At 36.4% G+C, this 144,179-nt stretch overlaps 9 protein-coding genes across 18 annotated transcripts in view; 5 read left to right on the top strand and 4 right to left on the bottom strand.

The window, feature by feature from the left end:
• Nucleotides 1-4,751, bottom strand: part of LOC127944893 (tumor necrosis factor receptor superfamily member 9) — a 6,084-nt gene extending 1,333 nt beyond the window's left edge. Inside the window, exons 1-9 of one of the 2 annotated variants that reach the window (XM_052541299.1) lie at nucleotides 4,456-4,751; nucleotides 2,334-2,478; nucleotides 1,531-1,647; nucleotides 1,204-1,341; nucleotides 996-1,074; nucleotides 830-897; nucleotides 695-748; nucleotides 426-563; nucleotides 209-351 (exon numbers count right to left, since the gene is read on the bottom strand). In XM_052541299.1, the coding sequence (XP_052397259.1) occupies nucleotides 230-351; nucleotides 426-563; nucleotides 695-748; nucleotides 830-897; nucleotides 996-1,074; nucleotides 1,204-1,341; nucleotides 1,531-1,647; nucleotides 2,334-2,472 (855 nt within the window). In that variant the 5' untranslated portion in view covers nucleotides 2,473-2,478; nucleotides 4,456-4,751 and the 3' untranslated portion in view covers nucleotides 209-229. The remainder of the gene's footprint in view (nucleotides 1-208; nucleotides 352-425; nucleotides 564-694; nucleotides 749-829; nucleotides 898-995; nucleotides 1,075-1,203; nucleotides 1,342-1,530; nucleotides 1,648-2,333; nucleotides 2,479-4,455) is intronic. The other variant, XM_052541298.1, reaches the window with a different exon arrangement.
• Nucleotides 4,752-23,122: 18,371 nt separating this feature from the next.
• LOC127944772 (segment polarity protein dishevelled homolog DVL-1) lies at nucleotides 23,123-54,747 on the bottom strand. 2 transcript variants are annotated; one of them, XM_052541012.1, is made up of 15 exons: nucleotides 54,300-54,747; nucleotides 45,280-45,349; nucleotides 43,310-43,431; nucleotides 39,258-39,370; nucleotides 33,791-33,929; nucleotides 33,055-33,154; nucleotides 32,903-32,972; nucleotides 32,576-32,715; nucleotides 30,080-30,156; nucleotides 29,924-29,991; nucleotides 29,721-29,798; nucleotides 29,491-29,625; nucleotides 29,174-29,341; nucleotides 28,531-28,749; nucleotides 23,123-26,066 (listed from the first exon to the last, which is right to left on the bottom strand). In XM_052541012.1, exons 1-15 carry the CDS (start codon nucleotides 54,467-54,469, stop codon nucleotides 25,531-25,533), a joined length of 2,205 nt encoding a protein of 734 aa, XP_052396972.1. In that variant the 5' UTR covers nucleotides 54,470-54,747; the 3' UTR covers nucleotides 23,123-25,530. The 2 variants fall into 2 exon arrangements, with proteins under 2 accessions (XP_052396972.1, XP_052396974.1); XM_052541014.1 differs by having other exon boundaries at nucleotides 33,055-33,148.
• Nucleotides 54,748-56,073: 1,326 nt separating this feature from the next.
• On the bottom strand, nucleotides 56,074-63,453 carry LOC127944905 (matrix remodeling-associated protein 8). 4 transcript variants are annotated; one of them, XR_008150470.1, is made up of 10 exons: nucleotides 63,299-63,453; nucleotides 61,882-61,908; nucleotides 61,465-61,767; nucleotides 61,277-61,378; nucleotides 60,159-60,650; nucleotides 57,793-57,951; nucleotides 57,580-57,610; nucleotides 57,383-57,478; nucleotides 56,990-57,067; nucleotides 56,074-56,897 (listed from the first exon to the last, which is right to left on the bottom strand). XR_008150470.1 is itself a non-coding variant. In XM_052541319.1 (10 exons), the coding sequence occupies exons 1-10, from the start codon at nucleotides 63,315-63,317 to the stop codon at nucleotides 56,872-56,874; spliced, it is 1,308 nt and encodes a 435-aa protein (XP_052397279.1). In that variant the 5' UTR covers nucleotides 63,318-63,447; the 3' UTR covers nucleotides 56,074-56,871. The 4 variants fall into 4 exon arrangements, 2 of the variants coding, with proteins under 2 accessions (XP_052397279.1, XP_052397280.1); XM_052541319.1 differs by having other exon boundaries at nucleotides 57,383-57,453; nucleotides 63,299-63,447; XR_008150471.1 differs by lacking the exon at nucleotides 56,074-56,897 and having other exon boundaries at nucleotides 57,052-57,067; nucleotides 57,383-57,453; nucleotides 57,580-57,612; nucleotides 57,794-57,951; nucleotides 63,299-63,452.
• A 492-nt stretch (nucleotides 63,454-63,945) lies between these two features.
• On the bottom strand, nucleotides 63,946-66,524 carry LOC127944906 (aurora kinase A-interacting protein). 3 transcript variants are annotated; one of them, XM_052541321.1, is made up of 5 exons: nucleotides 66,382-66,524; nucleotides 66,174-66,296; nucleotides 65,752-65,847; nucleotides 65,199-65,665; nucleotides 63,946-64,398 (listed from the first exon to the last, which is right to left on the bottom strand). In XM_052541321.1, the coding sequence occupies exons 3-5, from the start codon at nucleotides 65,801-65,803 to the stop codon at nucleotides 64,282-64,284; spliced, it is 636 nt and encodes a 211-aa protein (XP_052397281.1). In that variant the 5' UTR covers nucleotides 65,804-65,847; nucleotides 66,174-66,296; nucleotides 66,382-66,524; the 3' UTR covers nucleotides 63,946-64,281. The 3 variants fall into 3 exon arrangements, with proteins under 3 accessions (XP_052397281.1, XP_052397283.1, XP_052397282.1); XM_052541323.1 differs by having other exon boundaries at nucleotides 66,174-66,267; nucleotides 66,382-66,400; XM_052541322.1 differs by lacking the exon at nucleotides 66,174-66,296 and having other exon boundaries at nucleotides 66,382-66,498.
• Nucleotides 66,525-68,758: 2,234 nt separating this feature from the next.
• LOC127944527 (solute carrier family 25 member 33) lies at nucleotides 68,759-79,840 on the top strand. Its single transcript, XM_052540527.1, has 7 exons — nucleotides 68,759-68,975; nucleotides 74,801-74,974; nucleotides 75,851-75,928; nucleotides 76,838-76,938; nucleotides 77,080-77,146; nucleotides 77,700-77,980; nucleotides 78,928-79,840. The coding sequence occupies exons 1-7, from the start codon at nucleotides 68,935-68,937 to the stop codon at nucleotides 79,128-79,130; spliced, it is 945 nt and encodes a 314-aa protein (XP_052396487.1). The 5' UTR covers nucleotides 68,759-68,934; the 3' UTR covers nucleotides 79,131-79,840.
• Nucleotides 79,841-80,637: 797 nt separating this feature from the next.
• Nucleotides 80,638-93,946, top strand: LOC127944526 (transmembrane protein 201). Its single transcript, XM_052540524.1, has 11 exons — nucleotides 80,638-80,866; nucleotides 82,027-82,147; nucleotides 82,467-82,655; nucleotides 82,988-83,167; nucleotides 83,500-83,852; nucleotides 85,717-85,920; nucleotides 88,675-88,901; nucleotides 92,122-92,184; nucleotides 92,331-92,612; nucleotides 92,908-93,036; nucleotides 93,135-93,946. Exons 1-11 carry the CDS (start codon nucleotides 80,757-80,759, stop codon nucleotides 93,230-93,232), a joined length of 1,956 nt encoding a protein of 651 aa, XP_052396484.1. The 5' UTR covers nucleotides 80,638-80,756; the 3' UTR covers nucleotides 93,233-93,946.
• A 4,115-nt stretch (nucleotides 93,947-98,061) lies between these two features.
• Nucleotides 98,062-99,453, top strand: LOC127944980 (forkhead box protein L2-like). Its single transcript, XM_052541437.1, has one exon. It carries the CDS (start codon nucleotides 98,134-98,136, stop codon nucleotides 98,920-98,922), a length of 789 nt encoding a protein of 262 aa, XP_052397397.1. The 5' UTR covers nucleotides 98,062-98,133; the 3' UTR covers nucleotides 98,923-99,453.
• Nucleotides 99,454-101,952: 2,499 nt separating this feature from the next.
• On the top strand, nucleotides 101,953-122,436 carry LOC127944621 (phosphatidylinositol 4,5-bisphosphate 3-kinase catalytic subunit delta isoform). Of its 2 annotated transcripts, none has more exons than XM_052540695.1 (23): nucleotides 101,953-102,600; nucleotides 103,842-104,016; nucleotides 105,106-105,334; nucleotides 105,853-106,079; nucleotides 107,248-107,427; nucleotides 108,154-108,309; nucleotides 109,153-109,242; nucleotides 110,280-110,498; nucleotides 112,034-112,130; nucleotides 112,420-112,550; nucleotides 112,637-112,681; nucleotides 112,900-113,067; nucleotides 114,452-114,573; nucleotides 114,894-115,037; nucleotides 115,127-115,226; nucleotides 115,776-115,954; nucleotides 116,404-116,504; nucleotides 116,627-116,705; nucleotides 117,148-117,315; nucleotides 118,552-118,675; nucleotides 118,924-119,069; nucleotides 119,476-119,608; nucleotides 120,966-122,436. In XM_052540695.1, exons 2-23 carry the CDS (start codon nucleotides 103,876-103,878, stop codon nucleotides 121,098-121,100), a joined length of 3,114 nt encoding a protein of 1,037 aa, XP_052396655.1. In that variant the 5' UTR covers nucleotides 101,953-102,600; nucleotides 103,842-103,875; the 3' UTR covers nucleotides 121,101-122,436. The 2 variants fall into 2 exon arrangements, with proteins under 2 accessions (XP_052396655.1, XP_052396654.1); XM_052540694.1 differs by having other exon boundaries at nucleotides 102,299-102,600; nucleotides 103,845-104,016.
• A 2,119-nt stretch (nucleotides 122,437-124,555) lies between these two features.
• LOC127945063 (beta-catenin-interacting protein 1) lies at nucleotides 124,556-142,539 on the top strand. Of its 2 annotated transcripts, none has more exons than XM_052541596.1 (4): nucleotides 124,556-124,727; nucleotides 131,142-131,256; nucleotides 132,302-132,392; nucleotides 140,648-142,539. In XM_052541596.1, exons 2-4 carry the CDS (start codon nucleotides 131,161-131,163, stop codon nucleotides 140,704-140,706), a joined length of 246 nt encoding a protein of 81 aa, XP_052397556.1. In that variant the 5' UTR covers nucleotides 124,556-124,727; nucleotides 131,142-131,160; the 3' UTR covers nucleotides 140,707-142,539. The 2 variants fall into 2 exon arrangements, with proteins under 2 accessions (XP_052397556.1, XP_052397555.1); XM_052541595.1 differs by having other exon boundaries at nucleotides 124,561-124,727; nucleotides 131,139-131,256.
• The last annotated feature ends 1,640 nt before the right edge of the window (nucleotides 142,540-144,179 follow it).

Below are 144,179 nucleotides of genomic sequence, written 5' to 3'. Positions count from 1 at the left end.
CTAAATTATTTAGAAAAAAATGGAATAAATAATTACATAATGATGTAGTCCTAATTTAAGCAGATTAATAATAAAAAAAGAAGAAGAAGCAATTCATCACAGGTTACAGCTGCAGAACTGGCTAAGACTAATAATAAATAATAATTATAAGTAAAATAATACAATTAAAAATAACAATAATAATGTATTCTGTGACAAGTTTACATACAGGAGCATGTTTTCTTGTGGTTTATTGTTGAGCTGTGAGTTCCTCACTTATTATTTGGGTCCTTTTTCTTTTTCCTTTTTTTTTTTTTTGTTGGGGAAGGGTGAATGGGTGTCCCTTATTTTGCCTCGCTGAAGGTGGCAACCCTACGTGACAGGTAGTTTTATTCTAAGAACGGCATATAAGAAAGACAAAATGGACACACAGGTTTAAATAGTACCTTGGTCAGGGGTATCTGTTTTTCGCTTCTCTGTTTTGTTTTGTGCCTTTACATATGCAACCACTGATACTATGATACAAAGGACAGCAAACCCTGCCATCCCTACAGCAATGTAAACTGGAAGCCATTTTCTTGGTTCTAGAAGAAACAAAATTATCCTTGAGGTTAGAATTTGACATTCATATTGAAAGCTATGCAGTCCAGTTAACTTGAGCACATGAAGCTATGTTCTTTATTTTATTTTTTTTTTACTAGATATTCTCATTTACCTTTTTTATCCATCAAATCAGTTTTTTGGTTAAGTTTAGGTTCTGTAACAAAAACTGTAGACAAAAACATTAGATTATGCAGCAGTATGTTGCTTGCCATCAAAGTTAGGTTCTTCTCCTGTATTTACTTCTTACCTTCTAAATGTGTGCACATACTGTCGCTGGTAACATTTCCTTTGACCAAAGTCTGTCCATCAGGACAACTAGAGAATTAAGACGAAAGTTGGAATGACATTTATGACAAATGCATTTCTGAGAAAATACATAAAATAAATAAATAAATAAATAAAAGAAACTCTACTTTTCTTTTTTTGTCCATTCTTTGCACACACTGTGGATCTTATCGTTGAATTTTCCCTCTGGACATTTTCTGCAAGATCCTGCAAACATTAAACCACAGAATTTAATTGAAAATAATACAGCGAAACAGTAAGTAATTTGCTATTAAACAGCTTGAGAGCTTATTAAATCAGAGATGGTCAAGAAAAGGAGTTTGATTAAATTCTTACGTTCTTCGGTTGGCTCCTCTCCCTCCTTGCATTCCGTAACACAGAAAGAACATTTGTCATTTCCACACCGATATCCGGCCTTGCATCCACAGACGGTATCGCTGCTGATAGTGCACTGTTTAAGCGTAAACTGTTTACCTGCAAACGTGTAACAGAAATATTAAAGCTCAGTCAGTATGACGTTATGTATGCATTATGTACTCAGTATGAAGCACATACAGTGTCAAAGCTCATGATGATGCAGATCAATAAAATAATTTATATCCTAACCTTAAATTTTCATTTGCTTAACTAAAATGGCATTGAGGATGTAAAACTGGATCATACCTATGCACTGGGTACATCTCAAACAGTAGTATTCATGACTGGTTGTGTAAGTGTCAGGTTCACAGGGGGTACAAAGATGTTCTGGGTCTCTTCCACATCTCTCCACCAAGCGGTTCCCTGTAACCACAAAGCAGCTACTTTTAGCATGGCCAATGAAACTCATACCCATGTGATTCTTATAAACTCATAGAGGGGTTAAAGAACACAAATTCTGAGTATGGGTCACCATACTTGGCCACATGTCACTTCACTTTCACTTTCACATTCATGACTTCAGCACTCTGATCACAAAAGCATGTCCAAAAGTCAGCGAGGGGATTTTTTCCCCATCTCATTAAAAACCCAGCAATAAAAAATGTTTTAGGATTTGGAAAAATATAAAACAAACAAAAGTTAAATCTTTTCATCTGATAATATTAAAATATTGAAATTTAAGTTCCACTGTATGTTTTGTGAATGTTTGAAACTGGACCTTTAAAGCAAGCTTTACAGAACTCCTTATTTACAGTAAGATTTCCAGGACAACCTTTCAGATTCTCTAAGGATGATCTAATCATCTGTATGCAATGACAGAACCCATCAAGGATTTCCCTTCGAGTGCTAAACCACATCCTTTTTCATGACACTTTCAAAATGATCTGAAACTTCACTTGGTCACTCACATGTAATCTGCTGTTTGGCATTTTGATATTCCAATCAATTATTTTGAAAGTGGTAAATCGTGAAATCGTACCTTCATAAATGTTGCATATATCTTGTTAGGTTACATAACAGTACATTGCAGTCAGGTAATGTCTCTGTACCTGGCTTGCATTTCTTGCAGCAGACATCACTTCCATTAAGAGTCCAGTCATCGCAGCCAGTGTCAGCACCTATAGAGCAGTTCAGTACTAAACTGAATATTAGCAAAAACTTTGGAAGTCTTCGGGTAGCAGCCAACATTTCTTCCTGGGCAAGAAATAAAAAAAAAATTACAACTAAGAAAAATCATTATTAAATAATATAATACAAATATAATATTTTATATAATAACAGAGGTGTTTACGAGTCATTAAGTTAGAGTCTGAGTCAAGTCTTGAGTCTTTGGTCATGAGTCAGAGTCAAGTCTCAAGTGCTTTAATAGCTTGCCAAAAAAAATCCAATTCAGAATCCTCATGTATAGAAATCGTCATACAAAACTGTTTTATAGGCTATAGACAAAATATATTATATATTATTTAAAGAAGTGCTAAGATGTAAGGTTAATGTAGGCTACATACAGCCTGTTATATGCTTTAATCCATTATCACTTTCAAAACAGTTTTTCTGTAATCAAATTCTTTAATAAAAGTCCTATCTACCATGACACATAAGAAAATATATTACAAATCCATACAAATAAATTCTTTATTTTTGAAGTCAGGGGTATTCAATCAAATTAAATTCAGCATAGTTTTTTTCTGCCGTGTTTTAGTGAAAGAAATCTGTAATTTTGCAGCTCTCCGTGTTTCTGGTGATGTTAAAATAACCGCGTCATCCGCACTGGGCCGCGTCCCGAGAGAGAGAAAGCGCACGGAGCTGAAAGGGCTTGCGCGTTTAGCTTTAGATAAACAATACTAGAGTAGCCTCTATAGAGCTAAATATATATATATAATATAATATATTTAAATGACCCCGAGCGCTTGTTATGTGATCTAAAATATGTACAAGTCATTTTCTGGAGTCTGGAGTCTGGAGTCATTTCAGGTCGAGTCCGAGTCTCTAAAATAGCCTCATGAGAACCAAAAAAAAAAAAAAAAAAGTTTGTGATCTTTATTTTTTTTTTTTTTTATTTATTTTTTTCTCTTTTATGTCATTACATTGGTTGGAGCATAAAAAAAACAAATGGAGGAAAAAAAACATTTTGAACAAAATATGTGTATTCATATTTTATTTTATTTAATTTGTAGAGGACGCCGCGACTAAATAAATAAATAAAATAGACATGAAACAATTTTTTTGTTAGTTTTTAGGTTTCAGGATATTAAACCATACTTTGTAGAAACTCTCAACTACGTTATAAAGATGAATGATTTGATTTACTACCCTACTATACTTCATGGAATATGTGCATAAAATTTCCATAAAGTTGGTATTCCCATACAATGTATCTATATATTGCATCTGGTTTGCATATTACTGTTTTCGGGTGACATACTCATAATGAAAAAAGAAGTATAATACTGGGAGTAATAACTTGACAACATTTTCATAAGAATATCTCATATTTCATAGGAATATTCATCTATAATTATGTTCCTATTGACTTGTTGTGTCTCCCCAAAATGCCTGATTAACACGATGTTTGTCCTGGTGTCCTCTTCAGAAGACAAATATGAAAATTATACCCCGTTTCGTAACAAAAGTCATAATCCGGATTGAAACCCCATAAAATTTTTCTGAGATATTTATATATGACAAACAATTTGAAAATAAGTCAGATTTAAAAGATTATTACAAAACATTACCATATTTCCTTAAAAGTGCTAAATGTAATCATTCTGTCGATATCAGTCATATTTAAAGACCCAAGGAGAGGGAGTGTTTATTATCAAACCTCCAAACATTTGATATCTCTGAGAAAGCACTTAATGTGCTCTGTACAGGGCATGCAGAACTTAAAAACATCCAGAACATCCTTATAACTGTGGCATGTATGGTCTTAGAGAAATTCGCTTAATTATAATGCCCTCTACAGATATATATACAATTATTATTATTAATGTTAATAATTAAAAGTGTAATTCCTTCATCAATTCATTCAGCTCTGTCCGCAGTGAACAGTGAAGTAAAACAAAAGTCTCAGTCAACTTCTAAAATCCACAAATGTTTGTAGATGTAGCATAGAAACAATTATCTATATGATTCGTACTGATAAATAGTAACAGGTAAAAAATATTCTCTTACTGTTTTGAATGTAGTGGTCCTGGTTCGAAGCAAACGCGCAATAAGTTGAGAATTTCCACTTGCTCATGATTTAAAGATCACAAAAAAGCTTTACCATTGAACTAGTAGGAGGGGCTTTTTTCCGCGTGAGTGGCCGCATGTTTTTCTACTCACACATTTCATATCGGGTTATATAGAGTTTACGTTTTGCCAACTTTAGCGACTTTTTTTAAAAAAACAAGCGACAAATATAGCGCCTTTTTGGACAAAATTAGCGACTCGCTGGTAGCTACTACTGCCGCACTGGCGAGAGTTCTTTCTTTCAAAGCACGCGCATACCTCTCTCTCTCTCTCTCTCTCTCTCTCTCTCTCTCTCTCTCTCTCTCTCTCTCTCTTAGCAAGCGGCAGAGAGGAGGAGCAATTTCAGTTAAATTATGTTGCTTCTCTAATTTTACATGTTAAATGTATCTTTGCTTATGTGATGTGTATTTGATTTCATCAGACGTCGGCTCGATTAGAAATAAGGATTTTTATGCAGATTAACATCTTGGAAGGGAACGCTGAATGTAGTCTTAAAGGGCCACATTTCAGTCTGTATTTCATATTTTTCATATATAAATGAAAACAGTTTTATTGTGAGTTTGGGTGAAATAAAATACAGTATGTGAGCACAGAGAGGCAAACGAATAAAAGGCAATATGTCTCGACGACGTCATGAATATGACGTCATATAGTGACATTTAACGATATTTCAAACTTTACCATTGAAAGAAGCTGTGCGTAGTTTGTACTTTGCCAACTAGTCAACATAAACTGGTTAGTGACACATCATGACTCAGTGCTGTCCAAAGGAAGGAGCACAACATATTTGCTATGTCATCCACATTTAGAAACTCCACTGCACATCGTTTTCGACTTCCTCCTAAGCCTATATTTAAAATCTTTCATTCTTACACTTGGCATTAGAATGGAGCTTGAAGGAAGCTAGTAATATAGTGGCAATGAACAAAGACACCTGTAATAACATACATCCGGTGAGAATCCGGTCAAGAATCAGGTGATTACTTGGTCATTGTCCCTAGTGGTGACCTCTTAGCTGCTGCTTCTTTCTCTTTCTTTCTTTCTTTCTTTCTTTCTTTCTTTCTTTTTACGGTAACACAAGAAAATATACCCATAGAAAAAACATGACAAGCATGTTATATGGTAATGAAAGCATTTTAATGAACGTACTTTGTACAAAATAATTGGTACGAGACACATTTTGTAATACAGTAAGCAATGCAAAACTTGGCAAATGCAAAATCCATATTTCACAAACAGGCTATCTTGCGTCAACTAACAACAATAAATCAATACCATAGTTTAAAAAACTGAAATAATGAGTTAATACATATTAAAACACAAACCAACACAAAGGTTGACCAATTTCGTAGAGAACTTAAATCCTGGCTGTTTTTACCACTGGAAACAGAACAACGTATTTGTGGCAACTTGGAAAACTGAAGCAGTCAAAATGTGGTAGCCTACTAGCCATATCTTTCAGGAAATTCCTATTTTACAAGTTGTAATTAGGAGTTCCATTAAGACGTAAACTCTTTTTACAATCCAGTATTTGCATTAAAAGAAACATTTTATATTCAGTCAATTGCCTGAGTCAGTTTGCAGCAGATGGCAGACACACCTACCTTAACAATTACAGGTGCATCTAAAAAAATGTAATATCATGGAAAAGGTCTTTATTTTTTTGTAATTGAAATATTTCAAGATTTTTTTGTTTGAATTCTGATGGTTACAACTTACAGTTTGGAAAAGTTAAAAAGTCAGTATTTCCAAAAAAAATTATATTCCATTTTGAGCTTGATTAGTTTGATTAATTTTGAGTATAAATACTGGGTACCTCTTGGGCTAGTTTAGAACATGCAACCAAAATTATTGGAAAAACTACTGACTTGACAGTTGTCACGAAGACAATTATTAACACCCTCCACAGAAGGTCATTGCTTAAAGGTCTGGCTGTTCACAGAATGCTGTATCAAAATATATTAATAGAAAGTTGACTGGAAGGAAAAAGTGTGGTAGGAAAAGGTGCACAAGAAACAATGATGACCACAGCCTTGGAAAGATTGTCAGGAAAAGCTGATTCACTTGGAAGAGCTTCACAAGGAGTGGACTAAAGTCGGAGTCAGTAATAATGTCAAAAGCATTTTACCTGGGGTAAGGAGAAAAAGAACTGGACTCAGTGGTCCAAAGTCCTCTTTTCAGATTTAAGTAATTTTAGCATTTAATTTGGAAATCAAGGTCTGGAGTCTGGAAGAATACTGGAGAGGAAAGAATCCAAAGTCCAGTGTGAAGTTTCTGTCAGTGATGATTTGGGTGCTGTGACGTCTGCTGGTGTGGCTCCATTGTGTTTTCTCAAGTCCAAAGTGCAGCCATCAACCAGGAGATTTTGGAGCACTTTATGCTTCCATCTGCTGACAAGCTTTATGGAGATGCTGGTATCATTTTGCAGCAGGACTATAGCACCCACAGTGCCAAAACCACTTCCAAGTAGTTTGATGACCATGCACAGCAAAATATCCAGTGTTGAAATCCTAGTGTTGGGTACTTTAAGAGTAAAGTGTTAAGGTTGTGGTGTTGAATTTTAGAGGATTAACACTTACTACTGTAAAGTTAACAGAACCTTGGCAGTGTAAATACGCAGAGCTACCTTTATTAACACTGTTGAGTGTTATTAGTCACACCCCGGAAATTTGCTCGTGTGCACGCGCCTGACCTATCTGAAATATTTTTCACAGACATATTGTGGCAAGTGGGGCGGGGCCGAGGGACGTGGGAACAAGGAGTGAGGCCGGCAGAATGATTGGGAATAAGCGACACCTGCGCCCCACCGCCGGTCTCGAGTCCCACGTAGGAGATGGAAGGATATAAAACTGGAGCGACGATAGTGAAGGACGACAGAGGACCAGGCCTGGGCTATATTTTATGTTTTGCTTTTTATTTGAGCGCACCAGTCGTCCGTGAGGGGCTGGTGCGCTGTTTTGTGTTTATTTTTGTGTTTATTTTTGTCACACAACTAAAAGCCCAGGCCTGGTCCTCTCTCGTATATATATGTGTGTGTGTGTGTGTGTGTGTGTGTGTGTGTTTGTGTCATATTTCATATATTCATATATTTTCAGTACTTATCCTGCTTGATCTGTCCTCTGCTTTTGACACGGTTAATCACCAGATCCTCCTATCAACCCTACTGGCAAATGGCATCTCAGGAACCACACTTCAATGGTTTAAGTCTTACCTATCAGATAGGTCCTTCAAAGTATCTTGGAGAGGTGAAGTTTCCAAGTCTCAACTACTGGGGTGCCTCAGGGCTCAGTTCTTGGACCTCTTCTCTTCTCTGTCTACATGGCATCATTAGGTTCTGTCATTCAGAAACATGGCTTTTCATACCACTGCTATGCTGATGACACTCAACTCTACCTCTCATTACATCCTGATGATCCTACGGTAGCTATTCGCATCTCAGCTTGTCTAACAGACATTTCTTCCTGGATTATTGACCATCATCTTCAACTCAACCTTGCCAAGACAGAACTGCTTGTGATTCCAGCAAACCCATCATTCCATCACAATTTCACCATCAAGTTAGTCACTTCAACCATAACTCCTTCAAAACAGCTAGAAGCCTTGGAGTTATGATTGATGATCAGCTGACTTTCTCAGACCACATTGGTAAAACTGTCCAATCCTGCAAATTTGCTTTATTCAACATCAAGAAGATCAAGCCCTTTCTTTCGGAACATGCTGCACAACTCCTTGTTCAAGCTCTTGTTCTGTCCAGGCTGGACTATTGCAATGCCCTCTTGGCAGGTCTTCCAGCCAATTCTATCAAACCTTTACAATTAATTCAGAACGCGGCAGCAAGATTAATTCTTAATGAACCAAAAGGAATCCACGTCACACCTCTGTTTATCAATTTGCACTAGCTTCCAATAGCTGCTCGCATAAAATTCTAGGCATTGATGTTTGCCTACAAAACTACCACTGGCTCTGCACCCATTTACCTAAATTTGTTACTTCAGACTTAAGTGCCCTCTAGAAGCTTGAATTCTGCAAGTGAAAGTCGCTTGTTTGTGCCATCCCAAAGAAGCACAAAGTCACTTCATCTTCAAGAATCGGCTTAAAACACATCTCTTCCATCTTTATTTGACCCTCTAACTTTATCACTCAATATTCTAATTCTATTCTTAAAAAATCTAACTACCTTCCTAATCTTTTTGTATTCTATTTTTTTCTTTTCATTTATTATGCAATTATATATATGTGTGTATGTAGCTTGCTCTATTCTTTTTTTTTTATTCTATCTGTTTTCTTTTTATTTATTATATTATCTAAATTCCCATGCTATGTGTACTGTTAACCTAACTGAGACTTGTTATAGCACTTATATATCATTGCTCTTTTTGTTGTTTTTGATTGCTTCCACTGTCTTCATCTGTAAGTCACTTTGAATAAAAGTGTCTGCTATATGAATAAATGTAATGTAATATAAGTGTAAATATTCATTTATATTCATTTGTATATATTTGAAAATAATTTTCAATATACTCAAAATCTCTATACTGAGCGAGTCAAATTGTTCACCATTCAAAATGAATTTGTGCCCTCACAAGACTTGGAATATGACACATGGGTAGCATGAACTACAGATCACATATGATTTTTTGGTATGCGTGTACTGTCATTTATTTATGTGCTGTGCCATTTATGTGCACTCATTTTGATCGACGGAACACTGCCTCAGCACAATGAAATCACCATGGAATTCAGGAATGCGACCCATTTTCCAGTAAGACCGACTTTCTTTTTACAACAAAAAATATACATTTACATTGAGTTAAATGCTTTTCCTTAAAGGGATAGTTCAAATTTAATTTTTCTTTTTACTCTTGAATTTGTCTTATGTCATATATTTCTTTGTCAGTCAACAAAATGAGATTTAATTAAAATGTCCCGAATGTGCTTGTCCATATAATGGAGAATAACATCAAGCTTTTAAAATAGAAGCAAAAGTATAATAGAGAGGACTTATGTATCATGTGATTTCAAGTGTTCTGCGGGTATACAATAAGGTTTGGTGAGAAACATACTGAAACTTTTTAATATTATTTAACAAACATCCTGACTAGATGGTTGGTCTTTGTGCATGACTGTGTCTTAATGACACACTATTAGTTCAGTTCACTCTGAATTGCACACAAGTTTTGAAAAAAATCAAGATTAATAAAAATGTTACATAAAAACTAAGCATGGAAATCCCCCAAAAAGTATCTGTGTACTTTCTTCACTGACTCTGGACTGGAGCTTAGGTTGTCATGACAGTCCAGATGACAGCTGAGACATGATGACCTGATAACTTCCTGTTGCAATGAGCAAGATATATTTACCTCAGATAAAAAAGCACATAGATTGCATTTTATTTTGTGTTTTTATTCATCTTGATTGTTCACAACTTGTGTGTTTTTCCTGGTTGAGTTAGACTGAAATGCTTTGCTACAAGAGTTTCATGAACGTGCATTCATGCACAGAGACCAGCACCTCACATCAGCTAAGTACGGCCCTGGATTCTGCTTTGATGTTAATAAATGAGATGCTGTGGTTTAAGCAGATAAATGTAAGCTATTACTGGGCTTGATTGGCCAGCCAACTCACCTGACCTGAACATCACAGAGAATCTATGGTGTATTGTGAAGAGGAAGATAAGTAACATCTGGCAAACAATACAGAGGAGCCGGAGGCCGCTATCAAAGCAACCTGGGCTTCAATAACGCCTCAGCAGTGCCACAGGCTGATTGCCTCCATGCCACGGCGCAGTGAAGCAGTGATTCATGCTAAAGGAGCCCAAACCCATGTATTGAGTGCATAAATAAACCTGCTTTGGAGATCTTGAACATTTCTGTTTTGTAAAAAAAAGTGTTTGATTGATCTAAAAGAAATAAAAAAAATAAAAAAATAAAAAAGAAATTGAGATACTGACTTTTGATTCATAACCATCAGAATTCAAACAAAAAACTCTTGAAATATTTCAGTTTGTGTGCAATGAATCTAAAATATAAGAAAGTTTGCTATTTAATTATTTTATAATAAAATGAAATTATAAAAAATAAAGAACTTTTCCATGATATTCAAATTTTTTGAGATGCACCTGTATCCTGCCTGAAATACTCATAAACATTACAGATAATATCTGATGTAACAATTCATCTACATATACACATCCTAAAAACTAATCCCATGCAACTAATAAACTGAAATTCGGTTGTTTTTAGTTCAAGGTTTTGAGTCAATGTCACCCTCTGTCAGGAAGGAATAGCAATGTGGCTGCTCGAACACTTCCTGTGGCTTTGCCGCATAGATGACCACTTTGAATTCTATGATCAATCCATACATTTTTATAAATCAATTCTGACTTGTAATCAGGCTTTGAGGCAAATTCTGTATTTAATTACTGTTAAATTGTATATTCACATGGTTAAAATGGCAAAGATTTACTGGGGGGACACTGAAGTATGCAGTTTCAGATGTATTTAACAAAAAAAATATTTAGAATCAGAATTAGAAAGATCATTATCGCCAAGTACAGTATTGTTCAAAATAATAGCAGTACAATGTGACTAACCAGAATAATCAAGGTTTTTCGTATATTTTTTTATTGCTACGTGGCAAACAAGTTACCATTAGGTTCAGTAGATTCTCAGAAAACAAATGAGACCCAGCATTCATGATATGCACGCTCTTAAGGCTGTGCAATTGGGCAATTAGTTGAATTAGTTGAAAGGGATGTGTTCAAAAAAATAGCAGTGTGGCATTCAATCACTGAGGTCATCAATTTTGTGAAGAAACAGGTGTGAATCAGGTGGCCCCTATTTAAGGATGAAGCCAACACTTGTTGAACATGCATTTGAAAGCTGAGGAAAATGGGTCGTTCAAGACATTGTTCAGAAGAACAGCGTACTTTGATTAAAAAGTTGATTAGAGAGGGGAAAACCTATAAAGAGGTGCAAAAAATGATAGGCTGTTCAGCTAAAATGATCTCCAATGCCTTAAAATGGAGAGCAAAACCAGAGAGACGTGGAAGAAAACGGAAGACAACCATCAAAATGGATAGAAGAATAACCAGAATGGCAAAGGCTCAGCCAATGATCACCTCCAGGATGATCAAAGACAGTCTGGAGTTACCTGTAAGTACTGTGAAAGTTAGAAGACGTCTGTGTGAAGCTAATCTATTTTCAAGAATCCCCCGCAAAGTCCCTCTGTTAAAAAAAAGGCATGTGCAGAAGAGGTTACAATTTGCCAAAGAACACATCAACTGGCCTAAAGAGAAATGGAGGAACATTTTGTGGACTGATGAGAGTAAAATTGTTCTTTTTGGGTCCAAGGGCCACAGGCAGTTTGTGAGACGACCCCCAAACTCTGAATTCAAGCCACAGTACACCGTGAAGACAGTGAAGCATGGAGGTGCAAGCATCATGATATGGGCATGTTTCTCCTACTATGGTGTTGGGCCTATTTATCGCATACCAGGGATCATGGATCAGTTTGCATATGTTAAAATACTTGAAGAGGTCATGTTGCCCTATGCTGAAGAGGACATGCCCTTGAAATGGTTGTTTCAACAAGACAATGACCCAAAACACACTAGTAAACGGGCAAAGTCTTGGCTCCAAACCAACAAAATTAATGTTATGGAGTGGCCAGCCCAATCTCCAGACCTTAATCCAATTGAGAACTTGTGGGGTGATATCAAAAATGCTGTTTCTGAAGCAAAACCAAGAAATGTGAATGAATTGTGGAATGTTGTTAAAGAATCATGGAGTGGAATAACAGCTGAGAGGTGCCACAAGTTGGTTGACTCCATGCCACACAGATGTCAAGCAGTTTTAAAAAACTGTGGTCATACAACTAAATATTAGTTTAGTGATTCACAGGATTGCTAAATCCCAGAAAAAAAAAAATGTTTGTACAAAATAGTTTTGAGTTTGTACAGTCAAAGGTAGACACTGCTATTTTTTTGAACACACCCCTTTCAACTAATTGCCCAATTGCACAGCCTTAAGAGCGTGCATATCATGAATGCTGGGTCTTGTTTGTTTTCTGACAATCTACTGAACCTACTGGTAACTTGTTTGCCACGTAGCAATAAAAAATATACTAAAAACCTTGATTATTCTGGTTAGTCACATTGTACTGCTATTATTTTGAACAATACTGTATGCTTGCGCATACAGGGAATTTGTTTTAGTGACATAAGCTTCCAGTACACAGAGACAACAACACATGGACAAAAAAAAAAGATTAATTTGCAAATAAATAAGTTTATAAACAATTGTGGTATAAATGAAAATGGAATAGGATTGAGTAAAATGCAGGGAGGTACTAGGATGGAGGGGTAACAAATGAATACAAGGATATTGCACATTTTTATTGCATAAGTGGGGAAAATTTAACTGTTCATGAGGTAGATTGCCTGGGGGAAGAAACTGTTCTTGTGCCTGACTATCCTGGTATTTGCTGCCCTGAAGCACCGGCCAGATGGCAAACTCAGCCAAACCCGACAGTTACTAAAGTACACAGGACAGACTCAATGATGGCTGAGGAGAACTGTTTCAGCAACTCCTGTGGCAAGTTAAACTCCCTCAGCTGGCGCAGGAAGTACAACCTTTGTTGGGCCTTTTTCACAATGGAGTCAATGTTATTGTCCCACTTCAGCTCCTGAGAGATGGTGGTTCCCAGGAATCTGAATGACTCCACTGCAGCAATAGTGCTGTTCATGATGGTGAGTTGGGGGAGTGCATGGGGGGTTTCTTCTGAAGTCCACAATCATCTCCACTGTTTTGAGAGTGTTCAGCTCCAGGTTGTTAAGACTGCACAAGACAGCCAGTTGCTCAACCTCTTGTCTGTAAGCAGACTCATCACCATCCTGGATGAGGCCGATGACTGTAGTGTCGTCTGCAAACTTCAGGAGCTTGACAGAGGGGTCTTTAGAGGTGCAGTCATTGGTGTACAGCGAGAAGAGCAGTGGGGAGAGAACACATCCCTGAGGGTTACCAGTGTTGGTGTCAGAAAGCTGGTGATCCACTGACAGATAGAGCTAGGAACAGAGAGCTGGGTCAGTTTGGTCTGAAGGGCTGTTGGGATGATGGTGTTGAAAGCCGAACTAAAGTCCACAAATAGGATTCTCACATAAGTTCCTGTTTTGTCCAGATGTTGCAGGATGAAGTGCAATCCCATGTTGATTGCATCGCCCATGGACCTGTTTGCTCAGTAAGCACACTGCAGGGGGTCCAGTAAAGGTCCAGTGATGTCCTTCAGATAAGCCAGATCCAGTTTTTCAAACGACTTCATGATGACAGACATCAGAGCCATCAGGTCTATAGTCGTTAAGTCCTGCTATCCTGGGATTCTTTGGAACCTGGATGATGGTGGAGCGTTTGAAGCAGGAAGGCACTTCACACAACTCCAGAGATCTGTTGAAGATCTGAGAAAAGATGGGAGCCAGCTTGTCAGCACAGGTTTTCAGACAGGCTGGAGTAATGCCATCTGGGCCTGGTGCTTTTCTTCTTTTGTTCTTCCTGAAGATCTGGCGCACATCATTTTCACAGATTTGAAGAGAAGGAGGGGTGGAGAAGGGGATTGACTCGAATTGTGGTCCATAAACAGCGCCTTCTCCAGACAAAGAGGGAACCGCTCCATCTTTCAAGAATAATCTTTGAGCAAATCCGGCATTAAACTGATTGAGATTGAGGAAGCTCGCTGTCCTCAGCAAAATGTGCAGCACATAGTTTTACATGTGGATTATAATTTTCGGGAACCGAGTTAAAAATAAATTGTAGCCATTGATCTCTATAAGTACAGCGTCCCTGGGAAGCTCAAACAAAGGTGATTGGAATCCGAGATGAAAATAATAGCATTTCGAGAAATGGCGACAAAAGCACTCTTCAAACGCAACTCTTCCTCCTTCTCCGTGCGAGCGCAACTAGACCATGCCCCCTTTTATGATGTCATTACTGCAGGAACTAGAGGGATGTAGTCCAAACTGGTCGTTCGTTGTAGGCGAATTCTGTTAAATAAAATATCTCGCTTGGCATTGAACTTAGAGCTTTAGAATTTTACAGATCTAACAACAACATTAAACACTAACTAAAGTTTGAAACATGGGATCACGAAGAACGGGACCTTTAAAAATTCCTGGATTAAACCCTGCTCCAACACAAATACCATGTAGTTCCACTTCGAAATTCACCACTGAAAACAATAATAAAAAAAATAAGACTGAAATAATTGCAAGTGAAATTACAGTTTCTTTGAAAAAGTTTTAGGTACTGGGCCATAGTCACAGCTAACTTGAGAGAAATTACATTGTCTTTTGATGAGGTGTGGCTAAACAGCTCTATCACTTTCACAGCAGCCTGGTAGTTGCACCACTAATCCACAAATTTTCATATCCAATAACAAAAGTGATGATACTTCCAGACATCGTCACTGAATCACTGTTTTCCCCATTAATTTTGTCTAGTCATTTACAAAAAATAAGTTACATTTCGTAGTGATATTCTAAAATGCTATTATGTCATGTAATGAAGTAAAAAAGAAAGTTAGTGAAGCACTGGCACATACACCTACATTACCGCATCACACACACCCACACCAAACTTTTCATTGGAAAATTAAATGACATTGTCAGCCCACACCAAACACGTCATGCAGCTCAACTTACTTAAGAATCTCTGTCTGGACAAAAAAGAAAAAAAGGACAAGAAAAATAAACAGGCATCAGATTCAGCATATATTGCAAACATGTGGCTAAGATATCTATCAGGTTAAATATTATTTCACTATCTGTACTTGACACTTTTATGTAATAAGAATTTTGTTTATGTTAAAAGTTCACTTTCTCATACTTCAGAGCAGCAGTATTGTCAGAGCCGGAGCATGAAACACTCATGCAAATGTCTGACACATAGCAGGGAATAAACATCTGTACTAGATATACTATGCCAGTAAGTGTTTCAGAAGGCTGTCTCAGACTTACCATCAAATATTATATATATTCACCAGAGCTGCACAGGTTGTTGCTGGGATCCTCTTCCACTCTTCCACAATGACATCACAGAGCTGCTGGATGTTAGACACATGGCGCTTCTCCACCTTCCTCTCAATAGGGTTCAGGTCTGGAGACAAACAGGTGCTGGTCATATAATTAGAATATCATCAAAAAGTTGATTTATTTCACAAATTCCATTCAAAAAGTGAAACTTGTATATTCATTCATTACACACAGACTGATATATTTCAAATGTTTATTTCTTTTAATTTTGATGATTATAAGTAACAACTAAGGAAAATCCCAAATTCAATATCTCAGAAAATTTGTTTATTACTTAAGACCAATACAAAGAAAGGATTTTTAGAAATCTTGGCCAACTGAAAAGTATGAACAAGGAAAGTATGAGCATGTACGGCACTCAATACTTAGTCGGGGCCCCTTTGGCCTGAATTACTGCAGCAGTCGATCAGTCTGTGGCACTGCTCAGGTGTTATGAGAGCCCAGGTTGCTCTGATAGTGGCCTTCAGCTCTTGTTGCAGCTCTGCATTGTTGGGTCTGGCATATCGCATCTTCCTCTTCACAATACCCCATAGATTTTATATGGGGTTAAGGTCAGGTGAGTTTGCTGGTCAATTGAGAACCAGGATACCATGGTCCTTAAACCAGGTACTGGTAGCTTTGACACTGTGTGCAGTCCTGTTGGAAAATGAAATCTGCATCTCCATAAAGTTGGTCAGCAGCAGGAAGCATGAAGTGCTCTAAAACTTCCTGATATATGGCTGCGTTGACCTTGGACCTCAGAAAACACAGTGGACCAAAACCAGCAGATGACATGGCACCCCAAACCATCACTGACGGTGGAAACTTTACACTGGACCTCAAGCAACGTGGATTGTGTGCCTCTCCTCTCTACCTCCAGACTCCAGGACCCTGATTTCCAAAGGAAATGCAAAATTTACTTTCATCAGAGAACATAACTTTGGACCACTCAGCAGCAGTCCAGTCCTTTTTGAAGCGAGACGCTTCTGATGCTGTCTGTTGTTCAAGAGTGGCTTGACACAAGGAATACGACAGTTGAAATCCATGTCTTGTATACGTCTGTGTGTAGTGGTTCTTGAAGCACTGACTCCTGCTGCAGTCCACTCTTTGTGAATCTCCCCCACATTTTTGAATAGGTTATGTTTCACAATCTTATATAGGGTGTGGTTATCCCTATTGCTTGTAAACTTATTTCTACCACATCTTTTCCTTCCCTTTGTCTCTTTACGAATGTGCTTGGATACAGAGCTCTGTGAACAACCAGCCTCTTTTGCAATGATCTTTTGTGTCTTGCCCTCCTTTGTGCAAGGTGTCAGTGGTCGTGTTTTGGACAACTATCAAGTCAGCAGTCTTCCCCATGATTGTGTAGCCTACAGAACTAGACTGAGAGAGCATTTAAAGGCTTTGCAGGTGTTTTGAGTTAATTAGCTGATTAGAGTGTGGCACCAGGTGTCTTCAATATTGAATCTTTTCACAATATTCTAATTTTCTGAGATACTGTTTATAATCATCAAAATTTAAAGAAATAAACATTTGAAATATATCAGTCTGTGTGTAATGAATGAATATAATATACAAGTTTCACTTTTTGAATGGAATTAGTGTAATATATCAACTTTTTAAAGATATTCTAATCATATGACCAGCACCTGTACTTGGCCACGCCATCACCGTCAACCTTCAGCTTCCTCAGCAAGGCAGTTGTCATCTTGGCAGTGTATGGGGTCTTCAAAACTGCCATTTGCCCAGTTTCTAAAGGGAGGACATTATGTTTTGCTTCAGAATGTCATCACACATGCTGGACACCATCTGAGCCAAACAACTTTATCTTAAACTCATCAGACCACAGGACATGGTTCCAGTAATTCATGCTCTTGGACAGGTTGTCCTCTGCAAACTGCGGAATTTCTTGTGAGTCATCTTAAAAAGAAGCAAGAGACAAGCTGACCTTCCACTTCTGCAACCTCTAAAGCCATGCCGGCAGCACTCATGCAACTGTTTTTTGATGCCAGCTTCTGCACTCGACTTCTTTGATCAACCCTTGTGAGGCCTTTTCCAAGTGGAACCCATCTTGGAAAACCTCTGTATGTACAATAACGGCTGTATGTTAAGTTATTTTCAGATAACAGTAAATTTATACTGCTATACAAGCAGCACATTGATTTCTCTAAAATATATCCAATATACTTTTGTATATTACTGTATATTACTATATATTTGAGACATATTAAATAACTAAAGTAATATAGTGAAAATTTAGGTGGTTCAATATTACAAAATAGTTCAGATAAACAGTTCCTAACAAACAGCTTTATGCCTAAATGAGACTGACATTCAAGGCATAATGCACAGTCATATATCTATTTACACAGCTTTTTGTCACATAAATAAAGATGAGGACATACAATGTAACTTGAGGGGGAAAAACATTTTAAAATCTTACCTGTTTATTTGCTTAAATCCATTACAATGTACAAAACAAAGATACACAACAAAGATAGCAGGCAGCTGCATTTGAATTAAACCATAGGGTGGGGCAGTGTAATATGTGACAAAATGTAAAGACGTTGACAGTGTAAAGAAGTGAAAAAAGCGCTGGCCTAAAATAGTGAGTGGTGTGTTATTTGGAATTGCTAATGAGGAAGATTATTATTTTAGAAATAACCTTTGAATGTCACAACTAACAAATAAGAATCAAGTATTCCAGAGAACTGTGTAAGAAATTGTATTATAGAACGCATGCATACATTGGGTACTGAAAAAGAATTAGCTACCTTTAAAATAATAACATTTTGTTGCTTTGCAGCCTGAAATGAAGATGGCACAGTTTTTGTTTTATCCAGCTGTATTTACTCAGTGCAACTTCTTAACATCCAAGTGAAATATATAACACCAACTTGTCATAAAAAAACTGATTTATTGAGTTAGAGAAAGGAACACCCCCTTGTGCCAGTATTTTGTTGAACCACCTTTAGCTTTAATTATAGCCTTTAGCCTGTTTGTATATTTTTCTAGAGATCTAGAGACCTATTTTAACAATCAAAATTTTTTAACAATAAACAATTTAACAACAATTAACAATTTAACAACAGTGCCTTGAGAAAGTATTCATACACCTTAATTTTTTCACATTTTATGTTGCTGCCTTGTTAAATTGCTTTAAATTACTTTTTTTACCCACATCATTCTACACTCCATACACCATAAAAGCAAAGCAAAAAACAGGATTCGAACATCTTTGCAAATATATTTAAAATAAATAAATAAAAATATTCCATTGCATAAGTTTTCAGACCCTTATACGGGACAGTTGAAATTTAGCTCAGGAGCATTCTTATTGCTTTTAGATGTTACAACACTTCAAGTGAAGTTAACCTGTGGAAAATTTAATTAAATGGGTATAATTTAGAAAAGCACACATCTTAAAGGGACAGTAAGTAGGAATTACTCCCATCTAGTGGTGAAATTGTATTTTGCATTCAAACTAATTTTGCTCTCCAGCGCCTCGCTTTTTCAAATGCGCGTTTCATCTACGGTAGGCGATATGTACCAAAAAGCTTTGACGGGATGTCTTCTAATAGCACTTCATCGAGTTTTCCTTCAGGTGAACAGGTGTGTTATTTCAAACAAACTGCAACATGACAACAAACAAACGAATGTTACAGTATGAATTACTGACTGTGGCAAACATGAAATATTGTAATTAGTAGTTATGTCTTCTTTATTCGTTATATTTTCTGAATAATGTGCATTGTTAGATATAAAAAAATTGTAATATAGATTGTAACACTGACTTACCTGTCGAGAAGAAAACTGGCCACTTCAGCGTCTCTTTTGAAATCTTTATCCAGCATTAGCTGTTTCCACCTACAAAAAGCTTCCCCGACATTAACTCTTGTTTTCTGTAATCTACGGTCACGTTTCCTTTTACGTTCTATTTTTGACTGTTTTGGCGACGATGTTTTCTTCTCCTGTGGCGCGGCATATGTATGGTCCATAATAAGAATGCAATCCAGACTTTTAAACTTTGCGGTGCAGTTTCAAGCGCCTCTCACTGCTCTGCACCTGCGTTTCTGGCTCTGACCGAAAACGCGTTGTGGAAACGCGTTGGCTTAGTACTTTTTGTCCCTCTCTGCTATTATAGTTTTGCAAGATGGCGGAACTACATGGAAGCCTCCGTCGACCTACCCGTCCCATGTATATAAAGATAATAAATTCTTCATTTACGAGGATTAGTTTAAACATTGGCATAGGTATTTGTACACCATTGAGGGCATATTTATGAATACAAATATTGATTTTAGATAATAAAATACCTAAAAAGTTACTTATTGTCCCTTTAATAGAAGTTTAGAACAGCTAACAGCTGAATATCATGTATATGCATATCACAGCAAAAGCCAAGCCCTCAGTTCAAAAGAACTGCAGTAGAAACAGGTTTGCTTCAAGCCACACATCTGGGGAAGATAAATTCAGATGACCCTCAATTCCAAGCATCATGTTTGAAAGAAACTAGGCACTGTTCATAACCTGCAGAGTACCATCCCAAAAGTAAAGTGTGCTGGTAGCAGCCTCATGGTGTAGGCTGTTTTTAAGTGCCAGGGACTGAGGGAATCGTCAGTGTAGAAGAAAAGCTCAGTGCACCAAAATATTGAGATAGCCTTAATGAGATAGCCCTAACCTTCTTCAGACTGGGAAGAAGGTTCACCTTCCAAGAGGACAATAACCCTAAGCACAGAGCAAGACAACTGTGTGAATGTCCTTGAGTAGACCAGCCACAGCCTGGAATTGAACTTAAGTTATGAATACTTATATGTGACGAGTGGGGCGGGGCCAAGGAATGTGGGAACGAGCGTGAAGGTATCTGGAGGAGCAGGGAACGGGGGACTCTTGCCGGCTGCCCAAAACCGGAGGAGCCGTCGCCGTCCACCGCGCGGCGGAGGAGTGTCGTGCCGTCCGCCGAGGGCCGTCCAGTGCCACCGCCAGGCACTTCGGAGGAGATCACCCAGCTGGTGGAGGGCCGAGCAGCAGTGCGTCTGGGAACCAGATTTTTTTTTTTTCTCCCCTCTCTCGTCTCCGTCGCTCCTTCTTCCATCTCCTTTTCTCTCGCCTCGTCTGTCCTACCCCCAGGTTCCCGCAGGTCCCCGGAGGGAGCGAGTAGAGCGCAGTCTCGGGAGTACCTGCGAGGGGCAATGGGGGTATGTGACGAGTGGGGCGGGGCCGAGGGATGTGGGAACGAGCGAGGCCCGTGGAGTGATTGGGAAATGAGCGACACATGCGACCCACCGCCGGTCTTGAGTCCCACAGAGGAGATGGAAGGATATAAAACTGGAGCGACAACAGTGAAGGACGAGAGAGGACCAGGCCTGGGCTTTTAGTTGTGTTTGCTTTTTATTTGTGCGCATCAGTCATCCGTGAGGGGCTGACGCGCTGTTTTGTGTTTATTTTTGTAATTAAAGTCTATATTTGATTGTCCGCCGGTGCCCGCCTCCTTCTTCCCGATGAATACAAAGGTTTTATTATTACATTATGTAAATACTTATTTCAGTTTTTTATTTTTAATAAATTTACCAAGTTGTGTCAGCTCTGTTTTTGCTTTGTCATTAAGGTGTATGGAGTGTAGATTGATGTGGTAAAAGTAATTTAAAGCAGTTTAACATAAGGCCGCAACATGTAAGCACTGTAAGGGAATGGTCTAAAGTGCACGGTGCAGGTGCACTCAGGGCGTGTCCGGATCCACTTATGATAGTTTAACAATTGGAAAATGGTCTAAACGGGTTGATCCTATTCTCTTAATGAGTAATGGGTGTTTTGGGGGCATAATGTGCAATAAACCAATTAGAGTCTCATCTCCCATCCCATAAAAGCCAGATGCGCTCGTGCCATGAAGGGTTTCGCTATTTATATGATGGAATATCATTTTTAAAAACGTTTTTGTGCTGCTGCGTGTCTCTGTCTGTGTAATAAGCAACGTGTACATGCATCGTGCACACTCTTTACACGGTCTTTAAATAACAAAGAAAAAATACTGTTCCAGACTTTAGACCAGGTTTGAGTTGGTCTATAGCACAGTCTATTTTCAGTTCCTCAAAATAGCAACGCACCAACAATGTGCCTTGTGATGATCATGACAGCCTGAACCCCCCTTTTATTTTAAACCAGCACGCTCATGGCACACAAATGAGTGAAAATTAATTTGCTTTTTAAACAATACTGCACTGGACAGGAAAATGACAACTGTGTAGGACTGAAACTAGCAAAAACACTTGAGCCATGCCTTGTGCTGCATTGCGCCGGGTGTATGAAAGGGCCTCTAGATTTGGTAATATTTGCCTGTTCTTCTTTGCTCAAGTTCAGTTAAATTTGATGGCGACCATTTGTGGACTACAGTCTTCAAGCCATTCCAAAGATTATCGATGGAGTTTGGGTCTGGGCTCTGACTAGGCAATGATGCAAGAACATTAACCTTTTCTCCTTTAACTGCTGTGGTCAGTTTTGCTGTGTGCTTTGGCTCATTGTCATGCTGGAAGGTAAACCTTCTTCCAATTGTCTGGCAACTTTCTGGCAGAGGGCAGTAGATTTACCTCAAGAATTTAATGGTATTTTGCTACATACATTTTTCCTTCTATCCCAACAAGTGCTCCAGTCCCTGCTGGAGAGAATGACCCCCATCACAGGATATTAGCGCCCCCATGCTTTACTGTAAGAATGCTGTTATTTGGATTAGGAGCGGTCTCATTTGCCTGTGAATCTTCAAGATGCATTTAGGCAAAGCTCAGTCATGACTGCACACTTTAGAATAAGGTTCCATTAGTTAATGTTATTTAATGTATTAATTAACATGAACTAAGCAAGAACAATCATTCTACAGCATTTAAAAGTCTTAGTTCATATTAATTTCAACATTTACTAATGCATTATTTAAATCAAAAGTTGTGCTTGTTAACATTAGTTGATGCACTGTGAATTACCATGAACTAACAATGAATAACTGTATTTTCATTACCTAACATTAAGAAAGATGAATAAATACAGTAATAAATGTATTATTCATTGTTTGTTCATGTTAATTAATACATTAACTAACATTAACTAATGGAACCTTATTCTAAAGTGTTAACGTTTATTTTATTAAGTATACTTAAGTAAAGTTCAAGTATATTTATAAGTATACTACAAAATATGTAGCAAGTATACAAATATCAGTGTTCTAGTAGTATACTTGTAAGTATACTAAATTGGCCCACTTTGTAGCATATAAAAGTATACTTTTAAATACACAACTAGTTTACTTCTATGTTTTTAGTTTGTACTGCAATTTTGTTTCATTTCTGTCTGCAGTTTTGGTATGAAGTCTAGTTTTAAGAAACTTTTCTGATCACTTGTTCAACATCGAATATATGTTGTTTTACTACTCCAGCTAAACTGGGGATATGATCCCCATCAGAAACTATGCTTCAGAAATGTAAAAATGATACCTTCCACAAGTTTCAAATGGCTACATACACAGACACAACACAAAGTAATCATGGGCCTTGAAAACAATGATGAGTAGGCAGGAAACATCTGTTCATTGAAAATGATCCGGTGTTTTGGCAGCACAAATCATGCAAACAAAACAAAGATGACATCACTTCCCTAAGCTTTTACAGACACTCCAATGTTCTGTTCCAAATAGGAAATACTGGAGACCTCCAAACAGTAAACCAAAACAGTCATTTTTGTAACAAGCGGTGTTCATGAATAAAAAGAAAGAAAAAAAAACTACAAAACAATAGCTGTCCACTTCTTAATACTTAAAAATTTATTTTTCTCAGTTTCATATATATATATTTATATATTTATGTTATCATATTTACAATTTTTTATTCTTCTTTGTGAAGAAACAAAAAAGCAAACCGCTTCCACTGCAATCAGCGTTTCATTCTAAAGGGCACAGAAGTTATATTTAAAAAGTGCTTGCCAGACTCTTACTCTTTTCCTGTTTTGGCTCAGGCAAAAAGGTCAGTTCATGGAACAGGACATTATGAACAAAGACAACACCTCACTACTTTACCAGTAAATTTTACCATATTACATATCGTATCCTTTCCTTTCTACAAAATCTAAAATCATGACATGTAATTGTCAAGGGACTTTGGTTAGCCTATCTGCCCGTTTCAATATCTATGTTATAACTTACAGGGCCTACAACCACTCTACTGTATTAACTGTACAGTGATGTTCATAATACAGTGGTAATACAAAGACAACTGGTGACATCTGAACAGTCAATTAACAGAATCTATGAAAAGCACCTTTTTGTTGTTGTTAAAAATGTATCATTTACATTTAGAGTTCATGACAGATATTTTTGCAACATTTGGCAACCATGAATCTAAAATGAACACATCCAAGCATTACTTGAATAATAGCTTAACACACTACCAAGCTAATGAGGGAATTTTGAGTTGTAGTCTCACAAGACAATACATTCAACAATGTTTAGGGACATTATGATGTTATAATGTCTGATTGTCAACAGGGTTATAAATCTGTGAATTTAAAGTCAAATGCAACTCTGTAAGAAAAAATAAATCATCCACAGCATGGATACATTTAAAAGTACAGACTGTTTCGAGAGCTGTCATGCCAGTTTTCTGGCTTGTAAGCTGTGCAAAGATTATAGCAGCTGCGTAGAAGAAGCAGACAGTCTAATGCACTGACATTCTTGTTAAAAGCTTATTAGTTGTGTTGTTTTGTGTTATCTTGCGCTGCTACTGCAGTACTGTAGTGTTTGTGTCAGAGTCTAAATTAACTCTGCAGTTGTGCTTTTATTTTTAGTATCCTTCTATCATTGAAACAACATAGAATCAACGTTAAAGGAGTAGTTCACTTCCAGAATGAAAATTCTGCCATTTACTCAAAGTTTCTTTCTTCTGTTGAACACAAAATATATTTAGATGTTGGTAACAGAACAGTTGATGGGCACAATTAACTTCCACAGTATTTTTTCGACTGTGGAAGTCAATGGTGCCCATCAACTGTTGAAAATATCTTTCTTTGTGTTCAACAGAAGAAAGAAACTCCTAAAAATGAAAAATCTGTCAATTTTTTAAGTAAAGTTTTAAGTAAAACTAAAGTAGTCCATGCGACATATTGATCAATATATCAATATATAAGTCTTCTGAAGATATATTATACATTTTCTTAACAGAAAGCTAAGCTGTTAATAAATGATAATCTCCGTTTGATTATTACTACTTTTATGTTTTTTGCTTTTTCGTCAATTTGTACCTTGACAGTCCCAGTCCCTAGTCACTCCAATTACATAGAAAAGAGTTGTCAGGATATTCTGAATAAAATATGTTCAGGATTTAAAAAAATATATATATTAAAAATAGCAAGTGTTATTTTAATATTATGTATATGCTGTTATACTATTTATAAAAACAATTTACTAGCTTTTATTTTTATATGTTGTTTTCATTTTAATTTGAACGTTTTTATATTTATGATGTATATAATTACATTATATTTATTTATTACAATAATAAGTATGTGCATTTGTCAGTTATTAATTTTTATATTTCTATATTGCCATTTTCATTTCATTTAAATAATTTTAGGACTTCAACTTAAATGTATTTATTTATGTTAGTTGCCTAGGCAAACTCACATTTTCATTTATATTTTATTTCAGCTTTATTTCAATTACTGAAAACAATTGTTAATAGTTTTAGTTAACAATTACAACAGTGACAGTTTTTTGTTCCACGGAAGAAAGAAATTCTACATGTGCACAAATGAGAGTAAATGACAGAACTTTCAGTATTGGGTGAACTGTCCCTTTAAACGCCTTAAATGGGGCTGTCAGTTTGTACATTCTCTGCAGGGATGGTCAGTAGCAAAAATTCATTAAGCAAACTGCGGGAAATAGGCCTTGTGCTCTGAAAGGGGTTGAAGGCACTCTCTTGTCACATAATATCAATGAAAAATTCACAAGGATTGCCCATAGCGTGTTGAAAAGACTGCCGACTAGCTGTGAGTTCTGGGGGGACGTTTGCTAGCTCCCGGATGGGAGGAGCCCCAGGTGGGCTGTTGCTTGATGTCGCTTTGCGGGCGAGGTGAGCGAGGCAGTACGGAGGGGGCAGACCCGGTGGGCCGTACGAAGAGCCGTGACTTCTCTCACTGTGGGCACACGACAGATGACTGGGCTGAATGAAAGGGGCATGGCTGTAGGTGAAGTTGTGGCTATGCTGCGAGATGCTGTGACACTGGCCGTGGCTGTACCCAGAATGAACGTAGCTGTGGCTGGAGTGGGCCTGACTGGCAGCAGAGCGGCTGTGGCTTTGATGACTCAGCTGACTGGGTGCTCTCTCACCCCTCCTTCCAACCCACATTCCCATTTCTGATTCGCTGCCCCCACAGCACGGTGTCTTATGGTCCTTTTCCCGAGGGGAGGGTCTCCGTCCTTTCCCAGTGCTGGGGTTGGAGCCACTGCTTCTGCTACCTGAAGTGCAAGACAAATGTGTTTGGACAAAAGTAGTATCATTTTCCCCTCACAAAACCATATGCTAACCAGACTCAACAAGCAATGTCAGCCATTTTTTTTCAGGTTACCTGAATTTCGAGCCGTGACAAGCAAATCTTCATTTGCTTAGTTACTTGATTTATATTTTTTCAACTTGAAATCTCATTGAAAAAAAAATACAGCTTCTCATCTATACTACTTTTCAGAATTGCCAAAATATTTACAAATATTCATTATGCATTTAAAAGAAATAAAAATTCCCCAAATCTGACAAGAAACAACATTTAAAAAAGCCGTGTGAACAGGCATCTTCATCTGTGCTCTGATTGGCTGTAATGTTGTTGTGTCGCACCTGGTTAGGACACAGTGTGAGGGACAGCAATACCATGAGGGTACTTAATAACATCGATACATAAACAAAAACCATATGGTAGGATTATGCAAATTCTGTGGTGGAAAATACGTCAGCATTGAAGGTAGGTCAAACTTTTACAATAATACAGTTCTTGTGAATGCAATAAGCTTCAACTCACATCATACAGTATCATGGAAATATTCATTTAAGCTTTTCCTAGTTGATTCAGACTTTGGCAAAAAAAAAAAAAAAAAAAGAGTAAGTGTATTGCATAACATTTTAAAGGATGAGAATCAGTCAGATTCTCATCCACAAGGAAAGTAAAACTGCACATGCCCACACAAGAAACACAAACAAGCAACACAGCTGGGGAGTCACAATGGCCACCCAAATGATTCATATGCCATATGACGACAAACCACTGTAATAACATGATGTCAAAGAGAAAATGTGGGGCAGGAGGACATTCAAATGAGAGTGCTAATCTTACCGGGTTCTCTGTAAATAGAAGAAATTTCCATCAGTCTATTGACGGCCAGCAAAAACAGAAGGAATATAAGAATTACGACATGTTGCCTAACCAGATCTTCCATCTCACACTCCCACACCGAATATACCAACAAGCTCTTCACAAAAACCCTGCACCCCAGTTTCTGTGATGCCACCATATGTTATGCTTCCCAAAGCAACCAAACTTGTGGATGCTGGATCGGTGTTAAAAGTTATTAAGATCAATGACTTTGCATTATTACTGATACACATTCCCAACTGTGTAGTAACTCCACCATGCACATTTACGCAAAAGGTGGCATAGACAGTGTAAATGATTTTAAAAGTCTGGCCATACCACATATATGGAATATCCAAGCGAAAACAGCGACAATGATGATGCTCTGGAAATGGAATTATTAAAAAGAAAATAGTTGGCATCTTGATTTAGTCTTTAACTAAAAAAAAAAAAAAGCTGGGTTGTTTCAACCCAACTTTGGGTCAAATATAGACCAACCAAACTTTGGGTTAAAAATGAAATTTCAAAAAATTGGAACCCAAAACTTGGGTTAGTTCATATATATCAACCCAAAGTTGGGTTGAAACAACCCAGAATTTTTTTTAGAGTGTACTAAAATAGCCAGATTCTGAGATATTTATTCGCCGGCTTATTTAGCTTTTAAAAAATCAATAAATAAAGTAATTTAATTTAAAGAAAGGAAAATTGTAACACTCATATGTAACAATCATAAATATATATTCTCACATAAGTAAATAAATAAATCTCACAAGGCCAGAAATATATGTATTTTTATAAAAATAAAAAAATAAAATTTATCTGTGCATGCTACAGAAAAGGCGATTAAATTTTCTTGTATGCTTTTATATTTTTCTATATTATTTTATTATTCTTGCATTGTCCATTATGCTATTTTATTTACAATAAATCTAATCATTATAAATCTCTCCTTTTAAAATTTTAAAGAGCAATAATACAAAAACACCAGAATATTTCCTTTTTGTGTAGTGTACCTTTAGGGAATATTAGGGAATGTTTAATTATAAACATTCACATTAGAATATAGTATTTTCATGTCTAGCAATGGTGTTAATTAATTGCTATGCATTTTGATTTACATGAGTAACTGTTAATATGTCAAAAAGAAGTTTAGTTTTAAAAAATGTTTTCTGAATGTATAAATGGACAAAAATGAAAAGTGTTCTAATCATGCAAATATGTGCACATAGTGCACTTGTCTTGTGCAACTGATGTCATTCTTGCTGGATGCCGTGTTCATTTGGGTACTGAAAGCAAAACTCAATCTGCTTTAACATATAATAGTATTGAACCTAGTCATCCTACATGCAGATTTTCAATAAATCCACTGATGTTTTCTATTTTACTGTAACAAATTGAATTTATAATACATTTGAGCAATTACTAATGTAACAGTTGTTGCTTAACAACATTAGGCACTCCTGAATCAGAAAGAAAAAGTCACACAGGAAGCTCACGAGATTGCTTGTGGGGACAAGCGTGAAAAGGGGATTTCCCTTTTATTTATTTATTGCGCTCTCTTACACACAAACAACACCTACCTTCACTCTGTTGGCTGCCTGCACTACCACTGTGGAAACTGTGGCAAGGATCCGAGTATCCAGGAGGGAAGCCTGGTGGAGGAGTGGGGTAACCCGGGTAAGGGTAGGGCTGACCGCCGGGGGGCCAGGGGTTGGTTCCTGGTGGAGGAAGAGGAGCAAGACCATCCTGGTCAGAGCCTCCACCACTAGAACCCTCATTGAGATTGAGAGAAGCCATATCTGAAAACAGAACAATTTCCCAATACCATTAAAATGATCTGTATTTCATGTTATTTTACTTTGTAGTGTACTTTATGACTCAAAGCACAAAATCTTTGACTTTAACCTTTAAGCCAGAACTTATCTTAACGTATTAAAAGGTACACTAGCGTTCTAAAGTTTGAAAGAGTTTGGTAATTTTTTTTTTTTTACTATTAGATTTTTATTCAGCAAAGATACATTAATTCAAAAGTGATAGTAAAGACAATCACAGTTTCCACAAAAATTATAATAATCAGAAATGTTTCTTAAGCACAAAATCTGTATATTAGAATGCTTTCTGTAGGATCATGCAACGCCAAAACATATAGTTATGAGTGATATAAGATACTTTTTTCTAGGACTGAAAACTCTTTGTCAACTCCAGTGTGTGTGTTGACTGTACTTTGGCACAGGTCTCCAAAAGTGTAGTAGCACTGCTCCGAGAAGGTGATTTTATTGACTGTGTGTCTCAGGTAGCCGTGCTTCAACAAACTGCTGGCATATTTTCTAGCATCCCGACGGTCCTTGAAGCCCTCCACCCGTGAGAACAACCAGTCCACAACATCAGCCCCTGGAACACAGAGATAGAGCAATGAGAAAAATAACACCAATTACACTAAATTTATAAACCATCTACACAAAACTTGATGCATGCAATAAACTAGGTACAACGTAACTCCAACCCAACAAATTCAAACAACGGCAAATAAAGGAACAAACCGATGACAGCGTTGGCTATAGTGATCTTCAACCACATTCGGTCTCTGATCTCCAGGCCTGAATCTGGTAGCTGCATGACCTTTACTATAGTTGCCATGTCTGTTTTTGACACCGAAAGGGGGAGGTCATCAAACTCTGTGAAATGAGGGAGAAATAACAGGATCGAGCATAAGTATGCCATTCCATTAACAGGTGATCTCCAGGATTCAGGAATCTGACTTTTATTATACCATAATGGGGGAATGGCCCAGAAAGTGCTGTAGTGTGTGAGATCCAGGCAGCAGGGTCGATGGGTCTCACCGGCTCGGCTGAGGATAGACAGACAGCAGAACTGAACTACAATCCGTAATGTGATCCAAAAAATGAACTAGATGAATGCGGCATGGATCTTCATGTCTATAATTTAGCTGCTATAATGATAGGCGATAGGTACCTCTAGGGATGGTGAAGTAGCTTCTAGGAGATGGGTCCCAACATTTCGCCACTGTTAGGCTTATTGGCCTGTAGAGGACAAATGAAACATGAAACAATGTTAAAGAGTGCATTATGACAGATTTAAAGAAAAATTAGGTACAACACCCAATCTCACCCAGGTTTGGAGACGAGCTCCCGTAGAATCCTGACAGCATCATCATTACTCATGTTCTCAAAGTTTACGTCATTGACCTGAGAAAATTATACTTCCATTAAACCTCCCATTATTTGAAGCATTACATATATTTTTCCTATTTGTGGCAATTCTTTGAGGGTTAGCATGCATAAAAAAATAAAAAACTAAATATTATTTTTAGTCCCTTATTTCTCTCCCCCCCCCCCCCCCAAACTCTTACGAGTTAGTTTCTTCTACAGAGCATAAAAGGTGAATATTTGAAGAGAATCCTTGCCACTCTTTTCAATAAAAAGGTGAATGCAAACTAGGTCTGTCAAGTTCCAAAATCACTAAGAAGCTCCATAAAGGTCTCATAAAAGTAGAATAAATTACTTCTATGCACTATACTTTGAAGTCTGATACTATGTGTGACAAACAGACCAAAATGCAAGTCAACACCAACTTTCCTAACATAAGACTAGTATATAGAATAGTAAATCAGGACTTCTTTTATAGTGCATTTTTACTACAAATTCATGTAATTGCATTGGATATTATTAAAATATCTATTTTTATGTTTCACACAAGAAAGAAATTCAAATGAGTTTGGAATAAATAATTACTTTTAGGTAAATGAATTCTTCGTAAGAATGGCTTGGGGGGAAAAAAAACTTGGTCTACCAAACTGCCTGTTTGTTTAAAGGGGTCATATGATGCTAAATGAAGAAGATCTGAAAAAGAAGATATGTAAAGTTGCGAAAATACTTTGTTTGGCTTTCCATTAGCAGGACACACCTAGGAATCAGTGGTTAAGTTGTGTTTACAACACAGTTCAAGAACAGTTCAACTCAATTATTTATTGTGCAGCACATTTGATGGAGGACTGTTTCCTGATCCTGGCAGAGAAGACTACAATGCCGACTGTTCTGACTCACAGTCTGTAAGTATGATTACATATGTAAAAGATTTGTCACTGATGATTCAAATGCAAGTTTTGAGCAGTGTAGAGCAGCAGTTCTCAATTCCAGTCCTCGTGCCCCACTACTCTAGACATTTTGTATGTTTCTCTTATTGCTTCAGACGTTTGTTCTATTCGAACGTAAGTGCCCTGTGAAGTGGACATCACAGGATATTCCGCCATGATTTCAGTTCGAACCAAATGTATAAGTTCCATTCAAAGTGCACTGAAGTGTGCGAGACGTGAATTTAAATATTGTATTTATTTACAGAGGTGTATGATGTCACACTTGTCCTTGTGTGAAGACGTTCCGCAGCGCAAACCTTGAATGAATGTTCCGAAGTGAGGTACACTTCAACAGATTTCCCCTGCTCAGGGAGAAGGGAGCAATGAACACTATGTAGGGACCATGTCAGTGGGAACAGGGTTCATACACGCACTCACTTCTAACCAGCTGATTACCTGAATCAGGTGTGTTAACAGAGAAAACCATACATGGTTTTATGTTTACGTGATGTGGCGCGATGCAAAGCAATGCATAAAAACTCAGTATAATTCATTATAATCCGTAATTATGTCCTCACTGGATGCAACAAATGGCTCGTTTGTAATGAGTTTTATTGTTTTTGTCTTGTCTCACTGGTGTTCTGACAGGGACATGCATCACGGTATGGCAAGCGGCGTAACATTTCCGCCACATGCTTGAGGCATTCGGCCAATCACAAAGCACTGGATAGCTGGCCAATCAGAGCACACCTCGCTTTTCATAACTGATGTGCTTTGTAAAAAACGGTGCATTTCAGAAAAGCGGGGCCGAAGGAGAAACAATAATGTACAGTATGTGGAAAATACCTTTTTTTACCTTAAACCGCAGAAACACATTTAATTACACCAAATACACAAAATGATGTTATTTTTAGCAATATTATATGACCCCTTTAAATATGTGATGTTTTATGGACATAATCCTGCAAAATTCACCTAATAACACAGGGTTATCTCATCATTATGGTTTCTAAATAAGATCACCGGGCTAAGGAAACCCCCACTGTTATGTCAACAAATGACAAAAGACTTGAAAGCACCATTCTATCCTTTGTGGTTTTCCTTTAGCACGAAAGTAAAGGGAGTAGAACACAATAAATCAACAACACAGGGAAGTGGCAAAATAAAATCTTGACAATTCCACAAGTGCATTTAGAAACTAAAAAGAGAAGAGACCAACAAAAACAGGTCAGTTTCAGTTCTGTTAATGGATTCATTGTTAGTGTAAATTATCTATTAAATGTATATTGTGTAAACGTATTCATGCAATAACAATGAGGATATATTTGAGACGACTTTCCTGGTGATAACATTCAATCGGTATTTACCTAATGGAATGACATGAGGGTGAGTAAATGGTGACAGAATTTCCCTGTGAGTAACATTGTGGACACCGGCAATTACTTGAATGCACATTTTTGTCTTCATAAAAGCACATTAGTTCAGTCTCTAACTCCCTCTTGGAAGTGCTTTCAGACTGCTGATTATTATACCTGTAACAGCATGTCTCCAGGCTCAATCCTGCCGTCAGCCGCCACCGCGCCACCTTTCATGATGGAGCCAATATAGATGCCTCCATCTCCTCTGTCATTACTCTGACCCACTATACTGATGCCCAGGAAGTTGTACTTCTCTGTGAGAAAGAGTGATAAGTCTGTTTCCAAAAGAACTCATCTATATTAAGAGCACACTACTAGCATTAAAAAACAAGAGGTTCAGTTTATTAAGCAGGTGGAGTGGACAGATAAGTGAAAAGGGAGAAGGCACAGGGATGGATGAACTGGAAAACGAAAGGACTGAACTAGTGAATAAGTTCTTACCCATGTTGAGAGTGACAGTGATAATGTTGAGACTCATTGTGGAGTCTGTAATACTGCTGAAGGATGAGGACTGTCAAAAGAACACACAAAAGATTAGAACAGATCAAACACTTATATGTTGAGACGTGTACTTGTTCCTCCACATTTCTCACCCTGTCCATTTTGGGAACTTTCTGCCTCCGTCGTCGGCGTTTGTGTCTACGCATGAGGTGTGATGAAGAGCTCTGCTCGGTTGAACTGCTAAGTCTGTGGCTTCAGACAAAACGAGAGGTCACAGCACATATCAACGCTACACTAATGAAGTAGCATGGTTTTATGAAAGTCTAAGTGCATTATTTTGGTGGCCAAACATGATCTACAATATGAGTTCAGTTTTGAGGTCAATTCTCAATTACGTTTTCAATTAAAACTAGTGCCACATCATTTATTTTGAAATCATTACGGTTTAATTCTGACTGGCACTGAAGCACACCCAAAAAAAAAAAAAAAGATAATTTTTTATTTTTAGTTTACTTTAACAATCGAGTTAATATTTAAAAACACATGGTTAATGTAATCTTTAGCAAATCTCAAATCTCATGAACATCCATTTTTCATACAGTACATAAATATTTGTTTCTTATATTAATCATGAATGCATTAACAATGGGAAAAATGTGAGATTAAACATGATTTAATAATTTCAATTGACTGCTAAACCATTATTAATTCTTAATTTTAAATTGTAATTCTTTGGCCAGCTTTACAAATTATATTAGAGTGAAATGTAGTGATGCCATTCGGCAAATAAGTACAGTCATTGTTGGAAAGGAAATGAATCCTGCAATCTGAGCCAATCAAATTCCATGTAATTTTTCCTAGAAAATGAAGCACTGTGTGACGTCTGACCTGCTGGCATCCTCATCCTCCTCACTGTCGACAAAAGAGCTTGATTCCAGCTCACTGCTCATCACTGACGCACTGTCATAGCCAACAACTGAGTCACGATTCACACGCTCTGATTTCAAGGGACCGTTCATACGAGGGACTGAGAGAAAACAAAAAAAGACATTGTGTAAAAGCTGAGGAAGGCGACAGTATAACAAAACTTCAAAGAGACAATACAGTGCATAGTTCTGGGAAAGGCATAACAGCTCTGGATGACAAATGAGATGAACAGAATTTTGTTTTCTTGATGATGGACTTATAAGAACTGTCTTTGTTTAAAGGGAAATGAATCCTGGTCTATTTCAAGGTTTAAAAAAATCTACGGATGAGAGTGCTTTATGCTGAAGAACTGAAAGTTTATGACCTTTTCAACAAGTTATTTCCTTCTAGATACCATCACAACAGTCCAAAACATGCCTGGGGTATACGTACAGAGACAAGGACGAAGCTGTATCTCTGGGAGCCATCACATGTACTGAAATTTCCAAACGATAAGAGTGACCAAAACACTCCAGTACCGCAGCAGTGCTCATTTCAGACCATTACCTTCCACATCAACCACTCTTATGCACAAGTCAATCACAGCTATTTCAGCCAACCACATGTCAGTCTTCACAAAGAGAGGAAGCTCTACTAGTTGCTCTACAAGGACAATGGTATCACCTCAACAAGCAATGGTACAAGCATGTGGCGAGAAGAGCTGCACGCCTGCAGCGGAGGGAAACAGCTTATCAGTAGCCTTCTTTTTCAGAAAGGTTGGTCCACAGGTGGGTAATGCATTTATAGCCTCTCCGGAGTCTTTCAAGGCTCAGTTTAGTATGCATTAGACATTAGGAAAGAGAGATATAACAGCAGATGAAGATGAATTTGCTCAAAATGTGTGCACCAAAACAAATCCCTCTGCATCTGACTTGAGGAGATGCCCTTATGCCTGTGAAGCGCAATATTAATGTAAATGACCAGTATATTCACACTAAAATCCAAACAGGCAATAAAAAAAAGACTAAATGCTTTTTTTAGTGTTTTAGTAAATCTTTAGATAATAGCTTTTATATGGTAAGCTAAATATACTTATTTTAATATAAGCAGATTTAATATAATATAATACTTAATTTAATATAATATAATACTTAATTTAATATATATATATATATATATATATATATATATATATATATATATATATATATATATATATATATATATATATATATATATATATATATATATATATATATATATATATATATATATATACGCACACAAATTATTTTTAATGTTTATTCAGAAATTAAATACCAACAATAATAATAAATTAATAAATAATCTTATTCACATTCATTATGTGTGTGTCAAAAGTTTGGGATCAGAACAATTTTTTATGTTTTTTTACAAGAGTTTCTTATGCTCATCAAGGCTGCATTTATATGGTCAAAAATACAGGGAAACAATTATATTGTGAAATATTATTATGATTATTATGATGGAAAAAAATGTCTCCAGACATCCTATAGAAAATCTGTGGAGGGAGCTGAAACTTCGAGTTGCCAAACGACAGCCAAAAAACCTTAAGGATTTAGATAGGATCTGTAAAGAAGAGTGGATCAAAATCCCTCCAGAGATGTGTGCAAACCTGGTGACCAACTACAAGAAATGTCTTACCTATGTGCTCCAACTGAATTTGTGTTATGTCAACATTAAATATGGCGCTTTTAACAACTTTTTTCTTTGCATAAAACATTAGTTAGAATTAATTATAGGGTCTGGTGGATGTAATATTGGTGGCTCAGCATGGTTAACAGATCAGTTTCTGAAGCTAGAAAACAGATCTTCTGTCTCACTCCTTCTGCCCCAAGGGCACACACTGGTCCTTATTAATCATAAACATATTTTTCATCCAATCACACCCAGCACTTGGGCAACCTTGACAAATCACCCTCTGACTCTGCAGGCATGACAGAACGTGAGCGCAAAAGCAATCAGAATTTTGCATTTGTTGTTGCTGTCATGAAAAGGTGAATCTGCTTTTCTAAACTAAGAGCTAAATAAAACTGCAAAGTGATTTCAGTTAAAACTTATTAAGAACATTAATACAAATCAATAGTGAAAAATAATCAGATTTGTCATATACACCTTTTTTTCCTAATAAAATTACTAATAAAATGTAAATATAAAAGACAAAATTCTGGTAAAATAAAACACAAACATACATTTACACGTACAATTTATTAAAAAGGTTTTTAAGCTCACCAATGTATTACATCAGAAACAATGTAAAAACTATAAAATATTGTTACAATTTAAAATAACTGTTTTCTAAAATATCAAGGTTTTTTTTTTGGTAATGTATTTTGAAATGTTATTTATTCCTGTGATGACAAAGCATATTTTTCAGTGTTACATGATCCTTCAGAAATCATTCTAATATTCTGATTTGGTGCTCAAGAAAAATTTTCTTATTATCAGGGTTTCATATTTTTGATGAAAACAATGGGCTTTTTTTTATATTATAAATAAAATAAATATAAACAATTATTAAAATATATTTTTATTATAAAATAAAAACGTATTGATTTTTTTTTATACACACATTCATATTTTATACATGTGACCCTGGACCACAAAACCAGTCACAAGGGTCAATTTCTCGAAATTGAGATTTATACATGTTGAATAAACAAGCTTTCCATTGATATATGGTTTATTAGGATCTGATAATATTTGGCTGAGATACAACTATTTGAAAATCTGGAATCTGAGGGTGCAAAATTGCCTTTAAAGTTGTCCAAATGAAGTTCTTAGCCATGTATATTACTAATCAAAATTACGTTTTGATATATTTATGGTAGGAAATTTACAGAATATCTTCATGGAACATAATCTTTACTTAATATCCTAATGATTTTTGACATAAAAGAAAAATCTATCATTTTTACCCATACCCAATGTTTTTACCCATACCCAAACTAAGAGCTAAATAAAACTGCAAAGTGATTTCAGTTAAAACTTATTAAGAACATTAATACAAATCAATAGTGAAAAATAATCAGATTTGTCATATACACCTTTTTTTCCTAATAAAATTACTAATAAAATGTAAATATAAAAGACAAAATTCTGGTAAAATAAAACACAAACATACATTTACACGTACAATTTATTAAAAAGGTTTTTAAGCTCACCAATGTATTACATCAGAAACAATGTAAAAACTATAAAATATTGTTACAATTTAAAATAACTGTTTTCTAAAATATCAAGGTTTTTTTTTTGGTAATGTATTTTGAAATGTTATTTATTCCTGTGATGACAAAGCATATTTTTCAGTGTTACATGATCCTTCAGAAATCATTCTAATATTCTGATTTGGTGCTCAAGAAAAATTTTCTTATTATCAGGGTTTCATATTTTTGATGAAAACAATGGGCTTTTTTTATATTATAAATAAAATAAATATAAACAATTATTAAAATATATTTTTATTATAAAATAAAAACGTATTGATTTTTTTTTATACACACATTCATATTTTATACATGTGACCCTGGACCACAAAACCAGTCACAAGGGTCAATTTCTCGAAATTTAGATTTATACATGTTGAATAAACAAGCTTTCCATTGATATATGGTTTATTAGGATCTGATAATATTTGGCTGAGATACAACTATTTGAAAATCTGGAATCTGAGGGTGCAAAATTGCCTTTAAAGTTGTCCAAATGAAGTTCTTAGCCATGTATATTACTAATCAAAATTACGTTTTGATATATTTATGGTAGGAAATTTACAGAATATCTTCATGGAACATAATCTTTACTTAATATCCTAATGATTTTTGACATAAAAGAAAAATCTATCATTTTTACCCATACCCAATGTTTTTTTGGCTATTGCTAAAAATTTACCCCAGTGACTTAAGACTGGTTTTGTGGTCCAGGGTCTCTCTCTCACACACACACACACACACACGTGCACACACACACACACACGTGCGCCCACACACACACACACACACACACACACATATATACATAAATAAATGCATGTGTGTGTTATTAATAAACATTTAAAACATGAATTCTGACTGAACGGTTTATCATGACAGCTTTCTGGGTTTAACAGCTGCATGACCTGACACATTTCTTATACGTTCTCCACACCGCACAATTACACGACTGCTCCAGACACACACATGCTAAACAAACAGATGCTGTAATTCAAAGAAAGACCCCAAAAAACACAAGTACAGTGTGGATCACAACCATTAAATCAGTGTTGGGAACTAACTTAAAGTACTGACACTACAGAAGCAACTCTGTGGGAGTCTGATGTCTCTAACAGACAGTCGTAAACACAGAGGTTCAGCAAATATCCATAAATCATCAGTATCTTCAGCAAGCACACAAACACACACCTCCATCTGTCTCATGTCTAACAGTTTCACTGCTAATGAAGCGGCAATAATTAATGCACTTGGCACTAGTCAGGTGCAAACAGCATGAAATGATTCTAGTGGACAGAACTGGAGGAGCAGCGGGGCTTCCACAAATACATCAGATAGATGTGAGAAGGAAACAATGCGCTATCATGATAATCTATACAGTACGGGGCTGAGGAAATAGCTTTCAACAATGTGGACATTCTAGTTGGGTCTTTCTCAATCACCTTGAAATCTACTGACGACACACACACTTGAAATCTTTCCAGGCAAAAGAACCTATAAGGAGCCAAGAGCAGATTTTACTGATGACAGAATGTTTTTTTCCTGCAAAAGGAAGCTTTTATGTTTCCAAGAAACCTCTCTTTACCCAGAGCTCAAGTCACACACAGCATGCACACTAACAAAAATAAACATTCTGAACTGGTTTATAACAAGCAAACTTCCTGTAAATGACCGCAGAACAGGGTCATACTGGGAAAAAAAATCTTAAGAAATCAACTACATCCTGCAACACACCTGTGTCAACTTCTAAGCTTTAAAAAATATGACATTGAAATAATGATACTGAATTGATTATTTGTTTCTGTAGAAAGATAGACATGTATAATGATGAAGCCAAAGTATTCAAATGTCATGGATGAATATTTAATGAGTAATTTTCACCCGAAATTCAATGAGTCTCTTATTTTATCTTTCTTAAGAAAAAAATCACAACTTTGGAAGTTTCTTAAATTTGATTGATTTGACACGAAATCACCCATAAAATGTTACAAAAGATTTCCAAATGTTGTACACATGCGTTTCTACTTGGAATATTTCATTCTCCAGCCAGACACGCATCACCTGGGGAAAACACTTGGGGTAAGAACTTTACAAATAACGTCATGCGTATCATATGTTTACAGATCCCTGGCACATGATATGTGATGGGTGTAGAGCGTGAGAACGGGTCTGTTTGGCTGAGTACTTTCCAAAGTCCCACTCACTTTCTCGTGCCCTCCTGTGAGCTCGCTCCCTCTCCCGCTCTCTCCGCTGGCTCTGGAGAGACTCCGTCCCCGTCTCGGTGTCCAATCCATCCCGACTACTCACAGCATTGGCACTAGTTCACACGAAAAAAAAAAAAAAAGAGAAAGGGGTCTTTATTTTATGATCTCGAAACCATCTTCATGCTGAGTAATAATACACATGGCCACAAAAGTGTTCTGGGAAACCTTCTGAAATTATGATTATCTACATTCAGTTTCATCGCCGACATCATTTCATTGTTTAGGGGTATGTGATTTATAGCCATGCACTTTCAGAAGCTGTCACTAGTTTTTCAAAGCTAAGAATGTAGAATATGGTAAAGCATCTAGGACCGGCTGAGTTCAACTGCAGCCTAGGAGTTGCAACCCCTGCAGGCCTGTGGTCAGGCTCCAGAGGAGTAGGTCGGGGGTAAATTAATAATTGTATGTGTATATGGTAAAGGCTAGTTATTCTAGTAGAGTGGGTAGAGTGCTTTTGCTCAGGACAGAAAAGAAACATGAGGTTGCTGAGAACAGCTCGATGTGACACTTGAAAAGATGCTCACACATGATATCAAAGCATTTTATTAACAACTTAAAGCTAAGTTATTTTTGCTTGGTTCCTCTGGGGGTGGGTGGGGGGTGAGAAATGAGAAAGTGACATTTCAGGTTCAATTTCTAAGAAAGCACAAATACAATCTTGAATGCAATGTAAGTCACTTCGGATAAAAATATCTGCTAAAAACAGAAGTACATATAAATATAAATGACTGCCACGTTATTTCTACCTACAGAAAAGAGGCAGTAAATTAACTGTTAACTGTTTTGCATAATTCTTTTAATGAACTAACCACTATAACAATGCAAATAGTGCTTGCAAACTGTCCGTTTCTGAATGACTATTCATAAATTTTTGTCAGTATTTTTGCTTTTGTATTCCTTCAAGGTTCTTTCCGTAAAACATTTGCATAGACATAGATTTATCTATTTAAGCTATGGTTTCAGTTAAAAGCAGTGTGCTTAAGCAACATGCATTCACATCTTACGAAAATACTTAAGTTAAATTTTTGCCATTTTTCTCTGCATTTCAAATCTGTTTCTATAATGTATCAGCCCAAAGAGAACATACAATGAAGGCGTGTACAGGGCTTGTGAACATCCGTTGAGATCTGCTAAAATCTATTTAAACTTGCTCACAGACAAGAAAGTAGAAAAAACCCTTGTAATTTCATGATACTATTTGGGAGAAAATATCTTAAACCAAATAAAAAATAAATAATCCTTGAATTGATGATTTTAATCCATTTCAGAAAACTGTATTTAACCAAAGTTTATTTGCATCCATTCTCCAAAAAGGAAAGTCCCACTCCTCAAGCACAGCTAGCTCAAACACAAAGCATTGTGCAAACGTCTCTCTCTGCTGGATGGAGCATGTTACTTCATCAGTAGGGTAATAAATCACCAAAAGCACATCAATCAAAACACTAAAACTATGCATTAATTCAGTGGATCTCAACGGTTAAGACATCTTTAAATTGGGTCTGGGCTAAAAGCAAATTGGAGGGTGAAACAAAGCTAAATGCAAATTATAATTATATCTTCTAATGACAAAGGTGGCACAGAAGTGCTTCATTTAGGTGTCTTTACAAAGACTGTTTAATGCTGTGTAGACACGGCAATTTATATGGCAATTAAAACTCTATAATGTGAGGGCTTAACTGGGTCAGAACAGGCATAATTTATCATTGCCATTGCATCTTTACACTGAATTATGAGCAGGCACTGAGCTGTCTTAACCTAGCGGTGTAAAGATGCCTTAATATAATCATGCATAATTAGTACAGCAAAATACTAAATCTTGTAGAATTTAAAAACAAGACAGAGATCACTATTCGATTTGATGTTGACTTCAAATGCAATGTACAAATAAAAAAAAAGATGAAGAAATTAAAATATAATGTAGCCTGATTTAGTTACAAATAATTTCTTAAAACGAACAAAATTGTGAAATCAGTGTAAAATATATTTGATCAGACAATGGTATTAAATACCATTTATTGCACGTTTCTTGTGCTCTGTAAGTATATGGTGTATTTAGAGGGGGCAGCAGGCAGACGGAGAGTTTAGTCCTGGGGAGACCGAGGCAGCTGTTTCACCCTGCAGAGCCCACAGGGCAACGGAGATGGGTGCTTTAATGTCCACTAATCCGGATTAGCTGCTCAAGGGACAGCCGAAAACATACTCTCCTCACCCTACCAGATGTATTCAGCAGGACTAATAAATAATGCACAGCACAAAGGGAGCAGGCAGAGGATAACATTTGGTTACTTACTAATGCTTACAGTGATGCTTTTATAATGGAAATGAGGCAGATTTCTTGTGGGAGAAACATTCATTTTAATTTCAAATAAAATTGGCCGGTAGTCTGCTGCAGAGACGATGAGGGAAAGGACTGAAAGGACACATGTTCTGGCACTAGATGGCACTAGACAGTATAGAAAACAACTGGTGAGACTTCTCTGGTGGGGTGAGAAGGCTGCTTCTCAGAAGAACACCAAAAAAGTCTGAAAGTCAAACATTAGATAAAGAAATCCGGGACTTCTACAAAGTGAACAGGTGCAACAGAGATGCACAAGGAAAGGCTGCTGCCCTGAAGCTTGCTGATCTAAATTTAGCTTTCAACATCTTCAATGCGAACAAAGAGAATATTTAATCTGTGTTCGCAGCAGGAGCAAAACATAACCACACCATAACCAGATATGCAACAGTGCACAACTCTCAAAGCCTTCTTTACAGCTCAAGCAACATTAAAGTGTTTTTAGAACCCCAAGCAAATGGAGAGAAGAAGAAATGAGTCTGAGTGGTTTTAGCAAATCTGTTTGTGTCATTGAAGCAAATCGTTCAAGAGATATGTATACTATTATGTGCATACAAATTATTGAAGAAAGAAAAAAAAAACATGATCACTTGAACCTTACACACACACACAAGTTACACAGAAACAGTGAGTCAATTTAATAAAATCATTTAAACGAATAGATCCAAGAAGATTAATTCATGAATCCGATATGACTATCACTAAAATACTTTAATGTTATGAAAGCGGTAATTGGTATTTGCCCAAGAACATGAATTATTATTGTGGGCAGCTGTGTATGAGTGGAGGGAGGCGCTGCTACATGTCTGGTTGAAGACCTGACCGCATGATTGCTGGCAAATCAAACAAATACATAGAACTTTGTGAGGCAAACATGAGTTCTATTAGAATGCAGCTCAAGAGACAGCCACTGGAATTGGACTGTGATTCACACATGTGGCTCCCAGAGGGATAAGAATGATATTTTCCCTCCAGCTGGATAACAGACATCTGCTACTGCTGTGACTGTGGTCAGGAACTCAGAACAAATCAAATCAGCGGTTTTGTAATGCTTGTCAAAAGTGTGCGTTTGTGTGTGTGTGTCTGTCTGTGTGTGTGTGTGTGTGTGTGTGTACGTGCATGTGCATTCTATGGATGTATTCCAGTTTATTTCACCAAACAACAGTTAAAAAATAATATTGTGAAGTATTATTACCATTTTATATTTTAATATGGCTTAAAATGTCATATATTCCTGTGACGGCAAAGCTGAATTTTCAGCAGCCATTACTCCAGTCTTCCGTGACTCTTTGATGAAAAGAAAGTTCAAAAGAACAGTATTTATTTGAAACTAAAACACAAATTTGTCACAATGTAAATGTCTTTTCTGTCTCTTTTGATCAATTTATTGCATCCTTACTGACCCCACACTTTTGAACGGCAGTGTATGTTTGAAAAAGAATAATGATTAAGATGTGCACATGCAGCTCATGCATATTCAAAGGGGCGTATAAAATCTAAAATACCAACATGAAGAACTTGACCCTTTGACCTAAATTCTTTATTTGTTGTACATTAGGTTATAACAGGATGTGACCTTATAAGACCTCAATGGTGTACTACGGCCTAAAAAGTGAGTATTAAATGTCAGACAAATTATTTGCTCGGCATTACTCACTGGAAGGAGGGGGGTCTGGAATCGCCAATCCCTCCAGTCCGCTCCAAGGGTGGTGGCAGCTCTTTGTGGCTCTCTGTGCACTGAGATCCGCCATCCGAGTGTGTGCCTTCAGCCAACACCAACTACAGCCAAACACACACACACACACAGAATTACCCACAAAGACTTCAGGAAGAAACTCTCCAGACTAACTACTAGCCCTGCATAAATAAATAGACCAGCAGAAGGAAGACAAGAGAGTGCATTTGTTTGAGCAGACAGGAGAGTGAAACATGGACCCTTTAAGGCAAGTCAGTTCACTTGGCAGGCTTCTTAATAAAGGCCTTGGGGGGCTATTTCGACATATTTCAAAAAAGCAATGAAATATGACCATGATGGTATTCAGTACTGATGCATACTTTGCTCACACACAAAACAATTCAGGTTGGTCCAGTTAAATTTCATGCAATAGAACAGCAAATATTTCTATGAGTGGTCCAATGACTCCACCTTATTCTATCAGAGACAAAAAAAGGTGACTTATGATGTGGTGAAGAGCTTTCATGATCCAAATAATGGGTGGTATAAACACTATTGTTAATATTCTATGCACAAACCAATGATAAAACCTTGAAGTACGGCAGAAATCCAATGTACTGTTAAAAGTAGTGATCATGTTATGGTATACTGAAGGTCTCCATGTTTGGACAGCAGGCATTGAAGCACATATTTCAGTGGAGTACAGTCAATGTCATGCATCACAGCGTGTCTGTGCAGCTCTCTGCAGCTGGAGGCTCGCTGGAGTCCACTAACCTGTATTTTACACCTCACTTCAATTCTACCCAACACTATGGGTATAACACCAGCTTGTAGGAGTGTAGATGTGTATTTTAGAGGCAATTATCAGATTCTTTTGCTGCCACTATCAAATGTAAATATTTAAATGCCTGTATTTGTATGAAGTTTACTCATAAAATAAAGTCACAGAGATTAATCCAGATTGCCATTTGACTTCTGTTATGTGGCATGAAACAAGATGGGTTTAATAGGGTTGATCTGATAGACGATGCCATCATCCATCACTGATGGCTATTGATAGACATCACAATGTTGAGCCGACATCACAAAGGTGTCATCACACAAAAAGGTAAAATTAATATTCATTTTATAATTTTATAATCATTTAATACATTTGTATAATCAACAAGCACTGTTTACAATACAATAATGTATATTAAGAATGCTGATCTTCTGGTCTTGAATGGTTTAAGATTGTCTCCCAGCCAAACCAAGCTGGTATTTATCTAACTGGTTGTTAGGTTTTTGATTCACTAAAAAGAGCTGGTTCTTGAGAGTCATTCCTTCAGGAATCGGACTACACTGGTTGCACTGTATTGGTTTATTCACTAGAAAGAACCAGCTCATAAGAATATTTTTTTCAGGAATTGGATTACACAGGTCATGCTGCATTGGTTTATTGACTAAAAAAGAAATTATGCGAGTTCATGAGAGTCATTAATTCAGGATTCGGAATACACTGGCTGCAACGTATTGGTTTATTCACTAAAAAGAAATAGTTCAATAAAGTCACTTGTTCAAGAATCAGACTACACTGCTCGTGCAGTATTTGTTTGATTCTCTAAAATGATTTATAAGCGGACTGCACTAGTTGCGCTGTATTGGTTTATTCACTTAAAATAACTAGTTCATAAGGATCAAATTTTCAGGAATCAGACTACACTGGTTTCATTGTATTTGTTTGATTCAAATGTGAAAAAGAACCAGTTCATAAGAATCATTAATTCTGGAATTTGTTCTCCGTGTTTGTTCCCCTAAAACTAGCCAACAGACTGGCCTGAGAGACCTATAAAAATAACTTAGGCTGTTTAAAGCCGTTTTTTGTTTTTTTTTCAGCAGCGTTGATACACTGAGATTTCATAATGTCACAATCTGTCTAGTGCAAAGAGGAGGGCACCATCCATCTCACTTACCCAGGACACCACTCTGCCGTTGAAGCAGGGCAGCTTGGCATTATCATCAGAGATTTCTTCTTTGACAACTCTGCGGGAAAGAACACAAACTGTTAGGGACTCGGTGAGACCAGCTCCCAGCTGGCATCTATTTGCAAAAGCTGAGACATACTGAAAGCACGTCACGCTCAAACAGCGGAATTTTCCACTTAGCTTGCAACTGATGAGAATGCTGAACACCCCTGTTGACCAACAACTCTGTTGAAATCTACTCGGTTTTACAACAGGCCTCATTAGTACCTCATGCACGTTCCAGACTACCTACTAAAACTGCTGTTGCCGGACTGATACAGTGGCTTAGCATAAACGTAGATCTAATGTTTCTCTAAGTGTGTGAGCGTTTACGAGTGTTGAGGGTCTGTACATATATATACATACAAGTGTGGGCATATTTATATGTGTGAAAGGTGCAGCAAGGGTGTCAGGGCACAGGAGGTTATTAATAGAGTAAGTGTGTGTGTTAGCAGAGTGTCCATCCCAGGCTGTAAATTCCCTACGTAAATACCATACAGTTACCCTTTAACCCTCCCAGTCGAGTTTCAGCAGTCACACACCTGCAGGTCTCCTGTCATTGTGCATAGGCCTAGAGTGTCCACAGTCCAGACACACATATACAAACCACATGAGACTGGCAAAATCACCACTAATTGCAATCTAGTAATTGACCTAATAAAATATACCTATATTTAAATATATTTGCCTACGAACAACCACTAAAGTTACAGCGATTTCTCACCAGCCAACTTGTACAACATATAACCACTTGCTGTTCAGTAAGTGAATCTTAAATTGTGTGTTCATCGATTTTTCTGATTGCTTCATAATTGTCATTGATTCATTAATAAGAACCGGCTCTTAAAGTTTCATCACAAATTGAACTACACTGGTTACTGTGTGTTTCTGATCCACTAGAATTCTGAAGATTCTTTTGTTCAGGATTCAGAATGCATTGGGTGCATTGTAATTTTGGGAATTTGGAGGCATTTGTTTGGGAATCTATCTATACTGGTCACACTGAATCCTACTGATTCACTATAAAAAGAGCCAGATCATAAGTAATTTGTTCAAGAATCGGACTACAATGGCCGTGCTGCATTTGTTGTTTGCTAAGAAGAAAAGAAGAACCAGTTTATTAGATTAAGTTGTTCAAGAGTCAGACTACACTGGTTTCTGTTTTTTTTGATTCACTAAAAAGCACCGGTTCCTAAAAATACATTAGTTTAGACAACACCTGCACTACACATATTTGATACATAAAAAAAAAAAAAAAGAAGAAGAAAAAAAAAAAAGATTCATTTGTTCGGGAATCAGACCACACTGGTCGTGCTGTATATGAAACTAAAAAACATTTGGTTCTGGTATTTTTTCCCCTGTTCCCAACCCAAGAAAGATCCCAAAAGCTTGGATCAACATGAACTCAAACATGTCACAAATTCTTCAAAAACCAAACAACAAATGTGTCAATAATTGTCTCATTGGAGAAACATCTGAGAAAAGTTTCAAAGTTCAGATTTAAATGGATAGTTCACCTAAAAATTAAAATGTTATGTTTATCTGCTTACCCCCAGGGCATTCAAGATTCAAACTTCACAGATTTTTAGCTCAGACCATTGCAGTCTATTATGCTTTAAGTAGTCTTATCATGTAAGTGGATGGGAATCAAGGCTAAAACACAATAAATCAAAACAAAGCAAAACTATCTACAATCTCAATAAGGAGTGTCAATGGTCCACTTGAGAGATAGGTGGTGGTAATGCACTCAGGTCTGCGATCTGCCATAAAGCAAGAAGAAAAAGCCTCCTAACACACCTGCTTGAGGACACACTCACGAGAGCTAAAAATCTCAGTTTGCGTTCTACTGAAGAAACAAAGTCATCTTAGATGGCCTGGAGGTGAGCAGACAATTACATTTTCATTTTTGGGTGAACTATCCCTTTAAGGTATGAGTGCATGTTGTCGATTATGACATGAAGAGTGTCTTCAAGTAATGTTAACCACAGATTTTATTTGAATCATAAATTGAACACAATCACTCTAAAAACCCATTAGAGGTTTCTGAACAAGCCCTCCAGGTCGGCCTAGAGACTGAGGTCAGGACTGAACAGCTCTATGCAGAATCCTCCTCTCTGCTTTATGTCATACTATCTTGTACTTTTCTAACAATTTTAAACCTTTGTCAACTTCTGTTACTGTCTCTTTAAGATGAACAGCTGGATCAAAGCATCTTCTAAATGAATAAATGAAGAAGGGATGTAATATCAGTGATCATATTTTAACCACAAAATAAAAATCTATATTATGCAGTAAGTGGTAAAATGTGTTAACAGAGTATAATGATTTGAGAAATTTCAGCAGCCTGTCATAATTATTATGTCTTCCTCTCTGCTCCTCCAGAACTTCCAGGTCACATTACCCACATGGCTGTGAGGCCGAGGAGGTGAGTTAAGTGGGACTGAAGGATGACGATAACATGGTCTTTTGGAAAGAGTTACAAAACAAGTGGAGTTTCTGCAGCCTGTGCAAGGGTCCAGAGCCCAGCACAGGAAACTGGGGTGTAACTCTAGTCATGGTTAGGAAGTGTTTGTGTCCTTTCAAGAGGTCTTTACAATATACAGCAACATACACTGAGGAGTGTGGGGGTGGTCATAAGGAAGTATGTTCGTCCAAACTTGAGGAAAGGTTACACACTGGAGTTTAAATCGGTTCTTCTGGGTAATAATATCAGTTTTAAGCTTAAAACGTCTTCCTAAAGGGATAGTTCACCTGACCCAATGAAAGTTTTGTAGTTATTTACTCATTCTCATGTCATTCCATCTTCTGTGTAACACAAAAGAGGATATTTTGGAAAGTACTGAAGTGTTTTCGGTCCATGCAATGTATGTCAACGGGGTCCGATGCTTTTCTGGATGCATTTGCCTTAAGCTGTATGGACAGCTGAAACATTCTTCTAAATATCTTCTTGTGTGCCCTTCAGAAGAAAGTCAGTCATAAAGGTTTAGACGATACTACATTTACAATCTGAATGGTCCTAGCCTTTGCAAAACTCACCATCATGATGCTAGCATGCTATAAATGGTTGCCAGACTGTTGCTATGGGTTACTAAGGTGTTCTGTGTGGGTTTTTTGCATGTTGCTATGCAGTTGCTAGGGTGTTCTGGGTGGTTGTTTACTGGCCCAAGTCAAAACAGCCCTCCAGCAAATGTCTATGTTATTCCGGTTTCTCTTTTCATGTCTAAGTGTAAGGAATCAGTTTAATAGAGGGCTGTAACTTACTGTTTACTACAGCTAAAACTATTAGACCTAATTTGATTAAATGACATAAGGCTGGAAACAAACAAAAAAAAAACAAGTATATATATATATATATATATATATATATATATATATATATATATATATATATATATATATATACACACACACACTATTTTAATATATTAAAAAAAATATCTAAATATTTTATAAAAAAATTTGAAATTTCAACTTAAGCAAAAACTAATCAAAATGACAAACAAATGATTTAACAAAATTACTCAAAGAAACAAAATACAAAATACATTAATAATCCTAAAATAACACTGATTTTATTATCTACCAGGCAAAAATCTTAAATTAGAGCGCTTAGAAAATAACTATTCTCTACCAGTCACACAATTTATGGTAAAATTCATATTAATAGCCCAAACAGCCGGAGTTTAATAATTAAGGTTAGTGAAAAGGGTAAATAGTGATGCAAGCACCACTGACGACATTCCCTGTAAGATCTAACAGATGAAAATATATAATAATGCAATATATAACCATGCACATGCCCTTATTCAGAAACGTTATAGGGCTTTTCTGACTAGCAAGCACAAGGTAATGATATCATTTATCTACTTCAGGGATTTCCTGTGATGTGGGATCATTCCATCTGTGAGCTGCGGCACAGTTTAGCATGATCCTATAACAAATAATGAGGGCTGAGACGAGGGCCAGCTCAGTCAGATTAATGCCTGATCATCAGTCAGTGAATAAGACCATGAGATTATTTCACTTACAAGCCGTATCACTTCCAGTCAAAAGCTGACCAAATCCCTTCACACAACACGCGACAGCAGCACTTTAAATATGAAACACAACCAAAGTCTTTCTGTGAAGTCAATGGGGGTCTGATAAAAATACATCGACTTGGCCTGACACTGAGGAATCCATTACAGCGTAACCATTAGTTAAAACACATGCGCTCTATACGCAATGTGTACTGAACAAAGGCTGCTTAAAAGCCAATGAAATGCATCTGGATCATTACTTCCAGTCTTCATTCATACGCTCCACTGATATCTTGTTAAACACATCAGATTTATTTAAGACTATGTTTTCCAAACCAACACACACAGCAGCAGTGAAATGGAGGTAACTGGCATCCATCAGTCCTCAGAGAGATGGTGTTTGGGTGTCTGCTGCTGAGGTCTATCCTCAAAGCTGGTTTACAGGGGTAATAAGAGACTGTGGAGGATAATAGCAGAAGATATTATCAGAAGCAGCAGAATGTTGTTTAACATTATGGAGGATGCACACAGTGGGGACCTATGGCAGTAATGTGGGGATTAGCAATGTTTATATTGGACACTGTTGGGCTAGTTATGATGTGATAATAAGGGGTGTGTCTCTACGCCATCCCAGAGTTCATAGGTTCATCTCAGCGCTGATCTGTAAATGTAAACATTAACTAACCCACATCACAGAGGCCCATTTTTGTGCATTTGAGGTCTCACTAGACTTGTGCTGGTTGGATTTCTTCCTGCTTTATGAATGGGTGAAGAATGAACAATGCACGGCTGTCTAAAAATAATGTTCACCGCATTCAGCTGCACACATAATAACTCAACTCCCCCTGAGATGCATTTATGGTTCTGAAATGTTTCCAGATCCAAGTTGTGACTCATAGATTTGTAGCCAAGCATACTGATCCTCAAAGTAGGACTGCTTGGTTATGGCTAAAATCATAATTATGATCAATATCGTAATCATTAGCAGTGGTCGTTTAGACCAAAATCTTACGAGTATGTTTTTTTTCACAATAGCAATATAAAGAGTATATTTTGCTGGACAAATGATTGCTATAATAAAACAATTTTAGATACCAATGGACTTTCGTAATACTTGATACCAATTTCAGTGCCACAGCAGAAACTAATAATAGGCTAAATAATGTTTTAAAACATTGAGTAAATAGTCAGTAATACAATTAAAACAAATAGAACAAATAAAATAGAGAACAAACTAAGCTTTAAGTTTGGAAATTAAGTTAGGGCTTTTAAGGAAGGACAAAACCCCACTATAAAGGAAATAATAATTATAATTTTATCTTGATTTTTGCTTTTTCATAATCATTGAAAGCCAAAATCGAAATTGAAACTAAAATTCAATTAATTGCACAGCCCAAACTCAAAGTATCCTATATATAGGCCCAAGCTACTACCTCGCATTTTAGCACAACAGAAAACTTTGCATTTTAGAACCTAGTAAACCCCAGCAGTCTGACACTGAAGGTCAAGCGTTGTTTGTTCAGCTAATCTACTTCACGGTCACCAGGGCCAACTGTGCACTCAGTGCTAGGTGTAACAGGAAAGCAACGCCGTTAGTAAACTCTCCTATGTTAACAGGAAAAGCTAGTTTTTGTTTTTTTTGAATGTCGTGCTCGAACACCAGCATGTGTTTCGGTTAGGGATGGGTACTGAGAACAGGTATTTTTGGATCAGTACATAATTGGGTTGATACACAAGTACTGATAAGCTTCAGGACAAATGATACTGTTTTTTTTTTCTCTGTATACTTCAATATTACCGACGAATTAGAAGCTGCTGTTTGTCATTGCTCTTCACTGAAATATGTGGCCACCAGTGTCAGATGCAATATAAGTGGTCCCCAACACTGCACATTTTGCATCTCCCCTTTGTCTGACACACCTATTTCAGGTCTTGGAGTCTCTACTAATGAGCTGATGATCTGAATCAGGTGTGTTTGATTAAGGTGACATGGAGAACGCGCAGTGTAGGGGGGCCTCCAGGACCACTGCAATATATGCAGTAGTTTAATAGTGAACGGAGGCAACACAAGTAATATAATTAAACATTTACTAACAAAACACAACATCTACTTCAAGCAATGCACTGTATTATGTCTCGCGGCTCTAGCTCTAACTACAACTCGCGAGACATATCCACATCAAATGTCAATTCAGAGGTAGAGTCACACACATGAGACACTGGATTTATTTGCAATCACAAAAGCAGATTATTTGCGTGTGCTAAAAAGGCCCTGCCGGTGAAATGTTTTATTCGCATGCTGTTCTACCATGTGTTTATACAGAGCGCATCCATCCGAAGAGTCCATACATTAAATTGCCAGTCAAACAGCACCTGATTATTTAGTTATATTAATTATCATTTGATTGTGCAGATTGTGATCTGTTTAAGAACATAATTTTTGTTATTTTATTATTGTGCTACAGCTTCAATATGGTTCAAATATTGCTACTTAAAACTATAGACAGTAAAAGAAATGGACACAGTGACCCCATTGGGTTCAACGGAGAAAAATAAAGTCAATTAGAAGCACGCACTTCCTGGGGGTCGGGCGTACTGCGCAGACTCAAACTGAGCTTGATGACGTAGAGGTAACGTGAGCAATTGTCTGACAATTGTAAGTCTTCTAATTGCTGTGCCAAGAGAAATCTGAATCACCTACCGAATCTTGCAGAGAAGGCGAGCGTGAACAGGAGCAAATTTTGGTAAGTATTCTGATTAATTATCTCCCTTGACTTTATGCCTCCACGTTCCCCCGATTGCCTCATAGACAGTAAAAGATTGTCTGCGAGCTTCTCCTCCTGTCCATATGGTAATTTCTCTACTGTTCGACGGAGAGTCACTGGTTATGATGCAATCATTAGCCTATTTTTTACAAAAACTGCTTCTAAGGGACCATAATGTAAGATAGAAGGTAATAGAGCCTTTTATACATTTTGGTGTTTCTTTAGAAATAATGAATGGACAAATGGATTCTTTAAATGCCTCAGATGTAAAGTTATTCGCTGTCAAAGTGACGCCAAAATGAATGGGAGTCAATGGAATGCTAACAGCAGGTGGGGCCTTCTAGCCAATGGCGGCGCCCAGGGGTGCTTCAAAAAAATATGAAACCCTGCCCCCCTGCTTAAAACGCTAGATGACCTATTGTGAATGACTATGAATACTTCTGAAATTTGACTCAATTTCAAAATGACAACGTTTAACAGTCACAAAAAAATAGAAAGCTGAAAGGACATCTGCTTGTTTTATCTGACAGCCTGTTTGCCATTTGGAAATATTAGGCAACTGATCCATTCATGTTAGGTGACTCTGACTTCTGCCTGACAGTTGATGGTTCACAGTCTCTCAATTCCCCTCAACTAACCTCAGTAACAGAAGTGACAGAAATTGACTGAAATTCTGCTACACAACGAGTTTGCTGTCTGAACATATTAGGACCTGTGAGAATTTAATTGGATTTAAAGATTATGTTTGATGTCTTCCTTTTATCTGGCCAATGATGGTCAGTGTATCTGACCCACCTGTCTAACATGGAAGTACTTCTAATAAATTTAAACTTAATTTTAACTAAATTGAGAGTGTGTTTGCTTTAGAGTTATGAAAGGTGCTGTCGCCTTTCAAAATCAGACTGACTTTGTCATGTCATGTTCAGATTTTCTAGTATGATGGCTCTGAAGGTCAGGCCTAAACTTCAAAAGCTTCAAATCCCGGGAAACCAGAGCACTGTCAAATGGAGTTACAACAGAAGACACTGTATTAGGAAATAACCAGGATATATTTGCACCATGTGGATAACTGAAGCATGCCACTGGAGTTGACAAAATTAGCTCTGTTGCAGTGCATGTGTGGTGCTGTGGCAAGCCATTTAACATATATTAATTAAAACTAATTAGTATTTATTATGTTCCTAGAAATTATTTTTAAGTAATCAGACAGTGACTGGTATTTTTTTTCAATTTCACTAATAACTAGAAACAATTTAGATATTTAGTAGCCATTATTTTTTGCTATTAGTCACTTAACAGTGAATATCTTAATATGGTTACTTCTATCATTACTTTTAGGAAAAAAAAACTTTTGTTACTGACTTCTATGCTTACCCGTAGTTCAGACAGTAAAACAAACCAGTAACTGTTAGAACCAATCTGGGGGGAATAAAAGAAAAAAGCTGCAAATTGCTGCCAATTTCAATAGTTAAGATACAAGTCACTGTTGGGGAAAAATGTAAGTAAAGGAATAAGTAGCAGTATGTACTGAAAAATCACTAGAGACTGGTGTAATAAATGAATATAGTAACCACTGGAACAAGCATTAGTCCAAAAAAATATCCAATTACTAGTGAAAATGAAACTTGAAATTTAAAAGATACTAGTCAATACTGGATTACGTAGTATATACATGTAACTTGATGCAAAGACTAGGTAGTAAGGAATAATGCTGCCCTCAAGTGCACCTTGGGAATCTTTTATTAGAATGCAACTCCTGTAAACAAAGCAAAATAATTAGACTTTATTATGTATCGGAATTCAAAAAGATACAAATGTAAATGTACATTTATATCACTTACTTATACATGTTTACTAGTAATTATAATATTTCTATACTTCCCTCTTCACATTGACGATAAACGTAAATGTTAAAGCGGCTTGCCACAGTGGGTTGTTCTGAGTCGAGCACCCGCGCAAGAACGCGCACTTTAGAACACGGGTTCAAAGCAGGTGCCAGCAGCAACAATGTAACAATATAGCAACGTCACAACGAACAACCAAACGTTCTAAACGCTTTCCAGGTTTGACAGCGTCTATAAGGCACGTGACTGCCGTAATGCTGAGTCGATCATGGGTGTGATCGTGTTTGCTGAATACTAAACCACACTACAATATGTGCAAAATCATATTTCTCCATACTTACCCGAAATCCTGATCCATGGATTTGAAAAAGAATTTATAACTGTTGACCGGACGGTTGTTGAGGACATTTTTAAAATCCGCCAACGTGACTTTTTCCGGAGAAACCGTCAGTTTCACTAAATAAGGGGTTTCTTCTTCGTCGATATGGTATATAATTTTGGTCTCCGCCATGAGTAGGCTTATATGGGTAGGACAATCATTGGCAGAAGAAGGAGCAAGGGTTGCAGCAGCGCGATACAAAATATATTTGTAGACTATAACTCGTCAAGTGCCATTTATGCGCTATAAAGCGACATTGCTGGCTGCCGGTTTCACGTAGGCAAACAAAAATCCTGGTCTTCAACGGAGCGAGCGGTTCCAGACATAATGGGAGCTTGCGCGTCTCTATTACGGCGTCAATGTTTCTCTCTGATCGCCTGTAAAACAGGAAGGGACGGTTCACATCCCTACGAGCAGGAGTTCAGGATATTTTAGCATTACAGGTTTCTCGTAGAGGTAGGCTGCCCTCTAGCGGTAGACTTGACTGAACTGCTGTGGCTCTGCTAAGCCAACAGCTGTAAAACACTGTAACTTAACCTTGTCCTTGCAAGATAAACCTTTGCAGAAATGCTTTTTTTCCTTTCGTGTTTTCAATATATACAAGGTCGAAGAAAATGGTGGGAGTGTATACAGTCTATATATACAAGGTCGAAGAAAATGGTGGGAGTGTAAACAGTCTATATATTTTTATACAACTAAGTATATGATTAAAATATGACAAAACAAAGGCCTACTGTCATCGTTGTTATAGATTTACATTATAAATGTATCACAAAAATCGTTTGTCTTGCACTATAGGTACCAAAAATCTATTAATTTATAAAGCAAATATTAAGAACAAGAATATATAACCAAACATGACAGGGACATATAGGTAAAAAATAAAGAGCTTTACAATTGTTTAATATATAAAAAGTTTTACACATTAAACAAATGAATAGTTTGTATTGTTTTAAGATATTATGCATTTTTCTTTTCCATGTGACTTTATGAATGTAATAAACATTTATGATAATTCAGTGAAAAAATATAAATGCTAGATTTGTTTCACAATCCAATGACAATTATGTACATTCCCCAAAAAAATCTCAGGAGCATTTTTATTTAAATTTTATATTTTAAAATGTATTTATTTAAAAAGGGGGCGGGGCTGGTCTCGCCCTGTCTTCCTGTTTCAGTTAAAATTACGTCAACACGTCAACAATCATTTCAGGGGACCTTTAAACATTTTGGATCATTACAGTATATATTTTCTGACAGCAGAGGGCAGCATTGTTCTTCTCTATACTTCCTGCATTCCCGAAGGTATTGGATGTTTGTTTTAAAAAATCAAGTCATTTAGAATAAAAAAATCCAGCTAAACTCACAATCTACATTTAAATCTCTGCCTCACTGTAAACAATTAAAGTGAACTTACTCTATGTATTAACCGTATTCTGGAGGATACCACTTGCTCATGCAGTCTTAGTCAATCAAAACAACTGTTTTAACTTAAACTGTATGGTAAATAGTTTTTGTTTAAAGTGCCATTCTTTTCGTCTTTTGAAATGCAATGATTGACATTTAAACAGTAAATAACTAGGAGGAGTTGGATACCCTTATGGGGGACATATGAGATCAGTTAAGACACATAGTGGATCGAAACATTTGTTAAAGGGCACTTAGTCAGTAGAGAGGGCTATAATAGAGCAACAATGTCTTAAAATATGGAAAGAATGAATCGTAATTACACAAAATATTTCAGAATAAACTTTATTATATTTGTACATTGGTCATCTATACTGATGTGATCATATATTGCCTCTATAAAGATACATGTACACTCCAGAGCAAATAAAAACTACTGCATGAATGCTTAACCTATGTAAATGAACATCACTGACCAAGGAAATGTCTGAAAAAATATGATAATGCAAAAGAGATAAATGGGACTTGCTCGTATTGCGAAAGCAAATAAACTGTAACTGTACAATCTACATAATGCTGTAAAACAAACCCCATAAAAAGACAATGGACCAAAGAAGTCCTGGTCAATAGGACTCAAAATTCAAACAAAACGTAATGTATAGATAGTACATTTAATTGCCTTTGAAGTTCACTTGTGTACCATCTTTGACTATTTAGACCTGAAGCCACAGCTATTTGTTTGCTTCCTGAGTTTTATAAAAAAAATCCCATTCAGATCCAGACACTTACAGTGGTTTCTACCACACAGAATTTTAGCAATTCAACTTAGAAATTTAGAAATTTAACACAGAAGAGAACCAAACTGAATTCAGCAATTTGATCTCTCACATTTTTGCATATGTGTAACTTAAAATTCAATAGATTACCATTACGGTAAACTGCTATCATGATAAAAAGATTTCAATTAAATTGACCTACAGTGTTGCATTTGAGTATTATAACATCATGTAAGCTGTAATTATGCTGTAGAAAGTCAGTACTTCCGTTCTTGTCCTCAATGTAAATGTAAAGTCCTTGAATCTCTTCTGATTCAGCACACTCTGGACCGGCCAGCAGCTCACTATGAATCACTTCCATGACATTCTCTCCATTTCTTTAGATGAGAGAGAGGAAGACAGAGAAAGAGTGTGTAAACACAACACAATCGTTGTCCGGAACGGATTTCACTAATTGAGTCCACTTTACCTCTGTTTAGATCAATAACTTTTGGAGAGGGATAGTTGTTTGCCGCTGCCTTTTCTTTAATTATGTTGTTCTTGTAGTCTAAATAAAAATCACCATCTATTAATATATGTCAAATGTAACTGAGACACTCAGCTTTTGAAAAAATATATATTTCACTGGAAAATTCCTTGTTAAAAAAACAATAACCAGTCAATTAAAAAAAATGTAATGTAATGTCACTTGAGAATATTTGAAGGAAAAAAACAAGATTCTTGCAAACCAAATCACACTTCTTTAGACTTTACGGCACTAGTTACAGTGACTGTCTTTTCTCTTTATTTCCATAAAGTCTTGATTGTTAAATTACCTATTTGAGCTTTAAAAGAAATCATGGAAAAATGTGGTTTCGCTTACCCATTCGCAAGTCTTCCTGATTGTAGGGTTGCAGTGCTGTGGCATCAGGCTCAATGGATGTCCTCCTCCCCCTGCCAAGTAAAGTTATGCCATTGCCTTTTATGTATTGGAGAGTGTAAAATTATTATTGTGGATCTTGCTTGACTCAAAAACAATGAATAAGATACAGTGAAGTAGTATCCATTTTGAATCCCTACCGTTCAGACCTTCGAACCTCAAACTCAGGCCCTGAATCAGATATAATATGAAAAGTAAAAAGAAAGTTCAGTAAGATTCAAGGCAATAATCTCAAAGGTACTATTTTATATGTAAATGTTTCAGGTTACCAACATTCATTTCGATTAAAAAGCCAAATGCATTTCTTTTCCTGTTTATAAAATAATCACTTTATCTAATCCACATGATCCTACCTTTTTTTCTGCAGTGTCTCGTGGTCATAATGATGCCAATGAGCATTAACAGAAGCAGTAGGAAGATTGCCAGGATGTAGCCTACTTGGTGCAAGAGGTGAGTTTGATTCTCAGGCAAAATGACATTGAGGATGCGAGGCACTTCAACCATGTGTGTATCTGCTCACCAAGTAGAAAAAAGAACACCAGATGATTGAGAACTCTTAAATATCTGATTGTATAAAACATTTAATTACATTATTACTTTATGAAAGGCAAGAAACAAAGCAGAAAAGCCCAAATTACTAGTTTGTTTTTCCCATTTCATCCAGGCCTGCCAGGCGAGAGGGGAGAGGGACAAGGTTTCATGTCAGAATGGCCAAAACAGGCGTAATGAGTTCCAGACCTGACATCATACCACAGCAACGGAGAAGAGAGAGAAAAAAACACAAACCACCAGAACTTGAAGCGATAGTGCAGGCGGAGAGAAATACCACCACTTCATGGTCAGTCTGTCTGGAGACATTTTCCAGTGCCCCATAATAACAGGGAGAATTTCAGGGATTGCATTTAAGTAGCACTTATAAGACCAAAAAACCAAACAAACTCACTGTGTACTGCTGTTTGTGTGTTTTACAGTATTGTAAACTTTGTTCTTAGCATAACAACACAAAACTGACTTCTTCATCCTAAAACTAACATGTTGACTAACATTACGATTACTTCATGAGCCAGTGTGTCTCACTACAATGAACAATGAAGAATCAAATCAAGAATCAAATGAAGAGTCACACATGCTAAGACTGGTCATATTTGTGTAATACTGAGGTATTTAACATTTAACAGTGGAAAATATATTGTAATACATCACATATACAAATTTTGGGTATTATTTCTAAGGCCATTTTTGTTCATTATTCATAGAACAGCTGGAGAGAACAAAAGTGGCAAGAAGTGGGATGGGGATACTTAATATTTAATAAAAAAAATATTTGTAATATATCATTTACAATTCTGAAATAAATATTTACAGGTATATCACAAATAATAAGTGAAATTAAGAAATAAATAATTAAATAATTAAAAATAAACTTATTTAGATATATTTTTTAAATAAAAATGGCTAGTTGTTCCCCCCATTTAAAAAAAAAATATATATATTTTTAAAGAAGGACTCATTTAGACGATACATTAAATCTATAAGCTGACTGACAGGGCACATCCTTTTACTTACAGTGGAGTGGGGTAAAATGTTTACAGACATGTGAAGATCTGAATCTAACACAACCATTCCTGCTTTGTGCTTTCATGTTACAGTGGGCCAGATGTTGTACAGATGTGTCTTTTCATGTAAAAATAAACAAATTGTCTGAGCAATGATGGTAAAATCTGTGAACCCCAGAAAAAAGCAAGACGTTGTTGTGACCTTTTGGAGCTCAGCGATTGCTAAGCAGAGGAAATATGAAGCACTCGTCCAATAAAACCTCCCCCACCTCCTTTATGACCTATTCACTACATTTCTGTTGAAAACATTCACTCGCACAAACTCATCTTTACAAGTGTTTTGAAACACGGCAATGACAGAGCCAAAAAGACTGCCGCGAGTCAATCTGAACAAAGAGTAAAAGGCAAAGGCATGTTTGAGAGCTCAAAAATAAAAATAAAACAAACAGAGAGATGGAAAGACTACAGTAAAATTCCCACTGGAGAAGATGGAGCAGAAAAGTAAACAGAGAAAAAGGCAGGAAGTAAAGATAGTTCTCAAGCAACATTCCTCCCTAAACCCAAATACTGTCTACATGTAAAAGGAGGAGCAAAGCAGCTGATTAGAAAAACACAGAGATACATGTTTAAAACAGGCTAGAAAAAAAGAAAAGTTTACTGTTTCACATTTTTTTCAAAGTCCATGTGGCATTGAAAAAAAAGAAAAACGAATTTTCTGAAGAATCATTTGACAGATCTTGTCATACAACTTCCGGTCATAATGGCCAAAAAAAAAAAAACACCATAAAAGTGATCTATACAACTAGTGCACTATATTCCAAGTCTTCCAAAGCCATGTAATAGCTTTGTATTGGAAACAACCAAAAACTGATGTCTTTATTCACTGATATTCCCCTCAAAAGATAAAAATGGCACAAACACCAAACGGCATTGGATTAAAGCTTTTCAGAAAACTTGGAATATAATACACAAGTTGTACAGACCATTTTTATGGTGATTTTATTGGATCTTGACATTCCTTTGTCACTTTAATAGCTGTTAACACAATTACAGTTATTCATAAACAAATCAATTCAAATAAATTACACAAAGTACTAGAACAAAAAAAATCAAAGGCGCAACAAATAAAAGGCTTAAATCAAATTTTAAAACAATTCTCTTACTTGGGTCATCAGCAGGTGGGGCAGAATAAGAAGAACGAGTTTTTGGTACATCAGTAGAGGAGCGCGCTTGAGGTGAAGGCTGGACAGAAGGGCCGACGATCACCCTGAAGATTCGTCTTTCATGCAAGCCACAGTAGTGATGGTGAAGGTGGCAGGAATACAAGCCTTTATCAGAGGGCTGAATGTTGTGGACACTCAGGGAGAAATCCCCCATGTAGAAGGCATCAGTTGAGATGTTCATCTTATTCCGGAGGAAGAGCGGCCCATACTGCCGGTTCTCTCCAGAGGCATACATGTCGATGAGGCGGTCTGCTCGGTCACGGGTGACCCCAGGTGCCTGCCAGTCCCAGTGGACCACTTGCTGTTGGCCCTCGTCCTTCTGACTGTCCGTCCACAATTGTCTGCGGTTCATACAGGGAAGCACCACACTCTTTCCCACCAGAACCACAAACACGGATTTGTTGCCAACCCAGACACGCTTTTCCTTTCGAGCTGCAGATATAAACATTTTTAGAAAGAAGTTTAACTATATAAATAGTAATGTTTATATTTATATAGGGTTTTTTCTAAGCGTAAGGTTGGATATCAATGATTAAAAACTATACCGTGTCATTTTTTCAATGTTAAAATATCTATTCCAGTTAATGCATGGACAGCTACAACAAAAACATTTTCAGATTAACCTCCCCTGAAACCATAAACACTGTGGCTCCGTTGTATTTATATACTCCACTCTGTGGGGCTAGTAGAGCAGTTTGACACACTTTACACAGCTTTACATAAACATGCCTGAAACTATGGAGCCCTGGAAGCATGGAAGCCCATTGTCACCTCAAAATCAAAAAATCGAAAGGTCAAATAAAGCCAAATTGTGAGATAAAAAAACCCAATTCATACCATGAAATACACAAGATATAAAATTGCTCAGTGAGATTAAAATTAAAAATGATATATAATAGTCATAATTGTGAGTCATTTTGTGAAATATAGACACATTCCAAGATTTAGTCACAGTTTTAAGATCTGTAAAAGTCGCAATCACTATTTCTTAATTGTTTTTACTCTGAGGTGGAAAAAGGCAAGATAAACTAGAATAGATGTCAAGCTTGTTCTCTTACGTGATTTAGTGACGTTGAGCTGGATTTGAACGGACTGGTGGACCTTGCAATAGTGGTGATGTAGGTTGCAGGTATAGATACCTTTATCATTCATGTCCACATCTGTGCAAACAAAACAGCAACACCAGCAGTTATTTCAACACAAACGAAAGAATCAAGAGTGAGATGGTCTAAAAGGATGAACTTACTATTAATAACTAGTGAGAAATTTCCATCGCTAAAGGCGTCTTTTGAAATAGTAATTCGACCCCTGTTGTAGTCGTTGTACAAGCGCTCTGTTCCCCCTGAGGACATATCTAAAATGCGCTCCACAGTGTAATCGGGTTGGTTCCGGATCAGGTCCCAGTGCACGACACGCTGACGGTCCCGCAGGCGATCCTGCCTCCAAACCATCCTCTGGTTATGACACGGCAGAAGAACATCTGACCCGGCTGGAACAGTAATGTTCCTCGCCTCCACAACCACACTTGGCATGTTGTTTTGTGCCCAGGCTTAAAGACATATACATACATTACATTTTCATTTGGGTTCATACTGTGATAAATTGAGAAACGGACAAAAAAAAAAAAAAAAAAAAAAAAAAAACTATTTTGTTACTCACTCACCACATGGTAAGATCAGGGCAGACCAGACTGAAATGAGAACAAGAACACGAGCGTTAGAATTGCTGAAAGTTTAAGTCATATTTATTCACATCATCTGAATATGTAAAACTGCATCTGTCCTGTAGATGTTTCAAACACAGAACTCTGCCCCAAATCACTGTTTGCATCAGTCAGTGTTCAAATTGTTAATGCAGACAAAATAAAACTTAGTTCTGATCTGCAGAAGACTTGTATTTGCTGCAATGCCAACACAAAGAAAATTGCAGCACAGAGGATCCATTCATTCCCTCTCAGCAGTCAGACCTTTTATCCAGAAGATAAATACTGACAGAAATTCAGGCCTCTCCACAAACATCACTAAAAAATAAAAAGTTATTTAAGAAGAAGAAAATAAATTGATCTATCTATGGTCAAGAAATAGAAAAGGTCAAAAGCAGACAGCTATCACAATCCAACACCAGATGTGCGACCATGTGAGGAATTCAAGGGGTGAATTTGTGAATTGCTAGTTTTTTTTTTTTTTTTTGTCTAAACAAGATTCAAGTAGCATTACTAAACTAACTTGGTGTAAATAAAAGAGAGATTGTGTTTAGTAAGGCAGTGTTGTATAAGAGCCTGACTGAGCTGGAGAACAAAATATGGCCACAAAAACCCTGTAAGTGTCTAAACAAAAAAGACTATAAAACACTTACTTGTCTCTCCACACAAATGACTACAATTGACTCAGAAAAGTAAAAATGCAGGGTGAGCAAAAATCCACCTCTGTAATGCAACTTGATATACATTCTCAGACCAAGTTTTACACTCAAAAATAAAAAGATCAATAAAAGAACTAAAAAGAGAATAGCAGAAATAAAGGATAATTCATGAAGAAAACTGCTTTCCCCTTTCAAACTTGAGAAGTAGCACATGTTGAAAAAGCACAACATTAATGTTTACTATTGCTGATGCTGCAGAATGACGCTGACGCACTGACTCTTTCACAACTGATGAACACAACAGACTTTAGTTAGAGTTGAGCCCTGATTTAGTGCAGCAAAACAACACACTGTTTAAATCAAACCAAGCTGTACAATTTAAAGAAATACGGAGGAGGAGAAGCCGGTTTACAGAAAGAGAAAAACAAAGCAGCAGAAAAGTAGTTTAACCTAAATCCTTCTGCCAAATATACAGACATTTTATATAAACAGATTTAACCCAAAAATAAATAAATAATTAAAATAAACAAAAAAAAAGCTTTGACAGAGCCCAGCACGAGACAGAGATAAAAGTTAGTGCACGATTCCATATTCACTGTGAAGGATGCAACACAGAAGAATATTCCAAGTAGCCTATTGTGTAGGTGAAAATGTCAAAACAGCAAAAACAAGTTAAAGATATATATGAAAATTCGTTAAAACACGATTTGGCTACTTACTGTATGGCATAAGAAACATGTCCGGAAAGTGGTGAAGATATTTAAGTCAAGTCTGGTGATCGACGAAACAGTTTTTTCAAAGGACTGCTCCCTCACCTCAAACGTTTCGTCGACCAGCGACAGAAAACGAAATATTTGCCGTCTGCTGGTCTGGACCACTGACATGCCCCTCCTCCAGAATATCAAACATCATGAAATACTAAACTCTCTCACATTAACTGCAGATATTTCCTCAATTATACCGGGTTAATGTAAACGCAGCTTCACTACATAATACAAATGTGTGTTTGTGTGTGTGTATAATATATATAACGGCTAAAACGGTGGCAGAGGACTACTATAAAACATTAATAATAAATAGAATTAGCTAAAATAAACGATATCTGACATATAACAAAAGTCATTCAAAAGCATTATAGACTTAAAATTATTAAAGAACTTTTTATTTCAATTGTAGGTTTGGACTGAGGCCTGTCATGAGAAAAAAAGAAAAAGCCTTACCTACAGTACTGTATGCATGGTGAAGATTTGCTTCGCCCTAGTGGTGACTAGATATATAGTGTCTTTAAAAAGAATGAAGATGGGCTTTATTTGAGTCATTCACACAGGTGATATGGGCTCTCAAAACAATGCACATCACAAAGAGGCAGGAGATGAAGTCTTTTTTTTATTGCAGTAATAGGCACATATGAAGTAAATATTATTTGATGTCACTGTTTTGCTCCAGATGAAGTTACAGTAGAGTGAAAGGAATTATGAAAAAACACATAACACATTACATAACACACATTTTAAAGGATTCATTCAATTCCAGAATAGAAATTCTGTCATCATTTACTCACCCTCCACTAGTTCCAGACCTGTATGAGTTACTTTCTTCTGTTGCACACAAAAGAAGATATTTAGACAAATGTTGGTATCCGAACAGTTGGGTGAGTTAATGATGACAGAATTTTCATTCTGGAAGTGAACTATTCCTTTAATTAATCTCTTTTATTCTGACTCGTTCTGACATAGACTTGGGGTGCTGTCCATCCATCTGGGGCTCTCTTCAATCCAGCTCTCCTAACGATTCGGGAAAGATCTCGTTCAAACTTAGCCTGAAAAATGTAAGAAATGAACCGAGTGGAACACTATACATCAGTATTGTCTCTAAATGTTAATCACTTGTGTTGGCAATGCATCAGAGTTTGAAAATACAACTTTCATGAGATCTACATTACTTTTCAATCCTCTTTATTAGGAAAAAAAAAAAAACCTTAACACAGCTAATGACACGAATACTTCTGCTCCCAACCACTAGAAAAATAAAAAAATACCTATACCGTACCTTCTGATCACACTGCAAAAAACACAATGTTCTTTCTAAGTATTTCTGTCTTATTTTTCAGTGCAAATGTCTTAAGAATCTTAATATCAAGATACATTCACTTCAGAAGCAAAATGACACAAAATAAGTCTTGAATTTTTGAGAAATCGAGTTTATTATTAAAAAGTGACAAAGTGAGGTAATGATTACCTATTTTAGGTAATAAAACAAGAACAAATATCTGCTAATGGGCTCAGAAAATCATATGTCAAAAGGTAAACAAGTTTTCAAACACCAAAACAGATATTTCTTCATGCTTTAAGCATAAGCTCCCTTAAGTTTGCTAGATTTCTTAAAAAAAAAACACACCTCCTTATGTTAAATTTGCATATCAGATAAATGTTTCTTGATTTAAGAATTTAAGATATTTGTAATGGAAGGCAAAACAAAAATTCAGAGGAAGGCATTTATTTTTTGCAGTGTATGCAACATTTAATGCCATGAATTCTGCTTTAATTTATTGTATTTTAAATCACATAAAAAAAAAACACATTATTTGCTCCTGCTGTGTAGATGACTAACATAACTGACCTGCTTTTTCTTCCGCCTGACATCTTTCACTCTCCTCCTCAGGAACTTGGTCCGTTTTAACAGCTTCTTGTATTTGTGCCTGTTCATCTTCCTTCGTCGGATCTGCAGCACATTCTTGCAGTTCAGTGGTGTTGTGCTTTCCCCATCCTCCAGTAAAGGCACCGCAAACGGAGGCAGCACCATGGATTTTCTCACAATCTCACCTTCCTCCAGAGGCGGTGAAGCCTCCAGCAATGGGGGGAGAGAGTAGCGCAGAGAAAGCCAGCTTTCCAAGGGTGAAACTGAAAGCTTACGGGGCACAAGAACCTCCTCTAACTCTGGCTCAAGAGGTGTCCATAGTTTGGGTGAAACTTTATTGTCAGCAGCTGAAGTGAAGCATCGGATTGAATACTGAAGAGCTCTGAAATGGGTAGAATGACAGTGTTGCACAGCACTGCATAACGCCTGACTCTGGTTCAGCGATGAACCTAGAAAAGAAAATTAGCATGGGAAAATGTACAATGATTTTTTTTTTAAATGTATGTGTTACTAGCACAAATCTGAATAAGCTTACCAGACACTTTTGAAAGCAGGTTCAGTCGTGAAACTACCCTTGGAAGAAACATGGTTTACAGTCCTATGGCCGCTGCACCCTCAAGAGCATCATGGACTGAAAAATATACAAAATACACAGTTGTGTATGGGTGGTTTTTTAACCACATCAATTTTATGTCCCATGAGATGGTTCTTTATTATATGAAGATCACAATAAAGCTATATTGGAAACGTTTTGCAAATATATAAATATATATTTACTTATTTATTTGTTGGTTGGTTGGTTGCTAGCATAAACCTATAAAATGCCTTTAAATTTATATATTCTACTGTTGTTTCACCCTTGTTCCAGACCCAAATAGGAGAAATTAGACTCAGCGAATTTGTAATCAGGGTACAACTAATAAAATCGCTAATCACTTTGTCACAAGATGTACTAACATGAATGTCTCGGTGAATGTCAAGGGTTATGCAGTCCACGCTGGAGAAGTCTTTCATTCAATTTTCATTCAAACCAGCAGCAAATTTTAGCAGGCTTCATAAAATGATAGTCGTTAGTATTACCTGATAAGTATACAGACATGAATACATCTTTAAACAAGTAGACAACTCTTATGCTCTTTTTAGAAATACCAATCAGATTACTTACCTTGCCAGTTCAGAAATTTTCAATGTGAATCTGTCTACTTCCGGTCCATTGAATATGGCGGTTCCCCTAACAACGGATTTAACCTTCGAAGGTTCCGAGCTACATAGCTGTTGTTCTGGATGTCTGAGTCGAATCAGACTGAACTCGGAATGTTTCACGGATCAATCCGGTTGTTTTGAGAAGTGTAAACAACACCAAATCAAAATATGGTCAGATGATATGGTCAGAAATGATCATAGTCGTTGTGGAAAAAAACAAATGAAATATTCCGATTCTCAAAAATCTTTAAGATTCTAAGATAGAATTGTTTTATAAAACAATCTTGTTTCTTATACAATCTAACATATTTTAAACTCGCGTCCTGCTATATCACCTGTTTCTCCTAAAGATGGCGCAGTTTTCAAATATGATAAAACTATTTTTCTTCTGGAAAAGTCATATTCATTCATATGAATGAAGTAAAACTGATGACATATTTAGGACTAGGTTGCAATTCAGTTTAACACTTAGAAATTGTGATGTCTCATATCAAAATAAATATGAACAGGGGCATTCAAAAAATAAATGCACAACTCTGTCTTTCACAGTTATGAAAATAAAATGTGTAATCTGTATTCAAATGAAAATGCTCTAATGTGTTTTTTACAAGATATATTATGTGAGCAATTCTAAATTATACTTCTTTGGTTTTATTTGTTATGCAATAATGACTAAGAACTTTCCAAAAATGATTACAATTTCCTGTGCAGGTTTTTTCTCCTTTCTTTGGTCCTTTTATTATTTTGATCTGTTATTATGTTGCGTATAGATAATTTAGAATATCAAACCTTGTCTCATTCTAAATGGACAAATGGGGAGAAACATATTTATACAATATTGCAATATTTAAAATGACATACAATATTTATTAAAATATTTTCAAGAATATATCAATCAACTTTCAACTTAATTAAATGTGTCTTGAATAAATATTGCCACTTGTGTCATGTAACCATGAAACTCACATCCAGTATTGGTTTAGCTGGCAGCACCATTGCACTTCCCCTGCTTATGCAATAAAAGTGGTCTGTTGCGTACCTTTGGTGGATCAAAAAACAAAACTCTGACATTGAATGTCATGAAGTGTCTGAACTCACTACCAAATCTGCAGGAAACTGGAACAGAATCAAAGACCAGGACATCTTAGTCATTTATATTTGATATTCCCCTGGAGAGAAAAGCAGCTAAGATTAAAATATAGCTAATATTAGAGCCACGCTTCCTATATGACCTAATATCATCTGTCAAGTCATGTTATGTAAGTAAACTGTTTTGCCAAGACTGTCTGTAATTATCATGCATGTGACTAGAAACACCCACAGAACTATCATCACTGTAACTATACATAAGTCTTATAGTTTTTAGTCTTAGATTTAGGAGACTAAATGTAAGACAATGAATTTATCAGAATTGAAAAATAAATAAATAAAAGACAAAAAGAGCAGTGGTAATAGTTTTGCTATCTGCAAAGTGAATAAATATCTGGAATAACTAGTCTTACAGGATGTCTATAAAAGTCAGCCATAAATATAGGCCTACTGTTCAGCCTTAAAATCTAATCAAAAGTAAACTTTATATGTTTTCCTGTGTGTGTGTGTGTGGGGGGGGGGGGGTCGTCAACAAGATGATTATGTGATGATGTTTAGTTTTTTTTTTCTCTCTATCCAGCATAATAGCAAACAATGCAGTGTCAACAACTCTCAATGACCCACTTACCAGTTCATATTAATAAGTGTGCAGTTAGAATTTTTAGCTTCCTCCCCTCACACACCCCTCTTCTCATAGGCTGTGTTGCACCTAGCAGCTTGTCTGTCTGATTACTTTTTTTCACATGCCTGAGTGCTGGATATGGTTTTATATTCACTCCACAATTGACCACAGATACACTGCAGGAGTCTCCACCATTTTAGCTTGTTTATTTTGCCAAAATTATGCATTAGGGTGCTCTATATAAAGAATACTTACATTTTGCAATTGAAAAAAAATTAAATAAAAAATAAAAATTATCAGCATATGGCACTGTACCGATGAATGAAAATAAATTATAAAATAAATGCATTTACTAAATAAAAATTATTGATTGTTTGTTTTTCTGTAGCTATTTTACCTACAGAAAAGGATTAATACATTTGAATTTTAGAGTAGTTTTGGATTAAAGAATGTATGAAAAATTCATGAAATAAAAATAGATTTAATAAATAAAATTGATTTACTGCGAATTTATCCGTATATAACCGGTTATGCACTGCAGAATGTTGCACATGATATTCTGCAGAAGTTTAATTTTACAGTTTTGTTTATGGATGAACCGATGGCGTGACGTCATGGACAACACCCACGTCCAGCCCCTATGACTTGCGTCATGACAGTAACGTTAGTTCTCAGCCTCGGCGTTATCCGGGTTTAAAGCTAAAGGAGCCGGTTGTCGGGCATCATCAGGCCGCTGGCCTAGTGACTACGGTTTGGTTTTTATTTCAAGTTTAACGTTTTGGTGAGGTACGATGGCTCTTTGAAATGGCACAGAAAGACACCCTGTTACATCTCTTCGCAGGGGGGTGAGTGGAAATTACTTGTTTATAACGTTAACGTAGATGTATTTATATATTGTATGAAACCGAGGTTGACGGTTCCTGGTTATAAGGTCGATAACAGCTTTAAACGCACTGCAGTGACTTTTACTGAATGTTACATTAATCTTAGACGAGAAAGCATTTTTTAGACCGATTTTCTGTTAGTAATATCCCCTCTGTGATATTTCGACGAGGAGTTTAAATGAAGACAGCTCTTGTTAGCATTTAGCTAACATTAGCGTTGAAACTAGCCGGTGCTGCATCAGTCACGCAACCGAAGCGCTTTACATATCATTTAAATACGCGAGCGGGTTTAGTGCTCAACACTAATATAAATAGAAATTAATAACACTTTTATTAACTGTTGTAAAATAGTGCCAGGACCGTATAATCTCTATTTCGGTCTAGCTAGTCAAAGACAGCAGTGTGTGAGCCACGAGACGAGGCTCATCTCTCGGGTGCTCTTCATGTGCTGATATTGAAATGTCAAATGTGTGCATATACGTGTGATATGTGGATTTAAGATATAACTAAATAACCGTTTACGCAGAGATAGTTTGCTTTATCACCCTTTGAATATTTAAATAGAAGCTTCTTTGCCTTACATAAATGCATCCAAGGTCGTTCCGCAGTTATTTACGTCTTGCGACCCGTTTTGATATCAGTGCTTATCTACTACTCCCTTAAGGCTGATATTGATTTATTGTTGTCATTTTGGGCTCGTGTATGTCACAATTTCTCAATAGTATGAGAACATTCATGTGTTTTGTGCGCATTTTAATGCGTTGCCTTTGCGCATGCTGTTCAATGCCACCTGCTCTTAATAAAATGTGGCTGGAGAAGTGCTTGCTTCTTTGCAAGGACAGAGAGCTTCATACTCATGTCGAGCATGTGTGCTAGCTAGAGTAATGAATAGAGGTTAACGTGTGGCTGCTATTTAAAAGAAGAATTGACATGCTTTGTGAAATTATATTATAATTCTACTCTTAAAAAAAAATCTAACTACCTTTCTAATCTTTTTGTATTTTATTTTCATTCATTATGCAATTATGTGTGTATTATACACCCACCCACCTACCCACCTACCTACCTACCTACCTACCTAAAGGATTGTTAGGAACACCATACTAATACTGTATTTGACCCGCTTTCGCCTTCAGAACGGCCTTAATTCTACGTAGCATTGATTCAACAAGTTGGTGAAAGCATTCTTTAGAAATGTAGACCCATATTGATAGGATAGCTTCTTGCAGTTGATGGAGATTTGTGGGATGCACATCCAGGGCACAAAGCTCCCATTCCACCACATCCCAAAGATGCTCTATTGGGTTGAGATCTGGTGACTGTGGGGGCCATTTTAGTACAGTGAACTCATTGTCATGTTCAAGAAACCAATTTGAAATAATTCAAGCTTTGTGACATGTTGCATTATCCTGGAAGTATTCATCAGAGGATGGGTACATGGTGGTGGGTACATAATTCAAGCTTTGTGACATGGTGCATTATCCTGCTGGAAGTAGCCAGTGGGTACATGGTGGTCATAAAGGGATGGACATGGTCAGAAAAAATGCTCAGGTAGGCCGTGTCATTTAAACGATGCCCAATTGGCACTAAGGGGCCTAAAGTGTGCCAAGAAAACATCCCCCACACTATTACACCACCACCACCAGCCTGCACAGTGGTAACAAGGCATGATGGATCCATGTTCTCATTCCGTTTAAGACAAATTCTGACTCTACCATCTGAATGTCTCAACAGAAATCGAGACTCATCAGACCAGGCAAACGTTTTCCAGTCTTCAACGGTCCAATTTTGGAGAGCTCATGCAAATTGTAGCCTCTTTTTCCTATTTGTAGTGGAGATGAGTGGTACCCGGTGGGGTCTTCTGCTGTTGTAGCCCATCCGCCTCAAGATTGTGCGTGTTGTGGCTTCACAAATGCTTTGCTGCATACCTCGGTTGTAATGAGTGGTTATTTCAGTCAAAGTTTCTCTTCTATCAGCTTGAATCAATCGGCCCATTCTCCTCTGATCTCTAGCATCAACAAGGCATTTTCGGCCACAGGACTGCTGCATACTGGATGTTTTTCCTTTTTCAAACCATTCTTTGTAAATCCTAGAAATGGTTGTGCGTGGAGATCCCAGTAATTGAGCAGATTGTGATATACTCAGACCGGCCCGTCTGGCACCAACAACCATGCCACGCTCAAAATTGCTTAAATCACCTTTCTTTCCCATTCTGACATTCAGTTTGAAGTTCAGGATATTGTCTTGACCAGGAGCACACCCCTAAATGCACTGAAGCAACTGCCATGTGATTGGTTGATTAGATAATTGCATTAATGAGAAATTGAACATGTGTTCCTAATAATCCTTTAGGTGTGTCTGTGTGTGTGTGTGTGTATAAGACCTCTAACACTAGCTTGCTCTATTCTTTTTCTATTCTATCTGTTTTCTTTTTATGTATTATATTATTTAAAAGCCCTTGCCACATGTACTGTGTTAAGCTAACTGAGACTTGTTATAGCACTTATATAGCATTACTCTTTGTTGTTTTTGATTGCTTCCACTGTCCTCATTTGTAAGTCGCTTTGGATAAAAGCGTCTGATAAATGAATAAATGTATATTATAAAGTCAAAATGTTGCACCAGAATTAAATGACTGCCTTTTATTTATTGCACTGTGACTGAAGGCAAAACATATGAGTGAGTTTTTTTTATATTTCAAGTATTTTAGTTTGTAAAACTTGGAGTGTAGTTTTTATTCTTAATATTAATAAAATGTATTTTGTATAGCTAATAATAAATATAACTTCTTATGAAAATAAATACAGCATATATATATATATATTTTTTTTTTAAATTATGTTTATATATATATATATATATATATATATATATATATATATATATATATATATATATATATAATATATATTTTAAATATATAATTAAAAAAAAAAAAAAAAATACAATTTCATCATCTCTTTTCACATTTTCAATGGATACCCTGAAAATTGACAAGGAAAAAAAAAATGTTTATTGGGTTAAACTTGAAGTCAGAAAAGAAAAAAACTATGATCATGGATCCTGTAAATGTCTTCGGGGAACGCTATAGGCATAGAAAGATGTTATCACATCAGTGTTTGCATGTTGCCAGTTAATTTTTTTGTCATATAACTGAAGTTCTAAGTTAATCATTTCAATGCCAGATTGCTAATGTTCTAACAGAGTTTTGAGCTCAATTAAACATTAGTTAGATTTAGGTGAGTTGTTGTGAAGGCTACAGACATCTGCATGTGTTTTATTCAAACGTGGGCATTATATAATCATGCCCCAAGGATTGTTTGTCTGTTACAAACTGGTTTGTTATAAAAACATTACCCTTTGTGCTCCGTGAGCTGATGAGAAGGCAAGCTGTGTGAAGTAAGTCAAGAGGAGACTTGCATCAGTGTTGGGCTAAAGGCTTTTGTTGAGGTACATCTGCCCTTGTAACTGAATGTTTCTTAGACAGATTTGTGATTAATCTGTCCCTTATTTGCTGTCCTGATGTCAGAGGCATTGTGCTCTACCCATGTCTTGTACTTCTCTAACACAACCCGAGACCTGTGTCAACATGTTTTGACTTCTGTGAAACATGATCTGTGATTGAGCTCTTGTAACTTATTTGCTTCAAGTCTCACTAGAAGATGGTACATAACAGTGTTAAGTGTAATTAGTGGGTTCTAAAAAAAAAAAAAATTACAGGTTGGGCTGGATTTTTCCAATTCGTTGGTTAACATGTGTTTTTCAATTTCTTTTGTTTACATGGTCAGGCTCTTCATCTCAGTTTGATTAGATTAAACCAGTGCATTTATTTTGTAATGTGAATCACGATCAATGTCACCTGCGTCACATTGTGTCATTTTGATAAAGTTCAGTTTGTTTGCCTTGACCTCAATCTCATACTCTGGACTCATACAACAGCCACAAAGGTTGTCCACAAGCATTGCTGACGCGCACACTTATATTTGCGTCTAAAGTTTAGTTTGAAGTAGATTTTAGTGTTACCTCCAACAGCAAGTGTAACGGCAGCTTTTATCAGATTTTGTAATCACAATTTGGTGTGTGTTTAGTTAATCTGGAGGTCCTCAACCTTTTAAAGGGTTCAACCAAAAATGAAAATTATGTCATTAATGACTCACCCTCATGTCGTTCCAAACCTGTAAGACCTCCGTTCATCTTGGATGATTTTTTGGATTTAGTCATAGTTTTCTGTCCCTCCATTGAAAATGTATGTGCGGGATACTGTCCATGTCCAGAAAGGTAATAAAAACATCATCAAAGTAGTCCATGTGACATCAGAGGGTCAGTTAGAATTTCTTGAAGCATAAAATACATTTTGGTCCAAAAATAACAAAAACTCAACTTTATTCAGCATTGTCTTCTCTTCCAGGTCTGTCCGATTTAACCGGTTCTTCTTAGTGAACCGTTGACCAGTTCACCAAATAGAACTGAATCGTTTGAAGCTGTTTGCGTCTCCAATAAGCATTAATCCAGAAGTGACTTTAGCTGTTAACTTTTTTTAACGTGGCTGACACTCCCTCGGAGTAAAAAAAAAACAAAAAAACAATATCCCGGAGTAATTCATGTACTCAAACAGTACACTGACTGAACTGCTGTGAAGAGAGAACTGAAGATGAACATCGAGCTGAGCCAGATAATGAACGAAAGATTGAATCGTTCTCGAGTCAAGATCCGGTTGCATCGGTTTTCGGGTTACCTGTAGTGATGGGAAGTTCGGTTCTTTCGGACGGTTCGATTCCATAAACCAGTTGAAAAATATGGTTCACCGGTTCTTTTGCGCTCGACGTAATGCCGTCATTGGCGATGATTGCCCTTGATTCAAGCCTTCGGTTTACCTGCGCTTATTACATTAGTACAGAATCAGTTCAGAATCAATCGCCAAAAAAATCAGGTCTGTTCAGATGCTCTGTGTGTCGGTCTGCTTCACACTGAATCACACATATGCAGTATCATCAACTCCTCGATTCTCGAATCGGACGCGTCTGACAGAAACGGTTCTTGGTTCAGTGTACAGGTGATCCGAAAACCGATGTTCATCTTCAGTCCTCTCTTCACAGCAGTTCAGTCAGTGTTGAATTACTCCGGGGATATTGGTTTATTGTAACTAAGAGGGAGTGCCACGTTAAAGTTAACAGCTTAAGTCATTTGTGGATTAATGCTTTTTGGAGACACGAACCGTTTCAAATGATTCAGTTCGATTTGGTGAACTGGTTCAACCGTTGTTTTTGGACCAAAATGTATTTTCGATGCTTCAAGAAATTCTAACTGACCCTATGATGTCACATGGACTACTTTGATGATGTTTTTATTACCTTTCTGGGCATGGACAGTATACTGCACATAGATTTTCAATGGAGGGACAGAAAGCTCTTGGTCTAAATCTAAAATATCTTAAACTGTGTTCCGAAGATGAACGGAGGTCTTATGGGTTTGGAACGACGTGAGGGTGAGTCATTAATTACATAATGAATTTTCATCAGGCATTACTCCAGTCTTCAGTGATCCTTCAGAGATCATTCTAATATGCTGATTTAATGCTCTAAAAACATTGTATCAATGTCGAAAATAGTTGTGTTGCTTCACTTTTCTGGGGATTTTTTCATGATTCTTTGATGAAAAAAAAAAAAGTAAAAAATAAGCAGCATTTGTTATTTGAAATGATCTCCTATAGCATTATAAATATTCATTGTTCCATATGATCAATTTAATGAATAGTTGCTGACTTAAAGTATTTATTCTCTCCACAGGTGTGGTGGAACTGTAGGTGCCATCATGACCTGCCCCCTGGAGGTATTAAAAACCAGACTACAGTCATCTGGCCTCACCCTCAGACCTGTTTTCCAGGTCCAGCTGGGCGCATTCAACGGTGCTGGCGTCATTAGACCAGGACCCGTCACCCCTGGCTTGCTACAAGTGCTACGGTAAGCAAGGAAGTACAAACTATATGAAGTAGTCATCCACCCTGAATGTTAATGTGCCTGAGCGTAGATCCGAAACCTCTGTGGGACGGCACCGTTTGATGTCTGAAGTCTGATGTGTGGATGCATTTAGCGACTGGATTGGAGCTTCTAAATGAAGCAGATTAAAGCTGCTCTTAACCTGCAGTTAGCTGCTGCAGTTGATGATGATAAAGAGCAGGGTTTGCCTTATGTTAAGGCAAAAGAGTTTGTAAGTGTTCCTTGTGAATATATCTATTTTGTGTGATTGGGCACAGCATGGCATTGCTCTAAGGAATATTCATGTCACATGATACCTTCTTGTTGTGCTCTGATTACTAGCAGCAAATATAAGGTGTCCCTGACTAAGCATATCTGTGGGAGTGTATGGGTCTACGTGACTTCCAAACCCTCAAGAGAGACATTTAAATTTAGTCAAATTGTTCAATATCTAACTTGAAAACAGGACACAATGTCTGACCTTTATTCTTCTTGAGGAAGAATTTACCCTGTGACTCATTTTTTGTGTTGAAGTAGATGTTTGAATGGCTATTTCTTTCAGGAAGTGATATATTATCAATCCGTAATGACAAACAGAACTTCTGGAAAGTCACTTAATGAGAAGCATGATTCATTACTGTCGACATTCAGTATTTATCTGAAAGAGGCTATTGTTTCTTATGAGTGGATTATAAAGGAAATGAATGTGTGTAAAGGGGTCACTAGTTTTGCAGCACAATGGCATTGTTCAAAATAAGCTGTGTAAGTGTATTGTTAAACTGGTTTTGTGCAATCTGACTGAAATAAAAGCCACACAGTAATGTTACATCTGTTTAAATCTCATATCTCTTTCCTCATCAGGTCAATTCTAGAGAAAGAGGGACCAAAATCTCTATTCAGAGGATTGGGACCAAATCTTGTTGGTGTTGCACCTTCAAGGTAATGGTTCAATTCAGTTTTGTGCAAATCAAGGTTCGATTATAAATTACCCACTCTACAGGTCAATTTGTTATACAAATATAAATGCATACTTACATAATACATGCATACTTTTTTATTTTTATCAACATCACAGGTCTGTCATTTTAAATATTGAGTTTTTTTATTTCCTGTTACAAGAATGTTTCCAGTAGTGAAATGGTCATGTAAAATTATCAGTACTGTGCTTGCATCATTCCTTAGTGACATGAATATTGACAAGGTGTAAAACAGTAACTTATGACCAAGCGCTGACGTTTTGTTGGATACGGTCCAATGATAATTAAAAATATATTTCTACCTAACAGTAACAGTGCCTTTCCTTGTAACTTTAAACAAAGAAAAAGTAGCATATACATAATAATACTGTAATATAATATTATACTAAATTTCTTCTTAACATAATCGTTCCTTTTATTGTGATGTTCATTTGTATTAGGAAAAGTAGTTGATGTTTAGATAAGGTAAAAAAAAAAAAAGGTGATAATTCTTAATAGTAGTGAGTTTTATTTATTCATAAATTACATTCAAATTAAAATGAATTCTAAGCAGGCTAGAAATCTTTTTTCACTGTAGTTCACTGAAAATGTAGTCGTTTTTCCCCACAGTCATCATGGCAGCATTAGATCTGGGTGTTTAATCAGCTCTTGTGTAGTCTGTTCCAGACATTCAACAAAGAGAACGGACAGCACTGTCAGGAACTCACTGCAAGCTGTTTGGCTTGATAAAACATTGGCAGCCTTTCGTGCGAACAGCCCTTTTTCATGTTGAAATGAACTCTGCACTGTCATTCATGGAGAGGAAGCAGGGGCTGTTGAGTTCAACAGACTTAAGGCACTGATATTCTGTTCTCCTTCTGTTATTCTTCAGGGCGATCTACTTTGCAGCTTATTCAAAGTCAAAAGAGACTTTCAATGGCATCTTTGTCCCAAACAGTGGAATTGTCCACATGTCCTCAGCTGGCTTTGCAGGTGATGCCTTATGGTTGTTAGAAAAAAAAAAACACTTATGCAACATTGCTGATAAAGTTACCCAGAACTTGAGGAAAATTTATGATGCTTTCAAAGAAAAAAGTGGTTGTTTGTTTCCCTAATTGCATTGTTTTTCTTCAGCATTTGTCACAAACTCCCTGATGAATCCTGTCTGGATGGTCAAAACAAGAATGCAGCTTGAGAGAAAGTATGTTAATGCTGTAGACTTTCACCCTGCTTTACTCACAACAGGGAACTTGCATGAGGGCATTGCACGCATCTGTATCAGACACATTCCCAGATAACGTGAGGATAATGAGTTTTTAAGATGGGAGACATACAGAGCACTGTTTCTGTTACGCAAATGTCATGATGATTAGCATGTGATCCAGTCTGCTACTGTGCAAATAACCACCTTGACACAGCCATCTGGGCTTAGCAGGCATGTTCTATATTTGCGCTACAAAGAGAGCCGACGGTAAACTGTTAGAGTCAGATGAGAAAAGTATGTCAACTGGTACAGTCTGAAAATAGTCTGGCATTTAATTGTCCCTCCCACTCTGCACGGAAACTAGGTTTGTGCATTGCAAATTAAAGTTGCAAATGGACCTTTCAAAGTCTTTGGCTTTGATTTTAGTATTCAGTGCCTAAACTAGGTTTTGAAACCATAACTGTTACCTCAGCGTTAATCATGCTAAATTCTTGACCTTTGTAATCCATTTGTTCATGATCACCTGACAGACTGTCTCGATGTCCTCCAGGGCACGTGGGGAGAAGAAAATGAACGCGTTTCAATGTGCGCGGTACGTGTACAAGACTGAAGGCATGCGAGGTTTTTACCGGGGCCTGACAGCATCGTATGCCGGAATCTCCGAGACCATGATCTGCTTCCTTATTTACGAGACTCTGAAGAAGTACCTAGCACAAAGTCGGTTCACCACACCAGACACTGACACAGAAAAAGGGGCTTCAGATTTCTTGGGCCTCATGGCTGCTGCTGCATTTGCCAAGGGTTGTGCCTCCTGCATAGCCTATCCACATGGTAGGTTGTTATTACCTGTCAGCCAGTGTAAACCAGCATCAGCCAGTCTGTCTAAAAATAAACATAGATTGCTTCCTCTTTAGAAGAAAGACTTGCACTTTTACAACAGGACTTGAAGTGCATGAAGAATAAAGTGAAATAACATTTTGATGGTTAAAAAAAACTAATATGAATATAGGCAAGTTTTAGTTGCATGTTGCAGGTCATTAAAACAACATGCAGTTATTCCTAATGGGATGAATTGCTAAAAAAAAAAACACGCGAAGAACTTGCCCGGGTTATAATTGACCCTAAAAAAAAAAAAAAAAAAAAGTAATTGATTTTAATTAAACATGACAAGTAAAGACTTTTACGTTGTAAAGTTCATAAAAAAATTTAGCAACAACTTTATTTTTTCCATTATTTTTTCTCAGGGATAATGTGATATAAAGACTGGAGTAATGTCAAATTCAGCTTTGTCATCACAGGAACAAATTGCATTTTTGATAGAAAACCATTATTTCAAATTGTAATAATATTTCACAATATTAATAATGTTGATGTATAATTTTTAATGAAATAAATGCAGCTTTGGTGAGCATGAGAGGCTTCTTTCAAAAACATTTACAAAATCTTTACCATCTCCAAACTTGAATGGTAGATTTATACATGTAATGAAAAAAATAGTTATTTTATTTATTTATTTTTAAATCTTACTTCTATACTACCAATGGAAAGTTGGGATTCCGTAAGATAAAAAAAAATACCGTAATGTTTCATAAAGCAAGGATGCATGAAAATTGATCAATAGTGATTTAATTTATTTTTTTTCACAAAAGCTTTTTATTTAAAATGCTAATCAAAATTCCTGAATTTTCTTTATAAGAATTTAAGAGTAAGGACTTACAGAAACATCTACATCTCCTCATTTTTAATAACCAACATTTATTGGTGTGTTTTTTTTGTAGAGGTAATTCGGACAAGACTAAGAGAAGAAGGAAGCAAATACAAGTACTTCTTTCAGACGGCACGCCTAGTGGCGGTGGAAGAGGGATATGCAGCTTTTTACAGAGGACTCATTCCACAGCTCATCAGACAAATCCCCAACACCGCCATAGTGCTGTCCACCTATGAGCTCATTGTCCATCTGCTGGGTGAAACCCCCAAATGAAGCTGCACACAACATACATTTGACCTGCAGCTAAAGTGGACCGGAAAGAATCCATCGTAGAAAGGGATGTTTATTTGAATTACCCAAAGACTTTAAATAGCTTTTTTTATTTTAAGTTGACTGCATATGTTATAAGAACTGTTTTGCTTGTTTGTGTGTTATGTAAGTGGCGCATATTGCATAGCTACTCCATGATGTTTGTGTATACTGTATCAGTGTACAGCAAAAGTTCAACTGAATATAAAAATAGGGCTTTTAAGTTAACTAAATTATTCTTATTATAAGTAGCTTTTTGTTGCAGGCCATTGAAGTCTTTGGATCTATGATATGGTACATGTCCAAGAGTTTTGTAGAGTTTAAGAGGAGTTAATCATTGGTGGATCCGGGTTTTATTATGTTCTTTTGAAGGAATGCAGATGATACTGTAATGGGGCGTAGAATAGCTTGTTAGCAGCCAACAAGCTCAGGTTGCAATATCACTTCATGACAACTAGTAGCACTGGAATCTGACCAATCAATTCCATTCACCTCTTTACTAGAAACCTTTAATCTGTTTACTATATGTTATAGTTGTTAATCTTTTACAGAAAAGAGGGCCTTGATGCATATGCTGCTGTCGGTTTGATAAATTAAATAAGGACAATTATTTTTGTTGTTGTTGTTGTTGGGAATGCAAAATGAACCACATAAATAAATATACCTTTTTAAGACTTTATGAATTTTATGTATGTTAGCAAGGCTTTGTAAAATAAGGTTTGTGTCATGTGATGTCAACGGTTTATTTTGAAGGTTCCAAAACATGAACACGATCTTTGAGCCTTCTAGTAGTAAATGTCATATATCTTGTGCCACATTGCTGTACAAAGTGAGAGGCATGTATGAATCATTTGTTGAAGATAATGATCAAGTAATGTCAACATATGTGCTTTTAAGCATGTTATGTTTATTATGATTCAACTTGATTACTGAAACAATACTCATTTTATTCACATCATTTTAAGGTGAAAGGTGAGAATTTATCGTTCGGAAAAAAATATTTTAAGGCCTCTATAAAACGTGTGAATGGCTGTTACATCTGTTGCCTCAAGAGGGCAAGTTTAAACCATATAAACCTACTTCAGTTCACTTTCTCGAAAAGGCAAAGTGGTCCGTTTTATTTATTGAATGGACAGCATATAACAGTAATTATAGTCAATGTAATGTAAATTTCTGCAAATTACAAAGAAGTTCTCTAATAGAACACAGATAAAGCAAATGGTTTAATATTAAAAAGGGATTTAAAATGTAAAAACCTATAAATAATGAAACTGTGCAAAACGTAACTTTGCAACATGGGTATGGAGTGTAACAAAACAATATTGTACAAAAAAATATATCATTTTATGTCTGATTAATTTTATATTTTATTATTTTGATGTTTATGTAATTATCATAATATTTTACAATTATTATTATTATTACTTAATCCCGTTTAGAATTCCAACTTTTATTTTGACATGTCTTGATAGCGCGCTCATGACCTGGATATGACCATGCTGTAGCTTGATGCGCGCTACTGTTGCCGCATGCACTACTCCAGCGTGTGGCTTCTTGTGAATAACACTAAAGTAAATATCCCGTTTTGCAATGGAGTCCTTCAACCAAATATTACTACAGTACCCGCCATTTGTAATTGGAGGTGTCGGAGCAACGGCGATTGCTGCAGGAGGAGCGCTAATCTATAGAATTGCAACCAGGTATTGTGTCCCTGCCATTAAGATGTCGCTGGACTTTGACATCTATATTTAGCAAGGGTTACGAACTACACTGCACTTTTCACGGTTTCCTATATAATTAATAGGCACTGGCAGTAGTATTTTCTACACTTCGGCCATGAAAAATACTTGTGCACGCGCGAAGATATTCAATGGCGCGCGCTACACAAAAATGCGCGAGAGATTTCGTAAAATGGCAAGTCTGTGGTACTTAAACAGACCAAAATTGTCCGTTATATTAATATTTTCTACCACAAGTATTACAGTTATCGTTAATTTGAAAATCAATTATTAATTAAAGCACTCGTTCCTTTTTTTAAAGGCAGTGGTGCTTAAGTTATTGAAACCAAGAAACAAAGTTACTGTTAACTGTTATTTTGACGGAAAACTGATTACCGTGGTAAGAGCAACTTATTTGTAAAATACTTCTTTATATCAATCTGTCAAAAATGATGCGTATAATTCTAGACTGAAAGCAATAATGTAAGATCCCATCATTAATCCTTCTTTTATTGGACAAATGCTCTGCTGTGATGTTAAATGAATCAGTCATATTAGTACTGATAAAATATTTGTATTGAGTAATAAATAGTAAGTATTATTTTTTTTCTAGTCCACAGTAATTATTAATAAGATGTGATTAATTTCCTGGATTTTAATTCCTTCACATTTCTGCCTAATGGTTTATATGCTATCACTTGTCTTAATGTGGGCGACGTTATCATCTTTTATAATGTCACAGGCTGAATTTGTTAGTGTAGTCAAGTCCCTATCTGCCTGTAAATAGAAACTTAATTCATGCTACTGTTAGGTTATCATTCTCAGGTTCAGAGATACTGATTGTGCTGTCTAGAAAAACAAAATCCCAGTTTTACTTTAGCTTCAAGACTCAGGCTTTGCATTAGTTTCCACGGAATGTCTTGCATGTCACATGTAATTTGACACAACCCAAAACACTGGACCGCTTTAGTCCTAATTATTGTCTGTCTGCAAAACAGGCCTGTGACCTGTTAATTGAGAATCACTATGGTGTTCTGTCAGGTCAATATTAATGGGAGTATTGTATTACAGCTGTTTTCTGTTATGTTAATGCATGGTAATTTGCAGTAGTTTTCCTAAAAATGACTCCTCTTATTCGACAGGAAAAAACCAACTCATGTCAAAGTGAATTGTTGGTTCTGCAATCAGGACACAGTTGTCCCCTATGGGAACAGAAACTGCTGGGATTGTCCATACTGTGAACAGTATAATGGCTTTCAGGAGGTATTTACTTTATTTAAACAAAAAATATAACATTTTACATCTATTTTTTTAATACACTACCTTTCAAAGTTTGGAGTGTGTAAGAATTGTTTCAATGATTTTGAAAGATGTCTCTTATGCTGACCAAGAATGCATTTATTTGATAAAAAAATATAGTAAAACTGTCATATTGTTAAATTAAGTTTTAAAATAACTTGCATTATAAGTGTCTGTTTGTGTGTTTTCTATTACAATTTAAAAAGGTTTTGCTATGTTGCTAATGCAGCTTTTGGATATGCTATAAATTAGTTTTTGTTTTGTGCTTGTTTTTGATCTGTAGAACGGGGACTACAACAAGCCCATTCCTGCTCAGTACATGGAGCATCTCAACCATGGCGTTTCGGCCGGTGTCCCGGAGACACCGAAGACTCTGCAGTGGGTCAACTGTCAAATGCTTCTGTGCAAGAAGTGCAACAATAACCAGACAGTGAAGATTAAGCAGCTGGCCTCGTTCATCCCCAGGGATGATGTAGGTTTAACATTCACCCATTTCATTTCAAGATTACCAAAGCCTGTTCGATTTTTTTTAATGCTTTTTATACAATTTTGAGGCAAAACCGTTTCTGAATAAGATTTGCTTTTATGCTTTTTTATATAATTTTGAGGCAAAAAAAGTCATGTATTAAATATGGCATTCAGTAGGCATCTAAACACTTCTATACTTAAAAGTCATAGCTAGAATAAACATCTTCAATGATTTTTATGTGCTTTTGTTTTTAAAATGTGAAAACCATCAGCTTAAAAACGAGTAACATCCAAGCAACTAGACATTTTAAAGTAATATTTGACCCATAATGACAGGAAAACTATGATGAGGAGATCGAGGTATTTAAGCACCACCTTGAGCAGACCTTCAAGTTGTGCCGGCCGTGCCAGACAGCAGTGGAGTACTACATCAAACACCAGAACCGACAGCTGCGGGCTCTGCTCTTCAACCACCAGCTCAGACGCAGTCGGGATGCTGATAAAGCCTTTATTAAGGTGGTGATCTCTGTATATTTATATGGTTTCAGATCAAGCCACAAGACTTGACATGAAAAATCCAGAAGATTCCATGTTTATAGCACTCTGAAGTTTGACATGGAGAAATTGCACTGAATTTAGATGTTGCTCAGATAAAACTGGAATTTTACTACAACCTAGGTATCGTTTGTTACGTGTATCAAGAGTAATTAATGACCAGTCTTTGACTAGTGTTTTCTTAAACTGCAGATAAATGTGTGGAATTGATTGCCAGAGATAAGGGAAGACCTGTTCTGTCTTGCTTCTTTTGTGTTCTGAGTATTTAATTCATTTTTTATCTTTTTCTACAGAACAACTACTCCCTCACCACTCCTGCCTGGCTGATCTTGCTCCGAGTCCTTGCGTTTCTCGCCTGTGCCTTCCTTGTAGCTGTGGCTCTGTCTGGATCTGGAGATGTGGCCTCCTCCGTCATGCAGACTTTAAGCGGAGGAGTCACCCCACCTAAACGCCCCGTCCAAAATGAGAGTGAAAGCAATGCTGAGGCGGGCAGCATGATGTGGGATGATCTGGTGGGTCTTCTGCCGGAAAAGGCTGTGGAGAACGCTCGGCTCGTCTGGCAGTCCGGAAGCGAACATCAGATGGCCGTGGCCTCTGTTGGTCTCCTAACTTGCATCACAGGTGTCTTAATGGCAGGACCTGTCAGGTGAACCAAATAAAATATACATTTATTTTTAATGAAAAATAAGTTTACCAGTTTGTGCGTATTTTTACATTTAGTTTGCATATTAAGTAAATATACATGTAAATATTTTTGCTTGTTATTATGTAATTAAAGAATGTGCAATATATAAATAGATTTTATAATTCATGTTTGAATAAATGTATGTGTATATATGTGTATTACATAACAAGTTATAGATAAAATTTTTTATTTATATATATATATATATATATATATATATATATATATATATAAAATATATCATATTAAAATCAGTGTTAATTTCGTTGACTAAATATTTTCGTCATTATTTTCGTCACAAATATATTTTTGCAGACGAAAACGAAACGAAAACTAAAAAAGAAGGCACTGATGGAGACTAAAACTATGACTAAATTGATTGTCATTATCGTCAACAAATAAAGGACGAGACGAAAATAGACTGTGACGAAAATCAAATCAGCAGACCGGAGAGATGCGAGGAATGAACAAAAGAACCGGCAAAACGTAACAGGCGAGACTGCATGAGAGAAGAGAGCCAATCCGAGCCTGACTTATTGAGACGTGAAGCGAAGGTTTTCAGTTTTTAAATGAGCTCCCGGGAAGACGGCATTTCGAAGAGGTGATGTCTAAAAAAGCGACAAAATGTCCACAGCTCACTTCACGTTTGACGACGAACAAAACAAAACAAAGTGTAAAGCACGCGGAGAGCTCATTCGTGGCAAGAACACAACCAATTTGAAAAGACATTTACAGACGAGCCACCTGGACATTTTCTCAAATGTAATTTCACAACGATGTTCTTTTGTTTATTGAGCTAAGCAAAATTGGAAGACTGTAGTGCGTAGATGTTGTAGCATTAAATATTACGAACTGAAAAGTACTGTAAAATAGCCCCTTCTTCAAGTTAGATGAGAGCACAATACTAATACGTAATATCATGATAAATACATTTGATTAATACTAATGTTTAGTATATTTTATAATGTTCTACCTGTTGACAATATCACAAATATTTCTATATTAGTCATGTGAAACATGAATGTTCACATCCTATCATTATACATACAAATCTAGCAATATTGTAGTATTTAAAACATACAATATTGCTAGACAAATGAATACCTCATAAAATCTTGTTACTTTTTTTTATCTACCTAGCTGGCAACTTATTAAATATTTACTTTAAATGTATGCACTTATTGTTCAGCTCAGCTGTAAGCTTTAAGGTCCTGGACCTAAAGTTATTTTTCTTTTATTGATGGTCAATTGGCAGCTAGTTATTGTTTACATTATCATGACAGTGTTTGTTGCTGCATAAAAGCTTTTGAATCGAAATAAAGACACAGTTGTGTTGAAATAAAGTTGAATTTGTGTTTTATATATTTTGGTTAAGTTTGTTTCCTATACCAGCTGTAAAAAATTGTCTAGTAAATCTGTTATTGATTTTAGTCTTATTTTAGTCGACTAAAATACCAAGCAATTGTAGTCGACTAAAATAAGACTAAAATTAAAACAAATCAGATGACTAAAACTTGACTAAAACTAAAAAGAATTATAGTCAAAAGACTAAGACTAAAACTAAATTAAAATTTCGTGTCAAAATTAACACTGATTAAAATATGTATGTGCTTTAAATTATGAAATGCTAATTGTGTTTAGGATTTTTGTGTGAATAAATGTGTGTACATAGAAATATATATAAATTGTACATTTATAGCAAATATAAAAATGTTTTACATATGGGATAAATATATTATAATTACTATATAAATTAGTTTATATATGTATGCAAATGTATTTTTATTTCAAATCTCAGCTAAATATATATTCTTTTCTTCTCAAGGTTGAGGAGGATTGACGCTGTGGCCTCTGTGCTTTGGCTTCTGGTGATCTGTTTTTATCTGGCAGAGTGTTATCTCAAGACGGATATCCCTGATTGGTTGGAAATGGTCAAGTTGGGCATCACCTCTGTGTGTTGTCTGGTGGGATTCGCTGCCGCTGTGGCAACACACAAATCCACGAGTCAGAGAAGAGCCAGAGCTCGCAGGTCAGAATCTGAGCAGTGACACTATAACAAGATATTTTATGGGATCTGTAATCGAGGATACTTTTGGGACATTTAGAATCAAGGGTTTGATTTTTGGGACCATTTTTCTCCCAACTGTCTTCAATTTACACTAACTAATGCACTCATTATAAACCTTCATGGCCAAGATACTTGCTAAATAGGCATTTTAAACACTTTGCTAAAATATAAAAAATATAGTCTGTGTGGATGAGCTTGCTCAAAGTACTAGAAAAAGATTGTTTATTGCCTTTTTGTAGTATAGTGCTTGACATTACCACTGTGCCCCTAATTTGAGGTAAGTAGAACATCTCAATTTTATATTTGGTTTGGAGCAGGTTGAATTCACCAGTTTGGAGTAGCTTGTAAAGATAAAGTCTAGTTCATGAGTAAAATGCATTGTGCACACAAAGAAATCATATTGGTGCTTAGGCAGCATAGAATTGAAAATTAAAATTTACAAAACATTTAACTTAAACCACCTAAAAAATATACCCAACTGTAACAAAAATACAGATATTATCAGTATTTAGCTTTTTGTTATATTTTAGCTCAAGTACTCTGCATTAAGGTTAAACTACAGCTTAACACATTTGAGAGAGAAATATTTGTGCCTCTCTTTGTTTATTCTGAATCTCAAGTCTGTCTCCATCACCAGGTTGATTTTGTAATCATTACATCAGTAAAGAATGTATGCAATAATTTGTGTTTAAAGACACAGAAAATTAGCTGACTTTGCATAGCTCTATGCTTATTATATTATGAACATTATATTTTCTTTACTGTGAAGTGTTATGAGTGCACTACATTGTATTACATGCCATTTTAGTTTGAATACTACTAACCACACTAAAGCTCTGTAACATGAAGCCATCTCTTTTGAGGGTTTCTAACAAAAAGAAACACATTTTCAAAACTTCTACAAAGTTTTGTAGGGATTGTATAGAACACTATAAACATTTTAATTGTCTCGTGCATTCTGTATTTTGTCTGTGGTCTAGAAATGTGTGACATTGTGACAGTATGACTATACATTGTATGTTTTTGTAGGTTTGCATCACTGTATTTCCCAGGTGGTTATGAAGTTTTTTGTTGTTGCTGTGATCAAAGTAAATACTAATGTGACTTAGACACTTATAGTCTGCAACTTTTTTGCTATTTAAATTTATTATTTTAATTTCCATTAGATGTATCAACTTGCACAGATCTTATGGTACCTGTCCAACTCCAATGAGCTTTAATATTTATATTTTTGTATTACCCATTTAATTTTGTATTAAGTGAAGTATGCCCAATGTAAAGCTTCATTAGCTTTTTTATGATGACTTATGCACATTTCACTTATTTGAGTATTTGACTGTAGACATGAGTATTGTTGACATATTTAGTTTCATGTATCCTCGTTATCATAGTTTTGCTTGCCAAGGCTGATGGTTGGTAAATACTAATAATAGTGTGCATTTAGACTTGACGTTGATACAAGTATCTCAAAATGGTGTGTAACATTTGTTCAACACAGCATTGCATTTTTTTAAGTATATTTGATCCTTCATTGACTAATTCATTACTAGACAAGTTTATATTGTCCGGAAGTATGATGCCTCCCTAATTTCATATGATTTCAAATGTGAGTAAAACCGTATTTAGCACTGATGATTTATTGTGGTAGGACCTGTCAAGGTGAAATCACAGATCTGTGCATGTTGTACCAGAAGGAGCATGGTGATGTCAGAGATTGATTATTGGAAGGAAAGTATTTGGATTTTGCCTATTTTGATATTAGTTCTGCTTTATCTTGTCAAATCCAGTTCCTTACTAAGTGAACTTTGATTTGCACCAGCTTAGATCTTATAAGCAGTTAAATTACCATAAAACGTTCAACTAGAATCTCAAATGGACCTGAATGTGTTGTGGCCTCTAACCACTACAAATCTAAAAATCAGTTTGGAGCTTTTTGATACTTCATTGCCCGCAGGCTGGAAATAGTTGCCTGTGAAAACCTTCAACTGATATTATGATTTTTTGGCATTGCTGTGCTTTTTCTGATATCTCAACATCTGCTCAGTGGTTTCTAGTGTTATTTTGACATGGAATGACCCCAGAGATATAATGTGAAATGAACAACTGCATTGTTGATGATGTGAAACCGTTTCCGTCCTGAAACTTAAGCTCATATTTGTTGTTGTAATGTTGAAGCAGCATGTTGGAGCAATCACTGTATTATACTTGGGTTGAATTGCATATTTTTTTAAACCCTATTGTATTATTTAACCCTATTATGAAAGTTAAATAAAACAATGATAAAATGTGAACTGTCTGTTTGCCATTTATTTATTTAGATTTAGATCACATTGATCACAGTTTGAGATGGTAGCTTGTTGCGCTTTTATAAATTAAAGTGACTGTCCATTGTCTGAACTGAACAAGTGGATATTGACTGGGATATTACTGATGAATAATTTCATACATTTGCAGATATGCTACCTTCTATTATCTTATTATCTGTGATGAAATCTTTACATCACTAAAATCTACTTAATCAGATGATCAGATGTACCATTTGGAAGAATCAACATACTTTTTTTTTTCTTCAGTCTTTTAAATTCTATGGAAGTCTGCAGGGTTTTCTGCATTTACCTGCTTGAAGTGAAACAGACTATAGTCCATAACAGTAACTGAAGAGATATTTGCTCCATTAAAATGAGCAGTGGACCTATTCTCTTCTGTCTGTTGCAGGTATTTGTCTGGCAGTTCACCTGGGCCATACTACAGTAATCACTGTCCCCCGCTGTCTGCACCTGTGTCTGGATCCTCCACCTTCATCCCAACACCTCCTCCCAACCTGTCACAGCTGCTCATCCACCAGCAAAGTCACAGAACGTGCAAAGCCTCGCCCTCATCGCTCCCTGGCCGACTCAACAGGGCCCTCTCTCTGGGAACTATTCCCTCCGTAGCACGAGCAGGTAAAGCATAAGACAGATGCAATTTGTCATCTGCTGAAGTCCTTTTAGTTTTCTAAGAAGTTTAATGAAATGTTATTTATATATATATATATATATATATATATATATATATATATATATATATATATATATATATATATATATATATATATATATATATATATATTTATTATTATTATTATTATTATTATTATTATATATTTTTTTTTTTTTTTTTTTTTTTTTTCTTATATTATGCAATTTTTCTTTTATAAAAAATACAGTAACATTGTGAAATATTTTTACAATTGAAAATACCTTTTCTTTCTGAATATCTTTCAAAATGTATTTTATTCATGTGATGGTAAAAGCTGAATTTTCGGCATCCATAACTCAAGTCTTCAGTGTCACATAATCCTTCAAAAATCATTCAGAAATCAGAAACATTTCTTATTATCAGTGTTAAAACCAGCTTTTGCAATTTTTGTGGAAACCATGACACACTACTATTTAAAACGTTGTTAAGGAAAGTAAGATTTAAAAAAAAGCTGTCTTGAGCAAGGACAACTAAAAATTTGTAAAAATATAATTATAGAGTGTTAAAAAAAAGATTTATTTTACAAGTAAATTCTGTTCTTTTGAGATTTCTATTCATCTAATAATCCTGAGAATTGTATCATGGTTTCCACAAAAATGTTGAGCAGTTTCAACATTTTTAATAAGAACTATTAATAATTAATAATTGAATGTCAATAATAATTGATAATAACTGAGCACCAAATCAGCATATTTGGATAATTTTTAAAGATGACACTGAAAACTTAAGTAGTGGATACTGAAAATTCAGCTTTGCCATCACAGAAATAATTACACTTTAAAATATATTCAAACAGAAAACATTTATTTTAAACTGTCATTTTGCAAGGTTTTACGATATTACTATTTTAACTGTCATTGATCAAAAAAATGCCTATAGCCTGCTGGTACAAAAATTAAAATCATTTTAAATAAAACTAATTAGAATGAAATAAATCGCAATAAAAATGAATGGGTTATGCAATGAAATGGGCTTTTTGTAAATAAGATTTAATCGTTGTAGAAAAGCCTTCACTTTGTTTGTGAAGTTAAGAGTTGTGCTGCTATAGTGAGAGGCCCCAGCTGCTGTTTTGTGGAACCAATGCAGAAGTGCATGATGGGAAAGATATGGGTCACTGATTGACTTAATGAATGGTACTAGAAACTCGGCTCACTCTTCACCCCAAACGGTGCCGCACCTAGCAGGGGAATTTTGCCAACTGCCAAAGAAAACTGCGAAAGTGTGATTGAGAAATAGGTTGTTCGATGTCTCCAGTTGCTTGCATGCTACAGGGATTTTCCCACCACTGATGAGCTTCCAGTTATAGGAAGGGATTAATTTACATTGGTTTATTAAAGTGCCCCTATTAAAGATTTTTTAATTACCTTTCATGCAGTGTGTAACACAGCTCAAAGTGAATGAAAACATCCTGCAAAGTTTTAAATCTGAAAGTGCAACATGTTGACATCAACAAGAAACATTAGCATATTGCCCGCCTACTTGTTGCATGTGCAGATCTGGGGAAAACTTGATTTTCGCGTTTGGTCTGAATGAAAATGAAAATGGTGGCACTTTAGGAGTGGTAAAAATAATTGGAAATGAGCCCAATCACCGCAGATTAGAGTCACGCAAAGCAGGGATTTGGAAAAATTCATCGTTAAGATAATGTTTGGGAGTCGTTAAGCAAGTAATGTAAAAATAAATGCATATTATAAGTGTTTTTGGCATTGCATGCGGGGACTCCCAAAACCAAAACATGAACCTTTCATAACCCATAATAGAGGCACTTTAGCAGCTGATCTTTTTTATCTTATGCCATTAAATTTAAAAGAATAGTGAACCTTTAAATGAAATGTGCCTTAATTTACCCGTCATGCTGTTCCAATCCTGTATGTTGTTATTGTTTCAGGGAACAATTTTTCTCTATTCCAGCTCCAAAAATGGAGTTTGTGTGAGGAACCTTATTCACCGTTAATGACCTCCATATCAGCTCTCATATCAGATATGATGGAAATCAATATTATGAACTATCAGTGTATGAAAAGATATTTAAAAATACACATTTTGTGAAACCGGTTTGGAGCTACGTGAATAAATAATATATATTTTTTATTCCTGCCTTTGTGGAAAAAAAAGAAAGTTTTGACATGGCATAGCCTCGAACATATTGTTCGTAGTACTATATATCAAAAGGGATTCCAAGGGTAACGGCTTGGTCTGCCAGAGCTTTTAACTTTGACCCTTCAGTAAATGGGACTTTGTAATACACACAGGCTTTTAAAGCCTGGGATCAGGGTGATGTCGGGAGTGGTGTTTAAATGACTGTTGTGAGACGGTAGAAGAATCATGGTTCGTTTCATGTGTGGATCTTCAGACGAGACCAGATGAGATGGCAAACGTCTGCCTCCTGTTATCAGATGCAGTGGCTCGGCAGGTGGGATAAAAAAGGGCCAGAGCTTGATCTTTATGCTTTTGATTTAATCGCACACACTTGTCTGAGAAATCTCAGTGTTTGATTCTTTTTCCACCTCATTGCATTATACAGAGATGGGTATGTAATTGTGATCTTTAACAGCTAACAAATATTTCGTTTTAAGAAATATCACTGATAGTCTAGTGATCTCTCACAGCTCATTTTTACAGAAGCATTAGAGTATCACTCATCTCCCCGTCAGACTTCTACAGGAAGTCTTGAAAAGGCTTGTATGTGAGCAGGGCCGGTACCTGCTCCATCATGCACCTTCACCCATCTGCTTTATAATGTTCAGTAATGGTGTTGCTCCTCTCCACGGCTGCAGCTGTGTTGGCTCCACATAAGGAGACATTCCTGGAATGACAGTATGAGTGCGTTAAATGACTCCACTTTGCAGTTGGATGCTTGTGTTGTATGAAGAAAAAAAATAGCTAGGAATTTCTATCAGTATTTTGTGCGATAGCTCCTTTTCACTTTTTGTGGAATTAGCCGTGCAAGTGTTTTAAACAAGAAACTAATAAGCACTATTTAATTATAATCATATTAGAATGATTTCTGAAGAATCATGTGACACTGAAGACTGGAGTAATGATGCTTAAAATACAGCTTTGCTATCACAGGATCAAATTACATTTATAAAACAGAAAAAAAAGGTTATTAAAATTGTTATGATTCTGGCCTTTTATTTCTAGATTCAGGTTTCCTCTTCAGTGGGAGTAGACCATCTTCACAGTGTCAAGACTCTCCACCTTCAGGTAACTCAAAAGAAGTGAAGGAATGGTTGCATACATCTAAAAGAACCAAAGCCCGATAAATCATACATGATAAAGTCAATTACTTACCCAGTCACATCACCATTTAATAAACACTGTGCAATTTCTTTCTTTTCTTTTTTTTATAGATTACTACTCCCTAAAATCTGGAAGCCGGCCCTCTTCTCCTGGACCGTCTCCAACCCCATCTGTGGCAGGATCCGTCACTTCCACCTCTAGTTCTGCCAGGCAGCGCCGGCCACTCATCAGCCCAGCCAGACTCAACATCAGTGGGCAAAAGCTGCAGCTCTTTTCCGCTCCTCCGGAGCCTTTTAGTTTGGCCTCACCTCCTCCCTTTCCTTCGGAGCAAAACCATGTGCACAGCGGAGGATTCTTGCCTGATGTTCCACACTTCCATTCACAGAATCATGGTATAGGACACTTTTGGATATAATTTTTAATTTGTGTTAATCATTTGAGCTGATTGATAGCATATAGTGGCCCCACAAAAAAAAAAGTGATTGTGACTTTGTTGTTGTTGTTTTATTTGTCAGCTTTTATTTACTTATTTTAAGTGGCCAAATGCTTTTTGGCGGCTGTTGCTATTTTTGAGGAATGATCTTTAGTCTATTTATTTACAAGTATAACTTAAACATTTAATTGTAGTACTAATAACCTCAATTTAACAAATCCAATTAAATTTGAATGATTTTGTTTGGGATTCAGGTTCACTGATCGATGAGGGCAGTGTGTTTGAGCATGTGGAGAAGCGAATGGACGGCTCCTCTGCATCATCAGACTGCCATGTAGACACGACCACAGGAAATGGAACTGACAGCAGTCCTGCATGGAAGGGTACAAATAGGAAGTTCATTACAGTAGTAGCGTTTAAACCAACTAAGTCACTCTGTTCCACATAATAATTAGTTTGTATGTTTTTATTGTCTTCACAGGTTTTTGGGGGTTGACGCTTTGGCCTGGTGTACTGTTTACCAGTTTGACCATTAACTTATCCTTTATCTGCGTCTATCTCTATTACAATTGGAGATGAGAATATAGATCAGATCTTATGAGTTCAGCAGTTTGACTGGTCTTTGTCACCTGTGTGCTTGCTCTGTAGATCTGGGATCTTTACAGGAAATATGTGGATAGCATTACCATTGGGTGACGACTACAACTTTATACTTGCTGCTCAACAACTGTGGAGATAAAAAAGGAGAATAATTGAATTCTCACATAAATGAGACGACCGTTTTCCCTTAACTTGAGCTCTGGTAAATGTGAGTTTCTACGTTATGCCGCAAAGTATGATGTGGGCTTTGTAAAACATGTTCTTGTGCGTGTTCAATCATTTCTTTGTATTTTTTATCACTGGACATGTTTCAGATGAATGATGGTGCAGTTAAGTTTAACAGAAAGATGTCTGTTGGGCATATAAAAATGTATAACTTTATAAATACTTTGCGATATAGCTGTACATTTAGGTGTTTCTTTTTATCCTACTTCCTCAAAGGATAATTCTGTGTCATGTCATTATCCTGATGATGTGATATTATAAGGTGCAATATGTTTGTTGATCTACTTTTGTCAACAAAAGGACACTGAAAGATTTGGTTTAGCAAATGTCTGTTATTGTGCCCATTGAGCCTCTGTTTCTGTTTCATGATTCAACTTATAATGTCAAGGGAAACAGGATAACATTAATATTTTGTACATAAAAGTGTTTCAGTTACCAGATTGAAATAAAACTCCATTGTAATAGTTATTTGTTTTGGCGTCTTCTGTAAAAAAAAAAAAAAAAATTTACACATTAAAAAAATAAATGAACAAATAAAATATCTTCTCTACATTGCTCCTTTTCTCTAGTTTGCTTGCTAATTTTTGGCATTGTATGTTATAAATATTGGTTCTTTTACAAATTGCTTATGCTCGTCATTTTGGATAAAAGCGTCTACTAAATGCATAGATGTAAATGTAAACCTTTCAGCTTTCAGAAATTCTGAACATGTATTTATAAAGTCATTTGCTTAGTAAACAGGTCAACAGGGAAGGTAGTTTTAAAGCGTTTTCCTTGATCTTCTTGATAAGTTACATTTTGTGTTGCATTTCCCATATCCTGAAACATATTTGAAACATTCACTTGTTCTTGCATGTTGCCCTTTTGAATTGTGTTTTAAGAAAACAATGCAATAATTTACTTTTTTTTATATAAGTGTAAGAAAAAAAACATACAATGGGAACTGAAAGTAAATTATAAAAAGTTTTCCAGAGTACCAAAGTTTATCTTTCTCCATCACTGGCTGAGCATAGACAGACTGTCTCATGAGAGAACGATAACAATCTGGATTCTCTCAGTATAGGGCATTATACAGCTCAGAGTAGATGGTTATTTTAGAGATGATTAGGTTTTCAATGTTTTATTTCCAAAAAGTAATGAACATAATGCAAAATCAATTTAATTTCAAGCAATTCATGTGTTTGGCATGAAAATTCAGATAAGATTTCTATAATTTCTTTCTCTTATAGTTACTCTTGCAGTGTTGTGCATGTGCTGATTTTAATGGAGGAATCTGAAGATCTGAGGCACTTAGCAATGCATCTGACAATACACATAAAGATGAAACTGGCAGGGTGGGAAATTCCCAAAGAAAAAAGGCATGTTATTACATGCATCTTGGAGTAAGAATGTTTTATGTTATTTTAAGACACATTCAGGATGTTAGCTTGTGGTCAAATATATATACTGTACATTCCATAAATCATTGTGATATCACAGCAAATTTGATAGATTTTGAGGAAAACTTAAAAATGTTACACTAATGTTCAAAAGAATATCTAATTTCTCTCCTTAATTATTCTTGTTCAGATGCTTTATAAATCAGAGCTCATTCGAAATCTTTAGAAACTGCCTGGTGGATTTTCAGAAGGCAGCTAAAAAAGCAAGAGCTAAATACTTCTCTGATATTATCAGTAAATATACTCATACCCCTTTTCATTTTCCAGCAGGATTTGGCACCTGAGACTTGGGAAAACAACCACAAATGGACTAATGTAATTTTTTTATATTTTAAATGTGGCAAGTGGAGAGCCATGTGAATGGAGCGAGGCTGGTGGAGTGATTGGAAATGAGCGACACCTGCTCTACCCACTGGTCTCGAGTCCCACAGAGGAGATAGAAGGATATAAAACAGGAGCGTCGACTGTGAAGGACGAGAGAGGACCAGGCCTGGATTTTAGTTTGTGTTTTGATTTTGTTTGTCCATGGCAGTCGTCCGAGGGGTGCTGCCGCACTGTTTTGTGTTTATTTTATTATTAAAGCTTTCATTTTGATTGTCCGCCGGTTCCCGCCTCCTCCTTCCATGATCATGAAGTTTTTATTGTTCATTAAACTTCTCCAGTCTTCATTTTCATGTTTTCAGATGGTTCAGAATGCAGCAGCCAGACAGTTACCAATATTGCAAAAACACTTGATCATATCACACCAATTTTATCTTCCCCTCACTGGGTTCCTGTCTTTTTTAGAATTCAATTCAAACTTTTGCTGATTGTTTTTAAATCTCTTAATGGACAAGCAGCCCCATCTTACATCTCTGATTTTTAATTCAGCTCCTAAATCCCTCAGATCTGCCAATAAAGCTGTTTTATACAGGTCCTTCTCAAAAAATTAGCATATTGTGATAAAGTTCATTATTTTCCATAATGTAATGATAAAAATTAAACTTTCATATATTTTAGATTCATTGCACACCAACTTAAATATTTCAGGTCTTTAATTGTTTTAATACTGATGATTTTGGCATACAGCTTATGAAAACCCAAAATTCCTATCTCAAAAAATTAGCATATCATGAAAAGGTTCTCTAAATGAGCTATTAACCTAATCATCTGAAACAACTAATTAACTCTAAACACCTGCAAAAGATTCCTGAGGCTTTTAAAAACTCCCAGCCTGGTTCATTACTCAAAACCGCAATCATGGGTAAGACTGCCGACCTGACTGCTGTCCAGAAGGCCAACATTGACACCCTCAAGCGAGAGGATAAGACAAAGAAAGAAATTTCTGAACGAATAGGCTGTTCCCAGAGTGCTGTATCAAGGCACCTCAGTGGGAAGTCTGTGGGAAGGAAAAAGTGTGGCAAAAAACGCTCCACAACGAGAAGAGGTGACCGGACCCTGAGGAAGATTGTGGAGAAGGACCGATTCCAGACCTTGGGGGACCTGCGGAAGCAGTGGACTGAGTCTGGAGTAGAAACATCCAGAGCCACCATGCACAGGCGTGTGCAGAAAATGGGCTACAGGTGCCGCATTCCCCAGGTCAAGCCACTTTGGGCTACAGAGAAGCAGCACTGGACTGTTGCTCAGTGGTCCAAAGTACTTTTTTCGGATGAAATATGCTAATTTTTTTAGATAGGAATTTTGTGTTTTCATGAGCTGTATGCCGAAATAATCAGTATTAAAACAATAAAGGACCTGAAATATTTCAGTTGTTGTGCAATGAATCTGAAATATATGAAAGTTTAATTTTTATCATTACATTATGGAAAATAATGAACTTTTATCACAATATGCTAATTTTTTGAGAAGGACCTGTATGTTCCATGGTCACAGCTTAAATTTAAAGGTGACAGAGCCTTTGCAGTTGCTGCTTCACGGTTATGGAATCAGTTGCCATCTGACACTTGAGTGCTCCTTCTGTATTTAAATCTAGACTTAATACACATTTTTACTCTGTAGCCTTTCCAGTTATGCATAGTTAGTAACTGTTATCTTGGAATTTTACTCAATTTTATATTTAAATTTTACTGTATTTTATGACTTTACAATATGTTTGCATTTATTAACATCTGTGACTTGTAACAACATTAATAAATATTGAAACAAATTTATTTCTTATTGTTGAATTTTAGTTATTGCATTAACTAAAGTTAACTACTGAGACGCTACTGTAAAGTGTTACCAAAGTGATGAATTCCTGCTAATTTTAAGATCACTATGCATACAAGTCATGCAAACCGAATTTGCACTACTGTAATCCACAAGACTTTCATTTTCAGCCTAAATATTGCTATGATTTCATAAAATTAATTCCAGTCCAATCACTATCAAAATAATAATAATAATACTAATACTATACATTTAAATTACTTAAAAAAACTGGCCTCACTTTTAGGCTGCCAATGATTATAATATAATAAAGAAAAAAATATACAATACATCAAAACAGATATAAAGTAGCCTAATAAATTTTTTGTATTGCTAGACGTAAATGGTATTGTGTTGAGAATATCGCTTCATCAAATAAGGTCTTAACAAGACGGTACCTTTGATGGCGCGCTACTTTTATTTGATTGGACGGAGCAGTGGTGGGGAAACAGTGCCCGAAGATTATAATTAGTTAACATGGCTCTTTTTTCAAGAGCCATGCCCAGTCCTTATAATCCGAAATGCACTTAAATGTGTTTAAACGTTATATGATTTGCTGATATTATTTAGCCTATCTTGATTATTTTAACCTAGGCCTGCATTTAGAAACGGAGCGCATAAACATACAACAAAAAACTATTAAGTTAAGTATATCCTATACTTTTTATAATCATTTTAAATTAAATTGCACAATCATTCACAAAACTAACAGAAGAAAAATAAATCATATTACTTGTATTTTATAGATATTGGCTTTGCGCTGTTAGCAAGTGTTTTTAATGCCGGCGACATCAAACAGATGTTTACTGTAACATTTACCAAGCAGTCAAAATACGTCTGCGACCCTCGCGCGCCTCTTTCATGTTGAATTCGCGAACTTTTGACCTCTATTTCAGGATACAACACGAGGCAGGGCAGGTAGGTGGAGACTAAAGCAAATCCGAAACACACCTGGAATCTTTTAACTTTACACCTGTGCTGTGCGCTACAGAGAATCTCGCTTTTATTCATCCACCTCAAGCCCACCTCATGGATCGCAGAGAGGAGTCTGGAAACCTGCAATCCCGAGATAAAGCAGAGGACGGTCCGGGTACCGCGGGGGATGGAGGAGCCGCTCCAGCACCTGAAAAGCCTCCTTATTCGTATGTGGCTCTCATTGCAATGGCCATAAGAGAAAGCGAGGAGAAGAAGCTGACCCTGAATGACATCTACAGCTTCATTATATCCAAGTTTCCATACTATGAGAAGAACAAAAAGGGGTGGCAGAACAGCATCAGACACAATCTGAGCCTCAACGAGTGTTTCGTGAAGATTCCCCGGGAGAACGGCGGGGAGAGGAAGGGGAACTTCTGGACGCTAGATCCTGCGTTTCAAGACATGTTTGAAAAGGGTAATTACAGGCGCAGAAGGCGCGTCAAGAGACCCTACCGAGCACCCCCCTTACCGTCTGGATTTAACTTCACCGACTCGTACTGCCTGCAACAGGAACCCGTTTACTGGCAAACCCCGTTCGTCAGCACCAGTTCCTGGAGTCACCAGTCCAGCTCTCCGACGCACATCTCCAGCTACCTGCAGCCCATGCTTGGTAACGCGCGCCCTCTGTCTCCAAACGATTACGCCAACTCTCCCGTGAGTTATTACCACGGTCAACACCATCACATTCTCCCGCCCTACAGACCGTACCACCGGCATCCGAACGCTCTGGTGCCTCTAAACGGCATGACTCCACCGGTGAGCCCGGGCGGAAGCTCCATATCCACCTGCAGCTACCCGCCGCAGAACAGCCACCCTGAACTGGTACATCATCCGTTTGACTGATGGACAAACATGTGAAAACTGATTATAAGTAGGCAAACAATTTCATTTGGATCTAGATTTGCTTTTTTTCGTTGTGAAATGTGTCGTTTCAAGTCAAACTGACTGGTTGAAATTACATCGGAATGTTGCATTCGCTGCATTGGTTTGATTACTGTATATACAGTAACAGGTTTACAGTTGAACATTGTTACATTACTTAACTATTGTTCTAGTTAGGAGACGAAGAACTGTTCAAACGTACTTGGTTGTAGGCAAGTTTTTAGTTTTCCATAAATTTCAGCAAATGTTTAATGAAAGCATCAAGGTACATAGCCTACGTATATTTATTTTTATCATATGTTGAGATGTGCTGGATTAAGGAACTTTAAAAATGGATGTACGGATTGCATAGCTGTTTACCTTTTAAAAACGTGTTTGCTTATTTGGAAACTCTTTGCACAAGTTTACAAGAGTTCTTTACACATGCAAAAGTGTATTTTCTTTAAAAAATTGTTTGTATAGCGTATTGAATGGACATGTTCCGTGTCTATATTTCTGGAGTTTGAAAATATTTTTATATGTGAATGTTCATAATCTTTTCGAATTTTTCTCTGATAAAATTCTGAAACTGGTCATGCAAGTCTCAGTTATTTGAACATTTATTTTGTATATAACTAATTACATTTAGTCAAACATAATTATAATACAAACATTTTGGTATATAATTAAAAAAGATACACATTTATTTGTAGAAAAAAAGCATTACTAACTTCTCATTGAAAAACCCTGAAAATCACTGGTTCTTCAATATCTAATCTATCTGGTGTCTGTGTAAATGACATGTGCAGTGCAAATAATTAATTAAAATGAAAATTCATGATAAATGGTCATTAAAATCATCCGGTGATTAGTTCAAAATATGGAGCAAGAGCATGGGAATAATTAATTCGATATAAACGCCATAAGACACTTTGTAGGTAAATGGCGCCTCCTTATGGCTTTTGGACACGTTATCTGTAAAAAGATGTTATGTTTCATTTTTCACATTAACAGTTTATAGACAGAACATGGTGATTGACCACTGCTTATGTAATTAATGTAAACATATTTTATTAAATAAAATAATTTACATATGTTGCTACATAGCGGACACCATCTCTTAACATGTTTCTGTGAATCCATTCATCTGGGTTTACAGAAAAAGGCATAACGTATTGTAATAGTTAACATGAGATGTGTCCATTTCACGTGATTATGCAGATCTTAGTCCACTGACCTCGATTCAAGGTAGGCATGTGAAGTGCAAAACACAGACTACAGTTTAAATGTGTTATTTCCTGACCAAAAAACCCTTTGTACAGAGAAATATAATATATTTTTTTCTTGACATAAAAACCAGCCCATATTCAAACACAAGCTGCTGGTTAAACAAACAAGAGATCTTTTGTGATGGAAGACGGAGTGTCAAAATTCCAAGGATAGACCAGGCTCTGAAACTGTTGCCATGGTGAGTAAGACTGTTACATTAACAGCTAAATTTTAAAGAATTGATTGATGCATCATAAGTGCAAGATGACTGTTAGACCACGGTCTCAGATGCAGGGCTGTCCGAGGTCTCTTCCTACAGATAGATTTGATTAGCACAGGGGCTATAATGACATTGCATTTGTTTGGTTTTCCCCATCACCTCCAGTAACTTCCCTGCGGTGATCGGCTGTCTGGAAGAGTGGTGCACTTTGGCCTGCATTGACTGGTGGGTTGAGGGTGAAGGTGGGTGGATGTGGGCTCAGGGGTCTTTGGCTTTATTTCACTCTGAGTTTCTGTTCTGCACATACACTTCCTGTTTTCACAAGCTGTGAGCTTTCAATGGCGTGGTGCATTTTAGAAGCTTGTTATCATCACAGCACCACTATAGTCTTTTATATGACTGAAAAGAAGACCTATGAATGTCTGTGCAGATGATTAAACAGCATGTGGCTAATTACATGCAGTTTCAGGACTTGGATTCAATAGTGTTTTCATAATTGGGCCTGAGATTGTACTCCAATTGGATTACAAAACTTTTTTTTTATTTTTTTATAAATGCCTTGCAAATCTTTATAAGTTGAGGGGTTAAGTTAGGGCACCGCTTTAAGATTAATCTTTTGCGAATATTATTATTTTTCTTCTCAGCAATAAAATAATAGCCTTTTACTAGACGTCTACTTGCTGAAAGCAGACAACATTAGCCTGTTTGACAGAATGACTGGTGCTTTTAAGTGACTTCCCCAAGGACCCATAATCGTTATTCGCTGTCAGTGGCATCCAGAAATAGAGCTTCCTTACTCTCTCTCACAGGAAAACACGTCTGACCGGTTTCATTTAAAATGAGGAAATAATAAGTTCAATAATTCGGCGTGTTATGTACAGCATTTACTGGTATCACGTGACAACTGGTTTCGGATAATACTAGTAAACATGATCTGGAACACATTTCGTGTTTTTAAAAAAAATTAATGTATGAGTAGCTACCTTGAAAGACTGACTATGACATGAGCCAATAGTATTCGAGTACGGGCTTTGAGTGAGCATTTCATTGGTTGAACTTACTAAACGAATACGCTCCCTACAGTTAATCAGTCGTCTTTTTTAGTCTAAACAAGATTCGGTGCTGAACCAAAGCTCATTTGTGAACGAAAATTTTAATTTAAGTCAGTCGCATTCACAACAAGGAGATAAAGCGGCCGAAGGAATATGATTGCATACGCAGTTCAAGTTAATTGAAACGCGAAGGACTCGGCATCTTTGGCGAATCGGTTGAGTAAATGATTCAGTGACTGACTCATAACACTTTTCATCACCCTACAAGTATAAACTGGATCTTGGTGAACAAATTAAAAAAATTCGAGTCACTGGGATGAATCAGAAGACACATATTTGGATCACATTTTATTTGTTTTATCGCTTTTTGTTAATTTAAAGCTCATAATGCATAAATATGATTGACCAGAATGAAGTAATTACAGAGATGGCTTTCAAACGAATGCAACATGTTGCACGCGTGGAAACAGACCTAAAAAGCAGAGGAAGCCAGACGATGATGTGCGGAGGAAGAGTTAGGGACCGTTACTATTGTTTCAAACGTTATGAAAAGTGCAAACTTATTACATATGAAAGTTAAAATCATAAATCGTTTTATGTAATGAAAAAAACGGTGTCAGTTAATTCAAAGTCATTAGTCTTCAAAACATCAAATATATTTTATATTTTACTGTAACGCTTTCTCCAAACATATTCAGCCGATTTCTTTCTGAATGAAGGGCATGGTAACGCAGACATTTTTTTATTGTCAGTATTATGTCGTGCATGAATGACAACAAGAGAGAGAGAGAGAGAGAGAGAGCGAGAGAGAGAGAGAAGAGGAGGAAGTAAGTGAGCGCGAGAAAGAGGAAGAGAGAGAGAGACTAACGTACACAACACATGTCGATGATCCCTACGAGTTAGGAACGCGGTGCTCAACGCGCAGTGCAGACAGCCACTTTAACACCTCCAATCACTAAAGGATTATCAACACTGCTGTCATTTCAGACCTGTCAAACACTGGCATCTTGATCGGTGACCGAGATTCACGCACCTGGAAGATATCGGTCTTCAATGTCAAAGTAAAGGAGCATCGCTGTTTCTAAAGATGGAGAAATGAACCGCCGGTGACGCTTGAAGGTAAGTTGGCGCTGTCACATTGTCATATATTGTTTCATGTTTCCCATTACCAGAATGTGAAACAAGCACAGGCTTATTCATGGTGGCTTACGCAAAAATGTGTTGACACCTGCCTTTTTAAAAATGCATAATCAAATAATGTGATCTTTTTAATCGCTATGACTTTATATACCCCATATATTTTCGACAGACGCATAGTTTTAAATATAGTATAATATCTGTGAAATTGCTGTACTGATAAAAGATGATGTGCGCCACGTTTCTCGGATATTGGCCCTCCTGCCGGCTTTGTAACCCTATACAGTCCGACAATTCATCACAGAGCTGCAGTGTGTGCTTCAGACACATGCATAGCATATATGATATTAGATATTGATTAATATGATACAATGTAAAATCTAATCTCAGGGGCACCATACTTCTGTTTATGATTAATTGCAATTGAAATCTGCTTTAAATAGAATATTCAGTGTTCTTTTTTCATTGATAGTGTAAGTGTAATTGTATCGTTGTGTGCATATAAACAAGTTTATATTTTGTATACTTCCTAGTATGCACTGCTTTCATTTTCTTTAGCAGGTCAGTTGATACAAACCATTGCACAGTAATAATATTGCATAGAAATATAGTATAAAATTATATATCGTGATTAGTATAAACTTACTGCATAATAAGACACTCTCAATATTTACCACGTGAAAAGAAGTATATTCTATACTTAAAAAAATAGTAAGTTAATAGTATATTCTACATTAATTTTGAAGCTCATGTGCAACATTTGAAGTTTATAATAACTTGCGATATATTTCTATGTTTTTATTTGAACCATGTATTAATTGAGGTTTACTATTATGATCATGTTTTCAGATTTTTTTTTTAAGTTGTAGTGATCATAGAATCAACTATTTCTTTAATTATTCAGTACAAATATTCTGAACTTATCACACTTTTACTGACACATTCCATTGCTACTAGTCATGATAAAATGATTTCAATCATAATATGAATTATATGTTTTTTAAAGACCATGTGCTGCACATTTAAAAGCAAAGTGTCTTAATAATTATTTATTAAACAGCGTATGTTACATGCTCTCTCTTCTCTCTGAATATTAATTGAGCGTCTTGAGGTCACTCCCTGCCTCTGTAATTGGTTCACTGGGTTGTAACAGCTAGTAAACACTTCATGCATGTTCAGAATTGTATGACATGAACTGTTGTAAAGCGTCTATCTGTGTTCAGCAGTGGGGTCAGCTGTAGATGAGTTTCCTGCACCATGCCGCCGGGGGTCTTTGGCATGCAGGATGTGTGGGAGAGGGAGGGTCGGCAACAGGTCAACATGGAGTTCCTCCTCCCCACGGGGATCTACCTCAACTTTCCCGTAGCATGCAATGAAACCATTAGTACCATCAAGAAGGTGAGGAGACCCTCTGGTCACATGCAAACACCAAACATACTATTTTGCAGAAATTGGAGAACGTAGATAGTTGACATGGACTTTTTGTAATGAGCATCAACATTTTAGGTTAAAAAGGACAAAAAAGCACCACAAATAAGGTCCATACAACTTTGAAACTCTTAATGCATCTTAGAAAAAAAAATTGAAATCATTATTTGGTAAAATATCTTAACATCGTATCTTAAAGCTCCTTGTTTATATGAGAAGTGTCAATGTCCAGTTTGTAAACAGATCTTTCAATGAATTGGTTGATTTGGTCCACAAAATGGTCTGAACGATTTGTTCATGAGGGTGACTAAATTTTAAGGAACCACTACTATGAGGTCGTAAAACTGCATCTGTAATAATTAAGTTAACAAATAATAATAAAAACATTTTATTATATAGCAGGACATTTTGAGTACACAACATTATTTGATTGATTGGTTGGTGATAAAAAAAATCTATTGTTTATTTTTTATTTAATTATTACATTTGCTGGTTATTATATTCATAAAGTCGGATGGTTTAAAAAAAATCCCTTTATTTCAACAATTTAAAACTGACGGAAATTATATCCAAAAGTAAAAACCTGAAAGTAACCCAGTTGTTTAAGAAGTAAACAAAAAAATTGTATATACTGCTTTCGTCTTTTTACTTCTAATATACCCCAGACAAGTTTTGTTATATGTACTCTTGTTTGTACAATACGCTTGGTTCTCAATAGTAAATTATTTGATTGAATGGATAAGTTGTCACGCAAAATAAAACAAACAAAATATACTTTGATGATAATGAACAGATTTAATTTTCTGTGCTATTTCTGTGCTGGTGAACCACTATAGGCGTGATGTTCGCTAGCACAAAATGCATGGTTTTTCTAGTGAAGCTGGTTGACTAAGGAAGTCTTACTGGCTGAACTAGCCAGGAAGCGTAACAGCATCGTATGCTGGGTAACATCATTTAAAATAGTGGTATTAGATTGTCAGCACAAATTAATATAAATCAACTGTACTAGTCAAACCCATTGGCCACATTAAAATCCTGATATTGTGGCTTTTGTCTTAGATGGTGTGGAAGAATGCCAGGAACGAGCCTCTGTTCAGTGCCCTGAGTGACCCGGATGCCTACGTCTTCACCTGCATCAACATGACCGCGGAGCGGGAGGAGCTGGAAGATGAGCAGCGGCGCATGAGTGACGTTCGGCTGTTCTTGCCAATTCTCCGGCTGGTGGCCCGGGAAGGAGACCGAGTCGAAAAGCTCATCAACACCCAGATCAGTCTTCTAATAGGAAAAGGTTTGTGTCACACTGGTCCTCAGCTGACCTCAGAGTGTTTGGACGGCTCACAATTGAAACAGCTTGACGTTTACTCACCGCTGCAGCAGAATGATATGGCTTTGGCAGCTGTTCAGCAGAATTTGCTTATTTAAACTAAAAAAAAATTATGAACACGACAGGCTGATTCAGAATATCTGGTTGTTGTTGATCATTTCCCCTTTTTGAGATAGTCTTTTCTTACCTTGGGTAGTTTTGTAAAAACAAATTGAGGATGGTCACACAATATGTTCATGTTACCTTCTGCCTAATTCGACTAGATTCTAGTGAAAACGTATGATTGTGGGATTAATTGGATTTTATTATTTGCTTTTAGCATTGTGCTAATTTTTGTACGATATTACCGGCACAATTTTTTTGTGTCTCAGAGAGTTTAATTGTTGGTAGTTTTAGTGTTTGTAGTATTTTCTTAATGAATGTTAACAGGACAGTTTTAGCTCTCTGACTTTGTTCTAATTGGCACGAAACCTGCTCCACAGGTCACCATGAATTTGAATCCCAAAAAAACCATGAGGTGAATGAATTCCGAATGAAAATGCGGACATTTTGTGAAGAGCGTGCTCAGGTGCGGCAGATGTTGCCATGGGATCAATGGATGGAGTACAACTTCCCATGTGACTTGGAGCCGTGCTCTGTAGTGGCGCAATCGGGGAAATCATGCAGTGTCAAAAAGATTTTTGTCAATGTGAAGTTCGAGGGCAGTGAGGTGAGTAAAGTTCAAATTAATATACAATTCTTTTATGCTACGATTCAACTAATTAATTACTTTACTTTAATACTATGTATCTGCATTCTGTTTGTGCTGATAATGTAAAATGAGCATGTAATGTAGTCATTGACTATTAAATCCTCTCATGCAAAAGTCTAATTTTAGACTGACACATTTTCTGCCTTTGATATCACAAATCGTAACAGTGAGGAGACGTTTAGACGGTGATGATGTCACTGCAGCATCTGCAGGCACACATGGCTCTCACTGACCCAGTTTTCCAGAGTGAAGCCTTTGATAGTATTTATATGTGTTGTGGTGCCTGTCAATCCCCCACCCACTCAACACAAATGTTATTTACCTATGATCTTAAACCCTGTAATGAGTCTGAAGCGTGCAAAACAAAAAAGAAAAACTCCAGCAGCACTTGTTTTTATAATGCATGGCATGGACATCAAAAGCCAGACTGTTTCGACACCGCATTTGCAGAGAAAAACAATCAGATTATGAGTAATTAATTCTACTATCATAAGTGAACTCTGACCCTGTGCATATCAGTGATTATGAGGGAGTTTTCTTCTTTTTTTTTTTTTTACTATAACTAGAGTATGTTTTCTCTAACTTCTTTGAGCCAAGGACCCCTTTCATAACACGAACTGTTCAAAGGCCCCAGAGAATTGCTGTTACCATGGAAATGAGAATCATGGGAACCATGACCACCCACTCCCATAAAGCATAGTCTCCCCACACTCTCAGTCAACTTGGCATTCTCAGTTTTTGCCTATATTCAGATGCAGAATTTCCATATTTTTTTATTATACAGTACCATTCAAATGTTTGGGGTTTAAAGATATTTTTTATGTTTTTGAGAGAAGTCTCTTATGCTCAACAAGGCAGCATTTCATTGAATAAAAATAAGTTAAAACAGTAATACTGTGAAATAATGTAACAATTTAAAATAACTGTTTTCTATTTGAATATATATAAAAAATGTTTTATTAAGTATTTATTATATTATAGTCATGGCTTGTTAGCAATAGTTTCAGCCTATATTGAAAAAATGTATCCCAAACCGCAAGAACAGACTTGAATCTCTTTCCATGTTTTTTTTCCATATAATTTGTTTAGAGCCCCTGGTTATGCATTTCACATTTTGACTTTGTAGGAGACTTTCGTTCTCCAGCAAGATCCGCACGACCTGCCGGTTCTTCTGAAACAGAACGCCTTGAGAAAGAAGTCCACCGTGTTCCGATCGACAAAGCAGGAGAAGCCAGAGGACTACAGCCTTCAGATTAACGGGAGATGGGAGTTTATTTATGGAAAATATCCACTCTGCCAGTTTAAAGTAAGTCTGAAAATCACAACATCTTCTCGACTTCACAGCTACATTTTCTTTCAAATTCATATGAAAGCGTACACACTTTCAGACTCCAGGCTGCATGTCTTTTTATTTCTTGTCCTGTTGTTTTGCTAGTTCCATATATTACTGCAATGTAAAGTTTGCCAAGCTCTTCAGAGGCCTTGATTTGAATTCATCGTAGGTCTTTACTGCTCTGAAGTAGTTGTTGATTTAGAAACCGCTCATACCTACAAAGATGAGTCATATATTTCTACCAGCCTTCAAAACATCAACTACGTTAAAGATAATGTGATTTCAGCAGCATTACGCTACCTAAATGAACAGGCCGCAGGATCTGATGATGATTAGTCCAGGAGTACTGGATCTGGTCAGGTCTTTATAGTGTACATTTTGGAAAACAGGAACTGATAAAACCATCTGTACCTCTGCGACCGTTTCCATCCTTCACTGTCTATCTCTTTGTGTCTGTTTACGAAAAAACAAAATGCTTTTCCTCATTCATTTCTCATTTAAGAATTTTTGAGGCTTTTTTTTTTTTTTTGTGGACAGAGGACAAGAAATGATACAAAGAAAATGAATTCAGGACATGATTTGTGCCAGATTTGAACTTGTGCAACCCAAATGAGCACCATAACTCAATGTATCTTGAACGTATGAGCTATTTTTTTCTTAATTTGTTCTATCTCTTTTTTTTTTTTTTCACTCTGGCAGTATATTTTTACATGTTTGCATGGAGGTATCACCCCACACCTGACCATGGTGCATCATTCAGTCATCATCAAGTACCAGGAGGAACAGGGTGGCCTCAGTAACCAGGTGTCCAGGAGTCGTGCTCAGTCCAAACCACCCCCGCTGCCTCTGAAAAGGGTGAGAAGGCACTTTTACACCGGAACACGATCTGATATTAACAGGGGAACTTTTGTCACGTTTCTCTTGTAGCTTTTGTTGTAGACTTCAACCTCTCTGAACTTGATTTGCAATGCGACATCGCAATCATTTACCCGTGGTGACTTTTTGATCATGTGTGACCCCTTCATAGAAGTGCTTTGAATTAATGAGATGGAATAAAAATAATAATAATAAATTAATTGAAGCAATTCTAGCTAGTTTGAATTAGTATGACAATATCTTAGCCTTTAAACAAGCTAAGTTTTCGAACAAACCGTCATGCCAGTTTGTAACCATTTTACGCTTTAGCAAATTGGTGGCTAATTCGTAAAATCTTGGGCTGGACTTTCATGCTTATATAAAAAATTTTTCTAAAAACCATATATTTCTGGTTGCAAAAATAAATTGGCGCCTGTATTGTTAGAGGAATGCATTTATAAAGTTAGTTCCCCCTAAAATAGCTTCAATATAATTAATTTTATTAGCAGCTTGTAGTGTAGCTAACTACAGTTTTAAACAAGTAGCCGTTTCAAATCAACTTCCCCATCGCTACTGAGCATGTACGTTTCTTCTGTGGTTGTCTGATGTACCTGATATACCATTCGATGAAAGAACGATACTGAACCAAAATGAACTGCTTGGTTTACCTTCACAACATTAGATTCGAGCTAATGTTAGTTCCTCATTCTGTTGTTTGGTTTTGGTTTCTCTGTAACTGTCAAGCATGCTTGCACATTCGATTTTTAGCTTGCAAATGAAACTACAAGCATTTGATAATGAAGAAAAGGTTTCAGATGTTAACTAATACTTTTTTCTCAACAGCAAAACACGTCTTCGCTGTGGTCTATCCATGAGCCTTTCTATATATACCTTCTACAGGGCAGCCGAGTAAACGCGGATGAAGGCATGAAGGTAAAATTGCCTTTTTGTTTACATGTTTGTTTGTGTATCTTCATTTGTATATTGTTAGTAGGATGCATGTTGGGTTGTTGAGCATCTCAACTGTGGCAGGTAGTGAGGGGTGAAATCATGAACACTGTGGTCATGTGACCCTGACCACATATTTCCCATAATTCATCAGAAGCGGTTAAGTGAAACATCAAAACAGGAAGTGGGGAGTGACTATCTGGCTTTACGGCTCTCTCTTGGGCCTAGATTCTTAGAAAAGGCCGGCACTGTTGCTTCTGTTCACCACTCGCATCTCCTTTTTTGCTTGTCTGAGAAGTCAACAGTCACTGAACGTCTGTTTCTATTTTAAAAAAATTCATGAGAAACACATGTAGACCAGTCAGATATATATTTTTTTGGACAGGGTTAAATATGTCTACATGGGAAAGCATTTTATCATGCAAAAACGTTCATGTAATTGTCCCTCACAGCAATTTTTTGTTTAAGAAATCTGGCTTTCAAAATGGAGCTAGCGATGTCAGAATAATATTTTGACATGATTCGTGTGAAGAGTTCACATTTTCATTTCATTGTTCATAGTGCTCGGTTTGCTTTATTCTCAATGTTTATTGTTCCGCATGTCTTTCCCGTCTCTTGCCAAAGAGCTTTGAATTAGTCAGTCTTGTTCTCTTGCTCATTCTTCTTAATAATATAAAAAATATTATTGTATTTTAAGGTCAGAGGATAGAGTTTACGGACATTGTAAATGATAAGAATATAGTTATTTGAATTTGAGAAGGTTTTAAAAAAAAATTTGCGCTGAAACCACTGCTAGAGAAAAACATAATTTTCTTGTGACAACTGTTCCGTGTAACAAGTTACTCCACATGCTTTTTATGCCAGGAACTCGTTTACTTCCTCATACTTCACTCACTTCATTCATTCATGCATTCTTTTGTTTTCAGAAAACTAAAACTAGGTTTCTTCTCCTTAAAACTGTAGACTTTTTAAGGCCGATTTGAGACTAATCTCCAGCTCTGCGATCATTCTCTTTCTCTCAGCTGGTGGTTCAGGCTGGCCTCTTCCATGGCAGTGAGCTCCTGTGCAAAGTGGTCATCAGTAATGAGGTCAGTGTTTGCTCTGACCCCGTATGGGACCAGAAACTAGTGTTCGACATCAGCGTGAGTGACCTGCCTCGTATGAGCCGCCTCTGCTTTGCCCTCTACGGCGTCATTGAGAAGACCAAGAAGCGCCCAACCAAGAAGAAAAACAAAAGAGCGGTATGATTCATTTCGTTTTAACAGCAAACAAGTCCCTTAACAACCAACAGACTGACTGATGAGAGATGAGACACCTAACAGATGCTATACTTGGAGTGTTTGACATGCATGGCTGCTGAAGATGTTCACAGTGAATGTTGTTTTGAAGTTAAAGACATCTAACACACCACTGGTTGTATATTCAGCATGATGCAATATTATTTAAACCCTCACAACAGGATGTTGTGATCCATTTTCGCTCAGTGCGGGTAACCCAAAATTAAACGTTAGGACAGAGCAGCTAGTTGATGTCAAATCAAAACTCACCAGCCCGCCTCTTCATGGCCCTGTCTTTGTCATATAGCGTGTGTTGTTAACTGAAGGCGCAGTGTTGAAATTCCCAGGTGTCAAAGTGTGTGTGTGTGTGTGTTTTTGTGTGTGTATGGTGGACTGCTGTTGGCAACACCAACGCATCCACTTCTGCTTTCAGTGTTACTTCTCTTTCAGCAAACTAGAGAAGTCCACATGGGCGTGGGACATGAAGAGAAAAAAAGTGTCTCCTCCTGTTATACTCATTGCATTGTATACGTACTGTGCATTGTATTAGTTCTGATGGAACCCCATATTTCGCCATCTAGAAACTTAAGTGTATTGTTTATCTCTAGTTTATGATGAAATATTCATGTATATGTAGATGCATGGTAATAGAAATCATGTTCTTTTAAAATAAATCTATAATAGCTATAAAATTATATTTTTAATTATCCTGCAGTTTTTTGTAAATGACTCTGTATTCTGAAATTCTTTATGAATTATAAATTATTTTATACAATTTAATTAAAATGTTTATAATTCATTATAAATTGAATATTAAAAAATCATTTCTGAATTACTTTTAAGGTTTTCAAATATGGATTTCCATATATAGTTACCGTGTCGATTTTGTCAATACTGAATTAATATAAATTGGAATAGAATGTTTCTTTGATCATATTTAAGATTTTATATCTTATTTAAGATTTTAAAGTGTATAAATGTAACCTGTGTATTTATATATACTGTTACGTTATGTAGATTTAGGCTACATTGGCATGGATTGTGCAATTGAATTGGATTAGAAATTTAACTTTTTTTTCTTTTGTTTTAGTTTTTTATTTGTTAAAATGGGCAGATATTTGCAGTAAACTTTCAGTTTTACATCTATTAATTTCACCTTTTATATTTGACTGAATCTCTTTTTACAAAAAGGCGCTTCTAAAAACACTATTGATTGTGGTAATGTCTGTGTACAAATAGCAGCACTTTAATTTGATAACTGGACTACGTTTCAATCCTACGCAGGAAGGATTAGATCTGTTTTATGGGTCTGTTGGTAATCACTGCTGTTGTGACTGGAATATTTGGTTAGTCGGTTAAATCGTCACCTCCCACAACTCCGGCATTAGTGTACAGAGTTGTTTAGTTGACAGTGTCACCTCTCCCACATAAAAAGACTGTTGTGTAAAGTGTAATCCCAATATGGTTAATAAACCTCCAAATTAACCCTCTTTTCACAGGACTGCCCTCTAGCCTGGGTTAACACGATGGTGTTTGACTACAAGGACCAGCTAAAAACTGGAGAATTTTCCCTGTCCACATGGCCATCAGTCCCAGGTACATTTACTTGTATAATTATGATAAATCACTTATTGAATTCCTCAACTGTAAGTTGCTTTGGATAAAAGCATCTGCCAAATGAATAAATGTACATGTAAAAATGTAAAATGAACAGTAGCTCATGCTGTTTACAGCTACTTCTTTTGGTTTGACCTTTGGTCAAGTTATTTTCAATGATTTAAAGAATGATTTTAGAGTCCTTTTTAGAATGGTTAATTTTAGTTATTTCATATCAGGATTAGAGGCATCAGTTCAGGTTTTAAAAGCTCAGTCGCTTTATTTTTAGATGATAAAGGAGATTTGTTGAATCCTATGGGCACTGTGGAGAAAAATCCAAACATTGACAGCACGGCCGGTCTTCTGATTCGCTTTCCCAACATCAGACCACACCCCCTGTATTATCCTCCAATTGAAAAGGTGCCTTTTTGTGGTTCTCCTTAATGTGTGTATGCTTCTCATAATGTCTGTACGTTTTATGGAAATTATCTTCATATTATTTTCAGCTAAATGATCTGGGAATGAATGGTGAAAAAGCTTCAAAAGAAGAGGTACGTAATAGCATGAATTGGTCTGTTAGAGGAGAAACATGCCATGAGATGGAAATGGTTGCTACATTAGGGCCTGTATTTCTACAGCACTGTTAAGAGTTGTGGTTAGCTGAAGCATTGAATGTTTTCCAATGATTGATTCTTATCACTAGAGACGAAAGCGCTAAAACTACTTTAGGAGACTTTCATCTAAACAGACGTGACTGTTTTCTTTTTAGCACCTGAAACTGAAAGAGATTGTGGACAATAAAAATTACACCGAGTTCTTTGAGGATGAGAAGGAGCTTCTGTGGAAATTACGTGAGGAGGTGAGGCAGCGATACCCGGAGAGCCTCCCCAAACTCCTCCTCATCACTAAGTGGAACAAACACGAGGACGTGGCTCAGGTATGTTGAACCACTAGTTCCTCGGGATAGGATTATTTTTAGGCATTGAAAAATGAACCCTTTTGCGTTGCTAAAAATACTTTATCAAAGCTGGTGTTCTGAGGGTCTTTTAAAAATCACTTGTAATTCTCTCATTATGCTATATATCACCAAACATTTCATTCAGTCTTTTTGTCAATGGCAGTTTTGCCAATGTACATGAACTCAGGTCAGTGAGGCCTACATTCAGAGAAATATAAAACCTGCAATAATTGAAACAAAACAAGTTGATAAAAAGATTGAATCCAATATTTGGTAATAAAATAGCATATAGATTTTTTTTTGTCTGTGATTTTTCTCTGGGAGCACCACAAGTGTAACGAGGAAGTGAAAACAGACAAAAAAAGTATAAAAATGAGTTGTTATTCTCTGTGTGAGCAAAGTCAATAGGTTTTAGTCCAATGTGATAAAATTAAATTAACTATAATTTTCGAGAAAAAGAAGGTCAGAATATCCGGAGGGTTAATTATTCCAGGAAAAACCATATAAAAGGCACATTTAAAATAAATGTGAATATAATTGCTTCTGTCATTTACATTTTAATATGAATTTATTTTCCTATTTTGGACTTAACCTGTTAAATGTCACCCTGTCCCGTATACGGAACGCCTACGTTGACTATACTATATTACAAATCTAATCTAATAAATCTAATCTAATCTAATCTTGACAAACAATATATCGTTGGAAAGGTCTAAGACTCCCAAATATATATTTTACCAATATTTTTTGTTAAAAATTATGTAGGAAAAGTAATAGATGAATTTATGACATGAGTGCACCCTCAGAAATCTATATTACAAAAGGAGCTTTGTTTTGTTTAAAAAAAGACTTCCTCGTTGCCTTTTTCTTTATCACATTTTAGAAATCATCAGAAGTTATATATCACTTGAAAACATAAAATCTCAAAATTCATCCTTCAAAACCCCTATTTTAAAATCAGACATTGCATTACCATGTAAATGGTAGATCAAAATCATGTTACAAAATGTTTTCAGTCATGAATTATAAAAATTTATGTTTGTATCATGCACATTCATGTCTATCTTCAAAAACGTGAGTGACAGTTAACAGGTTAAAGGGTTTTGGAGGCAAAGGTTAGTCAAACAAGCGTCAATAATGCAAAACAAAACCAAAAATTATCCTTTTATTTCAGGTCATTTGTTAAAAAGGAGTATTTTGAAAATAAAAAAGTTCTTAAAAATTAAATATTAAAATTTATTTGCTCATTATATCACATCTCTCTCACACCTTTACCACCACCCAGGATGCTTTTCTTTTAAACTTTAGGGTTTGAGAGGTTTTTGTACACTCCAATTCAGTGCATTTTTTTATTTTATTTTAGATGGTTGGTTTGTTACGAAAATGGCCAGAATTGCCTGCTATACATGCTCTAGAACTTCTGGACTACAGTTTCCCGGACCCTCATGCCCGCTCCTTCACCATCCGCTGCCTCAGGAAGTTGAGGTGGGTGGCACTGCATCTATAATCAACACCTGAGAGCTAAAAAAAAACTAAACAAAAAAAGCACAGTCAGCACAGGCTCTGTCATGCATACATGTCAAAATCATAGGAAAAAAATACCTTTATTCAAATGGCTTTTAACATTTGTAGAGCCATTCAAAAAAGCACTTGCACTAATCATTTAAATAATTAATTTTATTAAAGTTTTCTTTAATTTGCATGTCAAGAGAGCCTTGTCTGAACTGGATATTTATGAGGGATTTATATTCAGATTTATTCATATTCAACTTGGCTCCTCTAATGCATTTTATTTTTCTCAACAGTGATGATGAACTCTTTCAGTACCTCTTGCAACTAGTGCAGGTTCTGAAGTATGAATCCTACCTGGATTGTGACTTGACCTGTTTCCTGCTTGAGAGAGCCCTGGCCAACAAAAAAATAGGTCACTTCTTGTTTTGGCACCTCAGGTATGAATTCATCTTCTTATAGTGCTCTGCAGCAATGCACCCCCATTCCTTTCAGTGTCATTTAGGCTTTGTTTCTGCTCCCTCTGTAGGTCAGAAATGCATGTGTCCTCAGTCAGCTTGAGATTTGGACTTATTCTGGAGGCGTACTGTCGTGGGAGCATCTTTCACATCAAGAGCTTGATGAAGCAGGTTTGTTGCATTACTAATGTGTCATATTATTATTAGATTTTTATTAACTAGTCTTTTATGACCTGATGCAAACTACTTTTATTCTCTTGTATTTTGCTTTCCGGGGCCCTTTTTTGACACTCGGGGGCCCCAAACTTAACACTTGACTTGTTTTCTCTGTTACCGGTTCTGGTAAATGTCACTTTGCGCTGTGTCTTTTCTTGCATGAAACGACGCCTGTTCGTTCAGGCACATAATATATGTACATGTATAAATATAGTAAGTAAGCACAAGGGTGCTGGAATATGTTTTTTGTTGCAGCAGCAGTTCCACAGTGACTGTACTCAGAACTCGTCTTCTTTTGAATGTTTAATAATAGCCAAACCACTGGAAGGAAGGGGAACTGCACTCTGCTGCTCAAAGTTTGCAGCACGTTTTTACATGCCTCCTCAGATATTGATTATCACACGCATGTTAAATCCCTACTGCTTTAATCCAGTCCTGTCACCAAATGCAACATGTGCGTATATGGATTTGTCTATACTTCTGTATTATCTCTGTCCCCGACAGAATGAGGCTCTGAATAAAATGAAAGCTCTCAATGACTTTGTGAAATCCGGCAGTCAGAAAGCAACCAGGATACAGACTACAGAGGACATGAAAGTGTGCATCAAACAGGACACTTACATGGAAGCGCTTTCGGATGTCGTTTCTCCTCTCAACCCAAGCATCGTGCTGTGTGAACTATGGTACCATTCAAATGCATGTTAATGAAGTAGATTTATAGTAAACTCTTAAATCAGATAATATAACATCTATAATAGATTTTAGAGGTTGTCGTGTCAGCTCGTGTTAAATGATATTTTTTTGGTGAACATCCTACAGATGGTGTGTTATTTAGCAATGTAGATTTCATGATAACTGGAATGATTGTGTAAAACACTTTTTAAGTAATCTCTCATTATGCACTTTGTAAAGGTTTTATGGGTTGTTTTAAGTTTTCAAGCTTAAACTGAATCAATGGCATAATGTAATATTACAGAAGCAATATTTTTTTTTTTCAGGGTAATCCCGCTAAATGTTTAGGTGCATAACATACTGTACAAGTTACGCATACAAGCATTTACCAGAAAGCAAAAAGCCTGTTTTGCAACCATTTGTGGACGTGTGTTCTTGATTCTAATCTTTTTTGTTTCAGTGCAGACAAGTGTAAGTTCATGGACTCAAAGATGAAACCGCTGTGGCTGATGTACAAGAACAAATATGATAATGTGGGCATTATCTTCAAGAATGGAGACGGTATGGACACAAAGTCATGCTTACACAGTTTTTGCTTGCGCTGAAGATCTTTTTCCCCCTCAGTTTTTGATTGAAAAAACAAAAAACAAAGACTGACCCTTTTCTCTGTATTTTTTTTTTAGATTTGAGGCAGGATATGCTAACCCTTCAGATGATTCAGCTAATGGATGTTTTATGGAAAACAGAAGGTCTTGACCTCAGGTTTGTATAGTTTACTTTGTTATCCGTCAAGATTATTAATTTGCAGAAAATGTGTGCAGTGAATAAGCACCTATACATTAGCGCTTGTGTATATAGATTATATAGATTGTGTATAGATTATAAACAAAAGAGGGGGGGGGGGCTATTTTTAATTTACATTGTAAACTATAAATATTTTATAGATGTAATATTTTTATAATATTTATTTACATATAAATAAAAATCTTATTTACACACGTGTAATATTTCTCTCTCACACACACACACACACACATTTTTTAATCTTAATTATTTTTTTTTCTGTGAGAAATATTAGATCATGTGGGAAAAAAATAAAAATAAATATATATATATATATATATATATATATATATATATATATATATATATATATATATTCAAAATAGTAATTTCTTAATTATGAGTGTTTTCTGGGTCCCAGAATGCTGCCCTACGGATGCCTGTCAACCGGAAATAAAACGGGTCTTATCGAGGTGGTGAAAAACTCAGACACTATCGCCAACATCCAGAGAAATAACAGCAACAGTGCAGCCACTGCTGCCTTCAACAAGGACGCTCTTCTCAACTGGCTTAAATCCAAAAACCCAGGGTGAGCAGCACACTCTCTAGCCTTACACCGCGCCACAGCTTGTGTGGTGTGAATGCTGCAAGCAAGCGTAACGTAGCCAACAAATTTAGCATCACTTAGACATGCAATGTATTTTTTACTTTCAAACCTCACTCACAGGGTTAAACTCTCTTGGCTCATTTGACCTTTTGGTTTATATGAAACTATAGGGTAACATCAAATGCACTTTGGTTGCAGAAGTTGCAGCAGTGGAGTACATTTACCCCATGTTATGCTGCGTTTACAATTTCATTTGTTCTTGGCAGGTGTTTTCTGCCAAAGTGGCTTCATATGCTTATTGTTTTTTGTGATAACAGCCAAGTATAAAAGCTGAGCACTAAGATGAAACCACAACGTGCGTTGCATTGTGTAACAGTATGCTTTTGCAAGTTGTCGATCCTGTCAGAATGGGGGGGGGGGTGACCTTTTCCGAAATGCACTGCTTTAGAGAAGTCTGAGTGTTGGGGTCTTTTTGGGGACAAACTAACCTTCAGCATCAGCACATATTCCCAGTGTACTTGGGGACATGACTTATCTTAACATCCTATCTGTGTGATGTTTTAGCATTTAGGCAACTTACAAAACTACTTTTGGTTAAGCGTATGTGGCTAACCAAAAAAAAAAACCAGCTACTCACTATGATGCATGCATGATTTTTCCTCGAGTATCCTGTTTATACTCTTGAAACTAAAGTGCAGTAAACTGAAGACAATGATGTCTTCCCTGAAACCGATATATGCCCCCTGTGGACATATCCAGTTCTGTGCTGCTTGTCCATTTACTGTAAATGTTATGCTAAATCGTAAGGAGTATGGGACACATGTAATAGGTCCTGTCCATTGCTTGCAGATTGGATGATGTTGTCTAGTGTTTTCATGTTGCATTTTGGTCTTTAAGAAATGAGTGAGTACATAAGGAAGCACATTATTTACTGAGCAGTTTACTTTCTAGTATTACTTCTAGTATAACTTCTTATGGAATCTGAGCTAAGGTGGAAAGAGGCATATAACATATTCACAAGGCAATATTAATGTTGAATGTCTCAGGTGAGTCATAGAGTGAATGAAAAAGATCACGCAGAAACAAAGCTGCAAATGTTTAACCCTTTAAGAAAGGCTAATCTATTTATCTATTATATGTAATATACATTATACGTATGTTTGGGGGGGGGAAAACAGCAATGGGTTATGAATTAAAATATTATTTTCTTTTTTTCAGGGATAAACTGGATCAAGCAATTGAGGAATTCACCCTCTCCTGTGCAGGCTACTGTGTAGCCACATATGTTCTGGGAATAGGGGACCGTCACAGTGACAATATAATGATCAGGGAAACGGGTCAGGTGAGAGTGAACTCAGTGCCCCAGTAGTGCTGTGTAATCATAAATTGTTTCACAAGATGGCACCAGCCACCTATATGAGAATGGGTTGCACTTATCCTATTTCACATACTCCTGTATTCCTCAACTGTCAGTCGCTTTGGATAAAAGTTTCTGCCAAATGAATAAATGTACATTTTATAATTGTCTTTTAAGTTTGAATTTTATAATAATTGAAGGTATGCTTAAGATTTTCTCTTTATTGTTTGCAGTTATTCCATATAGATTTCGGGCACTTTTTGGGGAACTTCAAGAGCAAATTTGGGATCAACAGAGAACGTGTGCCTTTCATTCTGACGTACGACTTTGTCCATGTGATTCAGGAGGGACGGACCAACAACAGCGAGAAATTTGAACGGTCAGTACATATGTTTTTTTTTTCATTCATGGCCTAATTCTCGACTTGATCGCAAACACAAAGCTAGTTGGCATATTCTGACTTTCATTTAGTGGTTTGTTCTACACTATAACCATTCTAAACTGGTCTTGTTCTGTAGTTTACTTCCATTTTCATCAGCAGTGTTACAAAAGTTCAACACCTGTGTAAAACTGTCAGCACAAAAAGAAGCAACTAAGTTTCTATTCTTTCAAACAGAATTTTTTTTTTTTATTTCCTCTGTAAAGTATGGAAACTGCTGACTGCTTATAACCAGAATACATTTATATGTAACCTGCTAATAAATGGAAGGTTTTAGTTGGGAAAGAGAATATGTAAAATTCATTATTAAATAAAGAAAGAGTACATGTGTTCGTATCTTCGCCAGGTTTCGTCAGTGCTGCGAACAAGCCTACAAAATCCTCTGCAGGAATGGGATTCTTTTTGTGAATCTTTTTGCCTTGATGAAAGCTGCAGGACTCCCTGAGCTCAGTTCTTCCAAAGACATACAATATCTCAAGGTAAAAACTGCACAGAGAGGAATTATTTATTACCAATGAGATGGCTGCTATTTACAGTTTCTCTAGTGCTTTGCAAGCATGGAATATCAAACCTAAATGGATGACATCTAAAGACAGTTATGTATCAGATTGGTTTTTAAGACCAGGCTAAAACAATATGTTACCTCTAATTTTCCATTACAGAGTTCAAGATTGTCATCATAATTGTCAAACCTCTATAACTTTATCTTTTTGTGGAACACACACACAAAAAGATAATTTTAAATATAGTATGGAGAAAAAAAGAGAGACATTCTCAAAATATTTATAATCTACAGAAGACAGTAATTCATGCAATAACATGAATGTTAATTTAGTAAATGTTTACATAATTTAGTTTAACTGTCCCTTTAAAAATATGGTTCACCCAAAAATTAATCTTTGCTGAAAGTTCATCTAGACCGTTTTAAAGAAATTTTGCATTACATCACTTGCTCACCAATGGATCCTCTGCAATGAATGGGTGCCGTCAGAATGAGAGTCCAAACAGCTGATAAAATGTGACCGTAATCCACACGACTTCAGACCATCAGTTAATGTTTTGTGAAGTGAAAGGCTGTGTTTATAAGAAACCAATGAATGGGTGCCGTCAGAATGAGAGTCCAAACAGCTGGTAAAATGTGACCGTAATCCACACGACTTCAGACCATCAGTTAATGTCTTGTGAAATGAAAGGCTGTGTTTATAAGAAACCAATTCATCAAAATGTTTTGAACTTCTAGCTAAAATACTCTAAAAATGTCCTCTTTCCATAATAATGTATTGCCTGAATCAGGAGAGAAATACAGCATGCATAGATCAAACACTATTTACAAGTTCCATGTAAATAGTCCAAAACCCCTCTAAACAAAAATGTTGGTGGATTTTGATTTGAGAGGACAACAGTGGATAGGATTATGCATTATTATGGATTATGGACATGTATATTGGCCAACAGCAATGGTTTAAAGGTAAAACCCCTAATTGAAAAATCAGTTTCTTATAAAAACAGTTTTTTACTTTACAAGATTTTAGTGTGGATTATTGTGGTGTTTTTAACAGCCATCTGGACTCTCATTCTGATGGCACCCATCCACCACAGAGGATCTATTGGTGAGCAAATAACGTAAATCTAAATTTGTCATGATGGAGAAACAAACTCATCTAGATCTTAGATGGCTTAATGGTGAAAAAAAGTAAACAAATTTTCATCTGGGTGAACTATTCCTTTAAGAGTCATTCATTAGAAGAATAATGAATGTCATAACCAGGTGGATATAGAATATGTTCAGTGCTGACATTCCACCTCCATCATGACAGATCGTTCTTTTTCTCTCAGGACTCTTTGGCACTGGGGAAATCTGAAGAGGAAGCACTGAAGAACTTTAAAGTCAAATTTAATGAAGCTCTCAGAGAGAGCTGGAAGACAAAGGTGAACTGGATGATGCACACTTTTGCCAAAGATAACAGATAAATGGCACTTGATCACAGGAGACCTACCGAAACCCTCTTGATGCTGAGTTTTGATTTAAACAAATGCAGCTTCAAACACAATAAATGTTGCACTGCTGTCAGGCATTTATGGCATTATACTTCCATGCAAAAGCAAAAAAAGTTCAAATGCTAGATTTGGTGTTTAAAATCCAGAAATTCAGTCAAAAAAGTTCCTGCGTTTTTCTTTTGCAGGGCACTATATACATCAACAGCTGTTTAGCTAATGTTTACATCAGTGACGTAATATTAAATAAATGTATACATTTGGTTTAGTGAGATCTACTGCTTGAAATGAGAGTCATTTCAGATACATGTTGTATTTGCAACACACTGCACTGGAAATCAAAGCTACTAATTTAACATACTGTATTGGCGTGCCACTAATTTAACTAGCATCTCTGGTTTGTATCTGTCTCACTTGTGTACCAGCACCGAGCAGGCGAGATTAATGTATTTATAATTTCTAATTGTACAGCATAAATAATTGCCTTTGGTTCTGAAGAAGAAAGCACTTTGTGTTTTCATACGGTTTACATTTTTGTTTCGTTACATGAATGTGTTTGGTTGTACATATTCTTTAGTGTATCATACGTATATTTACATTCCTTAAAACAGTATTTTTTTTTTTCAGTTGAATTATTTGTATAAAAGGAAAATTGTTCATCAGGAAAGCCTTTGTATAGTGGTGTACATGAGAAGACATTTTTTTTTATGTCAGTGTAGAAATGAGCCTTAAATATTTTGTATTTGTGGGGTATTCTGTGCCTTTGGGATGAGACACAAGCCATCTTGAAGTCGTGTCCAAAGAGTCTGCGTTTTGTTCAGTGAAATGTGTTCAAAGGATTTATGCCTTGTACTACTGTACTATAAATCAGGATAAAAGTGGAATATCATTGCTCTTGCAATTGTAGAACATTGCGCTGTTAATTGTGTACCTATTTTGAATATAGAGTCAGTCAAAGCTTGTGTTTTCTCTTCCTGTAAACCTTAATCAATTCCAGAATGTGTCGCCACAGTATTCTCGAAATGAATCCAATGCTACTTGATACATGAAGATACTTTTTCTCAACAGATGCTTAAATGTTGTTTATTTTGAATCTTTAAATGTCCTCTAGAATGTGATTTAAAAAAAAGAGATTTAAAGTTAAATCCATCTAATCTTTATATATGAAAGTAAGGAAGATTAGTGGACAGAGGAATAACTTTCACATAATGAATGGATTTTAGCATTGATTCAGGTATTGATTACTGTCTGTTGGACTACTTGCAGAGTACCTCTCATGCTGTGTGTTTTTTCAAGCCATCATTATTTTGCTTTTGTTTGTGTATAATGAGCTTTAGTCACTTCACAGTGTGAAACTGGCCAGGATCTTGAATTTCTCAGTTTACTTATGTATTGTTTCAGTTTTTAAACGACTGCTTTATGAAGTTTTCAGAGATGTTATGGAAGTGTGATGTTCATATTCTTTTTTTTTTTTTTTTTTGCCATAAATTATTGATTATGAAATTGATTTGTGGGGTATTTATTTATTTATTTGAATTGAATGGTTTTGATAGTGGTTTCAGAGGCACTGGGAAAGGAACTGGACCTTTGGCTGTTTATGTATCTGCCTCTGTTTTTCTGATATTAAATGAATAGTTCACCCAAAAATTTATATTTAAAACCCTCAGGCCGTCTTAGATGTAGATGTAGTTTTTTTCTTCATCTGAACAGATTTGGAGACATTTAGCGTCATATCACTTGCTCACCAAAGGAAATGGGTGCCGGTGTCTTAACGTTAGATTAGTTTCTTAAAAACACAGTTTTTTCACTTTACAAGATCTTGATTGATAGATTGGAGTCATGTGGATTATTGTTTTTATCAGCTATTTGAACACTCATTCTGACGGCACCCATTCACTGCAGAGGATCCACTGGTGAGCAAGTGATGTAATGCTAAATTTCTACATCTTGATGACCTGAGGTTGATTACAATTTCATTTTTGAGCAAACTATTCCTTTTATGATGACTGTCACAATGTGGCTGATTTACCCGAATTCACCCTACTTAATTTCCAGAATTCAAATTAGTGTGGGACAGGAAGTTAAATATGCCTGATCAGCAGTTGAATGTTATTATTGTGTGTGTTGGAGAAATTTACACAGTGAAAATGAAATGTGGAAAATGAATAGGGGAAGTGGGAGCTACATGAGAGCTCAATCTTTATTGTGTAATGAATGATAAACGAGGCTTTCCCAGTGTGAGGAGTCCTGTAAATGAGACTGCTGGGAAACTCTCAGAAACATATGCTCTGAGACTAGGGCTTAGAAATAGTGATGATAACCGCAAGAACAGTGAGTTCTGTTTTAGCTCAGCTGAAGGATTTTCTGTAATAGGGCAATCGGTATTTAATCCTGAGAAACATGAATCCAACTCAGGAACTTTAATGGCTTATTGTAAATGCTTATTATACATATTAACAAAGCTTTAATACAATTTCTATACTCTGTGGAATTGAAATGGGTTCATTGAAATCTGTCATGTTCATGCTGTCTGAACAACTGCAAACTACAAATTATTGAACAGCAGTACTTTATTATTATTGCATCAGGGAGTTGATATACTCTGTAAGGTTTATGTCAGTCATAGGAATATATGGGGCAACTGTAAAATCCCATTAAATGTCTCCTATTCCACTGTATTTAGAGAAAAAGAAAGAATTGATTATATGTCAGAAAACTGATCAATTGCAGTCAAAAGAACTTGAGCACACATTAAGATGGCCACAAAAGCACCTTTTAGATAAAGTAACCAAGACTGAAAAATAGTATGACCTTACACTGGCCTCATTGTGAGTGGGACCACAGAAAATATCAAGCTATTTAAGACAGGACAAAAACAATGGTGTACTGTATATGAAAAAGTGTATTTTGTGTATATTCAGTGCTCCACAAGGTTTTTTTTTTTTTGGTTTTTTTTATTGTTACTAATCTGCTAGTTAGTTCATGCTTAGGTAGTTCTCAGAATGGAATATGACTTTTCATTTCTAATGTCATATTATATTAAATAGATTATGTAATTAATATAATATAATATATAAAAATAAAGTATGAAACATTTTATTTTGCTAGATTATTGATTTATTCATTCATTTATTGCTACTGATCTGTCAGTTTAATGCTAAGGTACTTTTTTAGAATGTAGTGTAGAGTTTTTATTCCTCGTTATAATATATTACAAATATTTAATAAATCATATAATGATAAAATATTAAAACCTTTTTTATAAAAAAAAAAAGATCATATCAGCATTAGATCAAGTTTTGCATATAAATTTAAATATTTAAATACATAATAAATATAAACCAACCCCACTCTTTGCTCGCTCACTGATCACTTACTAAGTTATTGGCAATAAACCCAGTGTACGACAGCGTCACAGCGCCCTCTGACGGCGAGGGTCGCGCGGCGCAGCGGCAGGAACTGATTCAGCAGCGGCGCGTTCACGCTCTCGAGTCACTCCAGCGCTGCCGACTGTCGGGATGTGACCCCGGAACAGGACGCCTCCTTATACACAACACAGCTCACAAATACAACAAAAAACGACAGAATCCTGGACCAGGAGAGGTAAGGCGTCAAAGCGGAGGTGTTTGAGGCAGCATATGAAAATTACGCCCCGAAACGAGGCGCGTGTTGAAGGTGTTTGACTGTTTTTCTGTTGCTAGCGAGCTAATGTGTGTGTATGTGAATGGGAATTGTGGGAACTTCATTCAGGGCTTTGTTACAGCCTCACTGTCCAGTTTGCCTATTAAAACACCCCCTGTATCCTACGCACTCCAACTTTTCTCCTTTAAACACTATAGTCGTAAATAAAAGACATTAAAGTATCTTCATTTTAAAGATAAATCAGAGATATACGCGCGCGTTTTGTAACAGAAAGAGAGAAGAGGACTGGAGTGATTCCTGTCCACTAACTGACTGCTGACTAGCTCAGTTTTAGATACTTTGGACGCTTAAAATGTAACCGTAATCTAATTTGCATATTAATGACGTCGTTTACGATCTATACACGTTGTACTGTTTACCTTCTTGGCTTTTATTGTAGACCGTTTGCAGCACATGAATCTGCGGCTGTGAATGCACAGATATGTTTAAATGGTTGAGTTCATTTGCTTTTAATAAAATAAAAATAATAATAAAACATTCCAACCTGATTCTATAAATACAGCACTTTTATGACGAGTTTTTGTGTTTTCTTGCATCAATTTAATATTTATAGGTTTATTTGTTCTTCTCAGTTCATAAAGAATCTCAGTCACTTGTGCCACATTATCATGTCTTGTGGCAATGATAGGCTATTTTTAGTCTCTCCACACCCTAAACTCATTGTGAATACAGAATACATCTGTTTGGCTCACATTCGGCTGTGAAACTGGCAGTCTGCCTGTAGTGGGCACTTGAACCGCGCTGGGCTTCGAGAGCTGACGGGACAGGGCAGGGCCAGCTACTTGTGAACTTGGAAGTGAAACTGTTTTTTCTTAAGTCTTCGCATTCTCCTGAGGGATTCTGACTCTTTGAATCCAAGAAAGACGGTTCTCCTCCTTTATGGCAGGGAGGCAGGTGCGGCTCATGGACCGCTCAACCTCTCCGTCCCGAAGGGAGATCATCAGCTGCTTTTGAGCTACAAGCTTAGGCATGGACTAAGACCTCCTGCCAAGCCAAGCCTTATCACATTTTTTTTGTTGTTGTTGTGGGGAGCCCAGCCCCCCTGGTGTTGCTTGACATCCCACCACCCCCTCTCTTTTCTGTTCGTCAGACATAACACAGGCTGGGTTTATGCCTTACAGGCCTGCTCATACATGATCAAGGCTTGGATCCAGGCTTAAATCAGCTTCGCTGGCTGCAAATGTGGCTTCTTTCTGTGGCAATTAGCGAAATCCTATTTGGCTTGCTTTAAATTTTCAGTGGTCGGCTTCCTTTGACTTTGAAGAATTTTGTTTGCGCACTATTAATGATCCTCAATCCTTTTCTGGCAATATTACATTTAACTAAATTTAAAAAAGTCTATATATGATAAAAAATAATATATATATATATATATATATATATATATATATATATATATATATATATATATATATATATATATAATGTATGTGTGTGTGTGTGTGTGTGTCATAAAATATATATAGATATATTTTATTTAAATATTTTATTAGATTTTAATTATTTTTACCTGGTTTAAATCTCAGACAAATTAGCCATGCCTTAGCAGGATAGGCCTGACTTCCTGTCTTGAAATATAGTGTGAGCCTATTTAGTTTATGGAGGGAATTGTCTTGTCATGGTTTTATATAGCTGTATATCTCTGACAGCCGGTGCAGCAGTGATCCCAAAGGGAGCTTCCCACTGCAGTGGGGTTTGTATTGTGATTCATGACAAGCGCTCTGGTGAATGACAACCATCTTATGAAACACTAGATGGATTTGAATACAGAGGCAATGCATTGACAAAATAAGCTTCACTTCAAAAAGTTTCACACCCTGTCATAAAAAATGTGTTATTTAAAGGGTGAAATTATATATATATTTTTATTTAAACTGTTGAAATTCTTAAGAATCATTCCTTAAATGTTCTTATATGCTTTTTAACTTTGAAGACTAAAAAACATTTTTATGGTTTGTCAAATTTAATTTATTTTTGTGTTGACTATTTTTGGATTCACAGGGATTGCATTGCTGGGTCATGCTTCATGCATTGCTAACGAGTCATGACCTAGTTATCAGTCATACCAGCTCTGGCTCCCTCATCTCCATTGTTGTTAAATACACTAACTATTGTTTCTACACGGTAAATAGCTAGTTTACCATAAAATCTGTTGGCTAGTGATTCTTGGTATTGATAGTGGCTAAACTTTGTAATTGCACTATATTTTATGCTGAAATCACCTTTTGTGTGTCTATTATTTTATTGTTTCATTCAAAGTAGACAGGAAAGTGGAGGGAAAGAGAAGGGGAATAAGGACAGTCAACCCGGCTTGTTGTTTACGGTGGTTTTTGGTTGTAATTATAATCTGATTATAACACACTGGATGTTGATTGGTCTAGTTTTTGAAGTGAAGTGAAGTGAAGTGACATTCAGCCAAGTATGGTCACCCATACTCAGAATTTGTGCTCTGCATTTAACCCATCCGAAATGCACACACACAGAGCAGTGAACACAAACACACACACTGTGAACACACACCCGGAGCAGTGGGCAGCCATTTATGCTGCGGCGCCCGGGGAGCAGTTGGGGGTTCGATGCCTTGCTCAAGGGCACCTAAGTCGTGGTATTGAAGGTGGAGAGAGAACTATACATGCACTCCCCCCACCCACAATTCCGTCCGGCCCGAGACTAGAACTCACAACCCTTCGATTGGGAGTCCAACCCTCTAACCATTAGGCCACGACTTCCCCATGATAGGCCACGACTTCCCCATATTGATCAGGTAAATGGATTTCAGTTTGGTCAGGGCTTTGTGGTTGAGGCAAAATAGGTCTCACTAATACAGCACCCACCGCTGGATCAACATTCCCTGAGATGGAACTGAAAAACTCCTTTCATCCCCTTTATTATTCGTTTATTTGTTACTCATTCGCTCCAGCTGCTCATGGAGAGGACGTGATGTTGTTGGACAGGATGACATGCTTGCTGACAGAATTACTTTGGCTGTACAGTTAGTCTAGTTTTGGGGTTTTTGAAGTTAGTCAGCATCGTCTGTTTCCACTGACAGGCAAAGGTTGTGTAACATCCTATGCCATGATCCAAAGCAAAATCCAGTGTCTTGGGAATTTGTTATACCATGGAAAACCATTTGTGCCAATTATGCATTAGATTGTGATTAGTTAATATTCTTGCTCCGAATACAAAAGGTTGTTTATTTATTCTCATATTGAAGCAAGTCTGGAGTTGTCTTTTGAGGGCATCTTTTTTGATGAGCTTGATTAGTTCTGGGCATTGGAAGGATTTTGATTGCTTTTCATACACTGCTTAAAAAATATTCAGAGACCCAAACAACAGGTCATAATTTCTAAACCATAGATCATGGCTGCAGGGATTTGCTCCCATTCCAACACAAGCATCAGTGATGTCTGACATACTGCTTTTTGCCTGCTCAATAGAAGGGAAGTGCACATATTCAGATGTTTCTTACTGAACTCATGGAAAAGATGTTTCTTGAGTTGAAGATAAATACTTCCTAATGCATGATTTCTGTCACATTCAAACAATTGAAGAATCTTTCTCAGCAAGCTGTTTGTGGGGATTCAAATGACTTGAGTCTATAAATAGAGCTGCTATCTGGATTGTGGATCTCCTTCCCGAGCTTCTGCACCTTCCCTACATGGGTGGTGTCAGGAGTCAATGATAAACTGATCTTTTGCAGTATCGTTGCTTTGGCTCAATGTTATGACCTTGCAGCAGTGAGATAACATCCAGTCAGTGACCAAACCAAGACTTAAATACTTTCGCTTTATCTGCTTTTTAAACAGGAGCTCTATGTTGTATTTTAAATTAAGCTCCAATTAAACTGTGGGAAACCAAATTAGACTAACTTGATCCTCGGTGCAGCCTTGGTCATGACTGAGCCAGAGGATAGGTGCTCTATTTTAAGCCCATCGCCACATGATTTGACATCTTCCACTGTGAAATCAGGAAAAGTCTTAAATGCCATCTGGTGGCATTAACACTGATTAGATTGAGTTTTTTTTCTTATAATCTCTCTTGGGGGAAAATTTAGTTTTAGGTGACAAGCTGCTGTATGTAGAACCATGCTACATAGAAACATGATTAAAAAACTTAAGGGAAATATAAATAAATATATATAAATATTGTACAGAAAATTCTTTAGTATAAACCCCCGAAAGACATAAATATAATTTTATTTAATTCATTTTTAATTAAATTTTATGTATGTTACAATTAAATATTAAAATTAATATTACTATTATGATTTAACATTTTGTTTTATACTTGGGCCAAACAGTTTAGGTGTGGAAACTCCTCTGACTTTTTTCAGTTTGCAGCATCATCGTGAACACACTTTATTTTTCAAAGCAACTGACAAAACATTATAGGTCCATAATATTGGTTATTTGCCATGAAATAATTATCGTCTGTAGGTAGGTGTTTAGAAATCCAGATTTCTGGTGTGCGTCCACAATCTCTTCTTTTCCAAGTTAGATTTTCCTAAATGTGTAAATATATATTTTAAAGTCATCTATTGTTGTGAGAGTGAGATGGGTTTGTCCAAATGCAATAAAAATATATTGTTTGTATCACTATGTATTGTAATCGTATGATTAACCTCAAAGGTGTATAGTTAATTTTACAATATGCAGTGAGTATTTCATTCACGATAGACACATCTTCAAACTATGAGAATATGTAAATGACTTTAATAATGATTTGCTCAGTTGTTACAGTCTATCACTCACATTTTCTTAAATCTGCAGACTTGCTCAAACAAAACACCTGCTCCTGAGCTGCGGTGTGATACACATCTAAAGCCCTGACAGATTATGGGGCATTTTTTAGACCTTCCTACCCACAGTCTTGGAAGAATGAAGTAGGTGTGTTGTCATGCACCGGCTCTTCTTGGGTGTTTGCGGCAGAGTTGAGCTGCAGTGAGTCTGCCTGCTGTCTGGCCTGTCTCGTCTCCAGCAGGAAGGACAGTCATGATCAAAAGCGACTGAGGGAGAGTGAGTCGTCTCCCCCCTGAAGGTGTGCCTGGTGTCACAGAGCTGCCGAGCTGCCGCTCCGGTCCCTCTTGTGTCTTTCATCTGCGAGCACTCCTCATCCCCCCACGGCTGCCAGCGAGACGCAGCAGAATAAAGTGCATGCTTTATTTAATATGAAGCTCTTTTGATGTCACGGCCCTTTGGTGACTGATGAGTCTGTCACTGTAGAGGATATCTGAGTTAGTTATTTTGCCATGGTCGCCCGTTTCTATACTGCTTTCTGTCTTCCTGGCTTAAGTGGCTTCAGATATTTAAGCTGTTAACACACCAGATTGGCCATGAGGAGGTACTGTCATTCTTCAAGTTAAGGCCAGAAAAATCTATCTGTCATGAAATAAAGGGTTGAACCAGCTTTTCTATTAAATATAGGCTAACCCCACATCAAACAAGCTGTCAGCATGTATTAGAGGCTCTTTGTGCAGATAAGAGGCCGTGAGACATCACAGGCTGGGTTCACTCACTGACACATTCACAAAACCCCCAGAATGTATTTGATGCCATTCATTTTGCTTGATTGTCAGTGCTTCGTTCTCTGGGTGATGTAGTGATTAGGTTTTTTTTAATTTTCTCCACATTACATTGATGTGAGATGCATTATTGCATTGATTATGAATTAGATGGTATTACTGCAGTCTGTCTCTTTGTTTTTGTCGTGATGCTATTTTCTGGAAAATAACATTTGAGGCATCAAATAATTTTGCAAATTGACTGTATTGTGGCTTTCTTCAGTAATTGTTCTTTTTTTGCTCCTCGAGGTCCTTAGAAGCGTTTCACACTTTCACACTGAGTGCAAGTCTGAAAATAGGTCATTAAGAAGTGAGGAAGACGAGGAAAAGCTAGGAGCATGGTTATATCTGCCATTAAATATGCATGAGGGCCATTTATGATACTGTCAACCTGCTCTATGATCTGAAGTCAGTCATTCTGTTTAATTAGAAGCTTTCTGCATTTGGCAAAGGTTACGATGGGTTTCATTTTTCTTAAACCAAATATGTTGCCTGATTGAATTAAGCTAGTTTGTAATGGGTTTTCTTCTGTATAGCATTATTCAGTTGAAAAAAAATTAAATGGAAATGTTCACTGCAGTCAATATTAGGTCTAATTCACGTTTCCAGGCCCTCATGCTATATATATATATATATATATTTTTTTTTTGTATAAAACCCAAGTAGGACTGTATTCAACTCATGAGTTCTTGAAATAAAATTTGGGATATGAATAATTGAATGCTCTCTTTGCTCTGTGTGCGGTTGTTCAGCAGTGCGTCAGGAGCAGGGGGGATGAACCGAGAGGAAGCCCCTGGCAAGTCTCCTGAGGAGATGTACATCCAGCAGAAGGTGCGGGTGCTGCTCATGCTCAAGAAAATGGGATCAAATGTAAGTGTCAGACTAGTGAGAATAAGACATCTTCTGATGTGCTTTAACCCTTTAAACCCAGTACCCCCCCCCCCCATTAAGAAATACATAATGAAAATAACAACCACTCAGTGGAATAACACAAAATATTTATCATTTTAAAGCTTTGAAACTCTTGCGTAGTCCCTCTAAAATGGAGTGTAACGCAGGAAACCCCCACGCACTAAAAAATTACTAATCCTATTTTCCATGAGCATTTTAATCCATTTATATCTAAAGATTTTTCTCATCAATTTATAAAACTGAAGAGGCAGATGTAGCTTGGCAAAAAAAATCATGTGACATTTTCACTCGTAACTTGCCACTTCATTTTCAGAAAATTTTCCCAATTAAAAACACCCCAAATTTACCATAATTTTATTATTAGATGCAAGACTCTCCTTGCTATGGTTTTGGAGTTATGAGTCTATATTCTTCTGTATGCCACTCTGCAAACAGTTTTTAAAAAACCTCCAGGGTGTTGAGGGCTAAACAAAAAGGCTTCTTTTGTTCCAAAATGCTGTAACTGTAACTTTTGGATACTTTATGCCATCACCACAAAATTTGAATCAGATACAGCTAACATGTTGGGGAACATCACCAAAAATTAATAACATTTGTCCCCTTCCTTATTTCTTACCTGAGATATTGAATTTCAATTTTTTATGTTATGCTCAAATTCATAAGCAGCAGGACAAATTCTTCTGTCAGGATTATTTCCCCACAGCTGCACAACCTTGGTTACAGTTTATTGAAAGACACTGTTTTCTTTAGAATAATCTGCATTTTCTTTAATAATAATGGAAAATAAGATCAGGGATTCTTTAGAAAGCAAATTGCTTGCATTTTTATATTTTCTTTAAAATATAGAAACCAGTCGTTATGAATTTGGTGACCCTTTCTTTGTTTCTTGAAACTGATCTTGGGTTTGACAGTTTAGTAGCATTTTAAGTGGTCATTAACTGGACACTAGCATGGAATTTAATTGGCAAATGTGAAGTCAATTTTTTTGTCCCAACTCTTACAGCTGACACCAAATGAGGAAGCATTTCTGCGGAATTATGCAGGCGTGGTGCACAGCCAGATGAGTCAGTTACCACAGCACCCGATTGACCAGGGTAAGACAACATTTACTGCCTGAACAGCTCAGGTCAAACCTTTACCAAGAACACTCTTATTTACTGAGAGCTGTGGTTCATATCAACAGCACATTGGAATATTAAAATGATTATTGTCTTTCTTGATTAAGTTTATAATTGGAAATGGTCCTTAAAACTGCCATACTTGATACCATAACTTGACTCTAGTTCATGTATAAATTGGATTTGAACTTGAAATAGGGATATTGTTAAACCTACTGACATGGTTATGTATATGGTTGTATTATATTATTATCATATATAAACAATGTACATTGTTTAATATTTTAATTATATTTCCCCTACCTTATTTTAATATTTTAATTATATTTGTAGAGTGAGAGAGAATGCGAGAGAAAATATGTATCTACTTTAAACTCAATGCTTTAAACAGTATTTCTTTATATTTTGGACAACATTGTGCTGTAGCTTGTTCCACAGGGGGGCGCTAGCACAACATAAATGTTTCAGGTAGGAAATTGTAATGCTAAATGTTGTATATTGTAGGGTAATTTCCTCTGATTTTAACTGAGATTATCAGGTGATCTATAGGTCTAAAGTGAAATAACGTCAATTGGTTGCATCATATACCATAGTAAGAATAAAACTGTAATGCTCGGTCTTAATATGATGCATTAACTGAGCAGCTTGTCATAGATATATATATATTATATATATATATATTTTATATATATATATATTTTTTTTTTTACGGGAAGAAAGAAGTTTTAATGTTGTGAATAACTAGTTGTGTAAAAGAATGGAGCACACATTTTGTTTTCATTAAATATGCAAATTAGCCTGGTTGTTAGACAAGGATACCTCTTTTTTTGGGAAGGATCTTCATAAATAATGCAGTAGCAAAAGAAAAATGGATGTAGATGTCACTTTGTGTTGTGCTTCTGGGATTTTTCCAGCTCAAATTACTTCTTGTGCAGAGCTTTGTGTGTGTTTGCTCCAACATTGATGAGTGATTTTTAAGATGTTGTGATGCTTCTAGAATAAGAAATGTAAATGGCAGCCCTTAGATGAAAGCGATCAGTTTCCGCTTGTGGTCTCCTGCAGTATAATGAGGTTGAGATGAAAGGGAGAACACACTTAATGAACAACAAACGATGAAGTACAATAACCTTTGTTTAATGCACAGACGAGGAGGGCCATCAGGAATATGTTCGTGGAGTATCACCAAGATTAGTCTGTTTCTATTAGGAGAAACTGTGACATCTCATTCTCTGGCGTACGATCTGTGTGAACCCTTAAATAAAGCATGTGCTAAAGGTCTGCTGAGGTGAACTGGAATGTGTTCAGTAGTACTCACTTATTTTAGTTCAAATTAAAGGGATAATGTAGGATCACGACACCGCTATCTGAGGATTTAGCTAATGTAATATTCTTCATATCTACACATGCTAATGCTTTCTCTCTCAAATCAGGCAAAATATTGCCACATCTCAGGGGACTATACTGCAGTTGGATGAATCATTTACGTATCAAGTTGTCTCAGAGGACTGCCTGTGTTTGTGTCCAACACCTTGGAAAATGAGTCACCTCATCAGACTACTAAATCTGCAGATGTGACTATATTTGTTTCTCATATTTCTTGCAGAAAAGATACATGCTACATGGCTTCATATTTAAAGGTATGGGTGTTCTGTAGGCCATTCAGATTTCTGGGCTAAATTAAAGGGCTGCTGTGTTTCAGTTAACAGTTTGGCAAATTTGTGAATGTAATAGACTCGGACCATGAGGCTGAACATTTCACTTTCTCAGTGGCTGTTGTTCTCTCATAGGAATAAACTTTTTTTTTTTTTCAAGCTGTACAGGTTTGATTGGTTTCTGATATTTGAAAGTGGTTTACACATGATCATCATATATTACACATTATTGGTGAATGGGCTCTTTGACTACTCTGAACACTTTAGCAACAGCCTGGCAGTCATACTCCCAAGCATTGCAACAGTTTTGTACATGCAACTACCACTCCGATTTTCTTCATAAGTGTACAAACATGGTATGTTTACTCCTTTAGAAGCTCCTAACCTGACACTTTCCCTGTTTACTTGTTTATGGCTTAAACAAACATTTGCGTTCGGGACCATCTAATTGGCTAATTAGCATAGACGCATATTCAAAGTTTTGTAATGCAATTTTAATCATATCTAAGGCCTTGAAGTTTAGAGGATGAAACTGGAGGTTGGTGTCTGGGGGAGGACGGTGGGCAAAGGAGAACTTTGTGAGTTCAGGCAGCTCAGAGCTTCAAACTCCTGAACTCATTAATAGGAATGAAGAAATGTAGCTAAAAATACATGATTGGGCAACTTTTTATTCACTCAGTAATTAGGTGACTACGTTGTGTATGGGAAAAAAATTTCACCTATTTAAATATAATTATAAAATAATACATTTAAAAACAATAACACAAAATAGACATTTTAATATTATTAATATTGATATCAGATACAAAATTAATTATGCATAATTTGATTTATGTAATAATATTTACGTTATTTAAAAATATATATTTTAAATTTAAATTAAAAATTATTAATTATCATAATTTAGAAAAAGTGTAAAAAGAGAAATTATATAAATAACAGGGGTTTGTGATATTTAAAAAATCCAGTGTGTAATAAAATATATTTTTATTTATATTTTAAGTGTTTATTTAAATCTAATAAGAAAATAAATCTGAAATCTTCAACATGCAAAGATGTTTTAAAATGCACTGTATCTTTTAACATTTTGTTTTGTACTTGGGATAAATAATTTAGGTCACAGGTTTGGGAAGCCCTATCATACTACTACTGTTATTATTACTAGTACTATTATTATTATTATTATTATTATTTGAATCCCAGAAATAATATATATATATTTATTTATTTCATTTTATTTTATTTTATTTCTGGGATTCAAAAGAAGCGTGACTGGCAGGCCGGTCTCTGGCTGAACTCTGATCCTCATCATTGGATGAAAGTCGACAGTGAGGCTGTGAGAGAGCTTTTGTGGAGGCCTTGGGGACTGAACATCAGAGGAAGTACAGTAGACAGTTTCCATGGTGATGGAATGGGTGGCGAGCGGGGTGTGTGAATGAGGGAGAGAAATAGACCTCATTAGAGGACCTTCAGTCCAACCGGATTGTTAATTACAGTCAGATGGTGTGAGAACAGTGCACTCGCTCGTTTGGTCCTGTCTGTGTGACACTGCATTTGAAAGGATGCTGCTCTTTTACGTTCCTCTTACAAGCTTTTATTGTCTTTGTTGTATAAGTGTCTGCTCTTTTAAAGAAGAGTTCAAAGCTATGCATTAGTTAGTGGTGTATTATCCATCTTTCAGACTGGCGTGGCCGAGTCAACAGTCTTTTGTCTTGTGTCTGCTGGTATAATCCCCAGACTGCACTCCATCAGTGGACCGATGTGACAGAGACAGCGCACTTAAGACCCTTCATCACTAAACCAATGACTCATTGCCCAACACAGAAAACACTCATTTCTCTTAGAGTGTGCAAACTACAAGCTATTTTTTACTTCTATAAATAGACCTCATGATGTCTTGAAGAAATTACTTTTGCTACGTGTCGTAAAAAAACCCATATAACATATTACATGATTTTTTTTTTTTTTTAATTGTAATTTTTTGGCGTTTTATCTTTCACCTGGATGTTATAAGTTGCAAATACAGCTGAATAAAACAAAAAAACTGTCCGTTTTTATTTCAGGCTGCATAGCAACAAAATGTGATTATTTTCTGTACAACACTGTGTACAATCTATGACTTATTTTTTTAAATATAAGGTATTAAAAGTGTATTTTATATTAAGACTGTTATGAAAGAAATTTCTGGGATCATGATCATATTTTGGCTAGTTGGAGTCTTTGTGGATGTAAAAGTGCCTTGCGTGATGCACACAGAAGGGTGGGGGTGTATGTGTGGTTGTGTGTCAATCTCACACACTCACTGCTCATGAGCCATCACTCCTGGCCATGTTTAAACCACACTTCCTGAAATAACCCACTAATACTATATCTGCCATCTCAATCCCTCAGCCGTGATCTGCCTGCAATTATCTTTAAGTGTGCCCCGTCTGGTCCATTATTACAGTATATTATTGCTATTATCAGATGATTCGTATGTGTGGGTTAAACAGTCTATAGCTGTTATGCAGGGAAAATTGTAAAATAACCTACATTTTGATTTAAAGGTGCACTTTTTTTTAAAGTCAGTGTTTAATGCCACTGTAGAAATAAATAGTTTTCTGTTTTATTATTATTTATTTAATTCCTTTTTTAGTTTAGTTAATGTATGTGAAATTAACATTTAATAATATGAACAGATCTAACTTTTGTAGTGTATTAGTAAATTATAAAATAAAATAGGAAGAAATGAATAGAATGTATGTTGGGGGTAATGTTAAAACATTAATTAAGATCAATAAATGTTTCATCATGTTAAATAATGTTAACAAATATAACCTTATAGTTCCAAATTATTTTTTGTTTTCTGAGGCAAGCCACACCATGTTAAATAGAACTACTTTTATTTATTATTATTATTATTATTATATTATTTTAAATTACATGGTGTACTCCTTCTTTCGTAAGGTAAAAAATATAGCATGTTCATGAAATTAGAGCTTATTTTACATGCAATCATTTAGTGGAATAAAGCAAGTATCAGAGAGCTCACATTCACAATTAAAACGGCTGTTGCTTCAGTAGACCACAGGTGTTTTGTAATATGATTATGTATTGCGATGAGTGTATTGTTGTTAGAGGTTGAACAGGTCAGTGATACGGGGAGGCAGACAGCTGCTGTTTGTTCATCGGTGTTTGCTGCCTGCTGGATTCTGATGCAAGCTGATTCTGAGCTGTTGCTAGGCGATGAATCATGAGCGCTCTGACGTCTGCGGCGCATTGGCTTGTGCTTCTGTGACACAGCGTGCATCGCAGGGAGTGGCTCCATCATAACGAAGCAGCCGGAAGATGGAGAGGGACATCTTCATCCACGGCCTCTTCATCCTCCCTTCACACACTTTCAGTTTAACTGTGAGGATTTTGAGAGCAGCCTGTCGGTGATTATAAAGCCTTGTCCTTGTCTTTGACCCCTCCTTACCATGACTGGGCTGTTACGCAAGCATTATGCAACCCTAAGATAATACAGGATCAAAGACATGCTGTTGATGGTTTAGTAGCCGCAGTCTCATTTTCATCATCACAGTTCATTTTTTTTTTTTTGGTGTGGGGTGTCTTCATGATTCTCCCACGATTCGGAACAGACAGCTAAACAAAGTAGCATGTAATTTACTAGAGGTTCTGACTAAATGTTAATTGCTGCAGACAGTATATATTTATACATTTTTTATTAGAATTATTTATTTCTAAATCTGCACCTCTTCTGTGACTAATATTAATTTCTTAATGATCCTAAGTGAAGTGAAGTCAAGCAGCAGATGTTAAGTGACCGTGTAAACACTACGGGCCCATTTTTTGGGGTGAACTATAGTTTTAAATGTCACTCTTTATAACACATGGCTTTCATCCTTTGCTGGGTTGCTTAAAAAATGGGGGCATAAATTAAGAGTATACCCACTTCACAAAGTTTTTTTTTTATCAGGTTATTATTCAGAGAGATTTCCCAAAAAGTATAAAAATGTAATTCAGTGCCGCTTTTATTAGATTCTGCTGTAAGCTAAATCATCAGAAAGACTGAAATTAGACTATTTTCAGTAGAATAAAATGACATAGAGCTCCCTTTGAAGTGTTTTCAGTAAGGTGCTAACACTCTCGTCTGAAGCTGAACTTCAGTGAACTTCACAGTCTCTGTATGCTAATGTTTCTGTTTACTTTTAATCAGAAAGGCGTCTTCCACAGAAAGGAGTAATAAAGATTATAATGAAGAATGTTCTAAGGATCTTCTTTTGTGTGTTAATATTATAGTCAAAGAAACACATAAGAGATGTTGTTGTCTTATAATGCCTAGTTTAAAAGATTATTTATGTATGCATGCATGTATTTATTTATTTATTTACTTACAGATAAATATTTTTGTAAACCAAATTTCTAGAATAAATAATATTTTAAAATAAACAAAAAATGTCAGCATAATAAATACTAAGATGTTTATGTACGAAGATATTTTCAATTCTATTTTTCAGTTGAAATGTTTTGGTTATAATATCATCTTCATTTTCATTAGAGACTCAGATTTACCAACTATATTTAAGAAATGTCCCTAAATGTAGATCATTTAAATTCTGTTGTGTATAAATGTTCAACAGTCCCATAAATTGGCAGTTTTGGAAGTTCCTTGTTCTTTTTGTTCTCGACCTTTACTGCATTTGTTTATAATTTGAATGGTTTGTGGTTTTCAGTGCAGCACTTTTTAGTAAATATTTCAGAAGAGTTAAGTTTTGGATAAAAAAATCCTAATATTGCCAAATTCTACAGGAAAGTAAACAGAATCATCAAAATACACTGGCATTTGGTGAAGTAAAAAGAGCACCTTTGTTGAGTACATGCTTTTTGCATTTTTGACAGTTGGAGTATCTTAAACTCCTGGAAAATTAAATGGGTCATTTCATTTAGAGGACATGGTGTGTCTGATTTTGTGAGTTAGAGTACATGAAAAGCAGAGGAAATTAACATAATAAATGAGGTCCATAACTAATAAGACACTGGATTGGCGAACATATTAGATATTGCGCTAGATCACCTAGACACATGAGCACTTCCTGTGCAGCAATTCCTACATAACTTTCAAAATAATCCAGCCAGAGCTCAAGGTTTTGCTGTTTATTTTGTGTTTACACATTTGTGGGATTGTTATAAATCCTTCTTCATCTTGGGACAGCTGGACCTACAAATCCTGTTTACCTGGTTTGCAGGGGTTTGTGTTCCTTCCCCTGGTGGCATCGTTAATTCAGGATTGGAATTGATTAGCGCCTTCCCTCGCTGAGAATCTGTCCCGAACCTGACTGAAATCACAAACACTCTCGCTCCTTCATTTAAACACCCCATGGACTTCCTGCAATCCGCCGGTGACATTTCCATGTCTTTAGAGGACGTCTCTCGCAGTGTTTGTTTTCCCAGACCCCATATTTCAGTAGATTTGGTTTATAGAGGCTTTTAGATGCGTTTCATATCAGTGTGGCACAGAAAACCTCACGCAGTGGGTGGTACTGGGGGTGTTGTGTCTCATGCTGATGACTCTGACCTCAAGCTGTTTATGTGAACAAACTGAGGGCTAGGTATGTAGGGGTATTCATTATTAATATGATCTAATTTGAATCTTATGAATGGACTCATTATGATAGACTGTGAACACCCATCCCCATAGTTCTCCAAGTCAGAGATCAGGGCAGCGGGAGTATGAATGTGGGAAATATTGATTTGAGGAGTATGCGGGGTCAGTGCTGTTTAAAGGAGACTCATCTTTACAACAGACTTTAGATACCTTGGCAATCTTTGAAATAGCATACTGCTAATTTACTGTATGTACTGAATACCCAGATGACCCACTACATTGAGCAACAATTTTACGTTTAAATTTATGCATTTCAGCAGTTCATGCATTGGACTTGAACCCATATTTCATGTGTTTGGGGTTGCTAGTGACTTGCTTAGATGCCCTTAGCTTATTTACTGACATTCTGATTAAACAATAAAGACATTTTTACTTTGAGTAAAAAAAAAACTAAATAAATCTGATGCAGAGATTTTAGAATTAAGTGATCAACAGATGTGCTACATTGTATTGTTCTGAATGTTTACCATTTTATATTGTGTGCATATTTTACATACTATTTAAAAATAATGATATACAGTATGCAGTATGCCTCTATTCAGAACATAGCCCTGTATTATGTTTTTTTATTTATCCCAGTGTTACTGTAATTTTTCTGACTGGAGTGTTTGTAAGGCAGACAATTGTAAGGCATTGTCTGAGTTTAATTACACCGCACACAGCCTGCTCGCTCTTCAGCCATTATAACAATGTGTGCTGCCATTGGACGAGCTCACGTAATTTGCTCTGTTGTGAAGATTGCATTCACCTTGTCTAGTAAAGCTGTTAAGATAATAGCCTGGAGTGTGACTGTATTTATTTTATGTGTAGTACTTTGTGCAATACGAATAGTGTTGAAATAAGTAATCTCCTCAGAGCAGCATTATTTCCTTTTTGACTGAAAATTTAAGTAGTTATCTAATATATATATTATATTTTTTTTCCCCATAAAGGAGCTGAGGATGTGGTAATGGCCTTCTCAAGATCAGAGGCCGAGGACAGGAGACAGTGACCTCTCGCCATGCCGAGTCACTACAGCTGAACACTACTCAACACTGTTGACCGATGGAGAGGGCGGAGCTTGAGATGAGAGAGGGGCGGGGCTCTGCTGCATGCCAGTTGCCCCACTTCCCTTCTCTTCCCGGTTCCCCTCTTCTTCCTCACATTAACTGTTACACTATCAGGCCCTGCGGCCACACTACCTGATGACTTACAGCAAACGAGTCAGAAAGAGTTCTGGTGGGTAAATATTAGATTTGGGTATTATGTTTAATTTTGCCATCATCCTTTTGTAAATGGCGTTTTATATTTGTTCCCATGAGAGACTTAATGGACCAAGAGCTTAATTTGTCTGGTCAAAAAGTATATAAATCATCTTATGGGTTATTACAGATGATTTTATTTTTCGTTGTATGTAGTTTCTTCTTTTTATTGTCCACAGGATCCTGCAGGTTAAAAAAAAAAAAAGTACCTTATTTTTTTCAGTTTTTTTTATTTGTTTAGTAATTGTACGCATCCTAATTTCATTAAAAAAAAAAACATTAATGTTGTTGTGGAGGATACTAAATTGTCAAAAAGGATGAGGCCCGTACACACTCACAGAACGATGTGCACAAATGACCTGATGTTTCATGATCTCTCTTTTCGATGTATGGATTAATGTGTAATTTCATAGCCTTTTTTGTACACAGCGTGAGGAAAAAAAAAAGTAGAAAAGTGAACGATTCGTGCCAACTGTGTTTTTATGTAAAATATTTCTAAAGGTATCTAATGAATGTCTTAGATCCTTATTTATTTTTTCAATGTCTTAAAATGTAGACATACACGGACCCCTTTTAAACTGCAATTCTGATTTGTAACCAATTTTTAATACAAATGACTTTAGAAACTGTAATAACCGATTTACATGTCAAATAGAAAGCCTCAGCCTGAAGCGGTGTAACAGGACATGCCATACTCGGATGTGAGTATGTGTCAGCATATATTTGACTGTCTGACTGAGTGGTGCTAGCGAAACACGTTTTTAGTTATTCTAATTGAAGTCGAAGATGAATATAATCTTGTGTGAATTCAGAGGACGCTAAATGAAAACCAAACCTTTTTTCTATTAGGACTTCAATTAAATCTTAGATTTTGTGTTTCGTCCTCTGACCTTTTTGGTAACATTATTTCATGATCAGTATTTAATGCGTATTCATGTTTTGTTAACTTGCTTAACATAATTATTGTATCTTAGTGTTTTGAAATGACGCATGCCTGCATTGTGGTCTCTGGTGTATGTTCAAGTAGCTCTGTAATGGTCACAAGAGCCTTGCTGCATTCAACATCAGTCTACACCTCTTTTCAATCTGTGGATGTAAGTCTTTTTATGAAAATGGCTTTTATATTTCTCGCTAATATCAGCAATAAGTATTTGATTGAATGTCTTCAGTCATCAAGATAACTTGTCCATATGACAGCTGCATTATGACAGGAACATGCATCTGATTTCTTTTTAACTGTAAATCTTTATTTTGTCTATGCATTTTTTTGTTTTTTTTTTGTCCTGTTTTTTTTTTTTTTGCATCAGAACCACACAATCGTGTCTTACACACACTCATTTCTGGTTGGGTTTGTGGATTTGCATCCATTGAATGTCACTCTGGATTCTTGTTTAATTCATTGACTTCACTGCATGTTGTCCGTACTCGCTTGAGCTGTTAAACTATTTAATGTGAATTGCTTTTTTTATTGTTTAAAATTCAGTTGAATGGTTGTTTTATGCTGTATGGCTGTCGAATTCGTCCCTTGACTTAAAAGCGTCTGAAATCTATACCAACTGAACCATTAAAGGAGTTGAAAACTGCCTGTTGTAGTGAACGTTTTTGTTTTCATTGGCATTGATTCTGAATTCATAAAGGATGAAGGACTGCGGTGTGTTTAGCATCTTCTGCGTTTGACATAAGAACTACTGTAAGCTGGAGGAAGATAATAAGAGCATATACTTATCTCTTTATGGGAGTGTCTGGAATCCGCCCAAGTTTTGATAAGATCCCAGCATAAGAAAAACAAGCAAGATTATGGAAATGTTTTAAACGTAAATACACATGCAGATCATCAAACAAGTTATGTTGTATGCTTCCTGTTAGGGTTTTAAAACGAGCATATAAAACAAGTGAAACGTTCAATAAAACTCAAAGCTAATTTACTAAATTAACATTATGCTGCATGATATCGACTAGAATGAGCCATTTTTAACTATTAGAAGGCGATGTCACATCCAAACCATATTTACAGACCAGCAATTATTGAGGTGGTTTATGCCAAATCAAATTAAATAATGAAATTTTTTTTTGAATATTTTCCCCTGTCATTTTAATATTGGCAGTATTGAACTATTAATTGCATTTTTAAATTTGACAAGAACAATACATTGTAGCTGCTATAATTTTTTTTTCCAGTGAACATACAGTATTTATGACTCAAAATTCATAATTTGGGGGAAATGAGATCGGGACTGTAAACATTTGTGATAGGTGCTCTTAATCACAATCATTCACAGTAATACCAGCAGTGACTTTGTCCTTGAGTCTACACAACTGTACAGTATTTTGTGAAGTGAAGGTACAGTATACAGGCTTGTGTTAACCGCAGACTGTGATCTGTCTCCCAATTCTGATTACATGAATTCCCCATATAATAACCAACATCTGTTCAGTGCTTCTCCCGCCATCTTCCACAGATGGTCAACTCTTGTGATTTAGAGGAGGCTGGCTGTGGGAACGAAGCACCAGCTGCTGTGGAATTTAAATGGGTATGCATCACCATTTTCAGAGCATGACACTGACACGCAGCTCCATCACCTGACTAGATGAATATGTGCCCATCCCAGATCCATTAGACGCAAAGTGTTTTACCCCTCGGTCCCTTTCCTTCTGCCTGAAACCGTATGTTCATCTCAGATCTGTGCAATATGAAGCCAACTGCCCTAAAACGAGCTTGAATATTCATGATGTCTGTCTAGAGAAAGTTAGCCGATGGTTTGAAGGCATACTGTACGCCCGGAATGGAGCCCAGCCTTTTTGCTGACTTAAAAAGCTGTGCTGATACTGTCTGGGGAGAAATGAAGGCCATTATGTGTTACAGCAGCACAATAGAGTCTATAATCTTTGAACCTTTTAATGAATCTTTACAAGGTGCATTTCACTGAAAAAAAAAAAAAAAAATGAGACCCTTAAGCAGAGTTGGATGAAACTCTTCAGAAACCATGTCCTTTTAAGAAACTGAAGGGCAAGTAGGTTCATGCTTGGAACAGCACCATATATGCCCTAATTGGGCGAGTGGGTACCTGTGATACCACTATTTTGCGTGGGAGCCAGGTATCCAGCGAGAAAATGCTCTACACAATAAACTTTTTTGACCTGGCACCGGAGGAGGGGGATGACATGGTCTTCAGCCATGAAGATGTGAGCTCTGCCTTTGAATCTGGCTAAACCGGCAAGCGTG

The sequence above is a fragment of the Carassius gibelio genome, chromosome A23 (genome assembly GCF_023724105.1).
Source record: "Carassius gibelio isolate Cgi1373 ecotype wild population from Czech Republic chromosome A23, carGib1.2-hapl.c, whole genome shotgun sequence".
Classification (NCBI taxonomy): domain Eukaryota; kingdom Metazoa; phylum Chordata; class Actinopteri; order Cypriniformes; family Cyprinidae; genus Carassius; species Carassius gibelio.
This window is presented reverse-complemented; position numbering and strand designations above follow the sequence as displayed.

Bases quoted from the DNA above. Each gene is read 5' to 3' on its own strand.
- LOC127944772 (XM_052541012.1), bottom strand. From the start codon at position 54,469: ATGGCGGAGACCAAAATTATATACCATATCGACGAAGAAGAAACCCCT. The intron at 28,750-29,173 runs GTACAGTCAACA...TTCTGTTTTCAG, and splicing joins TTTTGGAGACCTGTGCCAAA to ATATGGCTTCTCTCAATCTC. The intron at 26,067-28,530 runs GTAGGTGTTGTT...CTTGCACTTCAG, and splicing joins AGGCAGCCAACAGAGTGAAG to GTAGCAGAAGCAGTGGCTCC.
- LOC127944905 (XM_052541319.1), bottom strand. The intron at 61,379-61,464 runs GTAAGTTCATCC...TTGTTTGCACAG, and splicing joins TTTCTCACTAGTTATTAATA to ATGTGGACATGAATGATAAA. The intron at 56,898-56,989 runs GTAAAGTGGACT...TCTCATCTAAAG, and splicing joins AGTTATTGATCTAAACAGAG to AAATGGAGAGAATGTCATGG.
- LOC127944906 (XM_052541321.1), bottom strand. From the start codon at position 65,803: ATGTTTCTTCCAAGGGTAGTTTCACGACTGAACCTGCTTTCAAAAGTG. The intron at 65,666-65,751 runs GTAAGCTTATTC...TTTCTTTTCTAG, and splicing joins CCTGCTTTCAAAAGTGTCTG to GTTCATCGCTGAACCAGAGT. The intron at 64,399-65,198 runs GTCAGTTATGTT...TACATTTTTCAG, and splicing joins TCAGGCGGAAGAAAAAGCAG to GCTAAGTTTGAACGAGATCT.
- LOC127944527 (XM_052540527.1), top strand. From the start codon at position 68,935: ATGGCACAGAAAGACACCCTGTTACATCTCTTCGCAGGGGG. The intron at 75,929-76,837 runs GTAATGGTTCAA...GTTATTCTTCAG, and splicing joins GTTGGTGTTGCACCTTCAAG to GGCGATCTACTTTGCAGCTT. The intron at 77,147-77,699 runs GTATGTTAATGC...GATGTCCTCCAG, and splicing joins AGAATGCAGCTTGAGAGAAA to GGCACGTGGGGAGAAGAAAA.
- LOC127944526 (XM_052540524.1), top strand. From the start codon at position 80,757: ATGGAGTCCTTCAACCAAATATTACTACAGTACCCGCCATTTGTAATT. The intron at 88,902-92,121 runs GTAAAGCATAAG...TTTTATTTCTAG, and splicing joins TCCCTCCGTAGCACGAGCAG to ATTCAGGTTTCCTCTTCAGT. The intron at 92,613-92,907 runs GTATAGGACACT...TTTGGGATTCAG, and splicing joins CTTCCATTCACAGAATCATG to GTTCACTGATCGATGAGGGC.
- LOC127944980 (XM_052541437.1), top strand. From the start codon at position 98,134: ATGGATCGCAGAGAGGAGTCTGGAAACCTGCAATCCCGAGATAAAGCA.
- LOC127944621 (XM_052540695.1), top strand. From the start codon at position 103,876: ATGCCGCCGGGGGTCTTTGGCATGCAGGATGTGTGGGAGAGGGAGGGT. The intron at 106,080-107,247 runs GTGAGTAAAGTT...TTGACTTTGTAG, and splicing joins TGAAGTTCGAGGGCAGTGAG to GAGACTTTCGTTCTCCAGCA. The intron at 109,243-110,279 runs GTAAAATTGCCT...TCTTTCTCTCAG, and splicing joins ACGCGGATGAAGGCATGAAG to CTGGTGGTTCAGGCTGGCCT.
- LOC127945063 (XM_052541596.1), top strand. From the start codon at position 131,161: ATGAACCGAGAGGAAGCCCCTGGCAAGTCTCCTGAGGAGATGTACATC. The intron at 131,257-132,301 runs GTAAGTGTCAGA...CAACTCTTACAG, and splicing joins TCAAGAAAATGGGATCAAAT to CTGACACCAAATGAGGAAGC. The intron at 132,393-140,647 runs GTAAGACAACAT...TTCCCCATAAAG, and splicing joins ACAGCACCCGATTGACCAGG to GAGCTGAGGATGTGGTAATG.